This window comes from Natrix helvetica (assembly GCF_964273705.1).
Source record: "Natrix helvetica genome assembly, chromosome: 5".
Classification (NCBI taxonomy): Eukaryota; Metazoa; Chordata; class Lepidosauria; order Squamata; family Natricidae; genus Natrix; species Natrix helvetica.
In genome coordinates this window covers 95,199,370-95,339,297 of record NC_138551.1, presented here as the reverse complement: position 1 = coordinate 95,339,297, position 139,928 = coordinate 95,199,370, and the positions used below count along the sequence as shown (strand labels likewise).

General features: G+C 42.8%; 2 protein-coding genes across 2 annotated transcripts; one reads left to right on the top strand and one right to left on the bottom strand.

The window, feature by feature from the left end:
• Nucleotides 1-637: 637 nt before the first annotated feature.
• Nucleotides 638-10,706, bottom strand: FBXL15 (F-box and leucine rich repeat protein 15). Its single transcript, XM_081956194.1, has 4 exons — nt 10,618-10,706; nt 8,601-8,760; nt 6,824-7,326; nt 638-2,424 (listed from the first exon to the last, which is right to left on the bottom strand). The coding sequence occupies exons 1-4, from the start codon at nt 10,641-10,643 to the stop codon at nt 2,235-2,237; spliced, it is 879 nt and encodes a 292-aa protein (XP_081812320.1). The 5' UTR covers nt 10,644-10,706; the 3' UTR covers nt 638-2,234.
• A 52,275-nt stretch (nt 10,707-62,981) lies between these two features.
• LOC309393730 (PH and SEC7 domain-containing protein 1-like) lies at nt 62,982-136,750 on the top strand (the record flags this gene model as incomplete). The annotated part of the gene is made up of 16 exons (XM_081956225.1): nt 62,982-63,908; nt 64,383-64,485; nt 67,317-67,779; nt 68,862-69,305; nt 74,408-74,602; nt 75,927-76,007; nt 78,891-79,003; nt 81,781-81,839; nt 84,220-84,309; nt 109,023-109,066; nt 118,854-119,032; nt 122,480-122,550; nt 124,060-124,217; nt 129,046-129,190; nt 129,521-129,664; nt 131,390-136,750. 16 exons carry the CDS (start codon nt 62,982-62,984, stop codon nt 131,585-131,587), a joined length of 3,414 nt encoding a protein of 1,137 aa, XP_081812351.1. The 3' UTR covers nt 131,588-136,750.
• Nucleotides 136,751-139,928: the final 3,178 nt, after the last annotated feature.

Here is a 139,928-nt window from a genome sequence, read left to right as displayed (position 1 = left end):
GGAACCAGTGGTGCAATTCAGCCGATTCTATCCACCACCCACCCGCCTGGATTTCATCACGTCCCATTTTTGATGCTCTGCACATGTGCGCACGCTCACATTTGCGAACTGGTAGCGAAGGTAAGTTGATTTCACCCCTGCATGGAATATAACTGTTTTGAGCTTGAAACACTTCCAAATTACTCAGATTAGGTGTTTCTCATTCAAGACAAGGTGCTTCATAGTTGGAACCAGGGTGGATAAAAATCGATTTAAAAAAAAAAAAGTCAAACCAATTGAATTTTTTTTGATTTAAATCAGATTTTTAAATTTTTTAAATCAAATTTATTTTAATAAAATGCTTTTGGAGTAAAAATCTATCTAAAGATAGTTTTCTATTTAAGATACATTAATAATTTGGTTTATTCAGCATGAAACGGCACTTACCGTATTTTTCAGAGTATAAGACACACCTTTTTCACACCTTTTTCCCTCAAAAAAAAGGCTGAAGATCTGGGTGTGTCTTATATACTGAATACAGCATTTTTTGCCACCTGAAATCCAAACTCTACCCCCCCCCCCCGGAATACTCTACAAGCCTCCTAAGGGCTATTCATGCCCTTTTTTTTTGAAAAAAAAAATTGGGGGGGGGGAGATTTGGGGAGATTTTTGGGGGGAGATTTGAGGAGATTTTTTGGGGAGTTTTGGGGAGATTTGCATTATGCAAAAACTTTTTTTTATTTGCTTCTTCAAAACCTTGCTGCGTCGTTACGTAGCATGAGGCTGTATATTCTGCAATATGGGGACTGTCGGTGAGTCAACTGCAGGTCAGAGGAGGAGCCACTGCGGGACAGAGATGACAGCTGCTCTTTAAAAATTATGATTTAAATCAAGTATTTTTTAAATTATGATTTAAATCAAGTAGTGATTTAAATCATGATTTAAATCAAATCCACCCTGCTTCAAGCATGTTTCGAATGAGGAACAATTTCTACATGAAATGTTTTGCATAGTTCTACTACCAAAACTGAGTCTGATTAATACTTGAACCACCATTAGGACTATAGATATGACTGAAAGGTCAAAATGTCCCAAAAGACAATGGCAATCCACGACAATACTTATATACTAAAAATGCGTGGCTGTGTCCACACAATCACCAAGACTTCAAGCTTGATTTAAAAGTGTCTTTCCTTTAACCCCTAAAAAGAACTGCAAAACTAAAAAAATTATAGGAACTCTAAATAGATGCAGTATTTCTCAAGCATTCAGTTCAAAACAACAGAAAATTACAGTGTTGTTGTTTATCTCTTGGCCTCCAGAGAGCTTTTTAATGTTCCCACAGCATTTCCATGCTGATTTGTCAAATTCCATATGAAAGTCACTGGAGAATAGATTCAACAAAGCCATAGATTGGAGCTACTTTACAGTTCAAATCAATCTCTAGAATATCTTTAATAACAGACAGGTAGAGCAATGAATGAGAAGCAGCAATAAATGGAAGCTGGAAATTATACTTTTCATGCAAATGCATAGTGTTGTGGCCTCCCAGCGGCCAGCAAAGCTGGCAACAGATTCGGACAGTAAGGAAGTTGGGGAGAAACATGGGCCAGTCCTGGAGTCTGGGGAAGGCTCTGATGTGGGCTCTGTGTCGGAGGCAGAGAGGTAGCCAGAGCCGTCTGAGAGTTATCAGCTGCCTTTAGAATCAGACATCAGTGAGGCAGACGAACAGCTGGAGCCTGTTCCCAGTGTGCGCATGCGCAGAGTTGCCAGATGAAGGGAACAGCTAAAGAACAGGGGTTGACTTGGGAGTAAGGCCACAGGTGAACAATGAAGACCCCCTCCCAGAGGAAATAAAAGAGGAGCGAAAGGGGTGTGGAGTTTGCAGGAGACAATTGGTTCTTTTCATTGGTTCGTGACTCTCCGAGACTCCTTGTCAAGTTTTGCAGATATTGGCCTGGCAGCTCTCCAAGCCAGATAAGGACTGTGACTGTAAATCCTCCCTTGAAAGACTTTGCTGGATGTGAAGGAGCAGAATTCACTGTCAATTAATAAAAGGTGTTTTTATCAGGACAAGGAGTTTGCTTCAGGCTCTTGGGAAGCATCGGTCAGAACACATAGTTTGTTTTTTTCAACACAAACTTTCACCTGAGGAATTAATGGCTCAAAACAGGCCCAGTTCATAATGAAAAAGGTGAAAGCTTAGACTTCTAAACTTTGTGGGAATTACCCGGAGACAGTTTCCAGTACTTTCATTAGATCTGAAGATTAATGAATGGGGCAAAGCCCACGACATCCTGTAAGAGAACTAGGGCACGCTGAAATGGAGGTTCAACATCCAACTCCACTCCACGGCTACGCAATACACTCAGGCTGGATTCCGCCACGTCGTGACAGTGCTTCACCTTCAAGGCACGAAGCTTAGGGCAGTACTCAGCCAAGGTCCTATCAAGAGAGAAGGCACAAAACATCAAGATTATGGTCATCTACCAGGAATGAGTCTATTTGCAAATGAATAGTCTTACAGTTGGAGATGAATGAAGTTGAATCATTTATCTATAACAGTGATTCCCAACCTTTTTTTAAAAAATAATTCTAGATATTTTTTTTTAATACAAATTATACATATTATAGGAACAAAGTGTTGTCTGGGTGTTTTTTTTTAACCTCCTCTCATTTACATAGTCCTATTTACATCATAGTTTTGTTTCAAGTCAAATTATTCTCTTCTATTATTTTCATCTTACTATTTATTTTTCTTAATACATAAACAATGACCCTTCAAAATTACACCAAATTTTCATTTCTTATTTTCTCCATTTATATATTTTACTATAAACAACATACTACTTCGAATTCAATTTAAACATAGAGAGCATTTCTTAGAATTAACAATATACTATAATTTCTTTATTTTCTTAATTACTTACATAACGCTAACAATCTTACTACTATTCACTTTGTTCTGCTAATGTAACTCTTTCCCCCTTTCTTTCTCTTTTAACCATTTTCTCTTTGGCTCTCAAAAATTCCACTTTTAATTCTTTTTCTTCTTCTCCCCCTTTCTCCAACCTCTTTTTGGCCATGCCCCACGTAAGCATAGGAACACGGTGGCTCAGTGGCTAAGATGCTCAGCTTGTCGATCAGAAAGGTCGGCAGTTTGGCAGTTCGAATCCCTAGAGCCGCATAATGGAGTCAGCTCCCGTTACTTGTCCCAGCTTCTGCCCATCTAGCAGTTCGAAAGCATGTAAAAATGCTAGAAAAATAGCAACCACTTTGGTGGGAAGGTAACAGCGTTCAGTGCGCCTTCGGCATTTAGTCATGCTGACCACATGACCACAGAGACATCTTTGGACATCGCTGGCTCTTCAGCTTTGAGACAGAGATGAGCACCGCCCCTAGAATCGGGAACGACTAGCACATATTTGCAAGGGGAACCTTTACTTTTACATCTAAGCATCTCTAAAATCCTGATCCCCCCCCCCCCAATGACATATACTTAAGTTCGGTTAAAACGAGTGCAAACTTCTAATGTATAAAAATATTTTTAGGATAAACTGTGCTATATTCCACTCAGCAAATCACAAAAGGCTGTTTTTCACCATGACTACCTGTGCCTAAACTTTTCAAGCTCCAACTGGGTTTTATTTTAATATATACTTTTTATATAATCAGTTTAAAATAAAGTAGGAAACCAGTGTAAACGGAGAGGAACTGACACATCATCATTCAGCAGAAATTTCTGCTACTGGACCGAAACATGTCAGAGTTTGTTGCGGCAATCAAATCCAGAAAGCACACACAGATAACTGATTCAGCAGGATTCATTAACTTCTCTTTATATATAACCATGATGGAGAACCTATGGCATGTGTGCCACAAGTGGCACGCAGATCCATATTTGCTGGCACATCAACAGTCAGCTCCAGTGCTCCAGCCAGCTGATTTTCGGACTTCTGGAAAGCTGGGGGTGACCATTTCCCCCACCCTACCCCCCAGGCTTCTGGAAAGCCTTCGGAGGCTGGGGAGGGTGAAAAACAGACACAACGGGCCAACTCGAAGCTTGTTCATGAACTTCCGGTTGAATCATTGGGAATGTTTTCACCCTCCCCAGGCTTCAGGAAAGCCTCCGGAGCCTGGGGAGGGGTCGTGCGTGCATGCACGGGTGTATGTGTCACGCATATATGTGCTGGTGGGCGGGGAGGATTCAATTGGTGTGGGCATATGTGAGCAATTTTGGCACCCCATAAGAAAAAGGTTCACCATCACTGATATATAACACACGAGACATATATACAATACCAAGAATGGTTCTTCCAATGTGGTAGAGAGGCTGGGTGAGTCTAACTAGGTCGTCACATGACCTAACTAGGTGGTCAAGAGTGCAGAAAGAGTGGGCGTGCTCACGTCGAGGGGCACCTTCCTGGTATTTACTTGCCCTTCCCCTCCCAGCTATTTCTCCCTCCCCGCCTGGGCTCCTTAGGGCCCCAACAGGAATCAGTTGTTGGAGCTAAGCAGCCACCGTGAGAAAGAGTTGACAAAACTGCTGCCTCAGTTCAAATTGGATCTGACCAAGAAGGAGGCTCAGCAGAAGCACTCACTGAGGACTACAAGCATAGGCTTTCCAAGCAGAGGGAAGACATGTGGGAGTGTAAGGCCAAGTACTGGTGCCTGGAGGCTGAGCGGATTGAGATGGTCAGCCAGTTCCAGGCCATGATGCAGTCCCACTGGAGTAAGACCCTCTGGCTCTTCGCCCAAAGCCCCGCACCAGGAGGCTGAAGCAGACCCCAAGTTGGAATTTCTGCCCCCCCCTCGACTCGCACAAAAAAACCCCAAAGGGGGAGACTCTCTGCATCAACATAAACGTTCGTTGCATGTATCCAGCCCAGGCAACTTCCCTTTTTAGCGAAGGTTGTTGAGAGTGTGGTGGCGCAACAGTTCCCTCGGCACCTGGAGGAAACTGTTTATCTAGACCCGCGCCAGTCCGGTTTCCGGCCCGGGCACAGCACTGAGATGGCTTTGGTCGCGTTGGTGGATGATCTCTGGAGGGCGAAAGATGGGGGTTGCTCCTCCATCCTAGTCCTATTAGATCTCTCAGCGGCTTTCGATACCATCGACCATGGTATCTTATTGCGCCGGCTGGAGGGGATGGGGGTGGGGGGCACCGTGTTGCGGTGGTTCTCCTCCTTCCTCTCCGGTCAGACGCAATGTGTGTTGACGGGGGAGCAGGGGTCGACCCTGAGGCCGCTCACGTGTGGGGTGCCGCAGGGGTCGGTCCTCTCACCTCTCCTGTTCAACACATACATGAAACCGCTGGGTGAGATCATTCAAGGATTCGGGGTTGAGTGCCATCTGTATGCAGATGACACTCAGTTATACATCTCTACCCCGAACCACCCCAACGAAGCCGTCGAGGTGATGTCCCGGTGTCTGGAAGCCGTGCGGGTCTGGATGGGGGACAACAGACTCAAGCTCAACCCTTCCAAGACGGAGTGGCTGTGGCTACCGGCGCCCCGCTTTAGCCAGTTTGCTCTATCTCTGGCCATCGGGGGGGAACAAGTACCCCCGGTGGATAGGGCACACAATTTGGGCGTCCTCCTAGACTCCCAGCTGTCGCTGGATGATCATGTGACGGCCGTGGCTGGGAGGGCGTTCCACCAGGTGCGCCTGGTGCGCCAATTGCGCCCCCTACTTGAGCAGGACGCCCTTCGCACAGTCACTCAGGCCCTGGTGACTTCCCGTCTTGATTACTGCAATGCTCTCTACATGGGGCTCCCCTTGAGATGCACCCGAAGGCTCCAGTTGGTTCAGAATGCAGCCGCGCGGACAATCTTGGGGAGTACCAGGTACTCCCATGTAACACCACTTCTGCGCGAGCTGCACTGGCTGCCTGTGGCTTTTCGAGTGCGTTTCAAGGTGTTGATTGTCATCTTCAAAGCGCTTCATGGCTCGGGACCTAGTTATTTGTGAGATCGCATTCTACCCCATACATCCCTACGACCAATCCGCTCACACAGGGAGGGTCTCCTCCGGGTACCCTCTGCTAGACAATGCGGGCGGGCGGTGCCCAGGAGTAGGGCCTTCTCTGTGATGGGCCCAACCCTCTGGAACGAACTCCCCCCTGACATTAGAACTACTGTTGATCTCCGCTCCTTCCGTAAGAAACTCAAGACCCACCTGTTCTGGCTAGCCGGCCTAGCCTAATCGTAATCATAAGTACAATCTATTACTGACCTTCCTGGATGGCTTTTTAATATTTTAAATTTTGGGGTTTTAATTTGGTTTTAGACTGTTTTTAACTTGAAATGAGTTTGGGTATTTTACAGACCGTATGTTTATGTTGGTTGTCTAATGTTTTGTTGTTCTTGCTTTGTTGTTTTATATGTACTGTCTGTACACCGCCCCGAGTCCCTGTGGGGAGAGGGGGGCGGTATATAAATTTAATAAAACTCAAACTCAAACTCAGGGGCCGTAGTTTGAGGACCCCTGATTTAGTGCAATATAAAAAAATGCAAATAATTTTTCTGCAGACCCCAAAAATTTTCTCACGGACCAACTGTGGTCCACAGATCACCAGTTGGTGACTGCTGGACTAAAACTAAAAAGATCAAGTCTCTTCCTTCATTCAGCCAGGATGCCGTAACAATCTACCAGCCTAGTCTACTTCATTAGACTGTTGAGAGGACAACAGTCCTTTTTTGGGAGAGGGGGCGGTCTAGAAATGCGAAGAATAAATAAATAAATCTTGCCTGCCATCCTGAGGCCTTTGAAGAAAAGATGAAACATAAACATACTGCAAAAAAACCCACACACGATATTTTTACTCTACCTATGCACAAATTACCTGATGGAGTTGTTCTTAACTCGCAGGCAGCCTGTGAGGTCCAAATGCTCCAGATCAGAACAGGCTTTGGCAACTTCTTCCACGGCCGTATCGCCAACATTTGCATTAACAGCCAGCGAAAGGGATTTTAATTTGTGGCATCTTTGAGCGAGGTAGGAAATGGCCTCGTTTTTCAGCTGCCGGCAGGCTGTGAGATCCAGAGATTCAAGCTCTTTGCAGTGGTCAGCGAGACTCCGCAAGGAAAGTCCATCCACCCATTCGCAATGGGCCAAAGAAAGTTGCCGTAAATTGGGGCAGCCCAAAGAGATGGCCACCAAAGCGTGGCGGCTCAGCTGTAGGCAGCCGTTCAATTCAATCTGTTGCAACTGGTGGTTTTGACCAATCACAGGAAGCAGTTCCTTGTCGGATAACCAATCAGAGCAGTTTTGCAAGGCGAGTTGCTGCAGCACTTTATTGTCTCTTAATAGGACACAGAATGCAGGTTTTGGGATATGAGGCCCAACCTATTTGTAGGCAAGAAAACAAATGGTTATATCCTGTACTACAGGGGTGTCCAAACTTGGGAACTTTAAGACTTGTGGACTTCAACTCCCAGAATTCCCCAGCCAGCAGTTTGGACACCCCTGCTGTACTACATGCCTTTTGAAGTCCTACAGGAGTGGCCAAAATTGTGCAAACCTTTTGGGAAAAGTGTATTTTCTAAAACTAGCTAATAATATCACTTTTTTTGGAGTAGTGCCGTAAAACATCAATGGAAGGATAATTTAATCAAGAATGTAATGCGGTAACTTTTATGAAGGATTTGCTATTAGAATAGCAGTTATAAAGAAGAAAAGTGAAATGAGATATACAAAAATTATCATCATAGAAAAAACGAGATATACAAAAATTATCACCATGGCAGTTAATTCTTAGTTGGGTAACCTTTAGCATGAATTACAGCCTTATAACATCTTCCCATGGAGTGAACCAAGTCTTTTAGCTCTGCAGCTGTTATAACGTGAAACCAAGATTGAATGGTTGCTTCTATTAACTGGGTATTATTGCTGGGTTGCTTCTGACTAACAAGTTTCTTTAGTCGGTTCCATAGATTTTCAATTTGGTAGTTAAGGTTTGGGCTATTCCCAGGCCATTCTAGCAGTGGAATCTGATTATTTTGAAACTCCCAAAAAAAAGTGGTGCTATTAGCCATCAAACTTCAAAAATACACATTTCCCAAAAGGTTTCCACAATTTTGGCCACTGTAGTTTAGCAATGTAAGAAAAAAAAAGAGGAATAAATCAAAATCATCTCAGCATTACCAAACTATATCGAAGATATTGTTAAATAAAGAAAAGACTGTGAACTTTAGAAAAATAGAGCAAAAACAAAAAATGAAACAAATGTTATCCAGACTTCATCAATGATAAACTGAGTCGTGTAAATTCTAACTAGAGATGCCTAACCGCTATTCGGGTTAAGACATAGCTTATTTTCAATCTATGTTTCAACTAAAAAATTCAACAGAAACAAAGACCATCTGATTTATTTTTCTTAACGAAATCACTTACTTTGCATCTGTGTTTTTATTTTTCTAATAAAATCACCACTAGATTTTAAAAGGCTTAACAACCAGAGATGTTAATTCAGCCAGTAAATTATATCTCATTCTGTTTTGTCATTTCTGACATTAATCTGAAAATCCCCTCTTTGGAATTTGAGCAATCGCTATAATTCGACCGCTAACCTTATGTACAGAGAATCTGTAATGAGAGGACTTTTAAAAAATTTCGAATACCTGACTAGAATCAAAGCAGCGGAGGTTGGTAAGGTAAAGCTGGATTAGATTCCGGAAACACTTGCTGACTCTTTGCAGGCTCAAGAGCTGTCGCAGAGGGAGATGTGAAAGAATGTGAGGGAGTAAGATATCTTCCCAAGGCAAATCCAAGAAATGTTTCCTGGAATAAAAAAAAAAAGAGGGGGGGGGGGAAGCAAGAAAGAAAGAAAGCTGTTTACACCAAGCAACCTAGAATTAAGGAGAAATTTCCTGACAGTTAGAACAATTAATCAATGGAGCAACTTGCCTCCAGAAGTTGTGAATGCTCCAACACTGGACGCTTTTGAGAAGAGATTGGATAACCATTTTTTCTGAAGTGATGTAGGATTTCCTGTGTAAGCAGGGATTTGGACCAGAAGACCTCCAAGGTCCCTTCCAATTATCCTATTCCTATCCCATTCCATTCCATTCTCCTCTCCTCTTCTATTCATTTCCTATTCCTATTCCTATCCCTATTTTATATTCGTTCTGTTCTATTCTATTCTAATTTTCTATCCGTATCCCTCTCTTCTCTTCTCTATTTTATTCTATATATTCTATCTCTATACCCACCCTATATTCTATATTCTATTCTATTCCTATCCCTATTTTATATTCTATTCTATATTCTATTCTATTCCATTTTTCCATTCCTATCCCCCTTCTCTATTCTATTATATATATTCTGTCCCTATCCCCATCCCCATCCCATATTCTATATTCTATTCTTATTCCTATCCCTATGTTCTATTCTATTCTATTGTATTCTATTCTATTCTCTATCCCTATCCTTCTCTTCTCTTCTCTCCTCTCTCCTCGCTATTCTATCCATTTCCCATCACATCCATTCTATGTTCAATGTTCTATATTCTATATTCTACTCCTATTCTTATTCCTATCCCTATGTTCTATTCTATTCTATTCTATTCTATTCTCTATCTCTATCCCTATCCTTCTCTCCTCTCCTCTCTCCTCTCTATTCTATCCCTTTCCCATCACATCCCATTCTATGTTCAAAGTTCTATATTCTATATTCTACTCCTATTCTTATTCCTATCCCTATGTTCTGTTCTATTCTATTTATTCTATTCTCTATCTCTATCCCTATCCCTATCCTTCTCTTCTCTTCTCTCCTCTCTATTCTATCCCTTTCCCGTCACATCCCATTCTATGTTCAAAGTTCTATATTCTACTCCTATTCTTATTCCTATCCCTATATTCTATTCTATTCTCTATCTCTATCCCTATCCTTCTCTTCTCTTCTCTCCTCTCTCCTCTCTATTCTATCCATTTCCCATCACATCCATTCTATGTTCAATGTTCTATATTCTATATTCTACTCCTATTCTTATTCCTATCCCTATGTTCTATTCTATTCTATATCTATATCTCTATCCCTATCCCTATCCTTCTCTCCTCTCCTCTCCTCTCCTCTCCTCTCTATTCTATCCCTTTCCCATCACATCCCATTCTATGTTCAATGTTCTATATTCTACTCCTACTCCTATTCCTATTCTATTTGACAGAGCGGAGGTCATACCCTGCTTTCAAAACGTCACAAAGTCCCTACCATCTTTTAGCCCCGAAAACCAAGCCATGTTTGCAGCGTGCAAGTCCGCCACCCGGTTACGCTCATCCTCCCCCCCCCTTTTTTTTTTTTTGCAACAAGCATTTAAATCCTGCAGGGCAGAAGACAAAAATGCCCATCGAGCCCAACCTCAAAATTACTCTTTCTCCGGGGGCGCAGGAGAGGCGAGAGAAGCACGCGGCACCCCTTCCCAAACCCTCACTCTGCGCCTCCTCCATCCAGGGTGGCCGGCATTCAACCGAGCCGGTAACTCGGACGGGAGGGAACCAGGGCGGTGCAAGGCCGCAGAAAGAACCTGGAAACCGCCGTGGGCGCAGAATCCACTCCGACAAAACGACACCATCATCGTCGCCGCCCTGCGCCAACCTCCCGCTGTCCAGCCCAGCCCTCCCCGACTCTGCTTTCGCCAACCTCGCCGATGCTGAAAGGGCAGCCATCCTCCAACACCCGCCGCCGCCACACCTTCCGCGGAAATTACGTCGGGCAGAGGGACGGAAACGGCAACGAGCAGAAGGAGTTCGTAGAGATAAGGCGTGGGAAAGTCGACAAAACAGCCCCGGCGAAGTTGTGTGAAACCGGTTTTGGGGGTGAAGGAAAACAACCTGCAGCATTGGGCCCAGAAGTCAGATCGAGCTTCGAAATACGGCTGGGAAGGAAGCAAAAGGGTTTGGCTTGTAAAAGGACAAGCTTTGAGTCGCCCCAAAAACTGTATCAAAGACCGTGAAATGAAGCCAAAAAAAATCCTAATAAAACGGAGCCTTGCTGATTTATTACTTGGACTCAGCTTGAAAACGCCAACAAATATTAAATTTGTGGGCCAGCCCAGTTATAACATATATATTATAACATATATATAACATATTATAATATATATTATAACATATATATAATATGTTATAATATATATTATATATTATATAATATATATGGTGACATATATATATATGTCACCGTGAAAGACCGAAATTGGTGAATGTCGACATTCACCGGTGAATGTTGGTGAATGTCGACATTCACCGGTGAATGTTGGTGAATGTCGACATTCACCGGTGAATGTAGACACATACCAATTTCGGTCTTTCACGGTGACATATATAACGAGTCAGCGTAACGCTTTACTTTTGCTTTTCAACTCGCGGCGTTCTAACCACGCAGGATCGCAGGTTTTTTTAAAAAAAAACTCCGCGAACAGAAGACGCTTAAAAGGAAGCGAGGAGCCGAGGTATTAGGTTAAGGGCATTAGGGTAAGGGTGTCGAGAGGATAAGGACATACACCAAGTGACTATGTGAATGTCGCATTCACCGGTGAATGTCGACATTCACCAGATTTCGGACTTTCACAGTAACATATATATATGAAAAACGGTTATAGGAACTGGGTATGGCTAGTTTAATGGAAAGAAATACTAGGGGAGACATGATAGCAGTGTTCCAATATCTCAGGGGTTGCCACAAAGAAGAGGGAGTCAAGCTATTCTCCAAAGCACCTGAGGGTAGAACAAGAAGCAATGGGTGGAAACTAATCAAGGAGAGAGGCAACTTAGAAGTGAGGAGAAATTTCCTGACAGTTAGAACAATTAATCAGTGGAACAACTTGCCTCCAGAAGTTATGGATGCACCAACAATGGAAGTTTCTAAGAATATGTTGGATAACCATTCGTCTGAAGTGGTATAGGGTTTCCTAGGTAAGCTGGGGGCTGGACTAGAACACTTCCAAGGTCCCTTCCAACTCTATTGTTCTATTCTAAGCACAAAATTATACTGGCTAATGCTTTTTCATTTTGCCTTTGCCCCTTCTTATTGAGATCTGCAGAAGGATTGCTAATTGTGAGAGAGATCTAGATGTCCTAGTGGACCATTACTTATATATGAACCAGAAGTGTGTGCAACTGCCGAAAAAATCAATGTAATCCTAGGATGTATCAACAGAGAGTTAGCATCAAAGTCATATCACATGATAGCACTGCTTTTGTCAGGGAATTGCGCAGCTGGTGTCCAAATGGAGTCAGAGACGCTGACACGAACTTATAAAAAGATAAAGGTAAAGGTTCCCCTCGCCCATACGTGCTAGTCGTTCCTGACTCTAGGGGGCGGTGCTCATCTCCATTTCAAAGCCGAAGAGCCAACACTGTTCAAAGATGTCTGTGGTCATGTGGCCGGCATGACTAAACGCCGAAGGCGCATGGAATGCTGTTACCTTCCCACCAAAGGTGGTTCCTATTTTTCTACTTGCATTTTTTACATGCTTTCGAACTGCTAGGTTGGCAGAAGCTGGGACAAGTAACAGGAGCTCACTCTGTTACATGGCACTAGGGATTTGAACCGGCGAACTGCCGACCTTTCTGATCAACAAGCTCAGTGTCTTAGCCACTGAGCCACCACATCCCTCCTACACAAACTTATATAGTTTTATATAAATAAATCTATTTTATAACTATATATACACCAAACAAGATAAGCAAACAGGAGCATCATGAGATAAATCGTAGGGCACACAGAAGAAAAAGGCAGAGGGAGGGGGGGAAGGGAAACTCCCCCTCCACACCTATAGCAATCAATCACAATACAGCACTCTGGTACCCATCAACTCCAACTGTGTGTTCTGGCTTACTGCACAACACCACTGCTCCAGCCACTAAATTTAAATATATTTTTTTTTATTAAAAGAGTTTTGTACAAACAATTTTCCCCCCTTTTCACCCCCCCCGCCATACAATATAAATCTCATACAAATGCTATACCCCCCCAACCCCCCCACAAAAATTCACTTTCAAATATTATACCAAATACTTTGCCCCCTCCTCTCCCCCCATCTTAAAATAGATTACTCGTAACCCCTCTCCTCCCAACAAACATATAAATTTCTCTTAGATTAATAATAACTCATTGATCCCATTTTCTAAGCTCATTTAACATCTATAACTCTTAATATAAATTTCTCCTAGCATAACAATGTTTCATTAATCCCATCTTCTAATTTATTCATACATATATATTACCCCACCCTCCACCCTAACCCTCCCCCACCTCCCACAAAAACCCACCCCCCCTGACTTCCGCTGTATACCACTCTAACAATTCCAAACATCCCATATACTATTTACTCTGATCATCTATCGGTCTAAACATTCTTACCTAAAGGCTACGTAATAACTCCTAGTCTGGTATTTATTCTGTATATAATCAATCCATTTTACCCATTCCTGTGTGTAATCCTCCTGTTTCTGAGCTTTTAAGAAAGCTGAAATTTTTGCCATTTCAGCGAACCCCGCCACCTTCTGAATCCATTGATCAATTGTCGGTAAAAAATCTTTTTTCCAATGTTGCGCAATCAACAACCTAGCTGCTGTAACCATATACAAGGCCAATTTTGTTTCCCCTTTGGTAAAATCCTTAGCTATACCCAATAAAAACATTTGCGGAGTGAATTGTATTCTTTTCTTAAATACATTCTGCATAACCCACCATATTTTTATCCAAAAAGCTTTAACCTTGTTACAAGTCCACCATACATGAAAAAAGGTAGCATCTAGACACCCGCATCTCCAACATTTTGGTTGAACATTTGGGTACATGCATGATAATTTTTTAGGATCTAAATACCATCTGTAAAATATTTTATAAAAATTCTCCCTTAAATTCTGTGACTGTGTAAATTTAACATTCTGAACCCATATTTTTTCCCACGTTTCCAACATAACCACTTCACCAAAATTCTGAGCCCATTTAATCATACAATCCTTAACCAATTCACTTTCTGAATCTCTTTCTAACAGTACATTATATATTCTTTTAACTTGTTTTGGACCAGTCTCTTTTATCTGCTTAATCAGTTCCACTTCTTTATCCATAAAACCGACCCTACGATCTTCTTCCCATCTCTTCTGTAGCTGTATGTAATGTAACCAATTTAAAGTAATTCCTTCTTCCAACAGCTGTTCCAAAGTTTTTAACTTCCATTCGCCCCCATCAGCAATAAGCACATCTTTATATAAACAACCCCCGAGTGACTTAATATCATAATCCCCATGGTGTCTGCAAGATCCAACCAAAGCGGTATTTTATAATCCCAATTGGGCCGGTGCTTCCTCCATATTCTCATCAAGGCACTTTGGAGAGCATGGTTGTTAAACACTTTATCCACCCTTTCTTCATAAAAAAGATATGCATGCCATCCCAGAACAAGATCATGGCCTTCTATATTCAGCAATTCCATTTTTGTTTTCCCAAACCAATCTGCTACATGCGTTAATACCGCAGCTTCATAATATAATCGAAGGTTTGGGAGTCTGAGGCCGCCTCTTTCACGTGTATCTTGCATAATCTTCATCTTTACTCTCGGGTTTTTCTCCTTCCAAACAAATTTATTTAATGTTGTTTGCCAATTTAACAAGGTTTTATCTGACTTAAGCACCGGAATCATCTGGAATAGAAAGATAAATCTAGGTAGAATGTTCATTTTAATTGCTGAAATCCTTCCAAGCAAAGACAATTGTAACTTTTTCCACGCTTCAAGATCTTTCTGTATCTTTTGCCACAACACTTCATAGTTATTTGAGAAAAGTTTTGTATTTGATTCTGAAATTTGTATTCCTAAATATTTAACTTTAGAAACTATTTCGAAACCTGCTAAACTTACAAGTCTCTTTCTTTGAGTCTCTGTCATGTTTTTAACCATCATTTTCATTTTGTTTTGATTTAGTCTAAACCCAGACACCATGCCAAATTCTAATATGATATTTTTCATCTGGATTATTGATTTCAAAGGATGTGAAAGGGTAACAACCAGATCATCGGCGAATGCTCTAGTTCTGTATTCCTTTTGCCTGATAGCTATGCCATCTAAGGATTTTGAGTCCCGAATTGCGTTCAACAAGACTTCCAAAGTTAAAATAAATAACAATGGGGATAATGGGCAACCTTGTCTTGTGCCTTTTTGTATCTTGAAAGTTGTTGACAAATTTCCATTAATAATAAGTTGTGCATTTTGGTGCTGATAAATTGCTCCAATCGCCTGCCGCAATCGTGGTCCCATATCCATCTTTTCCAAAGTCTTGGTTAGAAAGTTCCAATTCACTCGATCGAAGGCCTTCTCTGCATCCAAGAAAACCAGCACTGCAGAGATCTGCTTATTCTTATCAAGATAGTCAATTAAATCTATAAGTTGCCGTACATTCTCCTTCATATGTCTGCCTTCAATAAATCCTGCTTGATCATGATGAATAATCTCTTGTATAACCGGCATCAATCTGTTGGCTAGTACCTTAGCAAATATTTTATAATCTGTGTTCAGAAGAGATATCGGCCTGTAATCCTCTGGTTTCTTAGGGCCCTCTTTATCTTTAGGTATCAATGAGATAAAAGCCGCTTTCCATGAGGGAGGTATTTTACCTCCTTGTTGTATATTACAAAATAGTTGTGTAAGATATTCAATCATTTCCAGTTGTAAAGTTTTATAATACATTGCAGTCAAACCATCAGTCCCTGGAGCCTTAGCTAATTTAAGTTGATTTATAACTAAAGTGATCTCATCAGCGGTTATAAGACGTTCCAAATTTGCCTTTTGAAGCACAGAAATTTTGGCAACCCTTTTTCCTTCCAAAAAATCATCTATTAACTTGTTCTGTATATTATCCTGTACATATAGCTTAGTATAATAGTCCACAAATGATTTTTTAATCAACTCTTGTTGATATACCATCTTCCCTCGAAACTCAATTTTATCAATTATTCTGTCATTCATATTCCTTCTCAAAGTATATGCTAACCATCTACCAGGTTTATTAGCATTGGCAAAGGTGTTATGTTTAGCAAATTGTAAATTAGTTGCTGTTTGTTCTGCTATAAGCATCTGAAATTGATCTTTCAACAGCTTTAGTGCCATCTGGAGCGCCTGGTCATTCGGGTTTGTTATAAGCAGCTGTTCCTTACGTTTTATTTCATCTTCCAATTCCATTCTCCTTTTCTGTCTAATTTGTTTATGTTTAAAGTTCATATGTAAATATTTTCACACCCCTCCAATTTATAGGTGGACAGCATTTAAACCAAATTGTTTCACAATATCCTTGTATTTCTGTAGACTCAATGGCTTTGTCATGAGGTCAGCCAAATTATCTTCCAGTGGGCAATAAATTAGGTCTGTTACATTTTCTTTCACTTCTTCTCTGACATTACAATATTTTACGTCAACATGTTTGCTTCTGGCCTTCACTCTCTCACCTGTTGCCATTTGTATACATGTTGTGTTATCTTCCAATACTGGTCTATCTCCTTTCACTTCGATCTCCAAAGCCTTTTACAATTTGTATATCATGTTATCTCTGAACACAACTCTGATAATACTATGAATTCTGCTTCAGGTGTGGAAATGGCAACTAAAGTCTGTTTTCTAGATTTCCGACCAACTAGTGTGTTTGCAAACATTACAACAAATCCTAACATTGACTATCTATTAGCATCGTTAGGCTAATCACTGTCTACAAAACATTTCAATTCCAATTCACTGGATGTTCCATTTAAAAAACTGGACCAAAGACTATGGAATAAAGCCAAAATCCAAATAAAATGAAGCCCTGGAAACAAACATGTTCGGCTGATTTATTACAAATATTATAAATATTAAATTTGTAGGCCCGCACAGAATATACACTATATAATCGTGGATCAACTATGTAGGCAGACTGTGGGTTCAAAACTCAGATCCTTCTGATTTTGCGGGTTTTTACATGACAGCATATCAAACATCCACATTGCATGTTGCAAACCATCAAACCGCATTGCAAATCATCAAACCACATTGCACATATAGAAACACATTTGTGTTTGCACATAATAGAAACACAAAATGTGTTTCTTTATGTGCAATGTGCCATGCAACTGTCACAGTAACAGACTCAATTATTTTGATCTCGCTTGAGTTTGCTTAAATTAAAGGTAAAGGTAAAGGTTCCCCTCCCACATATGTGAAAGTCGTTCCCGAATCTAGGGGGTAGTGCTCCATTTCAAAGCCGAAGAGCCAACGCTGTCCAAAGACGTCTCCATTGTCATGTGGCTGGCATGACTAAACACCGAAGGCCCACGGAACACTGTTACCTTCCCACCAAAGGTGGTCCCTATTTTTCTACTTGCATTTTTTAACTTGCTTTCGAACTGCTAGGTTGGCAGAAGCTGGGACAAGTAACAGGAGCTCCCTCCATTACGCGGCGCTAGGGATTTGAACCACTAAACTGCCAACCTTCTGATCGACAAGTTCAGCATCTTAGCCACTGAGCCACCACATCCCCTTTTGTTTAAATTAGCTTTCTTTTAATGCTCTCCTAAACTTCAGTTACCTCACTCCCAGGGTCATAGCAGTCAGCCATTTTGTCCCAGTGGTGCTTTTTCAAAAGGCAAGTGGCCTTTCTTTGGGTTTTTTTTTTTTTTTGAAGACAGTTTGCTTCTTATCCAAAAAGCATCCTCAGTTCTGACTAAATGCTGGGGAATGGAAGGATTTATATTCCTTGCAGTCGTCTGGTTGTTAGCACTTTGAGGATGGATCATTAGTTCTCTGAGAGCCATTGAAGCCCCTTGGAGGTTTATGTGTGCCCTCAGGGTCACCTGAATCAGCATGCCAATGGGTGTATAATCTTCTTGGAACTGCTGAAAGTGTTAAGTAGGCTCCCCGTTAAGAGAGCGAGTTCAGCACACAAAGTCGCTAACAATAGCAAAACTCACAGTAACTCACGATAGCAGTATCCACCATCAGCATCTAACAGAGAGCTAACAGTCATTCTGGCTCCATCTTATGGCTGCTTGAGGTAACAGCAACCAATCCCATTACAGCAGTACTTAAAGAAACAGTACTACTCTCATGGCTTATATATTGCTGACCCAACTGTTAGCTTACATTCCTAACCTAAAGTACAGGAGATAGTTGGTGAAAGAGGGCTGTTCAATTTTAACAGATGTCCTCTTTTATCTGTCTTTCAAACCAGTGGTCTTCTCTATCCAGAATGTGGACTTTGCTGTCTTCCGACTAGGTGGGCATGGGTGGGTGGGTGTAGCCGCTCACTGCACACAGTTGACTTGGGACTGTGGAAACAAGACAGAATAAGTCTCATCAGCTGTAACTCGTCATGGGGACAATTTGGCGCCCCACAAGCTCCTTGCCTACCCAAACTTCTGGTAGCCAAGCACATGCGTTCAGGAGCACAGACACCCTGCATTCCAAGTTTGGGGACTTTTATCCACAGACAAGAGGGCCTTCTCCCCAAGTCCTGACATGTCTGCAACAGCTCAGCTGTAGATAAAAATCTCCAAGCTTGGAATGATGTGTGTATTTCTAGTTGACATACATGGAGATTATACCTCCTCTCTACAAATATTATCCACTGCTTAAATTGTTGAAACACTTCTGTTTTTACTAAGTAACAAAGCCCATATCTTGAGAAATCATCAACAATTACCAAAGCAAACTTAGCCCCTCCCATTGATGGAGATAAAGGGCCAATTAAATCAGCATGCACTAACTGAAAAATTCTTTCAGATTTTCTCTCCCTTCTTTTGCTGGCGGAGTATACTTTCGATTTGGCCTCTTTGCAAATAGCGCAATCCAAATAGTTGTCAAAATCTTTTACGTTAAAACCTAAAACAGGTCAGGTATTTAAACCTTGCATGACCCAGCCTTCTTTGCAACAAATGTGTACACTCATTATGCTTTGGTTAATTAGAAATGATTGTCTGCACACTACTTTGTGGTTCAAAACATATAAGCTGTTCAGTTTCAAACCTTGCGCACGCAACCTGTTTATTGTCTAAGCGAGACACACTCAGCAAATAGTGATCTAAATCTGGTACACATAAACCTTACAAAATGACCTTCATATACATGGTACATATACTGTTCCTTGCCCCCGTACAAACCTTTAAACTTTAATTGCTTTAAACTCAACGTAAATCATTCTAAACCTGACTGTAAAAAGTATGATTTCTATGATAGAGTTGTCAAAATCTGGAATGCTCTACCTGATCCAGTTGTCTCAGTTACAAATTTTCACAGTTTCTGTCGCAAATGGACTTCTGTGGACCTTACTTCAGACTTAAGTGGTCAGTAGAGGGGGCGTGCATAAATGCACTAATGTGCCTGTCGTCCCTGTCATTGTATTTTTTTTCTTTTATTCTTGTTCTCATTTTTGTTTGACAAATTCTCTGACAAATACACACACACACAAACAACAAAACAACGATTACCATTTGTCTGGCTTACATATTCCTGGACAGCTGGTCCCAGACTGGAAAAAAGTTTTGGCTTATTTACAATATGCTCACTTGCCCAGCTGTCCAACAACCAAATGTTTTAGTATCTTTGCTAGTTGCTATCACTACAGAAATCTGTGTGTCTTCTTTCTTCCATTGTTGAGCTGCCTCTCTCCTACTTTTATCTTTTAATTTTCTTACTCAGCAGTTTCTCTGGATATGCTGAATGGATCCACATGCAAAGCAGCATTTCAATACACACACTTTCTCTCCCACCTTATTCTGCATAAGGCCACCCAGCATTCTCTAGCAGATGTAAGCCCAGGCACATGTATTACCTGACTATATTCTATAGACTTTATGACTATAGATGTGGAGACTCTAGAAAGAGTGCAGAGAAGAGCAACAAAGAGGATTAGGGGATTGGAGGCTAAAACATATGAAGAACCGTTGCAGGAATTGGGTTTGTCTAGTTTAATGAAAAGAAGGACTTGGGGAGACACAATAGCAGTATTCCAATATTTCAGGAGATGCCACAAAGAAGAGGGAGTCAAACTATTATCCAAGGCACCTGAGGGTAGAACAAGAAGCAATGGGTGGAAACTAATCAAGGAGAGAAGCAACTTAGAACTGAGGAGAAATTTCCTGACAGTTAGAACAATTAATCAGTGGAACAGCTTGCCTCCAGAAGTTGTGAATGCTCCAACACTGGAAGTCTTTAAGAAGTGATTGGACAACCACTTGACTGAAGTGGTGTAGGGTTTCCTGCCTAAGCAGAGGGTTGGACTAGAAACCTCCAAAGTCCCTTCCAGCTCTGTTATTCTATTCTAAGCACAAAATTATACTGGCTAGTGTTTTTTTCATTTTGTCTTTGCTCCCTCTTATTGAGACACGAGGCTGGCTACTGGGCCTGGTGAACGCCTCTTTGAGCGAGGGGTCCTTTCCTGCCGCCTTGAAAGAGGCGGTGGTGAGGCCCTTACTCAAGAGGCCTTCCCTTGACCCGATGGAGCTAGCTAATTATCGTCCAGTCTCCAACCTTCCCTTTTTAGCGAAGGTTGTAGAGAATGTGGTGGCACAGCAGTTTCCACGACACCTTGAGGAATCCGAATATCTAGACCCACGCCAGTCTGGCTTCCGGCCCGGACACAGCACGGAGACGGCCTTGGTCGCGTTGGTCAATGATCTCTGGAGGGCCAGAGATAGGGGTTGTTCCTCTATCCTGGTCCTATTAGATCTCTCGGCGGCTTTTGATACCATCGACCATGGTATCCTATTGCGCCGGCTGGGGGGGATGGGAGTTGGAGGCACCGTTTTGCGGTGGTTCGGCTCCTACCTCTCCGACCGGATGCAATGTGTGTTGGCAGGGGGGCAGAGGTCGACTCTGAGGCCACTCACTTGTGGGGTACCTCAGGGGTCGGTCCTCTTGCCCCTTCTGTTCAACGCATATGTGAAGCCGCTGGGGGAGATCATCCGTGGTTTTGGGGTGGAGTATCATCTGTACGCTGACGATACGCAGCTGTACATTTCCACCCCAGACCACCCCAACGAGGCTGTCGAGGTGATGACCCGGTGTTTGGAAGCCGTCGGGGTCTGGATGGGGGACAACAGACTCAAGCTCAACCCCTCCAAGACTGAGTGGCTGTGGCTACCGGCACCCCGGTTCAGTCAGTTGATTCCATCGCTGACCATAGGGGGCGAGCAATTGCCCCCTGTGGAACGGGCACACAATTTGGGCGTCCTCCTAGATGCCCGGCTGTCAATGGATGACCATGTGGCAGCCATGGCAAGGGGGGCGTTCCACCAGGTTCACCTGGTGCGCCAATTGCGCACCCTACTGGACCGGGATGCCCTACGCACGGTCACTCATGCACTGGTGACATCTCGGCTGGACTACTGCAATGCCCTCTACATGGGGCTTCCCTTGGGACGCGCTCGAAGACTGCAGCTAGTCCAGAACGCAGCCGCGCGGGCTATTTTTGGGAGTACTGGGTACTCCCACGTAACACCGCTCCTGCGCGAGCTGCACTGGCTGCCTGTGGTCTTTCGGGTGCGTTTCAAGGTGTTAATCACCATCTTTAAAGCGCTCCATGGCTCAGGACCTAGGTACTTGCGGGATCGCATCCTACCACACACTTCCCTGCGACCGATTCGCTCTCACAGAGAGGGGCTCCTCCGGGTGCCGTCCACTAGGCATTGCCAACGGGCGACACCTAGGAGTAGAGCCTTCTCTGTGATGGGCCCAACCCTCTGGAATGACCTCCCCCCAGATATCAGAACCACCACCGACTTTCTCTCCTTTCTGTTATATCCGAGCAGATGACGTCAGGGAATTCCCCCTGACAGCCGGCATCTGCGTTAGCAACAGCCAGGTCGCGTCTGATTGGATAAGACGCAACCTGGCTGAAAGCGGGGAAAATCCGGTGTGCGGATTGGCTGGTTCATCTGACAGCTTCACATAAATAGCTGTCAGACTAGCCCAGCGCGCTTCTCTCCTGTAAATACGTTGACTGTGCCTGTATTTAATAAAAGCCTGTTGAATCGCCTCACGTCTCCGTTCACCTTTTGTGCCTATCTACCACTGGCGACGAAGGTGGGATCCGGCTGCCTCTGACCCACCGCACGTTACCACCTCGGCACAACCTACCCGGCAATCCTTCTCTTCGTTCCTGCCTAACTGTTCGGAATTCTGAGGAGACCATGTCGGCGATGCCAACGTTCGTCCCCTTCGGCTGCGACGGCGAAACCTGGGAAGCGTTCCTGGAGCGCTTCGAGTGCTACCTGATCGCCAACGGCAGACGCGATGTGCCGGACGACGAAAAATGCAGTTTTTTCCTGAGCTGTTGTGGCACGCCGATGTTCAGTGCCGCTCGCTCCCTGGCAGCTCCTCAACCGGTCCACTCACTGGACTGGGCCACTCTAACGGAGCGCCTACAGCGCCACTATGCCCCGACCCCATCCTGGGTAGCGAGGCATTATGCCTTCAGGCGCTGTGTGCAGAAGCCGGAGGAATCTGTGAGCCAGTTCCTCCAGTCGCTTCGCACAGCGGCGATGAGGTGCGAGTTCGCAGATCTAGACCACAACCTCAATAAACAGTTTGTTAGCGGCGTCAAGGACCTACGCCTTTGCCGGCAGCTTCTCTCCCAAGCAGACATCACGCTCACCGGGGCCATTGAACAGGCAAGGGCGGCTGAACTCTCTGACGAGTCAATGGCGGAGATGTTCAACCTGCCGCCTCCGCCCGGCCGCACTTGTCTGGTGGACGAGCTGGTCCCTCTACCGATCGACTATCCGGAAGAAGGAGCAGTGGCCCGCATCGGCCAGTCGACCCGAAGACGCGCCCCTCAGCGAGCCCGAGAAGCCACGACCGCCTGCCTGGGCTGCGGAGGCAACCACGAACGCTCTGGTTGCCCCTTTAAGGCCGCTGTGTGTCGCCGCTGCCTCAAAAAGGGGCATCTGGCCCAGGTCTGCAGAGCGCATTTTCCTTTGCCTCAGCGCCCTGACGACTCCTCGACTGCAGCAGCCGCTAAGCCGAGACCTGCGACCCGCTCTGGACGACAGCAGCAGCAGCAGCAGCCATCACGCGGAGGCTGCTACGCCGTGGACGCTGACCAGCACGCCGGCCCTGCGGAGTCGGCCTTCCACACTGGTGCAGGTGCGGAGCGCATCAAGGCATCGCTCCTAATTGAAGGCTCCCCCTGCACCATGGAAGTGGACTCGGGGTCATCCCGATCACTCCTTTCGTGGGCAGAGTTCTCTCGCCTCTGCCCAGGCATTTCCAAGTCCCAACTCTCCTCCCCAGACGCAACCCTCCAGGACTACCAGGGGACTCTGATTCCTACCCTGGGTTGTCACCTGGTGCGGGTGGAGTATGGGGACTTTGCGGGGTGCCTTCTCCTTTTGGTTGTAGAAAAACCTTTGCCAGCCCTCCTGGGCCTAGACTGGTTCCCGGCACTAGGCTTGTCAGTGCACGGGGTACGGCATGTAGTGGCCACGCCTCCCGACGTGGCCGACGTGCTGACGAGGTTCTCTGACGTTTTTGATGGGCAGCTGGGGGCATATAAGGGTACTCCCATTTCCCTCAATCTAGATCCCCAGGTTGCCCCCATTAGGCTGAAGGCCCGTAGGGTGCCTTTCGCCTTGAAGGCCAAGGTTGATGCGGAGCTGGACAAGCTCATCGCGCAGGGAGTCTTGGAGCCTGTGGATTACTCCAAGTGGGAGACCCCTTTGGTCATCCCGGTCAAGGCGGATGGTTCTATTCGCCTTTGCGCGGACTTTAAATCCATTAACCTTGCCCTCCAGGCGAACCCCTATCCAGTTCCGGTAGTGCAGCACTTGCTCCACTCTTTAGGATAAGGCTGCATCTTTGCGAAACTGGATATGGCGCAGGCCTACCAGCAGCTCCCGGTGGATGACGAGGCGGTGGCTGCACAGACCATCGTCACCCACCGTGGAGCTTTCCGCTGCCGCCGCTTGCAATTCAGCATTTCCGTTGCCCCGGGGATCTTCCAGAGCCTCATGGAGTGTCTGCTCCATGGGCTCCCTGGCGTAGTTCCGTATTTCGATGACGTCCTGATCGCCGCTGGCGGTCCTCGAACGTTTCAGGGGCGCGGGCTTAAAATTGAAGCGCAGCAAATGTTCGTTTGCTGTGCCGCGGGTGGATTTCCTGGGCTTCACCATTGATGCCCAGGGAATTCACCCCACCCCCTCTAAAGTAGCAGCCATCAGGAACGCCCCCACGCCTGCCTCCAAGACGGAGCTGCAGGCTTTCCTTGGCTTACTAAACTTTTACGCGCCATTTTTACCGCATAAGGCGTCACTAGCCGAGCCGCTGCATCGGTTACTCGACCGATCGGCAGCCTGGCGCTGGGGCAGCTGCAAAGTGCATGCGTTCGCGGCTGTCAAAGACATGCTGACGTCAGAGGCAGTCCTCGTCCAATATTCGGACAAGCTGCCTTTGACTCTTGCCTGTGATGCCTCCCCCGTGGGTTTGGGGGCGGTCCTGAGCCATGTGCTGCCCAATGGCTCGGAGGCCCCCATTGCCTTTTATTCCCGGACACTGACTTCTGCGGAACGCAATTACAGCCAGATTGACAAGGAGGCTCTGGCTGCAGTGTCAGGGATTAAGAGGTTTCACGATTACCTCTATGGGCGGCATTTTACTTTGTTCACCGACCATAAGCCGCTCCTTGGGCTTTTGGCTGGTAACAAGCCGACCCCTCCCATCCTGTCACCTCGCATGACCAGGTGGACAGAGTTCCTAGCTGCTTACAGCTACACTCTGCTCTACCGTCCGGGCAAGCACATAGGGCACACCGATGCCCTAAGCCGCTGCCCCCTTCCCATTTCTGACCCTCCGACAATGCCCTGCCTGTCGGTTTTGGCCACAGCAGATTTGGCTCTGCCACTCTCTTCCAGAGATGTGGCCGCAAAATCTAGGGCTGACCCTGACCTGTCCCAGGTCATGCTTTGGGTCCAGAGGGGCTGGCCTGAAGGACCGGTGCCTGAGCACCTTCGCCCTTTCAAGGCCAGGCAGCTGGAGCTGTCACTCCACAGTGGGTGCCTCCTGTGGGGTGACAGGGTGGTCATTCCACCCAGCCTGCGCCACCAGGTGCTATCTCGCCTTCATGAGGGCCACCCAGGCATAGTGCGCATGAAAGGCCTGGCGCGCAGCTATGTGTGGTGGCCCCGCATGGACGACGAGATAGCCGCTTGGGTGGCCGGCTGCTCCCCCTGCCAACTTTCCCGACCGGTGCCACCGGCGGCCCCACCGCGGGAATGGGAACTGCCCCGTGGGCCTTGGTCCTGCCTACACGTTGATTTCACGGGCCCCTTCAGAGGCCAGGTCTTCATGATAGTGGTGGACGCTTATTCGCGCTGGGTGGAGCTCATTCTCATGAGATCCACCACAGCCGAGGCCACGATCAGAGAAATGACTAGGCTTTTTGCCACCCATGGCTTGCCGGACGTCATTGTCTCTGACAACGGGCCTCAATTCGCGTCCACCGCCTTCCAGTTGTTCCTGGCCTCTCAGGGCATCCGCCATGCCCCGGTCGCCCCATACCATCCAGCTAGTAATGGCCGGGCGGAACGGGCGGTCCGCTCGGCCAAGGAGGCGTTAGGCAGGATGGATGGGGCGGACTGGTAATCAAGGGTGGCTGCTTACCTTTTGGTACAGCATGCCACTCCTTGCCCCCTGTCTGGGAAGTCTCCAGCCGAGCTGCTGATGGGCCGGCGCCTGCGGACCACTTTGGATAGGTTGCACCCGCTCTATTCAAAGGAACAGCCTGGCAACCTGGGCCCCCCTTCCCGTGTCTTTGCAGTGGGAGATTTAGTGTGGGCTCAGGCCTTCTCAGGGGCTGTTAGGTGGGTCCCTGCCACCGTCACCTCCATAACCGGCCCCTGTTCTTACAGGGTCCAGCTACCTGATGGGACCGAATGGCGGCGCCACCTGGATCAATTGAGGCGCCGCCTACCGTTCAACATCGACAACAACCCTGCAGGGTCGGTCATCGTCGTCGCTCCAACTGAGCCCACCGACGCATCGCTTCCTGGTGCCCTTCCACCAGTCCCAGTTGACCCAGTCCAGCTGCCCTGGGCCGTTCCGGTTTTGGACGCCGCCTCCCGGCCGTCCATGGTTGAGGGTGTTCCGCCAATTTGGTGAACTCCTCCCGGTTTCCCTTTGGCCTTCCCCGAGTCAGGCCAGGCCTACCCTGTTGTTCCCTGCTCAAGCCCGTCTTCGGCCGCGCCCCCTCGGCCCTGCCTACCTGATACTTGTAGTTCACCTCCCAAGGTAGGCCCACAAGATGGCGCCCGGAGCTCCACTCCCTCGCGGGAGGAGCTACCACGGGCACCTCCTTCTCCTCCGGCGTCCCCTGCAGAACTGAGACGTTCTGGGCGGGTCTGGCTCCGCCCAGCCTATTTGCGTGAGTACGTATGTGCGTCATCCGCACATGCGCACTCACTGGGGGGGAAGGAGTGTTATATCCGAGCAGATGACGTCAGGGAATTCCCCCTGACAGCTGGCATCTGCGTTAGCAACAGCCAGGTCGCGTCTGATTGGATAAGACACGACCTGGCTGAAAGCGGGGAAAATCCGGTGTGCGGATTGGCTGGTTCGTCTGACAGCTTCACATAAATAGCTGTCAGACTAGCCCAGCGCGCTTCTCTCCTGTAAATACGTTGACTGTGCCTGTATTTAATAAAAGCCTGTTGAATCGCCTCACGTCTCCGTTCGCCTTTTGTTCCTATCTAACACTTTCGACGAAAACTGAAGACTCACCTGTTCCGTTTAGCCGGCCTGGACCATTCATAACCTCATTATACCTCTTGGCAGATATATTTTAACTGGGTAATTTTAATTGGGTATTTTTTAGGATTGTTTATATACTGTTTTTATCTGCTTTACCTGTACAGTGTTGTATTGCCTCCTCTTCTATGTTTTTATGTTTGCATGTTTGTAGTCCATTTTATCTATTTCATTTGACTGTACACCGCCCCGAGTCCCTTTGGGGAGAGGGGGCGGTATAAAAATTGAAATAAAGGTAAGGTAAGGTAAGGATCTGCAGAAGGATTGCTAACAACTGTTCACAAATCCTCCCTCTGCAGGAACATCTCCATCTTTAGGCTCCATGAGAGATAATTTGTCTCATTAAGATGAACTACAGGAAATCTTCCTCCCATTTCTGTAACAGATAGCATTGTGCTGTTTTTACAGGCCAATCACCCTCAACTTCCCTCAGGCTCACGAAGAAACTTTTACCTCAGAGAAATTTACTACTGGTGCTTCAGGGCCCTTCTGGACCTATAACCTGTCTGGGAATTGTGCAGCAGCTGTCCAAATGGAGTCAGAGATACTGACACAAATTTATAGTTTTATATAAATATATATAAATATAAGGGACATGGTGTCTCAGTGGCTAAGATGCTGAGCTTGTTGATCAGAAGGTTGGCAATTCAGCGGTTAGAATCCCTGTGAGAGGACCTTGGAGTTGTAGTGGATGAGCACTTAAATTTGAGCCAGCAGTATGTGGCAGCAGCCCAAAAGCTAATACAAGTTACATAAACAGGCATAGAAGCAAAATCATGTGAAGCATTAGTAGTGCTTTATAAAGCCTTAGTAAGATCACACCTTGAATACTGCATCCAGTTTTGGTCATGACATTACAAAAAAGATGTTGAGACTTTGGAAAAAGTGCAGAGATGAGCAGGGAAGATGATTAAAGTCCTGGAAACTAAAATATATGCAGGATTTGGGTTTGGCTAGTGTATTCCAGGTTGGCAGTTCTGCTGTTTGAATCCCTAGCACCACATAACAGAGTGAGCTCCCGTGACTTGTCCCAGCTTCTGCCAACCTAGCAGCTCGAAAGCATGTAAAAATGCAAGTAGAAAAAACAGGAACCACCTTTGGTGGGAAGGTAACAGTCTTCTGTGCGCCTTTGGTGTTTAATCATGCTGGCCTCATGACCACGGAGACATTTTCGGACAGCTCTGGCTCTTCGACTTTGAAATAGAGATGAGCACTTCCCCTAGAGCCAGAAATGATAGCATGCTTGTGCGTGGGGACCTTTACTTTTACCTTTATAAATAAATATATTTTACAACTATATATACAGCAAACTAGGTAGTCAGGTAAACAGGAGCATCGCTAAGTAAATCGCAGAGCACACATGGCCCACAGGGTACACAGAAGAAAAAAATGAGGGGAGGGGAAACTCCCCCTACACACCCATTGCAACTGATCACAAGGCAGATTGCCTCATGCAGGAGCCAGGACTGTGGTACCAACTGTGCGTTCTCCCTCACTGCACAACCCACAATAGCTCCAGCTATTATATTTAAACATCTTAACTGCTTTATTCTGCACTGGATATGTTGCAAGTGATTCAAGAAAAAGTGTTAGAGGTGGGAAGAAAACGTCTTTTGCTTACAGATTTCTTTCATATAAAATGTTCTTCTAACTTTAGTTGAGGAGCAAAATTTGGTGATAAAACAATGCTTGGATTGTTGCCACGTTTCTTTCTTTTACCAAAGATATTATTCAAATCCACTCAGCATTTTTTACATGTGCCTTTTGACCCCACATTCATCTCATTCAAAGAAGTCACGGTTAAATTTAAACAGGTCTTATAAATCTAATCAAAATCTAACAAATCTACTGTTTTTGTAGTGTATTTATTTTAACTATACCCCAATAGATAAGCAAATGTGTACAGGTGGCAATGGGAGAAGTTGAAGATACTGTAGCCTAGTGCACAGGTGTGTTCCTACCAGTTTGGACCAGTTCAGCCGAGTAGGTAGTAACCAGTTCTAACCGTGGTGGCACCATTTTGATTTTCGTTTCTGAGCATGCACAGAACAATCTTCATTGCAAAAATTTAATTTTTTTCCCTTTTCTAACATGCACATGCACAGACCTTTTTAATGCACACATGCGCGGAGCGGGCAATTTTTTTGCATGCCAAACCAGCAGTAACGCCTGCAGGAACCCACCCCTGGCCTAGTGTATTTATTTTAACTATACCTCAATAGCTAAGCAAATGTGTACAGGTGGCAATGGTAGAAGTTGAAGATGTCTCACATGTCCTATTGTGGGACACGTAAAACAGGGACAGCAGGTCAATGTACATTCTCCTTCTATTATAGAGATTTCTACTGAGATCAGATAATTTCTATATGAACCATCTTCTTCAGGATTCAAATCCAGCCACCACTCATACAGTAGTAAAATTTTGTGCTGCTGCAATGATAATAAGGAAAAACGGTTAAGGAATGAACAATCCTTATTTGTATTAATACTTTGCTGAGTTATTTACTAATAATTTTATGGAGCTTATATTTTAATGTATACTTTTATTCTATTAGTTTTATCAGCGTTGGATGGGGAGACAGGGTATTGTTAGGGTGGAGTATTTGGACTGTACCATATTTGATTTATTTTGTAGTTTCTGGTATGTAGCTTACACCTGCTTCTCTTTCTTGATCCTGGTTGTGTTTTCTGTTTTTTAATCTTTCATTTTGTTGTTTGATGTTACTGGTCATTGACTAAATAAATAAATTTTATATTATAACTATAAATTAACTAAAAGAAACAAAAGTAACTAGAACAGTGATGCCAAACTTGTATCGACCGATCGCCCAAACTGAGCACACATACATGCCCAAACAGAAAGATGTCGGCCAGGGGTGGGTTGCTCCCGGCATGACTGCCGGTTTGGTGCTTGCAAAAGTTTTGCTCTGCGCGTGTGTGCATTTGCACAAAAAATAGGTCTGTGCCTGCGCAAAATGTTAAAAAAAGAAAACAAATTAAATTTGTGCAATTACAATTGTTCTATGCATATGCAGAACTGAAAATCAAGATGGCGGCCCCATAGGAGAACCGGTTCGGGGGTGTGGCAAGCCTGGATTGCTGCCGGTTCCAGAGATCCTGGCTGCCAAACCACTACTGGTTTGGCTGAACTGGTCTGAACCAGTAGGAACCCACTTCTGGTGTGCGTGTGCATTTATGGACATGTCCGTGTGCATACGCAGCAGAGACCCAAAGACCAGCTGGCTGGTGGGAGGCAGGGCATCCCAACACCAGCAGCGTGGCAAAAAGTAAGATATTTTTCTTTCGTAAGCTTTCGTTTCATTGTTTGCAGGGAAACAAAAGTTCATGAAAGAAACACCATGGAGATCTGACCTGGGGTGATGGCGCGCATGCCAGCAGAGAGGGGTCTGCGTGCCTCTGGCACGCATGCCATAGGTTCACCATTGTGGAGCTATAACATTTACATTTAAAATTGATGTAAAATTGAAAGGGCAAGAACTAACAGAACATGTGCTGATGTCTTTCCTCTACCCCCAAACCGCATTACGAAAATTCAGTAGCAAGGCATCAAGACTACAGTATCTTTGGCAACCCATAGAAGTACGAACTAACCAGATGCATAACACATGTTATTGAATGTAGCATTTTTTTATTAATTTATGGTAGTGTGATGTATGATTCCAGGAAATTGGTATGAATAAAGCATAGGTAAGCATGTTGTATTTCCAAAGCTTAGCATCCCTCAACATTTGATATACAGGCGGTCCACAGCTTTCAACCACAACTGAGCCCAAAATTTATGTTACTAAGTAAAAAAAAAGGTTACGTGAGCTTTGCCCCATTTTATGCCTTTTTGCCACAGTTGTTAAGTGAATCACTGCAATTGTTAAATTAGTAACTCGGTTGTTAAGTGAATCTTGCTTCCCCATTGACTTTGCTTGTCAGAAGGTTACAAAAGGTCATCATAGGATTCAGCACACTGCAATTGTCATAAATATGAGTCAGTTGACAACGATCTAAATGTAAATTACATGGTCATGGGGATGCTGCGACAGTCATAAGTTTGCAAAATTGTCATGTCACTTTTTTCAGTGCTGTTGTAACTTTAAATTGTCAGTAAGTAAATTGTTGTAAATCAAGGACTACCTGTACAAGATAATAGAATTTTCCCTGAAGTTTATAGTATAACAAATATTTACAAGAACAGTTTTTTCCTAAATGCCATCACTCTGCTAAACAAATAATTCCCTCAATGTTGTCAAGCTATTTACTAAGGCTGCATTACTATTACTATTAATCTTCTCATTGTTCCTATCACCCATCTCCTCCCACTTATGACTGTATGACTGTAACTTTGTGGCCTGTATCCTTATGATTTATATTGATTGTTTCCTAGTATGATTTAATTGCTTATTTGTACCCTATGACTATCATTAAGTGCTGCACCTTATGATTTGTTCTTTTATTTTATGTACAGTGAGAGCATATGCACCAAAGACAAATTCCTTGTTTGTCCAATTACACTTGGCCAATAAAGAATTCTATTCTGTTCTACTCTACTCTACTCTACTCTACTCTACTCTACTCTACAATACTCTACTCTACTCTATTCTATTCTATTCTATTCTAAATGTTTTTAAAATGTCCAATATGGAGATGTGAAAGTGATTCTTCAGCCATCTACTATGTTAGTAAAGGCGTAATTTTTTTGTGTTCTTGCAATAATATACAATCACATTCCAAAACAATATGAAAAAAGCAGAGAGAAATCATGTTTTAATACTGGGGAAATATTGTCAGAAGGAGGAAGGGAGGGAGGCAGAAGGAGAAAGGCAGAAGGAGGAAGGACAGGGAAGATAGGGCTGTTTAAGACTGCCTCTGAACACACGTTTATTAGGAAGTAGTGGAGCTGTTCCTTCAGCACCACGTTACAATCCCAAGGCTGGTTCTTTACTTTGCCTTATATATTTACGGTAAGTATATACCGTAGGTTGTTCACTTCTTTAATGAAGCTGCCATTGATGCAACTGAATCTACTTTACCCTCTCACTAATAGGCTGCTAAAAACTTGTCTGTTTATTTGAATGGTAAACATGCTAATTTTGCATAATATCCATATAAACCAGAAAGCAACTACCTTAATCTCTGGCAGTAATTCACATATTTGTGTATTCTTACATCAGAAATAAAAAAAAACCCATCCATCAGATACTGACAATGCACATAGATAGAAGTAAATAGAATAGAATAGAATTCTTTATTGGCCAAATGTGATTAGACACACAAGGAATTTGTCTTGGGTGCTTATGCTCTCAGTGTACATAAAGAAAAATAAAATAGAATACATTCATCAAGAATCATAAGGTACAACACTTAGCGATAGTCATAGGTTACTAATAAGCAATCAAATCGTACTAGGAAACTAATAAACCAATATAAATTATAAAGATACAAGCAACACGATTATAGTTATAAGTGGGAAGGAATATCGAGGAAAGGCAGGTGAGTTTGCTGGGGCTTCACCTCTAATGCGAAACATGTTACGAGCAAACGCTGCAGGGTTTTTATAGTATCAATGATAAAACATGAACATCCCAATAAGGTGTATATACACGGACGCGGCGATCCGTACCCCACGCGGGGCCCGAGTGCCAATGCTGCGGCTAGGACTGCCGGTGGCTTCATCCATCACCTCGCGCGCCGAGAATGAAGCGCTGGACTCCCCGCGGGAGCCTCTACGGACCTGGTCGGGGTGACGCCCGCCGCGTCACCCGGCTGCGAGGGTCCCAAGCCGGTACATCCTCCCCCGCGCCCCGTCCTGTCCCGCCGCCGCTCCCCTTGGGCCTTGCCGAAAGGATCGCGACGCAACGGGGTGCCCCTGGCCTCCCTTCGTCCGCCACGGGGAACCTCCAGCCGCTGGGGTCAAACCCGGCATGAGAGTGCGGGGATGCCTGCCGCAATCTGAGCGCGGCGTGAGCGACTGCTCGGCAGCTGCTCGGTTGGGGCGGGGTGGGGGCGGAGCAGCTGCTCGGGGCTAGGCTGGAGAAGGAAGGAGGAGGTGGCCGGGTTGCGGCGTCGCCGGGTGAGTAAAGCCAGCTCGAGCTTGGCAAAGGCAGTGCCAAAAGCGGGGTGGGGGGCTTCTCCATTGAGATGGGGGTCCAGAGCCAGTGCACGGGAGGAGGGCGGTTCCCAGCTGAGAGAGGTTAGTGTAAGCTATCTGTCGGGCCAGACTTTCCCTGCTTGGGGGGAGGGGGGGAGAGAGAAAGAGAGTGAGTGAGAGATATGGGAGACATAAAGATAGAGAGATATAGACAGATAGACACACAGAGAGAGAGATGAGATAGATAGATATGAGAGACAAAAAGAGAGAGAGAGACACAGAGAGAGAGAGAGACAGACAGAGAGATGGGTCGCCAGGTAGCTGGTTTGGAAGGTTTCCCTGAATGTAAAGCAAGGGGTGAGAATGAGGCCTTCTGCCTTTCTTTTGTTAGAATGTGCTGAAAAAGATGAAAAGGGGGGGGGGAACCATGCTTTTTACAGCAAGGCATGAAAATACATTGAATTCAATGCATTCTCCTGCAGTGCTTTTAGCAATCAAGGTAGCCTATTTGACAAATGCAGCACAGGATAAGGTGAACAGCAAGTGAACATCTAATGTGCTGATCAGTAAAGATTAGTATGTATTCTGAGGGGAGAGAGAGAGAGAGAGAGAGAGAGAGAGAGATAAGCCCTCTAAGTTGGAATATAAGAACACGGACAAACACAGTGGCTGATTCCCCCTTATTAACGTCAGGTGCACCTTCTTGGGTGAGTCCGGAAGGAAGAGAGGCATTTCCACTGTTCACCCTTTACTCTGTGTAGTGGATTGGACTGTGTGGTTATTCATGAATTTCCATGTTTAGAAATGCTGAAGGCAGAATTGAAAAAGACAGTTGTGAAGACCAGTCTTGCTGACGATTTAATAGCTATACAAGCTCCTAATGAGCTCAGATGTCACCTTCAAGAATTAATGACGTCATTCTTTCCCAACCTAAAATTGACCAAAAAAATCAGTTCATCAGAAGCAGCATAAACTTCCTGCTTTTACTCGAACTTGTTTACTGTATTTGATCTTCCAGGAAACTGTTTCCTTGCTGATCCAGATGGATGTCATATCTATTAAGAGCTGATCCATTGTGAGGATTATCTGATTTTACTCTAATAGGCAAGAGGGCGGGAGGGTAAGAACTGAAAATATAGTTATGACTGTACTAAGAGTGAAACTAGAAAACTAGGCAACAAGACAGGAAAAAAGGCTACAGGAACTATATTCTGTCTTTTTCTTGGTTTGCCCTAGTCAATGAAATCATGAAATTTTGTTTTATCGTGACAGTATCAGTACATACCAGCCAACTGGTGAGATATGGCATGTGGGTTTGCAACATAATCTCTAGGTTAGACAAGTTAGCTTGCACGTAATGTGAGCATGGCTGGCTATTGGTTGCATTTGTGGCACACTGCCTAAATAGGATTGGTGTTATGCCCTTAACATTAAAGAGAAATGCTGCAACTGAAGATAGTCACCTTGTGTACGCTAACTTACTAAAAAGTATTATGTGAAAGCCTCATTTGACAATGCCATGATTGACAGACTGGCTTTGATTGAAGTAGACAACTGTTTTGGGAATCAATAAAATATGCTAACCAAAGAGCGTCCAAGCAAGATGAATGAAACAAGAGTTAATATAGGAATGAAACTAAAATGGGGAATTTTGGAGGAAGAATTTCAGGGATTTGAATGTGAATAATGACATCTTAACCAATAGAAAACAGAATAGAAAATAGAACAAAGAATAGAATAGAATAGAATAGAATAGAATAGAATAGAATAGGAACGGGAATGGGAACGGGATGGAATGGGATTATTTATTGGCCAAGTGTGATTGGACACACAAGGAATTTGTCTTTGGTGCATAAGCTCTCAGCATACATAAAAAATACATTCATCAAGAATCATAAGATACAACACTTAGTGATAATCATAGGATACTAAATAAGCAATCAAATCATACTAGGAAACTAAATAAAACTATATAAATTGTAAAGATACAAGCAACAAGGTTATAGTTATAAGTGGGAGGAGATAGGTAATAGGAAGGATGAGAAGAATAATAGTAACACAGTCTTAGTAAATAATTTGACAGTGTTGTGGAAATTACCAGTAGTTGTTTAGCAGAGTGATGGCATTTGGGGGGGGGGGATGTCCTTGTATCTAATTGTTCTGATGTGCCGTGCCATATAGCATCATTTTGAGGGTAGAAGTTGAAACAATTTATGTCCAGGATGTGAGGGGTCTGTAGATATTTTCAGAAGAATCGAAATTGATGATATGAATCTAAATGCCAGTTTTTTAGACTAATAAAATGGAAATAATATATTCTGAGAATGTAAAAAAAAATCATAACGCTGCCGGTAAATAGAGATTTTTAAAAGAATAAAGATTATGGTTGCTTATGGAGTGGCACTGAAATTTCTTTACCATATATGCACATTACATTTGCCCTGACAATTAGAACAATGCAGTAACATTTCCCATGTGCAAAGAGAGAAACAATAGTCCAATATGATTATTAAGTGTACCTGTGAAAATAATTTGGCAGAATTCTAGTATAAGCAAAACTGCTGTGCTGTCTTTAATGTTCTTGTGGGACCTTGTGTATGTCAACATTTCAGAGACATTTCTTTACCACATTCCTCAATGCCTTCAAGAGTGACAGAATAAAACACGAGGACAATTCTGAGCCAAGGTGGTACATTGTTAGAGTGCAGTACTGCAGGCTACTTCTGCTGACTGCTGGCTGCCCATAATTTGGCAGTTCGAACCTCACCAGGCTCAAGGTTGACTCAGCCTTCCATCCTTCTGAGGTGGGTAAAATGAGAACCCAGATTGCTGGGGGCATTAGGCTGACTCTGTAAACTGCTTAGAGAGGGCTGTAAAAGCACTATGAAGTGGTACATAAGTCTAAGTGCTATTGCTATTGCTAAATATTGAGGGATGTATCTACCTTGAAAATAGCTCATGTTGAATTGTATAATATAGTCAAACACCACCACAGGAAATGTTTTAAGACATTTTATATTATGTCATAGGCTATGGTAATGTTTATGTCATCAAATGTTCTATAAAATTTGTCAAATTTCAATTCCTTGGGAATCATAGGACCCAGATTTTGAATACATTCTGTAAATGTTTGAACACTCGAGGTTCAAATATTCTGCCTTGTAATGCACTGTTTCACCAAGTTAAACTTTACAGGAATCAGAATTCTTACAGTATATAGAGATACTGAGCAATGGATATGGAGGGCAGATTTTTGCCATTGAGAAAGTTATGAATATGAGAAAAGTTTGTTGCACGTGTGTTGCTGCATTGTTGCAAGCATATGCTAAAATTAATAATTTTATGGGTAGAATTGTGGAATATTGTATGGGAAAATGGAAATGAAGATTGATTTCTGAATGCAATGAAGTTGATACACAATGGAAGCAAAACAATTCTGAAATTAAATGGAATGTTTAACAAAAGGTTGTAAAAAAACAACATTTTAACAGTGACATGGGCAACATATAAATTTAATAAATAAAGATTTATGATTGACTAAAGAGTAGATTTCATCCTCAGCTTCCACACTTTCCCAACAAATTTATGGAAGTTATGGAATTTCAGCTGACTAAAAAAATCAATAATCCTAGAAATCCCTTAAAGAAAAAGGTGGTGATGGAACTATTGTACTATTATAACAAGCAACGTAAAGAGAAGTACTTGAAAAATATTACAGATTATGCTAAGCATTGGTTCAGTTGAAGAGTGATTCTTCCTCTGGAAATTAGCAAATAAACTACTGAGGTTAGCCTACCACCAAACAAAAACATTCGAGCCCAAATTTACTTTAATGAAAAGAAAGACTAGGGGAGACATGATAGCAGTGTTCCAATATCTCAGGGACTGCCACAAAGAAGAGGGAGTCAAGCTATTCTCCAGAGCACATGAGGATAGAACAAGAAGCAATGGGTAGAAAACTAATCAAGGAGAGAAGCAACTTAGAACTAAGGAGAAATTTCCTGACAGTTAGAACAATTAATCAGTGGAACAACTTGTCTCCAGAAGTTGTGAATGCTCCAACACTGGAAGTTTTTAAGAAGATGTTGGATAACCACTTGTCTGAAGTGGTGTAGGGTTTCCTACCTAAGCAGGGGGTTGGACTAGAAGACCTCCAAGGTCTCTTCCAACTCTGTTATTCTATTCTTTTCTAAATAGATGAAACCATTTAAGACAACACAAGGAGGAAAATTGTACTCTTGAAATGTAGCAGGAAGTTGCCTTCAGAATGAGCAGAGGATCAGTAGTGGGTGGCTTATTCTGTTTCTGCCCACAAAAAACGTTTTCCAGTCCGTTCTAACAACAAGGAAAATCTGGATTTGTGTTTGGGTGACACCGTGTTTTTTGGCAAAAAACCCAAATGATTGCTAGATAAAGTATATGATGATGCAATATGCACTCAAAATTATCACATCAAAGACTAACATAAGTATTGATAAGGTAAATGAAGGGAAGTAAGAAATGGGGTACAGAAGGTTCTCTTTTAGGACCAGTACGCTTAAAAACGGGGATGTGGTGGCTCAATGGCTAAGATTCTGAGCTTGTTGGACAGTTCGAATCCCTAGTGGCGGGTAACGGAGTGAGTGCCCGTTACTTGTCCCAGCTTCTGCCAACCCAGCAGTTCGAAAGCATGTAAAAATGCAAGTAGAAAAATAGGAACCACCTTTGGTGGGAAGGTAACAACACTCTGTGCACCTTCAGCATTTAGTCATGCCAGCCAAATGACCATGGAGATGTCTTCGGACAGTGCTGGCTCTTCGGCTTTGAAACGGAGATGAGCACCGCCCCCTAGAATCAGGAACGACTAGCATATATGTGCAAGGGGAACTTTTACCTTTACTCTTCTAAAATTTAGATTAGGGAATAGAAGGGGAACTCATCAAGTTTGCACATGACACTAAATTAGCAGTAATAGCCAATGCTCCAGAAGATAGTCTTAAGATCCAGATGGATCTTGACAGACTTGAACACTTGGCCCTATCTAACAAAATGATAGTGTAGACAAAAGTAAGGTTTTACACTTAGGCAAGAAAAATTAAATGTACAGGTACATATTCAGTGAAACCTATCTCAGTAGCATTAACTGTGAGAGGGATCTTTGCATCCTAGTGGATAATCACTTAAATATGAGCCAGCAGTGTGCAGCAGCAGCTAAAAAAGCCAATGCAATCCTAGGATGCATTAACAGAGAGATAGAATCAAGATCACATAAAATATTAGTACCACTTTACAAAGCCTTAGTAAGAGCACACTTAGAATACTGCATCCAGTTTGGGTCACCATATTATAAAAAAGTTGTAGAGACTCTGGAAAGAGTGCAGAGAAGAGCAACAAAGATGATTAGGAGGCTGGGGGCTAAAACATATGAAGAACGGTTGCACAATTTGGTTTGTCTAGTCTAAGGAAAAGAAGAACTAGGGGAGATATAGCAGTGTTCCAATATTTGAGGGTCTGTCATAAAAAATAGGGAGTCGACCTATTTTCAAAGCATCAAAAGGCAAGAAAAATAAATAATGGATGGAAACTAATCAAGGAGAGAAGCAACCTAGAATTAAGAAGAAATGTCCTAACACTAAGAACAGTTGACCGGTGGAACAGCTTGCCTTCAGAAGTTGTAGGTGCTTCATCACTGGAGGTTTTTAAGAAGAGACTGAATAGTCACTTGTCTGAAATGGTATAGGGTCTCTTGCTTGAAGATCTAGAAGATCTTCAATGCCCCAACTCTTGTTATTTTGTTTTGTTCTGTGATCTTAGATCTTTCTCACATGTATGCATTTGGTTTTTCTTGCCTGAATGTAAGAACTTACTTTTCTCACCGCTAAATTACATTTGTTGGATAAGGCTCAATGTTCAAATTTGTCAAGCTATTTCTAGCTCTTGAGAAATGGGACAGTGCTGCAGGAATTCAGTGTTCAGCAGAGTGATGGCATGAGGAGAAAATATCTTTACATCTGGTTGTTTTGGTATGCAATGTTCTATAGCAGCACCTGAGGGGAGAAATTGAAATAGATTATGTCCAGGAAGTAAGGGGTCTGTTGTTATTTTTTCAGATCTCTTTCTCTTTCATGTAAGTAAACAGATCCTCAATGGGAGGCAGACTGGTTGCAATTGTTTTTTCTGCAGTCCTAATTATCTGTTGAAGTCTGTACCTGTCTTGTTGGGTTGCTGTGCCAAACCAGACAGTTATCAAGGTAGAAATGACAGACTCAATAATTCCTCTGTAGAACTGTATCAACAGATCCTTGGGAAGTTTGAGCTTTCTGAGTTGATGCAAGAGGAACATTCTTTGCTGTGCTTTTTAAATGATAGTTCTGATATTAGATGTCCATTTCAAGTCATGGAATTTGAAATGAACCAGATTTTTTTTCCATTTCCACAATATTGATGTCAGACGAGTTGTGGGCCAGATGTCTGTCTCTTTGGATCCAAAGGTTCCAAAGGATCTTGACTTGTTCATTTTCAAGAAACTTTGTCAACTTGATGTTCCAGTGGTTTTTTACTGTATTTGAACTCAAACTTCGGGCAAAGTTTCCAGTGTATGATTTTGGCAACTCAATCATGACTATTGTAGATAGTCTGTGAAATTTTGCTTCAGTCACTGATAAGGTGATCTACTGTTTCATCTTTCTCATTGCATAAGTGATATTTGATGTTGTTACTGACATGTTGAATTTTTGCTTTCATGGAATTAGTCTGCAAAGCTTGTTCTTCAGCAGTCAAAATGAAGCCTTCAGTTTCTTTCTTTAGCATTCCTGATCTAAACCAGCTGTGTTAATTTTGTATCTGCCTTTCCTTCAATGTCCTTCAGGTATTGACTATGCATAGGTTAGAGGGACATGGTGGCTCAGAGGCTAAGACGCTGAGCTTCTCGATCAGAAGGTTGGCAGTTCAGCAGTTTAAATCCCAGTGCTGCGTAACGGAGTGAGCTCCCATTATTTGTCCCAGCTTCTGCCAACCTAGCAGTTCAAAAGCTTATAAAAATGCAAGTAGAAAAATAGGAACCACCTTTGGTGGGAAGATAACAGTATTCCGTGCTCCTTTGGTGTTTAGTCATGGTGGCCACATGACTACAGAGACGTCTTCAGACAGCGCTGGCTCTTCGGCTTTGTAACGGAGATGAGCACCACCCACTAGAGTCAGGAATGACTAGCACAGATGTGCGGGGGGAACCTTTACCTATGCAAAGGTTTCTTTTTCCAGTTAGAAACTCAATGCTCAATTGTTTCCATTTGATATTTTGCTTTCAACCTTGTTGTTTACAAGAGGTTTCCCTTGTTCACATCCTTCAGAAAAGGCTCTTTTCCTTTTTTGTGTGTTATCATTTAAACCTTGTTTTTCCTCTTCCACATCTTTATTTCACCTGTAAGAGTCCTCTGCCAACCTGAGATCTTGGCAAGTACAATCGATCAATATCACTTTTTGGGTGCAGAGCATGGTGCATTGTCATTCGTTTTCTTCTCTTTTGATCCAAGTTCTTGAAAAAGTCTTTGGTAATTTCTGGATGCAGCTGCTAGTTTCAAAAATGTATAAGCATTGCTCAATCCAGCTTTGTGGAACAGAATCAAATGTTTTCTTATAATTAATCGAGGCCATGAATAGATTTGCTTGTCTTTAAATTCTTCAAAATCAGTTTATCTTTTCAGTTGGTCTTTTGTTCCTCTTGAATTTTTTCAGCACCTTTTCTGTTCTACAAGTAACAAATCCTTGTTTCATTCATAAATTATGTTTGCAATAATGCCTCTAAGTAATCTGTATTCTGTTGGCAGGAAAGTCAATGGCCTGTAATTTTCAGATCTATTTCCCTTTTCTGCACCATTCTGAATCAAAAAAGTTCTTCCAGTTGTTAGCCATTTTTCATTTTCCGGTGTTTCCAGAACCTGATTCATCTAGTTTGCTAATTTTGCATGCAAACCAGGGGTGAAATGCTATCAGTTCGGACCAGTTCACCCAAAGCAGTAATAAAAATGCTAACTGTTCGCCTGAACCGGTAGTAAAAAAAAATGCGAAGGTGGGGGGATCTGGTGTGGCACGCAATTTATATTAGGTAGAAAGCAGGATTTCCTGTTTTCTAGCTTATCTAAATTGCATGGCACAGCGGATTCTCCCCCTTGATGTTCGCTTACCTTTGCAGGCGCTCTCACATTGCTATCGAACCGGTAGCAAAGGTAAGTGGATTTCACCCCTGATGCAAACATGTTAATGATTTTAACCAGAATCCATGCAGCTCATCTAAACCAGGGGCACTCCAGTTCTTGACCTTCCTTGCTTCTTTTTGCACCATTTTTTTTGTTATGTGAACATCTTCTATTCTAGTCACTTTTACAGAACTTTCAACCTGCTTGATCCACTTTGCATTCCCATTGTGCTTCTTGTTGTTTTCCCACATGTGCTTCCACAATTTCAGGGTATTTTCTTGGGTTTTTCACTTGTGGCAGCACCATACCCACTTTCAAGGGCCTTAGAGAAATAATGCTGGTTCACTTGAAATTGTGAATTTTTAAATTTTATTTAGTTTGTCAAACATGTACAAGATGACAGTTATGAGTATAAACATGGACATTAACACAGGAAATGGGTACAAATAAATGGGGACAGTAGGACAGGGACGGTAGGCACGCTGGTGCGCTTATGCACGCCCCCTTTACGGATCTCTTAGGAATGGGTTGAGGTCCACGGTAGACAGTTTAAGGTTGAAGCTATGGGGGTTTGAGGATGTAACAACGGAGTCAGGTGGAGCATTCCAGGCATTGACCACTCTGTTGCTGAAGTCGTATTTTCTGCAATCTAGTTTGGAGTGGTTTACCTTGGGTTTGTATCTATTGTTTGCCCGAGTATTATTCTGGTTGAAGCTGAAGTAGTCATTGACAGGTAGGATGTTGTAGCAGACAATTTTGTGTACTACACTTAGGTCAGACCTTATTCAGTGTAGTTCCAGGTTGTTCAAGACCAAAACTTCGAGCCTCATGGTATAAGTTATTTTATTGCGAGCAGAGGAGTGGAGGACTCTTCTCGTGAAATACCTCTGGACTCGCTCAATTGTACTAATGTCCGATATACAGTGTGGATTCCAGACAGATGAGCTGTATTCAAGAATTGGTCTGGCACAGGTTTTGTATGCTCTAGTTAGCAGTACAATGTTACCGGAGAAGAAGCTTCACAAAATTAGGTTAACAACTCTTAATGCCTTTTTGGCAATGTTACAGTGAGCTCTGGTGCTTAGATCGTTTGAGATGAGTACTCCTAGGTCCTTGACAGAATGAGGGTCGTCTACGAGGTCATATCCGCCCAGCTTGTATTTGGTGTTTGGATTTTTGTTGCCAATGTGTAGCATTTGTTAGTTGAGATAAACCACATTATTCAGTTATCATATTGCTTTATTTACTCTGCAATAGGCACAACTCTGTTTCGGCTCTCCAACCACAACTGCAATTTCCTTGTTTTCCAGGTCATACCTTCTTGTCAGACTAATTCTGATTTGTTTATTCTTCAGGTTTCCTTGCCTCAAATTCTTCAAATTACATAAATCCAATCAAACGCTCCTTATTTTTAACTCCAGGTGGATTTTCCCCTTTGTTTTTCCCTTCTTCATTGCTTTATTCTTTCCAATTTTCAAGCCCAATTCTTCAGTAGTAACATAAGCTTTTGTTTACATTAAGCTGGTTTGTTTTTGCTAATGTTTCTGTTGGAATAGTCTGCATAGATTCATTCATATTGTTCAAGAGCTTGCACTTCAAAATTACACGCCTCTGGTTCATAAGTCTTTCTTCATTGATTTCCATATCTGAGTGATTCGCCTTCCAAATCTTGAACATGTGCTTTGGAAATCCACATTTTATTCGCTCAGATCAATAATAAGGTAAAGGTAAAGGTTTCCCTCACATATATGTGCTAGCCGTTCTTGATTCTGGGGGTGGTGGTGCTCATCTCTGTTTCAAAGCCAAAGAGCCAGCCCTGTCAAAAGACGTCTCCGTGGTCATGTGGCCAGCATGACTCAACGCCAAAGGCGCATAGAACGCTGTTACCTTCTCACCAAAGATGGTTCCTGTTTTTCTACTTGCATTTTTATGTGCTTTCAAACTGCTAGGTTGGCAGAAGCTGGGCAAGTAACAGGAGCTCACTCCACTATGCAGCACTAGGGATTCGAACCGCTGAACTGTCGAACTTTCTGATTGACAAGCTCAGCATCTTAGCCACTAAGTCACCGCGTCCCCAGATCAATAATAAGCTTCCGTAATTGAGTAATTGTCTTCCTTTGTCCAGAGTTTTAACTTTTTTGTTCATCTTCCAGTTGCTTGTCAACTCCATGCCCTGGTTGCCTAGCAAAGGGAGCTGAGCCCTGTGGCATATTTTTCGCTGAAAACCCAGAAGCCATAGTATTCAAAGTGAGTTTTGTTGATCCAGGCAATATTCAATCCAGCATAGAATTCCCTTGACTTGTTTTCACCATAGATTAAATGGGTTTGGAGCAAGATTATTTTGACTCTTCAACAGAACACAGACCCCCCCCCCCACCCAAAAAAAACCAAGGTAAAGTTCCTTTGGGGTTGCATTAGTATTATTATTATTATATATTTTATTCATTAAACATGAAACTCAGTCAACTGAGCATTCAAAAATGCATCACAAATACCATTGACTGGTACTAATGGTTGATACAGGTTTCCGAGCAGCACAGTTTTTTGCAATTCCACTGGTGTGATTGCAGGAAGCTGCAATTTGTTGATGTATTTTATAAAATTATTATTATTATACTTTATTCATTAAACATGAAACTCAGTCAACTGAACATTCAAAAATGTATCACAAATACCATTGACTGGTGTTAATGGTCGATATGGTTTGATGCCAGCATTCTAGGTATCACCCAAGTACCTTCTTAAAATATACGATATTCCGAGTAGTGCAGTTTTTTCCAGTTTCGCAAAAATTGCAGGAAGCTGCAATTTGTTATTGCAAATTGCAGGATGCTACAATTGCAGGAAGCTGCAATTTGTTGATATATCTTAGGCATGGTCCAAGTGCCCCGATGACAATGGGTATCACTGTTACATGTTTCATCCATAATCAGGTAGTTTTGATGGCCAGGTCATGGTATTTCATGATTTTTTCCAGTTCTTTTTCTTTTTCTTCGACTCTGGCGACTCTGCAATGTTAATAAATGGTACATTTCGGCCCTCTACAACTATGATATCTGACGTGTTGTGTTCCAAATGATGATCTGTCTGTATTCGAAAGTCCCACAAGATCTTCACTTTCTCACTATTATCATCATTATCATCATCATCAATCATCATCACAGTCAGCCATAATTCAGTTTGGGTTTGACATTTTTGTCTACCTAGTGAGTCCTTAGCAAGGAGCTGGGATAGGCAGATCTGGATGTTTGATGGTGTTACAGATCTCATCGCAGGATGGAAACTGTCCAAGTAAAGCCACCTTCTGCAATTGACTGGCAAATGTGTCAATGTCTATGGTGTTCAAGTGGTGCTCCAATTGTTTTGGGGTTATTATCATTATCTTTTATTCATTAAACATGAAACTCAATCAACTAACATTTAAAAATGTATCACAATACCATTGATTGGTGCTGATGGTTGATACGGGTTGCTGCCAGCATCCTGGGTATCAACCAAGTATCTTCTTAAAATATACGATGTTTTGAGTAGCACGTTTTTTTGCAATTCCACTGGTGTTATTGCAGGAAGCTGCAATTTCTTGATGTATTTTGTAAAATTCTTGGACATGGTGCCAAGTACCCCGATGACAATGGGTATCACTGAGGGTGCACCTGACTATGCTTACCACCTGCTCAAGGCTGCTGCTGCTATACTCACTCTCCTTGGCCAGAAAGAGCAAAGTGCATGGGTGAGAGGGAGGCCTCTGCAGGACCTGAATCCATAGGGTTTTAGGAATGTACAGCTTGTCTCCTTTCCAAGCTAGTGTCAACTTTGAACCAAACCTGGCAGAAGCCATTTTATTGTTCCTTAGTTGCCACACAGAAAGGGAAGGTGGGGAAGGAGGTTGGAATACCTTGCTTGACACAACAGAGAGGGTTCTCCTGAGAACCAAGGTCATCTCCATGGGGAATGGATAAGGTTGGGGAAGGAGTGCCTGGAGGGGCCCACCAATTGACCTAATTGGCCAATGTGACTGGTGACACTTGGGGATGGGTTTATTTCCTCTTTTAATTATACTGAAACCACGGGAATTATTTAGAGTTGGTTTTCCTATGAAGCAGTGTTGATATGATGGCTACCAATTCCAGGACAACCCTGGCCAGGGCTGCGCCATCAGGGGGTCAGATTGGAGAAGCAATCCTCCCACTGGCAACTAGACTGAAGATTCATTTGGAGAGGATCAAAAGGCCAGCAATGCATGAAGATGCCCTAGCCACAGAGCACCTCTACTGAGAGGAGAGGGAGGCCTGATGCAGGTGGGTGCTGAAGGTGGCCGAAACACAGTTCCCCTTGAGAGCGCCTCGAGATGGGCACAGGGAATGGAAGTACCTAACCACCCTTCACAGACCATCGGTCAAGCAGCTGAGGGAGAGGTTCAACCATATGGAGGTCTGAGGAGTGGAGCCAATGCACCGACCAGGCTCACCTGTGGTGACAGCAGCTTGGGCAACTCAACCACTCTTAGCCTACTGAAGCCCGAGCCCAACCTTGCTAGCCCAAGTGGCCAGTCCCACTCCCGGACTACAAGCAGCAGGGAGTCCAGCCCAAAGGTGAAACCGCCCATGATACCAGTGAGCAACGAGTCCAGCGGGCCAACTTCAACTCCCCTCCAGATGGCACAGACACCTTCTGTGGCCCCACTACCCTGGCCCTGGCTTGTTCCCTGGAGAGTGGGCACTCCCCCTACTCTGCCACCAACAGACCTACTGCCAATGAAACCCATATTTGATGGAGATCCAGAGAAGTTGGCGTTCTTCCTCAACCAGGTATGGGCCCACCTGAACTGCTATGCCCCTGCCTACCTATTGGACATGGTGATGGTGAATGCCATAGCTGCAAACCTGGAGGGAGACTCCATGGTGTAAGTGACAAGACTACATGATGAAGATGCACCAGAGTTGGGGAACATCGATGCATTCCTAGAGGACCTGAGAACCAGATTCGAAGATGACTCACAAGCCTTAAAAGTTGAAGCAGAAATCAGAAACCTGAAGCAAGGGGCCAGCCCACAAAAGAATATATTTGGGAGTTCCACAGAGTAAATGGCCAAATGAGGCAGTGGCCAGGCTGACTGTTGGTCTACCACTTTAAAGAAGGTTTGGACCAAGAGCTTCTGCGGGCCTGCCTTTGCTGGGGAGTCCCCAAACGAACCCATGAAAGGTACCAGATGGCACTATACCTCAAGCTGAAGCAGTGCAAGAAGCACAGCACACCTGAACCAAAACCCAAGAGAAATCAAGAAAGCCACCGGTTTGGTCGATGAATTACTCCACCCTCTACCCTGCTCATTAAATGCTTCAGGGGCAGCCAGCAAGGCCATAGAGCCACTGAATGCCTGGCACTCGCCCCAGTCAAAAGCAACCCCTGCCACATTGACCAGACCAAAAAAGCTGCTGCAGAAAGCCCGGGAAAAGTCAAGCTTGGCATGCCAGGCCGTTGTGGTCTCCTCTCCCTCAAGTGAGGGAGAGGGAACTCCCACTGAAAGGGATCAGCATCCTGCTCTTACGACAGTGAAGATGAGTGCAAAAGAGACCTGAGGGTAAGTGAAGCCATCCACCCCTTTGCCATCCCCGCTAAAATTGTGGTGCCAAAGACAGGAATTCGCGGAGGAGTGAATGCCCTAATAGACTCAGGCTGCATCTGATGCCTAAATTAGCCTATCAATGGTTCTGAAGCTAGGGATCCAAGCAAATAAACTGCCCAAAGCCATGAGATTCGAGCAGGTTGATGGAGCAATGATAGGAGGGTCCCCTGCAACTTACCAGTGTGGCTAGAGTTGGGCCAATATTGGGAGACTATCCAATTTGTGGATAGTTCTGAAAATGACTGAAGTAGTAATCCTGGGGCTGTCTTGGCTAGACAAATGGGGCCCGATGATCTGGTGGAAAGGGGGGAAACAGGAAGAACCACTTTTACTACCTAGGCCCGTGATGGCGAACCTATGGCACACGTGCCAGGGGTGGCATGCAGAGCCCTCACTGTGGGAGCACTGTCGCCAGCTGCTCTTTTGGTTTCCGCCACGCACATGCATGCCGGCCAGCTGGTCTTTGCTGGAGCACCAGAAAATGACTGAAAATGGCTCAATAAACAGCCTGAAAACAGCCTGAAATGGTCAAAACCAGGCCATTTTCCAGACCATTTTTTCAGGCTGTTTTGAGGCCATATTTTGGAAATGGAGCACCTGAAAACAGCCCCAAAATAGCTTGAAAATGGCTACAAATCAAGCATGTGTGCGCCAGCCAGCTGGTCTTTGCCAGAGTGCTGGAAAATGGCCTGAAAATGCCTCCCAAACAGCCTGAAAATGGCCTGAAATAGCCATAAAACAGGCCATTTGGGGGGAATTTGGGGGACTCTTTTTTAGCCATTTTTTAAAAATAGAGTGCCTGGAAACAGCCCCCAAAACAGCTTGAAAACGGCCAAAAAACAGGCATGTGCGCCCTGGCCAGCTGGTCTTCGGATTTTCGGCACTCACACATGCATGTGCATGTACACACGTTCCAGTTTGGGCACTCGATGCCGAAAAGGTTCCCCATCACTGACCTAGACTATCGAGTATCAAGTGAGAGGGAGGATTTGGACCCTGGAAAAGTAAAAGCCACCCTGGAATGGCAACCCTCTCGAACCTGTAAGTTCTGGTATCTCCTTGGTAACCTCTTCCAGTCTCTGGCCAGCACCTGTTGGGATGACCTTGGTTCCCATGAGATAGTAAGTTGTGGATGTCTGACCTGACATTCCAGAGCTCCCCACCCCACCCCAAAGTGTGCCAGAAATTGAGAAAAATGGCTGTGACAGGCTTAATCCATTTCAAAGTTGACATATAGATTCCATGGAGTCCCAGAAGGCATCATATCAGATCACAGAGTTCAATTTACTTCACAGTTTGCTGGGGGGTGAGGAGTGAAGGCGCAAATGGGATCCTTGAGCAGTATGTTTTGACCTAGGCTTTCTGAGACAGTAAAAATCACACACTTAGTTCCCCAAAACCCTTTTTTTATTTAAACAGCTGTGAATTATGTTAATTCACAGTCCGTAAAGATTCATAAACAGTTTGTGAAGAGTCTGACAGAAGTCTGCCACAGTCTTTCAGGGTAAGGCTGATAAGGATCCACCTTTATCTCCCTTGAAATGCTGCCAAAGACCTAATTTCCAATTCATTTTGCAAGGCCAAATGGAGCACAAAGTCAAACAGAGCTTCAGAGTTTAAACTGACCAGAATGAACAAAATTGCTTCCTGAAAAGGCTCACATCAGTTTGGTTCTCCTTTATGTCCCATGTTCATCTCTAAGCCTTACTCCTGAGTTGCCCCTTTTGTCTTAACTGTTCTTGCCTTCTGGCAGCTCTGTGCATGCATACACTGGGAACAGGCTCCTTCTGCTCCTCTGCCTTGTTGATGTCAGACTCCAGAGGCTCTGGAGGGAGCACATAACTACCAGATGGCCCTGGCCCCCTCTCTGCCTCCGATGCAGAGCCATCGTCTGAGCCTTCCCCAGACTCCAGAACTGGTCCATGTTCCTCCCCAACCTCCTCACTGTCTGACTCTGCTGCCAGCTCTGCAGGCCACCAGCAGACCACAACACAGTAGCTAAGATGCTACATTAGCTACCAACAAGACAATTGAGCTGACCTCTCCCCTATCTCAAATGCAACCTACAATAATTTAGTGCATAGCACCACTAGTTTCACCCATTTTAAAGTTTCATCTGGGCAGGACTTCGTAGCTGTGCCCAAAATGTCTCAAATCAAACCATAAATGTCATCACTAGCTGAATGGGTCATCCAACTATAGAGCACCTGGCCAGTGGTTTGCAAAGTGCTAGAAGAGGTGCAGGAAATATATATAAAAAACAGGTGGATAAAAAATGCTCCAGACCAAAAGACTTTAATGTTGGTGACAAAGTCTACCTTTCCACTATACAGTTTCAGTCCAGGCAGAAATGGAAAAAAATGGGTCCCAACTACACTGGTCCTTTCCCTATCACCAAGATTATTAACCCAGTCACCATCCAATTAGACCTACTGAAATCTCTTAGATGCGTCCACTCAACCACAGTTTTCCACTGTAGCCTTTTGAAACCAGCAATCACTTCTCCCCCAAGTCTGGCAACAAAACCACCACCCTCTCCCCATTTTAATCATGGGCGAACCACGCTTTGAAATTAAAGAAATCTTGGGCTCTCACAAACATTGGAATGGAATTGTATGGAAACACTTTCTCCCATTAGAGATAGAGTGGGTGAACCAGAGGTGGTATTCTCCTAGTTTGCATCAGTTCAGGCCAACCGGTAGTGGTGGTGGTGCGAGGCTCCGCCCCACTCACCCAGATGTCATCACAGACCTTCTGCGCATGTGCAGAAGGTTCTGTGCATGCCCAGATGTATTGCACGCAAGCTTAGCGAGCGCTCCCACTACCAAACCGGTAGTGAAGAAACCATTAGTGGGGTGAACACACAGCATGTCCAAGCCCCAAACTTCGTCACAGATTGCGCAGCAAATATCCAAACAAGTCCCATTGAAACCAAACTAATTATTCCCTTCATGCTTTGTCTCTGTTTCTTTTCCTGCAGGACTAACGCCCCTGTCAAGGGGGAGGAGGAATGTCAGATCTACCATCTTCAGCTGTTTTGCTTTGCTTCATTGGCATCCTGCCATAAAAGGAAGAAGGGAAGGGAAAGGATTTGGGAAAACCTTGGCTGGAGAGAAGGAGACAGATGAAGGGAGCAACAAGCTGACAGGAACCAGAGGTGTGAAACTGGAATAATCCAGCCTCCAAGGATACCTGGCCTAGGAACAGAATGTGAAACCATTTTGAGAAGTGCCCAACTTGAAAGTGGTTCCCAAAACATCAAACCAGGATGCTATTGGACACTGTTGAACTGGTCAAGGGGGGGCATGGAAAGGGGGAGAAATGTAACCTCTTGCGTGGAAATATTCAGATCTAGCTTTTCTTTCATTCCAACCACTGATCTTTAGTAAAATAACTTGTCACTTGAACCAAATTGAGTTGAGGGTCTTTCTTTCCTAGGGATCTAACTGGGGCAGGTCTGACAAGGGTCATAGCGGCATCTTGTTTGCAATTTATGAGTCCGCCATCCCATCTCCCATTCCTTTTGTCATCTTCCATTGGGCGAAACAATATCTCAAAGGACACCAATTTTTGAATCAAGGTACTTCAAATGGACTAATTTAAAGAAGGCATCCGAAATCTAGAATCCATTAATTCCATAGGATTGAAATCTCAAGGTTCCTCACAGCAATTGTACTGGCAAAGTTGTGGTTGTTGCAGTGCCGTCCCGTAGTACTGTCGCAATCAGCCTGTGTTCCTCTTAAGATACACCCTGTTGTGCTGTTAAATGGCTTCTACTGTCGAGCACAGTGGAGTTGCCATGGTAACAGCTTTACAGAACTCCACAAGGGGGCTCCTTCTGGTAAGGGGGAAAATCCAACATTAGAAATTACATTTGGTTCAGACATTTTCCCCCTATAAATAAATACTTGGGCAGTCAGTAATAAAAACACTTCTAATTCTTCTCAGACTTTCATATGAGTCAAGTACAAAGTCTCAACCAAAAGAAAAAATTGTTAGATGCAATTAAACTGTCACATGGAGATGCTCTCACCTCTCCTATTCACTAGCTCAGGTGAACTCACTTGCTGAAATCTGGCTGCCATATATTTCTGAGCCTGTCCATCATTTATTTTCAAGGTTGCATTTCTAGAGACAAATTACAATATTCCAGTTTAACATTTTTATTGAGTTTTACAAAATGTTGTAAAATACAAAAGTAAATAGAAAAGCAGTAAGGGGGAGGGGGAACAGAAGTGAGGAGAGATAAGAAGAAAAGAAAAAGAAGCATTGACTTTCTCTGTTACAGTAAAATAAGGCATTAGCATCAAATCACAACTTTCTGTTTTTCATAATAGTATGAAGTATCAAGCCTTTTCTATAAAGATCTATCAATCTACTTGGTAAAACCCAAAATCAGAAGTTCATTCTTTTCCACATCAGGCAAGAAGTTCAGAAGTGGTCTCCATATGGAAACAAAAGTACTTATGTTCTTTTCTTTAATCAAAGCGGTCAATTTTGCCATTTCAGACAACTCCATCAAATTCTTCCATAGTAGGAATCAAATGTCCTTCCATTTTTGTGTATACAATACAGTGGTGAAATTTAATTTTTTTTACTACTGGTTCTGTGGGTGTGGCTTGGTGAGCGTAGTGGCTTGGTGGCCGTGGCAGGGAAAGGATACTGTAAAATCTCCATTCCCACCCCACTCTGGGGACAGCCAAAGGTGGCATTTGCCGGTTCTCTGAACTACTCAAAATTTCCACTGCCGGTTCTCCAGAACTTGTCAGAACCTGCTGGATTTCACCTCTGATACAATAGTCTTGCTTCTGTCAACATATATAATTTCAAAATTCCACATTTTTTCTCCTGTTCTTTTTCCATTAGGCCCAAAAGGGAAAGTTCTGGTTTCATTTTTATCTCCATTTTCAAAATTTTCTGTATTAAAATATGAATCATACTCCAATTTTTTTTGGCTTTATCACATGTTCATCATAGATGATAAAGTCCCTTCTTTACTTTTACACTTCCAACATTCATACCTTGACATACCTTTATACATCTTAGATAACTTATCTGGTGTTAAATACTAATGGTATATCATCTTATAGAAATTTTCTTTTAGATTATAATTTAGTGAAAATTTTAAACCCTTCGTCCACATATTTTCCCATTGTTCAAGCATCACATTATATCCAAAATTCCTTGCCCACTGAATAATGCAATGTTTTACATGTTCATTTTCCAAATTCAATTTCAATAACATTTTGTAGATCTTAGCAATAATAGGTTCATCATTGCCACATAATGAAATTCCCAATTCACTTTTAACAAAGTCAAATCCATAACACTTTTTATCCAGTTTAAACCTTTCTTTCAGTTAAGTAAACCAGATAAGCAAACCAATGACAAACATAACCTTCTGATTCAAGATCTTCCCTCAGCTTTAATATTGGGTCACCAGAGTTGAGAGATAAAATTTTACCATACGCCAACCAGGCTGGCTTTGCCACCATTTCTTTTCTTAAAAGAAACTTCCTATGGTGATGTTCTGAGTGAGGTGGGTGGGGCCAGCCAGGAGTGGGATTTGGAGGTTCTCCAAACTGCACAGAATCTTAGCTAGAGGTTCTCCTGAACCCTTGCAAACCCCCAGCAGCCCACCCCTGCTTGTTACTAATATCAGTGAGGAAAATTTAACTGAGGAAATGAAAGAAACAGGAGCAGTGGGAGAAAGTAACCAGATTTATTTCTTTTATTTTATTTATTTTATTTATTTTATTTTATTTATTTATTTTATTTATTTTATTTATTTTATTTATTTTATTTATTTTATTTATTTTATTTATTTTATTTATTTTATTTATTTTATTTATTTTATTTATTTTATTTATTTTATTTATTTTATTTATTTTATTTTATTTATTCTATTTATTTGTCAACATGTACAAGGTAACAGGTATTAGTATAGACATGGACATTATCGCGTGAGATTGGTACAAATAGATGGATATAAATAAGTACAACATGGCCATGAACACATAAAATGAGTAACATCAATGGGGACAGTAGGACAGTGATGGTAGGCACGTTGGTGCGCTTATGAATGCCCCCTTAGGGACCTCTTAGGAAACATGTGAGTTTAACATTTCAAGGTTAAAGATATGGGGGTTTGAGGAACTAACAACAGAATCAGGTAGAGTGTTCCAGGCATTAACCACTCTATTGCTGAAGTCGTATTTTCTGCAATCGAGTTTGGAGCGGTTTACTTTGAGTTTGTATATATTGTTTACCCATGTATTATTGTAGTTGAAGTTGAAATAGTCGTTGACAGGTAGGACGTTATAGCAGATAATTTTGTGTACTGTGCTTAGGTTGGAATGTAGGCGGCATAGTTCTAAATTATCAAGGCCTAAAATTTCAAGCCTGGTAATCCTAATTTGCCCAAATATGGGAGGGAGCTCGCTACTCCCTCTTTCTGTCATTCGGCTCATCACAGAAAACCATCCAGACAGAAACCCATATTTTTATTTTTAATGTTGCCTTTTTATATTTGTGTTGTATTTGTGCTGATAAATAAATAAAGGGAGACTAGTATAGATCCATTTCAAACTATTTAGCTCTCATCAGCTAGCCATACCCTTACTGGGATTCGAACCAGGGCTGTATTGCATACCAGGCCGATGTAATTGCCACTAAGCCACAGGCTCTCTTCCTTATCAGCAAGGCCAGGGAAATAGGTACGTATTTGTGTTACAACCCCTGGTATGCCCAAATATGGGAGGGGCAGAAAGAGATCCCATGGCAGAAAATTAAGAGCTAAAGTTCAGAGGCTAAATTGAAATTTCTAAACAAGGAGATAATAGTATATTTGCAAACAATTCTAGTAAGAAAAAAAATGCAGGACCATAGAATTCAATATATTCATAATAAAAGGAAAAGAATCTCAATGCGACATCTTCAGTGAAGATGACAAAATAGTAAGAGGTAACCAAGAAAAGTCATAGTTGTTTATGTTCTATTTAGATTCATTTTCTCACAACATAAATGTGTTCTACAAATATTGAAGTTTGAGTTTGAGAGAAACCTTTACCATTCAATTAACCTTAGAATACTAGAAAATTAGCTGGCTTGTCCAAGTTCTTATCACTGAGCAGTCCTGGAGAACTGGTGAAGCACCTGATGACTAGTGAAGAATAAATATCTCTATTTCCAAAATGGAGAATGGAATTTCCAGCAAACTGCACACCAATCTATAGAGCCAAGATGGCACAGTGCTTAGAGTGCAGCACACTGCAGGCTACTTCAGCTGACTGCTAGCTGCAGTTTGGCAGTTCAAATCTCACCGGCTCAACATTGACTCAGCCTTCCATCCTTCCGAGGTGGGTAAAATGAGGACCCAGATTGTTGGGGGCAAGAGGCTGATTGTGTAAACTGCATAGAGAGGGCTGGAAAAGCACTATGAAGCGGTATATAAATGTAAGTGCTATTGCTATCTACCTGGAACTATCTAGAACAGAATATAAAGATTGTTCTGTACGAATCTTGAAAACGTGCAATATACCATCAAGCATGGATTTGCCAAGAACAAACTTTACAAAACAAACCTGGTTTCATTTTTGATCAGGTTATCTCTCTTTATAGATGATGGAAGTGCTCTGAATATTGACTTCAGTAAAGCATTTGACAAAGTACTCCATAAGATGTGCAGACATCCTGGGAATATGGTGGGTTGAGTTCTTTGGATTCATGAGCCTTCACCCAAAATATTGCATCCTTGCACTAGCCTCACTGAGTCGCCATGGCGCAATAGTTAGAGTGCAGTACTGCAGGCTACTTCTGCTGATTGCCGGCTGCCTGCAATTTGGCAATTCAAATCTCACCAGGCTGAAGGTTGACTCAGCCTTCCAGGCTTCTGAGGTCAGTAAAATGAGGAGCCAGGTTGTTGGGGAAAATAGGCTGACTCTGTAAACTGCTTAGAGAGGGCCGTGAAGCACGGTGAAATGGTATATAGGTCTAAGTGCTATTGCTATTGACTCAGCCTTACATCCTTTTTTTAATACATTTTTTTTAATTTTCAAAACAAACACAACACAAAAAAATCTTCCTTCTTTACATACTGTAGAAAGTATATTAGTTGGTTACAAAAGACTTTCGTGCATCTCTTCCACAGTCTTCAAGCATAATTCACATTAACTCAAGTATTTTAACTCAGATATTTATACATGTTACCATCATCATACCTCCATTTTCATTTGACTATAATTGTTTAAATGTTCTCCCTCATCATAAAATATACCAAGATTTAATACATAACCACATACTGGCATTTCATTTACTATTTCTAAAATCCTCCAATAACACTGAATCCTTATGTCCTATTCTAGCTAAACATCCATAATATTTAGCAACAAAATTTTCTAATCCTCCTTTCCAAATCACTGTTTACAATTTACATCCAGTTTCCTTATGTTGTACCTATATATATATATATATATATATATATATATATATATATATATATATATATATATATATATATATATATATATATATATATATATATATATATATATATATATATATATATATATATGTTGTTATCATTATCCCTCCTTTATTTGACGATATCCTGTATCATAACATTTTCCCCCTAATAATCAAAACTTAACTGAATCTAACTTAGTTCTTTTTTATTAACCTTTATATATAATCCAAAAGGATTTCTAAACTTCCTTTCATGGGTACCATTCAATATTCATATCCAATTATTACTTATCATAACACTACACATTGTATACATTATTATCATTATCAAAGACCGGCCCAAACCGGCCCAAACCGGTTCAAACCGGTTCAGACCGGATCAAACCGGTTCAGACCGGTTCAGACCGGATCAAACCGATTCAGACCGGCCGAGACCGGTTCAAACAGCTTCAAACCGGCCCAGACTGGTTCAAACCTCCGGTTATCCGGTTTGAACCGGTCTGATCTGGTTTGAGCCGGTCTGATCCGGTCTGAACCGGTCTGAACCGGTTTGAACCAGTCTGATCTGGTTTGAACCAGTTTGAACCAGTCTGATCCGGTCTGAACCGGTTTGAACCGGTCTGAACTGGTTTGAACCAGTTTGAGCCGGTTTGAACCAGTCTGATCTGGTCTGAACCGGTTTGAACCAGTCTGATCCAGTCTGAACTGGTTTGAACTGGTTTGAACCAGTCTGATCCGGTTTGAAATGGTTTGAACCAGTCTGATCCGGTCTGAACCGGTTTGAACTGGTTTGAATCGGTTTGAACCAGTCTGATCCGGTCTGAACCGGTTTGAACCGGTCTGATCCGGTTTGAACCGGTCTGATCCGGTTTGAACCGGTCTGAACTGGTCTGAAACGGTCTGATCCGGTCTGAACCGGTTTGAACCAGTTTGAACCGGTCTGAACCGGTTTGAACCGGTCTGATCCGGTTTGAACCGGTTTGAACCTGTCTGATCCGGACGGAACCGGTCTGATCCGGTCTGAACCGGTTTGAACCAGTTTGAACCGGTCTGATCCGGTTTGAACCGGTTTGAACCAGTCTGATCCGGTTTGAACCGGTCTGATCCGGTTTGAACCGGTTTGAACCAGTCTGATCCGGTTTGAACCGGTTTGAACCGGTCTGAACCGGTTTGAACCAGTCTAATCCAGTCTGAACCGGTTTGAACCAGTTTGAACCAGTCTGAACCGGTTTGAACCGGTTTGAACCAGTCTGATCCAGTCTGAACCGTTTTGAACTGGTTTGAACCGGTTTGAACCAGTCTGATCCGGTCTGAACCGGTTTGAACCGGTCTGATCCGGTTTGAACCGGTTTGAACCTGTCTGATCCGGACGGAACCGGTCTGATCCGGTCTGAACCGGTTTGAACCAGTTTGAACCGGTCTGATCTGGTTTGAACCGGTTTGAACCAGTCTGATCCGGTTTGAACCGGTCTGAACTGGTCTGAAACGGTCTGATCCGGTCTGAACCGGTCTGAACCAGTTTGAATCAGTCTGAACCGGTTTGAACCGGTTTGAACCAGTCTGATCCGGTCTGAACCGGTTTGAACCGGTCTGAACTGGTTTGAACCGGTCTGATCCGGTTTGAACCGGTTTGAACCAGTCTAATCCGGTCTGAACCGGTTTGAACCAGTCTGATCCGGTTTGAAATGGTTTGAACCAGTCTGATCCGGTCTGAACCGGTTTTAAGTGGTCTGAACCGGTTTGTACCGGTCTGAACCGGTTTGAACCGGTCTGAACCGGTCTGAACCGGTTTGAACCGGTTTGAGCCTGTTTGAACTGGTCTGAACCGGTTTGAACCGGTTTGAACTGGTTTGAACCGGTTTGAGCCGGTTTGAGCCGGTTTGAACTGGTCTGAACCGGTCTGATCCTGTTTGAACCGGTTTGAACCAGTCTGATCCAGTCTGAACCGGTTTGAACCAGTCTAATCCGGTCTGAACCGGTCTGAACCGGTTTGAACCAGTCTGAACCGGTTTGAACCGGTCTGAACTGGTTTGAACCAGTTTGAACCGGTTTGAACCAGTCTGATCCGGTCTGAACTGGTTTGAACTGGTTTGAACCGGTCTGATCCGGTTTGAACTGGTTTGAACCGGTTTGAACCAGTCTGATCCGGTCTGAACCGTTTTGAACTGGTTTGAACCGGTTTGAACCAGTCTGATCCGGTCTGAACCGGTTTGAACCGGTCTGAACCGGTTTGAACCAGTTTGAACTGGTCTGAACCGGTTTGAACCGGTCTGATCCGGTTTGAACCGGTTTGAACCTGTCTGATCCGGACGGAACCGGTCTGATCCGGTCTGAACCGGTTTGAACCGGTCTGAACCGGTTTGAACCGGTCTGAACCGGTTTGAGCCTGTTTGAACTGGTCTGAACCGGTTTGAACCGGTTTGAACTGGTTTGAACCGGTTTGAGCTGGTTTGAGCCGGTTTGAACTGGTCTGAACCGGTCTGATCCTGTTTGAACCGGTTTGAACCAGTCTGATCCAGTCTGAACCGGTTTGAACCAGTCTAATCCGGTCTGAACCGGACTGAACCGGTTTGAACCAGTCTGAACCGGTTTGAACCGGTCTGAACTGGTTTGAACCAGTTTGAACCGGTTTGAACCAGTCTGATCCGGTCTGAACTGGTTTGAACTGGTTTGAACCGGTCTGATCTGGTTTGAACCGGTTTGAACCAGTCTGATCCGGTCTGAACCGTTTTGAACTGGTTTGAACCGGTTTGAACCAGTCTGATCCGGTCTGAACCGGTTTGAACCGGTCTGATCCGGTTTGAACCGGTTTGAACCTGTCTGATCCGGACGGAACAGGTCTGATCCGGTCTGAACCGGTTTGAACCAGTTTGAACCGGTCTGATCCAGATTGAACTGGTTTGAACCAGTCTGATCCGGTCTGAACCGGTTTGAACCGGTCTGATCCGGTTTGAACCGGTTTGAACCTGTCTGATCCGGTCTGAACCGGTTTTAAGCGGTCTGAACCGGTTTGAACCAGTCTGTTCCGGTCTGAACCAGTTTGAACCAGTCTGATCCAGTCTGAACCGGTTTTAAGCGGTCTGAACCGGTTTGAACCAGTCTGAACTGGTCTGAACCGGTTTGAACCGGTCTGATCCGGTTTGAACCGGTTTGAACCTGTCTGATCCGGTCTGAACCGGTTTGAACCGGTCTGAACCGGTTTGAACCAGTCTAATCCGGTCTGAACCGGTTTGAACCGGTCTGATCCGGTCTGAACCGGTTTGAACCGGTCTGATCCTGTTTGAACCGGTTTGAACCAGTCTGATCCGGTCTGAACCGGTCTGAACCAGTTTGAACCGGTTTGAACCGGTCTGAACTGGTTTGAACCGGTCTGAACCGGTCTGAACCGGTCTGAACCGGTCTGAACCGGTCTGAACCGGTTTGAACCGGTCTGAACCGGTTTGAACCAGTCTGATCCGGTCTGATCCGGTTTTAAGTGGTCTGAACCGGTTTGAACTGGTCTGAACCGGTTTGAACCAGTCTGAACCGGTTTGAACCAGTCTGATCCAGTCTGATCCGGTTTGAACCGGTCTGATCTGGTTTGAACCGGTCTGCACTGGTTTGAACCGGTCTCATCCGGTTTGAACCAGTCTGATCCGGTTTGAACCGGTTTGAACCAGTCTGATCCGGACGGAACCGGGTTGATCCGGTCTGAACTGGTTTGAACCAGTTTGAACCGGTCTGATCCGGTTTGAACCGGTTTGAACCAGTCTAATCCGGTCTGAACCGCTTTGAACCGGTTTGAACCGGTCTGATCCGTTTTGAAATGGTTTGAACCAGTCTGAACCGGTTTTAAGTGGTCTGAACCGGTTTGAACTGGTCTGAACCGGTTTGAACCGGTCTGAACCGGTCTGAACCGGTCTGAGCCTGTTTGAACTGGTCTGAATCGGTTTGATCCTGTTTGAACCGGTTTGAACCGGTTTGAACCAGTCTGAACCGGTTTGAACCAGTCTGATCCGGTCTGAACCGGTTTGAACCAGTCTGATCCAGTCTGATCCAGTCTGAACCGGTTTTAAGCGGTCTGAACCGGTTTGAACCAGTCTGAACCGGTTTGAACCAGTTTGAACCGGTCTGAACCAGTTTGAACCGGTCTGAACCGGTTTGAACCAGTCTGATCCGGTCTGAACCGGTTTGAACCAGTCTGATCCAGTCTGAACCGGTTTTAAGTGGTGTGAACCGGTTTGAACCAGTCTGAACCGGTTTGAACCAGTTTGAACCGGTCTGAACCAGTTTGAACCGGTCTAAACCGGTCTGAACCGGTCTGATCCGGTCTGATCCTTTTTGAACTGGTCTGAACCGGTTTGAACCGATCTGAACCAGTTCAAACCAGCTCAGACTGGTTCAAACCGGCTCAGACCGGCCCAAACCAGCCCAAACCTGTTCAAACCCGTTCAGACCCGTTCAGACCGGAATAGACCGGATCAGACCGGTTCAAACCAGACTGGTCTGAACTGCTTTGAACCGGTTTGAACCGGTCTGGGCCGGTTTGATCCGGTCTGAACCAGTTTGAACCGGTCTGATCCGGTTTGAACCGGTTTGATACGGTCTGAACCGGTTTGAAACAGTCTGAACCGGTTTGAAATGGTCTGAACTGGTTTGAACCGGTCTGAAACGGTCTGAAACGGTTTGAACTGGTTTGAACTGGTCTGAACCGGTTTGAACCAATCTGATCCGGTCTGACCGGTTTGAACCGGTCTGATCCGGTCTAAACCGGTTTGAACCGGTCTGGGCTGGTCTGAACCGGTTTGAACCGGTCTGAACCGGTTGGAACCGGTCTGGGCCGGTTTGATCTGGTCTGAACCGGTCTGAACCGGTCTGGGCCGGTCTGAACCGGTTTGAACCGGTCTGATCCGGTTTGAACCGGTCTGATCCGGTTTGAACCGTTCTGAACCGGTCTGAACCGGTCTGATCCGGGCACTACCCAATTAAAGATTTTCTCTCTATGTTTCATGTTTTTTGGCAAATTTGTAACTCATTTATTATGTTTCTGAACCCTTGGAGTTAACTAGTTTTAAATTATACTCTTCCATCTATCAACCTGTATCTTTCTAGTAGCAAAACAGTCTCATGTCTTCTGCCATTTGTGGTGTCAGTCCTCTAATCATCTCCTTAATCAAATTTGTATGGACTCCTCTTAGCAACTCCTTGCTTATAAAATCTCTCTTGTAATTTCGATGCCCTTCTTCTGTTTCCATAATCAACTTACCTTTAATTGTCAGTAGTGTTATCAATGATGTTGCTAATAAAATTTCTCTCTTTAAATCCATAAATTCTTTTGTTGTTTCTTCTTCTGTGTCTTGCCATCTGGGGTAGAGTTCCCCTCCAGTTAATTCCTCTTTCAGTATTCTACTCTTTCCATTTCTAGAAACAAACCAATCACCATAAATATCAGTAGATTTAATTTCTTTATGGTCATTTTCCTCTTTGGTTTTTAGGATTCTAATCTCCACTTTTTCCACTTGATAAATATCTCTTTCTTCATCCTATTTTACTGTCAGATGCTCTAAGTCTTCCAACTTCTTCTCCGTCCTCTCAAATGTGTTTGATAATTTCTGAATTTCTAAGAATATCTTTTGCAGGCTTAAAGTTTCTTTCTGCTGTTGAAGTTGTTCTCCAGCTAACAAACACTGCTGCTCTAGCTTGGAAGGTTTTTACAAGATTAAGCATAGATTCACAATAAAGTTTTATTTTCACTTTTCTCTGGTTAAAGATATACTTCAAAGGGACATCTGTATGCTTTTCTTCTTATCACTCTCTATAAACAAGCAGTGAGACCTTGGAGTGCCAAGCCAGGATAATCACTAAGAAAAGTAAAAGTGTTTCATTTCCAATACACAAACCTCCAGCCTCCGAGTGGCAGTGTTATTGTTGCAATTTTCTTTGTTTCTTTTTGTATCTTTTTTGTATTTCAAGTTTAAAAAAGGTCCAATTCTTGAATGAGTTATAAAAACACCCACAGTAATGAAAGAGGAGAATTTTAGTCCATAGGTTTCAAAGAATAATGAAAGAAAAAAAATAGAAGATCTATTTTTTTTGTCTATTCATTTTAAAAGGCTTGCATAAATTCCATCCATGAACATAGCATTTAAAAAGTAAGATAACCCACTGTCCAAAACCATTCCAAACTTAATTCCACCGCTTATTTCTTCTGTTCTCCAATTTAGATTTATTTGAAGTTTTTTATAGGCAGTCTCTTTTAAAACGGTAAAAATTCCTCACCAGCTGGAAACACTTTCTCTTTCTGTATCCTTCCATTTTGGAACTGCCCCGACTTCATCAGCCTTGGCTGGATTTTTTGTCGCTGGCTTGAAGAACTTCTCTTGCAGCGATAAGGGACTTTGCGATGTCCCTGAGATCAGCAAGACGTATTCTTCCTGTTCACCATCTCTGCGGGACAGTTTAGGTTCGATTGGACCACCCAGCAGCAAAAGTATTGGCTAGTGTCTTAAACATCTAAACAAGAAAACTAAAACTAAAAAAATAAAACACATTAGGGAACAAACAGCTTCTTTAAAAAATGAACCCATATATGAACATAAAAAGAAAAACCAATACACCCAAATTGAACACAATAGAGAACAAGCAGCTTCTATTTAAAAAGCTAGGCTACGTAGGTACCTAAAGAGCAAGATCCATGGAAACATGTCACTTTTAGAAGAAAACAACAACCAAGAGCAAAGCCTCTACTATCTACCCTCTCTGGGGTAGTCCCTCTGGAACTGAGCAATTGCTTTCATAACCTCCCCCTGGAAGAAAATATGCAGACACCCATAAAAGACCAATGACACAACAATGAATTTGAAAATAACAAGAGATTACAAACAGCTAGGGCAGAAAGTTAAAGAATTAGGAACACAATTCTTTAACTTCATCTATACTTCCAACAAAAGGCCAACATCCAATGAGGGAGCAAAGGATTTTAGAACTGAACCAATGGCTTAAAAACTGGTGTTGTCAACAGAACTCCAGAGAGCGAACAAATGTATTCATTGGATATATTCAAATAGAAGCTACACAGATACCTGTCTAGGTTATTTTAATTTGGATTCCTACACTGGCTATGGGTTGAGCTTGATGGTGTAAACAATTTCTTCCAATTCAATATTTCTACAATTTTATGCTATTAGTAAGAAAAAAAATAAGGGGGGGGGGGAGTCTCACAATAAAATCTTGTGTTGAAGTGGATATCAAATGTCATCTTTTATGCTCTTCTTTCTACATGATATGGGCAGGGGTGAAATTCAGCCAGTTCTGACTGGTTCTGGAGAACAGGTAACAGAAATTTAGAGTAGTTTGGAGAACCGTTAAATGCCACTTCTGGCTGGCCCCAGAGTGGGGTGGGAATGGAGATTTTGCAGTATCCTTCCCCTGCCATGCCCACCAAGCCACGTCCACTGAACCTGTAGATAAAAAAATGAATTTCACCACTGAATATGGGGTACGACCTGCTTCCTTTGGTCTGGTTCAGGGGTGAGTTGCTGCCAGAATTACTGCCAGTTCAGCACGCAATTTTTTTTGCACAGAACCATAAATCAAGATGGCAGCTTCATAGGAGAACCTGTTTGGGGGGGGGGTGGCAGGCCTGGTTCGCTGCCGGTTCTAGCGACCCAGGTCGCCAGGTTACTATCAGTTTGGCTGAACTGATCCAAACTGATTGGAACCCACCTTTGGTTTGGTGTGTCTTGTACCAAAATATTTATGAGATCTTGCTCTCTCTCTTTGTCTGTTTCAGGGCCATGTGATGCTGCGACTTCTTCTTTACCAACTTGACATTTGAGAAATAGCTTCTGTTGCTGGTTCTTTTCCTTTTTTGCTCCAACTCGTTCTTGCAAAATGGCTCAGGATGGAGCAGTTATGGGCTTCCATCCTAACCATGCGATGCCATGCCAAAACTACGTCCAAGCAATGGAGAAGACACCACAGCTTCCTGCGTCCAAGAATGCGATGCCTGTTTCTTTTCATCCTTATCACGATCTCTCACCCAATGCTGGCAGGATCCACCTCTTCCGCAAGGGACTGACATCTGAACCCCTACGATCTCAGCTTGGCATATATAACAGCACGGGCTCCCTAACCCAGAAGATAATCAAGATGAGCAACTTTGGAAGCGGCAGCTGTCCCATCTCAGGAAGGGTAACCGCTCCATGTACTCCATTGAAAAGTTCCCCCTGTCCCTCAGGCAATCAAGTCCCCCTGGCCATCCCAGCCACCGGGGGTCAAAGTTCTGTGGTGACCTTCCGCTTTATTGAGAAGTCCAGTGTGAAAACTTTAAATGGCCTCCCGCTGATAGAATCTGGAAAGGAAAATGGTTTGAGTAGAAGTTTGGAATCCGAAGAGGATTTTCACTTTGAGACCAATAAGCAAAGGAGCCAAAAGACAAATGTTCAAACGCAGCCTTCCTTACAGCACAAAGTCACAGCATCCCTCAATCCTGTCATTCTGGATAATGGGATGAGCTGCAAAGTACAGACCGATAAATCCTCTTTGACCACTACAGGTGAACAGGACTCAGGGATTCTCAGTAGTAAGCAGGAGCATCTTGGGTTTAAGCCAAAACCAGAAATATCTGCTTCAGACCCACTTCTTGCTGGAAACAGGTTTCTTTTAAATACACAGCCCTCTTTCAGTTGGGGTAATGGAACCCCACTTCCTCTTGGTGCCAGGTCCCCTCCCAGTTCCCTCACTGGTGAGATGAGCAGTCTGTCAAACGATCTCTTGTGCCATCGAAGACATCCACAGAGCAAGGAACCACAGTACCAGGTGAGTGGTGGGATTCAATTTTTTTTTACTACCGGTTCTGTGGGTGTGGCTTGGTGGGTGTGGCATTGCTTGGTGGGCGTGGCTTGGTGGGTGTGGCAGGGGAAGGATACTGCAAAATCCCCATTCCCTCCCCACTCCAGGGGAAGGATGCTGAAAAATCCCCATTCCCTCCCCACTCCAGGGGAAGGATACTGCAAAATTCCCATTCCAGAGGAAGGATACTGCAAAATCCCCATTTCCTCCCAATCAGCTGGGACTCCGGAGCAAAGAATGGATGGGAGCGGGGCCAGCCAGAGGTGGTATTTACCGGTTCTCCAGACTACTCAAAATTTCTGCTACTGGTTCTCCAGAGCTGGTCAGACCGGCTGAATACTACCTCTGTACCAGGTACTTAGTAAGACCAAATATTTTCGGCCCAAAATGTTATCTCTAAAGCTGGATCCTCCTAAATAAAATTATCTGTCCTTTTTGCAGCGAAGCTTGTGGGCATATTCACATGAAAGCTCTGCCCATGCCCAGCGTGTTGCCAAGGCCAAATGGGAATTTTTCTACGGCTCCGTGGAATCTCCTAAAACAGGTAACTCACTTGCTTCCTATGGTTTGGTTTGTCTTGTAACTGAATTGTAACAAGCATTTCTTTTATGATCCACATTTTTTAAAATAATTTTAAAAAAAACACAAATAATACAAATAGTACATATATAACTGAAAAAAAAGGAAAGACAAAAGAAAAAGGGGGAAACCACATATTACAGTGCACCCCCATCCCCTGGAGACCTTCCCCCCTATATTTCTTAGATATACAATATATTCTAATTGCACCCTTATCCCCTCCAAAACAACATACATTCTTGAGTAGATTAATTCCCTTTATCTTCCACCAACACTGATTTTATAAAAAAAACCATATTTCATTATAATTCTTTACTTTGATCATCCCTTTTTAAAGTTTAATTTCTGTTGTTAATTTATCATTTGTTGCCATACTCCAAATTTCATTATACCACTCATTTCTTTGCATATCCCAATTTTGTCCCCAATATTTAGCCATCACTAATCTAGCTGCCATTATCAATTTTACAAACAATTCTTTTTTTGTTTCATTTGTATCCCGTTTTTCCACCAGCAACAATAATGCAATCCTCGGTGACATCTCTAGATTTACATTCAACAGTGCTCTAATTTCTCTAAACACTATGTCCCATATTTTTTGTGCACTATCACAATCTCACTACATATGTTTATATGTTCCAACCTCTTTCTTGCACCTCCATGATCCATCACCTTGAAATGATGTTCTGAGCTTATGTTTGAGGTGGCACAGTGGTTAAGATGCAGTACTGCAGGGTACTTCAGCTGACTGCTAGCTGCCATTCGGTAGTTCAATTCTCACCGGCTCAGGGTTGACTCAGCCTTCCATTCTTCTGAGGTGGGTGAAATGAGGATCCAGATTGTTGGGGGTAATACGCTGCCTCTGTAAAGTGGTTAGAGTGGGCTGTAAAAGCACTATGAAGCAGTATATATTGTCAGTCTAAGTGCTATTGCTATAGATAATGTAAGTATTGTGGAATGCCTATCTACTCATATGCTGAAAATGCAAGGTAGAAAGAACACTGTTTTACATAATACACTAACAATAAAGAACAGTGTCTTCCTTTTGCTGAATGTCAGCAAAAAATACTAACCTGAAATTCAGTAGCAAAAATCAGATGCATGAGTAAATAATAAGGTATTTAGCTATACTGACTTGTTTAAAAGGGTCTTCACTCAGTTCTTTATTGCAGCTGCTTTTGAGTAGTAGTAGTACTTATTTTTTTACTTGAGATCCAGAGATGAAGCTTCTATTGAATGTATTCAAGCTTCGTGTTGCGTAAAGAATACTAGAGATGTGGCATCATCCAGTCAAAGCTAATCTCTACTTAACTGATGTTATTTCATTTCAATATATTTGAATATTCGGTTAAAATCAGCAGCTTATTAAAATGCATCATTTCAGATGAATCTATCTCAAGGAAGTTCAACACGAGAGCCTAAGAAGTAGAAATATTGAACGTATTTTCACAGTATTATGTTGTAGAACTATTCCTCTTATGGAACTAACCCTAGCCCTAACACTTGTTATGTCTCAGAGGAGCAATTGATATAATCTCTACTCAGGGGTGGGATTCAAAAATTTTAGCAACCATTTCTCTACCCGGTCGCTGGGTAGGCGTGGCCATGGTGTGCGTGACCTACTCCACCTCCTGCACCATGGCAGGGGGGCATTTTTGCCCTCCAGAAGCTTCAGAGGTTTTCCTCGAGCCCCCGGGAGGGGGAAAACAGCCTCCCCCAGGCTCTGGAGGCCCTCTGGGGGCCAGAAACGAGCCTGTTTCTGGACACCCAGAACTTCCAAGAGGCCCATTTTTTGGCCTCTCCAGGCTTTGGAGACTTTCCTTGAGGCATTGGGAGGTGAAAATATCCTCTCCCAGACTCCGGAGGCCCTCCAAAGGATGAAAATGAGCCCATTTCCATAACTCCCAGAACCTTTGTGTGAGTCCTGAACTTACCTGGCATCCAAATTGGGCCACATGGAGACTCCTGGGAGGGGCAGGGTTGGGTGGGCCAGCCAGTCCTTGCAACTACTGGTTCAGCGAACCAGATGTAAAATTAGCACCCTGTTTGCCTGAACTGATCCGAACCGGCTGAATCCCATCCCTGCCACTACTTCCTTTTGAAAATGTATCTCTTCAGAGGAGAGTGTGGCAGCACTGCTGGTGGCCATGGCTTTCCCATGCAGGGTGGGAGATGGGGCAGGGGCCATCCTGGTGAAAGGGAAACGCTCATGGGCTGTGGGATCATAGCGGCAGGGAGGCGAGGCACTGGTGGTGGCTGCAGCGCTGTTGCTGGGGCTCTAGCAGCTGATCTAAAACAATTCATGGTGGCCACCCAGACTGGAATGCAGTCAACTTTAGTTCTGGCCTACAGGGCCGCCTTGGAGACAGCGAGGGGCTAGCCCAGCTCAGCTCAGCCTGGTGTCCCCTTGAGTGCATGCATAGGAGGTAGTGAGCGCAAGGGGGTTGGCATCCCCAGTGACCATCTTGACCCACAGGCTGACCACATTCTGAGTGCTTCCCTTTCATTGGGGATGTCAGCTCCCCCCACACTTGCCACCTCTGTACACATGCCCAGGTAAAAGGCCAGGCCAGGCAGTGCTGGGCCAGTAGTGAGGCAGTGGAAGCCTACCCCTTGCTTTTTCCAAGTTGCCCCATGAGCTAGATCGAACCACATCATGTGCTGGATCTCACTGGTGGGCCTTGAGTTTGACATGTTTGATATAGATGTACTGAGCAAATGTTATACACAAAGAGCCAGAATCACTTAGGAACCATAAGTATGTTTTGTTTGTAATATGGAATCTCTGTATTCTAGGAATGCCATCTCAGAATGCCCTTGATCCTTCACTTGAGAAATCCAAACTGTCAGTGCAACAAAAACCAGAGCTGATGAGGCCAGAACACAGCCTGTGTCACGTAGAGGTAGAAATTGAGATGACTCCACCAGGTAACATGTTTGAAAACTGTGAAACTGGAATAATCCGCAGAACAGTGAAGTATTCAGAGACTGACCTGGACTCTGTCCCCTTGAGATGCTACCATGAGACAAACATTGATGATATTTTGGCTGAGAAGGAAGAAGTGGATTCGGCCATTGAGAGCCAGAAGGACAGCGAGAGCAATTTTAGCTCCGCGGGAATTCCAAGGAAAGCAAACATTGTTCCAAATGACCTCTTTTTTCAGCATGCCATGGAAGAGGATAGCAAAGCTTTAGACCACAAGAACCAGTGGAATAAAGATGGTGAAATATCTGAAGCCATGGTACATCACCAGGACAGGTGAGGATTTCTGAATCTCTCCTTTAGTCTTCTTCCCTCATTTCCAATTTCCCTTTTTTTCTCTAACCATTGAAAGAATACTTCCCATATCTCATAATATTCAATTTGTTACTTCTCTTTGATTATTAATGTTAATCTATTCACTTCTGCACATTCCAATATTTTCCTGATCACCTTCTCATCAATAGGAATCTGTTTCACTCTTCCAATGTTGTGCAAATACAATTCTAGCTGCAGTTAATACATGGATAATTAAATAAGTATTCTCTTTAATTGCTGCATTGCTGTTTGGATTTAATGTGCTGCACAACTCTAGAATTGCCAGTGATAGGAATTTTTATGCACAGCTACCTGAATTACTGACTGACTTGCCACATTGCTGTAAAACCAGAGGTGGGATTGAAACATTTTTAGCAACCAGTTCTCTGCCCAGTTTCTATGTGGGTGTGGCCTAATCAGTTTCCTGCACCATGATGGAGGGGCATTTTTGCCCTCCCCAGGCTCTGGAGGCTTTCCTTGAGCCTCTGGGAGGGCGAAAACAGTCTCCCCCTAGGCTCCGAAGGCCCATTTCTGGACTTCCAGTACTTTCTGGAAGCTTGTTTTTCACCCTCCCAAGGCTTTGGAGGCTTTCCTCGAGCCCCTGGGAGGGCGAAAACGGCCTCTTCTAGGTTCCAGAGGCCCTCCAGAGGTTGTAAACAGGCTCGTTTCTGGACCTCCAGTACTTCCGGTAGGCCCATTTTTCACCCTCCCAGACCCTCCGCGTGAGCCCTGCACTTACCTGGCACCCAAAACAGGCTTTGTAGACTCCTGGGAGGGGAAGGGCCAGTTGATCATCGGAACTACCAGTTCAGCAAACCAGATTAAAATTAACATCCAGTTCACCCGAACCGGTCTAAACCAGCTGAAGCCCACCCCTGCGTAAAACATGGGTGATGCAGGTTAGAAGTGAACTATATTTTGAGGTTGTTTTTTTTTTTTAATGCAATTTTTATGCAGGAGTTCATTGAAACTTGAAAACAAGGTTGAGAAAGGCGAATATAACTTCTCTTTCTTTTCTCTTTACCACCGCATATCATCACCAGGGTCATCAATGGAAATTCTCAATTAATCAAGTCCCCTGTACCCTTCCTCTTTGGGCAGAACATTTCCAAGGATAGCATGGATTCATTCAGCAAGCATTTTGAGAGCATCATGGAGTCACATCGAGCCAAAGGAACTTCTTATACCAGCCTAGATTCCATAGATATCTTGTCTTCTCCCACTCAGATACAAAATGGAACTGTCTTCACCTTTGATCTTCCTACTCTTACACCAGAAATTCAGGAGGAAATTCAAGACAGCACTAAAACCATTGAGCAGAATTTTGCCCCTCTGGCTCTTCTGGATCCAGATTCTGGAACCAGTTCAGCCACAGATGTTCCTTGGACTGAACGGGAAGAGGAAGCAAGACAAAAATGGAAAAATAGCTTACAGAGTCCCTGCCATTCCAAGGACAGTTTAGGATTTCCCCTGGCCTCCATCGTAAGGTGAGTGAATTCCAGGTAGTGCATGTAGTGAAATATCTTGTAATTTTTTAGGAGGTTATCTTTTTTCTTTTGGATATGTGTTATTGGAAAGAAATTGCTTGAAAATGTAGGCTTACTGGCATTTTGTTTTCATTGTTAACAGGTCTAATAAGAAATATGATATAGCAATCGGGGTATTTCCTGCTATTTCAACCATCAGAATAAAAGCCTTTTGCCTCCCTGTCTTAGAAATGACCAAGTCAAACTCAGGTTCTTTCTGTGCCTAATTCTGTCAGACCAGGGGTGAAATTGAGCAGGTTCTGACAGGTTTTGGAGAACCAGTAACGAAAATTATGAGTAGTTTGGAGAACCAGCAAATACCACCTCTGGCTGGCCCCAGAGTGGGGAGAGAATGGAGATTTTGCACTATCCTTCCCCTGGAATGGGGTGGGAATGGAGATTTTGCAGTATCCTTCCCCTGCCATGCCATGCCCACCAAGCCATGCCCACCAAGCCGCACCATGCCCACCAAGCCACACCCACAGAACCGGTAGTAAAAATGTTTGAATTTCAGCACTGAATCAGACCCAAATTGACCCAAATTTGAGGTTGCAAGAAGTGATCACATGACCTTCATGAGTGACCCTCCCAGAAAAGGCATTTTTGGTCCGACACAGGAATGGAGAACAGAGAATAAGAGATGGAGAGGTGTAGTGGGGGTGGATAGCTTGTAGCAGGGGTGGGTTCCGGCTGCTGCTGCTACTGCCGGTTTGCTCAAGCATGCGCTGCACACATGCACATGCACCGCACACATGCACATGCACAGTCTAAAAAATGCTCCTGCGCATGTGCAAAAGCAAAAAACAAGATGGCGGTGCCTACAGCACCACAGAGAGAACCGGTTCATGGGCGTGGCAGGCCGAGTTACTACCTACTCAGCCGAACTTGTCTGAACCGGGAGGAGCCCACCTCTGCCTTGCAGGCAGGATTTGAAAAAAACATCAATACTGCAGTTGTTAAAGAAACATATAAACCACTCACAACAAAAATGGGGACACCACAGATGAAAAAAAGAGAGAGAAGCTGGATTCTGATAATAAGGTAAACTTTGTCTAGTGATGAAAGAGAACATGAAGAGATGAAGGGTCCCACGTCTGAAAATGAACAAATGCATAAATTTAGTAAAGCACATATTAAAGAGGACTTAAGGACTGGTAGCTTGAGATTGCTGAGCAGTTTGAGAATGCTGAAATTTTTACGGTGTAAAACCTGTGATGGGCACAGAGAATCTACCTTTAACATTTGCTTTTCAATAGACCACATTATTTTAGAATCTGAAAAAATGCTTATGTGTTCCAGGATTAGTTCCATGGCAGTTTTTCTGATTACTGATACTCTGTTTACCTGAAAATAAGACCTCCCCGAATAATAAGCCCAATCAGGCTTTTGAGCATATGGACTAAAAAAAAAATCATCCCCCCAAAATAAGCCCTCCATGAAAATATTACAACACAACAGCAGCTATGAGGTAACCATGCTCACTGCCTCCTGCACGTCAAGAATAATAAGACCTCCCCAAAATGAAGGCCAAGTGCTTATTTCGAGGGTCAAAAGAAAATAAGACCCTGTCTTATTTTGGGGAAAATATGGTAGGATAGACAGGTAAAACCCATTTACAACACATACAGAAAATGCACAAATCAAACAAGCAAACGAAGAAAACTTTTCTTCTAGACGAGCTTAAACTTTCACTCCTGACAAACCCAGGATATTTTTTAACATTACAGGGAGGAAAGTAAAATGGGACACAGTTTTCTGCATCCTGTTTTGCTGGCTAGGCAAACTAGGGCAAAGGTATTTTCTTTTCTTTTCATTCAACATTATTTTTTTACTATTTAAAATTCTTGTCTTTAGGGATCAGAGACATTTAACAGTTATAATTAGCTAACACACAAACACACACACACACACACACACACATAGACAAGGGAAAGAGAAAAGAAAAGGACAGCAGAAATCTCAGGTTCACACATCCTGGTCATTCTCATCATAAATCTTAGTAAGCTTGAATCAAGAAAGGCAAAACTCTTAACAAACATATTAAATGGTTGCCTAGAAGAGAGGGACAAAACAAATCAATGTATTAATCTATTTATTTATATACATACATACATACATACATACATACATACATACATACATACATAATGTGTGTGTGTGTGTTGCATTTGTGCTGATAAATGAATAAAGGGAGACTTCATTTATCAGTACAAATGCAACACAAAAATGGTTTCCTGCCTGGAAGGCTCCTAGGGTGGAGCTGAAAGGCAAAAAGGGAAGCAGTATGCTCCCTCCCACATTTGAACATACCAGGTGCTTTGACATAACACACACACACACACACACACCTGCCTGGATGATAGTGGTGGGTTCCTACCGGTTCAGACTGGTAGTGGTTTGGTGGCCTGGGTCTCTGGCCTGCCACACCCCTGAACTGGTTCTCCAGGCAACGCCATAGGCAACGCCATCTTGTTTTTGCTTCTGCGCATGCGCAGAACAATTTTTATTGCACTGCACATGCACATGTACCATGCATCAAGCACATGCACAGTGCACACACAGCGCGCACATGAGCGAACCGGCAGTAGTGCCTGTCGGAACCCACCCCTGCTGGATGGGTAACCTCTTTTAATCCCTGGCTTTTAGTAGTCTCTCTAAATGAGACATCGATAGAACCCAGGGGTGAAATCTACTTACCTTCGTTACCGGTTCGCAAATGTGAGTGCATGCACCACCTTCATCAGTGGTGAAATTTGAAATTCTTTACTACCGGTTCTGTGGGCGTGGCTTGGTGGGCTCAGTGTGGCTTGGTGGCCTTGGCTTGGTGGCTGTGGCAGAGGAAGGATATTGCAAAATCTCCATTCCCACCCCACTCTGGGGGCAGCCAGAGGTGGCAGTTGCCGGTTCTCTGAACTACACAAAATGTTCTCTACCGGTTCTCCAGAACCTGCTAGATGTCACCCCTGACCTTCATGTTTCTAACCACTCATTTTCTTCAGAAATAAATCTTGTATTTCTTCTACATACCTTATCAATCTCTTCCTTTGTATCCTCTTCATCCCAATCCAAAAGTTTTAATTTGGTAAAGTTTTAATAACCTTTTCCTAACATCGTCATCAAAATCTTCTGAGATTGCTCTAAATCTCAAGCGAATTTCCATCTCTCCGTTCCAAGTAACTGGTGCCAAATTATCTAATTCTCTTTTCAGTTTTTTTATCTATAACTTCATATTTTCCAGAACTTCCACTTAGCCATTAATTTGTTGCATAACTTCTTGTATTGCTCTAGACAATTACAGAGCTTCTTCATCACTTCTTTAATCTCCTCTGTCATCTTTACATCTTTTTGATACTTTATTTTTTTTCAAAAGATGACAATTTAGTAGCCAATTATTTTAGTCAATTTAGTGTCAACTGACTGGCTAACCTATTGCCCAATTCTCAATTTTCTGAAGTAAATCTAGTGTAATTCCCCTCTGGATATTGCTCTAATGATCTTTTCCTCCCTCAGTTAGTTTTGCTGCTTTTTCCAATGGTTTCCAATCATAAAATTGTAATCCAAAAAAGAAGGTGTCTCGATTACAAGGGAATGAATAAAAGGCAAGCTTTTCCTTTCCCTCCGTTTTGTTATTGTATGCCCTTAATACTTTCATCTCAAATGGCACTCCATACACTCTATAGTTCAGTGACGTGTGGTGAGATTTATGGCTGGTGAGGCTGGTGACGTCATCAGCGCGAGCCGCGGTACCCTTCATGTTGACTCAGGAAGACAGGGAATGGGACCGCGTGTGCAGGAGGCTGAAGCTGCCTCAGCCTCCTGCACACGTGGTCCCATTCCCCTCCTTCCTGACTCCTGAGTCAACATGAAGGGGACTACGGAGCGCGCTCCACGGGACCATGGCTCACGCTCCACGGTCCCCTTCATGTTGACTCAGGAAGGCGGGGAATGGGACCACATGTGCAGGAGGGAGGCTGAGGCTAGAGGAGCCTCCTGCACACATGATCCCATTCCCGGACCATGTGTGCAGAAGGCTCCTCAGCGCCTTTTCCCTTTTCCCTTTTTTTTTTATTTTCATGATGAGAGCGGTGAGGCTCTGCCTCCCCTGCCTCCCCTGCCCTCTTGTCCCTGCTATAGTTACACTCAGCATCACAGTCTGGCTGATCTTTTGTTCTGAAAAATCCACCAATTGCAACCTTAAACACTCAAAGAACCATTTGGAACCATTTCCCACAGAAAACACTGGGAGCCACAAAATCTTTCCCATTCCTGACTATTTCCTGAGAGGCCATAAAACTAGCATATGTAGTTGAATTAAATATTATGTTTTCTTCTGAAACTTCTTTTCCACCAACCAATACACGGTCTTCTCTCCAATACCAAGCTCACACAGTAACAGTCAGGAACAGTCAGGAACATCAGTAGCTATCCGGGGGGGGGGGACCGTAATAGTTCCTTCCTCCTTATATGGCTGCTTAAAGCAATTATTTCATTTCATTCATTTCATTTTATTAGATTTGTTAGCCGCTCCCTCTCCTCGAAGGGGAGCATCCAATTGTATCTCTCTAGCATTTAAAGTAACAGATATATTTGTTACAATCATGGCTTATATACATTGCCAAGCCAAGACTAGGGTTACATCCCTAACAACAACCACTCCCCTTTCCTTCTATTTATTCCCCAGCCAAGGAGGGGCCATTCAGTGTCCATGTGTGCCTTGCTTCCTGAGTGGACTCCTTATCCTCCATTGTTCACCTCTCGTAACAGCTCTGTGCATATGCGCATCCTGAACAGGCCCCAGTTGTTCTTCCTCCCCACTTATCTCAGCCTCCAAAGGCAGCTGCCTCTCCAGTGGCTGGGGAATGTTGGACGATCCTGGCTCTATCTCTGAGTCTGATGCAGAGTATCCATCAGAGCCTTCCCCAGACTCCAGAGCTGGCCCAAGTTTTTCCCCAACCTCCTCATTATCCGACTGGCGGGCCACAACAGCAACATTTTATGGAAAACTGGATAAAAAGTAACTAGGTAACATGGTTAATGTGACAACCTCGATGTTTTTGTCCTAGCAAGCATCATCTCAATCAGCTGGTCTCTGACTCGGATTCTGAAATGGACAGCACAGAGCAACTAGCCCTGGGTAGCACGGACACACTTTCTAGTGGACATAATGCTGATCTAGAGGCTGCCAAACGCCTTGCAAAAAGGCTGTACAACTTGGATGGTTTCAAAAAGGCAGATGTAGCTCGTCATCTGGGGAAGAAGTAAGTGTGTGTAGGTATTTTGAAAAAGTTTCCTGATCCAGATTTTATTTAGATTTTGTTTTATTCACTCGATAAAGAAATATGGCTGCCTGGTGTGCTCCTACATACCGTATTTTTCAGAGTATAAGACGCATCTCCCCCCCCAAAAGAGGGTAAAAATCTGGGTGCGCCTTATACACTGAATGCAGAATTTTTGGCCTCCCGAAACCACAACCCCCTTTGCAAAAATGGATGTGCAGAGGGTTTGGGAGGCCTGCAAAGGGCTCCTGCAGGCTGGGGAGGGCAAAAATGAGTGAAAAGTGGGCTGTTTCTCCTTGTTTTTGCCCTTCCCCAGCCCTGAGGAGCACTCTACAAGCCTCCCAAAACCTATGCATGCACTGTTTTTTGCAAAAAATGAGCCCATTTCTGCCCCCCCCCCCCAGCCTCCAGGAGCCCTTTGCAGGCCTCTCAAACTCTGCATGCCCTGTTTTTCACAAAAAAACAACGCGTGCAGAGGGTTTGGGAGGCCTGCAGAGTGCAAAAACTTTTTTATATTTACCTCTTCAAAATCTTGCTGTGTCTTATATTCCAATGCATCTTATAATCCAAAAAATATGGTAGCTCTCTTAAGAGAAAATGATTATGGCTCCAGTAGGTAAGCCACAGCTTTCATAATAGAAACAATGGAGGAAGCTCTTGTTTCATTTCACAAACATTCTTGGTAATGTCCGTTGCTATGGCATGTATAGCTTATGGACATAGAACGGCTTATCCTCTTTTCTTTTCTAGTTTGGTAGCAATAGGGATGCGGTGGCTCAGTGGCTAAGATGCTTAGCTTGTTGATCAGAAAGGTCGGCAGTTCAGCAGTTCAAATCCCTAGCGCCATGTAATGGAGTGAGCTCCCGTTACTTGTCCCAGCTTCTGCCAACCTAGCACTTTGAAAAGCATGTAAAAATGCAAGTAGAAAAATAGGAACCACCTTTGGTGGGGAAGGTAACAGTGCTCTGCTCCATATGCCTTCGGTGTTTAGTCATGCTGGCCACATGACCATGGAGATGTCTTCGGACAGCGCTGGCTCTTCAGCTAGCATGACAGCTACCTAGAACGACTAGCACATATGTGTGAGGAGAACCTTTACCTTTACCTTAGCAATATTCCCACAAGTGCAAATATACTATGGTCGCTATAGTCTAGTTGGATTAGAACACAGGATGGGGAAGTGTAATTGAAAAATAATAAATCTGGGTGCTTTTCCTCTCCTTTATTGTTTGCCATGATCTATTCTTCAGTTGTTAATCCATCTCATGTAGCAATTCTATAAACAAGATATTTCTTTCATTTCCAGTAACGATTTCAGTAAGACAGTAGCAGGGGAGTACCTCAAGTTCTTCGAATTCACTGGAATGACTCTGGACCAAGCTCTTAGGTAAGTGTCCAAGGAGGGACCTCTGAAGTTTTCAGAAAGATTGAGTTTAACAAAGTTTCAGAGATAATTTAAAGTAGCTGCAATAGTTTTCAAGTTTAACTTTTATTCACATTGATTTAGACGTTTCATATTTCATGTATTTCTTTTAGCCATAGCAGCTCACCAGAATTTGCTTAATCTATTTGTGCTGCCTACAGTATTGGCAGTCCTCAACTTACCACAGCAATTGAAGCTTGAATTGCCATCACTAAATGATGCAGTTTTGCAACTATATTGATTAGTGTGAGATGCGGTGGCTCAGTGGCTAAGACACTGATCTTGTCGATCAGAAGGTCAGCAGTTCGACGGTTCGAATCCCTAGCACCGTGTAACAGAGTGAGCTCCCGTTACTTGTTCCAGCTTCTGCCATTCTAGCAGTTTGAAAGCACATAAAGAATCCTCCCCACTGACTTTTGGGGGAAGCCAACAGAGAAGGTTGCAAATTGCAAAATTGTGATCACATGACTGTGGGAGATTTGATAACTGGCCGAATGCCTAGCTTATGATCAACTGATCATGAGAATTCTGGGATGGCTAGACCTTTAAGGACCAGTGGGAGTAGGATGTAAATGGCGCACTTGACCTTGCTCTTCTAGACCGCTCAGCAGCTTTTGATACTATAAATAATGGTATTTTTCTGGCCAGCTTCAGTAGTTGAGAGTAGGCACCTCCATTTACTGCTGGCCCTTCTCCTTCCTTCAAAGTCTTCTTCCAGCCAGGGTTCATAGGACCAGGAGAAGCCCAGCCACTTCATTCTATGTGGAATGCTGTAGGACTTGGTGCTCTCTCTCCTCTCCTGTTTAACATTTAAATGGAGAAAGGGCTTCCAAGTATGTTCCCCGTTTCAATACGAAAGATGTTCATTTATGTAAATCATTTTTCCACCTTTTGGTTTAAAAAGGATCTTACAGATCAATTTCAAAAACAAGGTGCAGAGTAGTTCTTTATTTTATTTACTTTTATTTTCATTCAATTTCTATACCTGTCTAAATCAGCTAAGTGGCTTTTTAGCTCTTTGGAGCCAATCAGTGGTGGGATTCAGCCAGTTTGGGCAAACCGGTTGTTAAATTACTGGCTGGCCCTGCCCCTTCTGGCAAGGCCCCTCCCAGGAGTCTCCCCACAGCCTGTTTTTTCTCACAGGAGACTGCAGGGAGGCCTACTAGGGCCCAAACAGGGCCAGGGGGTGCATTGTGGTACCCCCGTGGCCTGTTTTTTCTTGCATGAGGCTGCAGGGAGACCTACGAGGCCCAAAATGGGGCACAGGGGTGTGTGATGTGGGACCCCCCCATGGCCCATTTTTACTCCCAGGAGGCTGCAAGGGGGCCTACTGGGCCCTACTAGGCCCAAAAATGGGGCATAGGGGGGGTGCAATGTGGGACACCCCCCCATGGCCCATTTTTACTCCCAGGAGGCTGCAGGGAGGCCTACTAGGCCCAAAATGGGGTGGGGGGCCAGCAGTCCCCCTCTCCCAACCAGTTTTTGTTCCCAGGGGGGTGCAGGAGGCCAAGTGCTGCCTATCACACCTCCTGGCCATGCCCACCATGTCCATGCCCACCCAGCCAGGAATGTGATAGGCAGCATTTGGCCTCCTGCACCCCCCTGGGAACAAAAACAGGTTGGGAGGAGGGACAGCTGTCCCCCACGCCCCATTTTGGGCCTAGTAGGCCTCCCTGCAGCCTCCTGGGAGTAAAAATGGGCCATGGGGGGTGTCCCACATCGCACCCCCCCATGCCCCATTTTGGGCCTAGTAGGGCAGAGAACTGGTTGTTTAATTGTTTGAATCCCACTACTGGAGCCAATACCCTTTACAAAAAACAACAACAGGTAGGATAAACTCCTGGGACTCTTTCTCTTTAGTGCTGAATCCCATGATTCAGGAGGGAGCAAGGTACTTCAAGTAGAATAGCAGCAACTTGTTGGCTACTTTTCCCATAAATTGACAGAAGATTTATTTCCTGTTTATTTGGTGGTGATGTTTTTTTTAATCCATAGCTCCTGGCTGGATCTGGCCAATTTTCACACTAAATCTTTCCTTGCCAGCTTCTCCTTACCACACTAAATTTGATTCTGTTTTAAGAGTGTAATTCTCCTGATAGTCTACTTTTACATAATTTCTTTCCATTGGGTTGGGGGAAAAAATAAAAGGAACAAAACAAAAATAATTTCTCAATATCACAAGAGTCTTATTACAACCAGCAGGGTTGGGAAGCGTTCAGGAACAATTATTCTATTATTCCAAAATCAGATTTTACTATGAATATCCTGATTCTAGTCCTCTGTGTCTCTGCTTCAGCTATCCCCTGCTACATTTCTGGCATGGTGCGATGGCACAGCTTGTTGGTGACTTGTGCGAGAGTGTTTTGGAATTGTAACCTTTGGCAAGGAGCTGTTGCTATGATGTTGACGGGACTAAGATGGGAAAGCTTCACTGTTCCAGAGTAAAAGCAGGACATCCTAGAGCAGTGGCTATTACATTTGAGCATGGGTGTCAAACTCAAGGCCCGAGTTGGATCTGGCCCGCGGGGTACTTAAATCTGGCCTGTGGAGCTGCCCTGGAAACAGTGAAGGGTTGGCCTGCAATGCCTCTGCCCACGAAAATGGAACTCCGAAGGGTCGTTTCTGCTGGCAGAGGATTGCAGGAGGCTGTCACAGCAGAAAACGGAGCTTGGGAGGCCATTTTCTCTGGAAGATTTCTTGAACCACCACAGGCGCCCCAACACGAGTGACATCAAGCTGGCCATGACCATCCTGGCCATAGCCCCCCTGAGGTCAAACACAACACTGCTGCAGCCCTCAAGGAAATTGAGTTTGACACCTCTGCACTTGTCTTCCTTTTCTCTTCAGGTCTTTTCTGAAGGAGCTGGCCCTGATGGGAGAAACTCAAGAACGAGAGCGGATCCTAGCTCACTTTTCACAACGATATTACGAGTGCAATCCCAAAACCATCCCTTCTGAAGGTGACATAAAATGAATTAAAAACATAAAGAAGTAGATAAGGCCTTTCAACTTATTAGTTCTCGTTGTGTAAACGTCTTCTACTTAGGCAGACACTGTCCTGCGGCTTTCACTAGAGCAGGGGTCTCCAACCTTGGCGACTTTAAGACTTGTGGACTTCAACTCCCAGAGTTCCTCAGCTAGCAAAGCTGGCTGAGGAATTCTGGGAGTTGAAGTCCACAAGTCTTAAAGTCGCCAAGGTTGGAGACCCCTGCACTGGAGCACTGTCACTCAGTCCCAGCACCTTGGCTGAGGTGGAATAAAGCATTGCCAGGAATGCACAAGCATAGTAAGATGATTTGCCTGGTAGAACAGAGACCTGGATGACCCCAATGCTAGCAGCTTTTTATAACATGCTAAAATCTGTTTTTTTTTCTTTGATGACTGAGCCAGGAAGTTAAGTGAATCTATTTTAGCAGAGTTATTGGAATAAACGCACAAGCTGCCTCAACCATGTGTTGTAATTCCTACTGGTGGTTTTCCTGACAATTAATTGGAACAATTAATCAGTGGAACAACTTGCCTCTAGAAGTTGTAAATACTCCAACACTGGAAGTTTTTAAGAAGAGATTGGATAACCATTTGTCTGAAGTGGTGTAGTGTTTCCTGCATAAGCAGGGGGTTGGACTAGAAGACCTCCAAGGTCCCTTCCAGCTTCTATTCTATTTTATTCCATTCTATTCCATTCCATTCTGGTTGCTGTTTGTTTATAACCGGACGCTAGCCACTGAGAGTCAATTAGACAGTTATAGAAAATAAATAAATAAGTAGAAGACTGGAAGCTCATCAACAAAACACTGGCAGATAGAGGGTCTTGCTTTTGCCTACAGTTAGCACCATGTACCAAGGCTATAAGGGGATGTGGTGGCTCAGTGGCTAAGATGCTGAGTTTGTGGATCAGAAAAGTCAGCAGTTCAGTGGTTCAAATCCCTAGTGCTGTATAATGGAGTGAACTCCTGTTACTTGTCCCAGCTTCTGCCAACTTACCAGTTCGAAAGCATGTAAAAATGTAAGTAGAAAAATAAGAACCATCTTTGGTGGGAAGGTAACAGTGTTCCGTGCACCTTCAGTGTTTAGTCATGTCAGCCACATAACCACAGAGACATCTTCAGACAGTGCTGGCTCTTCAGCTTTAAAACAGATGAGCACCGTCCCCTAGAGTCAGCAATGACTAGCACATATGTGCGAGGGAAAGCTTTACCTCTACCTTTATCAAGGCGGTTCCTTCTGATTTCAGGGAGATACATGAGGAAGAGGCTGGATTCTAAAAATTATTTAACCTTTGTTTGCTCTGTGCATATGAAGCTAAAAACATCTTGCTTCATTATATCCGCTTCCTTCAGAAAAGAACACTGGACGTTTATAATGCCTTTAAATGTCTGCAAAAGTGGTAATTTACAAGCAGAATATAAGTGATGGCAACAAGCACCACAACAAGGAATCTTATATCTGGTGGTCCCATCATTCCAGAACCGGAGTGCTTTAAAACTGAAACTAGCCATGCACATTTTGGTGAGAAAATTTAGAAAGGCAATGTCTAGCTCAGTATTAATACTAATGAAAATTTCCCTTCAAAGAATCTAGAAATCATTTCTTAGGAATTGTTTTTATGAAATATATACAGTAGTGGCAAAACTGTGAAAACTTTTTGGGAAAAATGTGCAGTATTTTTGAGGTTTGATGGCTAATAACACCACTTTTGGGGGAGTAGTACCATAAATGTATATATCAGTGGATAGATAATTTAATCAAGAATGTAATGCAATAGCTTTTATGAAGGATTTGCTATTAGAATAGCAGTTATAAAGAAGAAAAATGAAACACATAGGAAAATGAGATATACAAAAATTATCACCATGTCAGTTAATACTTAGTTGAGTAACGTTTAGCATGAATTATGGCCTTGCAACATCTTCCCATGGAGTGAACCAAGTCTTTTAGTTCTGCAGCTGTTATAATGTGAAACCAAGATTGAATGATTGTTCTGTTAACTAGGTTTTATTGCTGGCTATATTTGGCTATCACTTTTTATAGAATACAGATAATTGAACAAACTTTGTTGCATTACATTCTTGATTAAATTATCTTTCCATTGATATATAATTTTATGGTCCTACTCGAAAAAAAATGGTGTTATTAGCCATCAAGCCTCAAAAATACACTTTTCCCAAAAGGTTTCCACAAGTTTGGCCACTACTGCATATATATCTTCTCTTCCAAATATTCATTGTAACAGTGAATTATTTTGCAATAGGTGCAACAAGGGTTTAGCAGTTTTACTTCCATTTTTCTATATATGCATGAAGATGTGTTTTCTTTAAAATTAATAATAAAAAAGTAAATAAGATTATTTTTTCTCCAGTGAGGATCACACGTTAGAAGTTAATTAACAATAAGTACAATAAGAAGTGCCCAAACTGATTATTTCTCTTTGGTGCTTGTGCCACTGATGGCACCCACTCTGTAGGGTTGTTGCAAAATAAGATGGAGGTGTGGGGTGACACGAAAGTGACCCCAACTGTGTTTTCTATATTTGTAAGAAGATAAATGTCAATAGTTAATAGATAAACATTAATAATATTTACAAGAATGTATATTTGTGAATGTATATGAAAGGGGGAAAAAAACCTTTATAAGAAAGATTTTTCCCCTCTAGTCAGGATCACACGTTAGAACTTAATTAATAAGTACAATAAGAAGTCCCCAAACTGATTATTTTTCTTTGGTGTTTGTGCCACAGATGGAGCCCATACTCTGGCGTGTGCCTTGATGCTTTTAAATACAGACCTACATGGATACGTAAGTGTCTTATGCCTTTTAAGTCATCAAACCTGGTGCATTTGAGATGAGGGTAGTGAAAAAGAAAAAAAGAAAAATGGCTGCTGGATGGATCTCTTCTCTCCAGGACAGGGGTTGGTTCCGGCCGCCATTACTACCGGTTCAGTAGTAAAAACTTTTGCTCACTTCGCTTACACACATGCCAGACGCACTCTCCGTGCTCATGCACATTTTCATTTAAAATGATCTGCGCATGCGCACGAACGAATAAAAATTACATTTTTAAAATGAAGATTGTTCTGCGCATGTGCAGAACAGAAAATCAAGATGGTGCCGCCGATCATAAAACCGGTATGGTCACGTGTCTGCCGGAATTACTACCTATTTGGCCGAACTGGACTAGGATAGAAACCCACCTCTGCTCCAGGAGCCAAAAGATAAATGACCATGGAGACACAGAATCGCAGGGCTGGATGGGTAAGGAGTCTCCTGAAGACCACTTTAAGCCCTTCAGGTTGCCAACTCCCTTTGGCTTCTCCTGCAGTCAGAATATTCACATGGAGGAGGACTTGCTTTACAGGTAATCCTCGAGTTACGATGCTTCACTTAGCGACCATTCGAAGTTGCAACATAACACCCCCCCCCCAAGTACTTACAACACAGTCCTGAGCAGGAGTGAAATTCAGCAAGTTCTGCCAGGTTCTGGAGAGCTGGTAGCGGAAATTTTGAGTAGTTGCAATATCCTTCCCCCATGAGTGGGGAGTGAATGAGGATTTTGCCGTATCCTTCCCCTGACATGCCCACCAAGCCACGCTCACAGAACCAGTAGTAAACAAAATTGAATTTCACCACTGGTCCTGAGGTTACAAATGTTGCAGCACCATGGCAGTCATTCACCCTTACAAATGACCGAAGAGGTACTGAAACAATTGCCCTGCCTAGACTCCCCACCCCAGCCAGCTATCCATGTGCAATGGGTCTGTGGAGAGACTCAGTTTCCTAGTTGAGATTTAGCATGGAGATTTAGCTCTCCTTCCACTCTGCTGCAGTTTCTTTGCCTGTTCCAGTGCTCCAAAAGTGGAGCAGTGGGAGGAGAGGGAGACAGGGATGAGCGCACCATGCTTGGCTTCTCTGACTCACCGTGTCATGCCCCCATCGGAGTCTGAATACAAGGGGGAAGATGAACAGTTGACAGAGAGTAGGAGAGTGGATCTATTGGCTGTGGAAGAAACTGGGGAAAGTGAGGCTTGGCGGAGTAGGGGACAGGTAGAACAAGGGAGAAGGAGTTCAGATGAAGACCAAGGTCCACCCTTTCCTCATCCTAGGGCGCGTAGGGAAGAATGCAGAAGAAAGCAACGTGGGTTGCAAGGGAGGAAAGGGCCCTGATTCCCTTCACAAGTCACACCTGGGGATGGAGTTTAAAGGAGAGGAAAATGGGAGAGGTGGTTGTGGGGAACAAACACTGAGTTTAACTGCTTATCTGAGTTCCTGGCATCCTCTCTACCGATTTGATTTACTGCCATGCTACTTCACTTCTGGAACTCCTTATCTTGCTTGCCCTGCCAGATTAATTACCTTATCTTGCCTTGTTGGATTTATAATTGGAAGTTTTCTGCTTACAACATTTGGACTGGAGTATTTTCAGCCAAAGGCTGTTACAGGTTTGTGGAAGAGCTTTTCTCCAGGCCAGTTGAATGTGACATTGTGGGCACAGTTGGTGTTAATAAAGGGACTCATACTGGTTCTCTGGCTGTGTTGCCTTCGTGCCACGCCCCGGGCCATCATACATCGAGGCTGCCTGCCACTTTTGGAGTGCCTTGGTAAGTCTCCCCCAAATGTTTCCAGTTTTGGTGCAGAAAAGCATTGCATGCCGACTGGAGGCTTTGAGGAAGCAAAATTGCATTGCTTCAAGCCTTCCATCAGCATACACACACTTTTCACGCAGAGACTGGAAGCTTCTGGATGTCGTGATTTCACAGGACTTCGGGCACCCGTTCTCTGCAAAAACAGATCGATGCCTGAAATCTCGTGAGATCAAGGCACCCAGAAGCTTCCAGCTCTGCGCAAAAAGTGTTCTCACAGCAAAAGGACACTTTGAGGCAGTGAAATCACACTGCCTCAAAGACTCCCATTAGCCTGTGAACACTTTTCGTGTAGAGACTGGAAGCTTCTGGGGGCTGTGATCTCGAGTGACTTGTTAGAGAAAGGAGCTACTAATCTATCATTAATTATCACTGATAATGTTCTGTCCTTATATTTGTTTTTCTAAAAAAAAAAAGCCACATCCACCATCCACTACCTGTATTTTGTGACCTAATTTTTCCAGAATACTTAATTGAAATAGTCTTGCAAAACTTATGATCTAGTCACTTTTCCCTCTTTCCTTGCTTCCTCCTTATAGAATATTGGGAAGCGAATGTCCTGCTCGGATTTCATTGGGAATCTGGAAGGTCTCAATCAAGGCAGTGATTTCCCCAGAGAACTACTCAAGGTAAATACAACTAAAGGTCTTCCTGGAAAAACAGGGCAATATAAAGGAAAATGTTGCTTGTCAATTTTACTAAGCTAGTTCCTAAAATCTGGCAAGTCCAGGAGAGTTGTGTGTTGTTGTTTTTATTCCAGTCCATCTTGGGCTACAACTTTTTCAAGAGCAACCATATCTGTCACTATACTGTTTATGGCAGCTCCCAGTTTCATTTTAGCAAAGAGCCTACCATGTGTGAGTATGGTGTGTGTGGTGTGTGCATGTGCATTGAGACATTTTATGTATTTACATATATGAGCCATGGTGGCATAGTGGTTAGAGTACAGTACTGCAGGCTACTTCTGCTGCTGCCGGCTGCCTGCAATTTGGCAATTCGCATTGGTGGGGACCCAAATTGTTGGGAGCAATAGGCTGACTTTGTAAACAGCTTAGAGAGGGCTGTAAAGCAGTATAGAAGTCTAAGTGCTATTGCTATATTCTGTACATATGTATTTTACTGGGGATAAGAAATTTGGGGTGCATCTGGGTGTGGGGCAGATACAATGTGATTCCATAGAATATTTGTACAGGTAGATTGTGTATATATTAAAATCTGATATATTTTGAAAGCTCAGAGGTGGTATTCTACTGGTTCGGATCAGCCAAACTGGTAGCGGAAATCGCAGGTGGCTAGCTGACAAGCCCCTGGCTCTATGGCGTCCCATTTAGGCCATTTTTCCGCCAAAAGTGCATTCGCGGATCTGCGCACACTCACATTTGTGAACCGGTAGAGAAGGTAAGTGTATACCATCCCTGGGAAAGCTGCTTTGGTACCTCATGTTTCGGAGGAAAAACTGCCTTCATCCAAAGAAGTAGGGCAAGGCAGATTCACCATTCTGTATCTTAATGGCACCACTTTATTCCCCTTGAAGCTTGTTGGAGATAAAATGTTCTAAATTTCAGGGCAGTTTTAAAAACTCAAAGGTATTTTTGTGTATTTATTGCTTTTTTGTTAAATGCTAAAGGTTTTTTTTTTAATAACAAAGCAAAAAGATCTGTTTCCTTGTTAAAGTTTTGTTTGAAAATATATCCATGTCTCTGGAAAGGCCAATGAAATTTAAACAGAGCAAGCTTTGTGCAGTAGTTTACCTGAACAAGTTGATGAGTTTTTCCCAAAAAGATTAGCATTATTTTATGGAGGGCTGTCAAGGGTGGGATTCAGCCAGTTCGCACCACTTTGGGAGAACTAGTTGTTAACTTTCTGAGCAGTTTGGTGAACTGGTTGTTGGAAGAAATCATTAGGGCAGAGATCCTGTTGTTAAATTATTTGAATCCCACTACTGCATTTAACCAAATACCTATCAGCACTTATATTTTTAAGAGACTATTCACATTTAAAATCCAGGTTAGAACATTGTCGTGATTTGGGATTAAATCAGTATCTTATATTGATTAATGAAGGATTGTAACTCCATTTTTAATTGGTCTTGCTGTTTTTTAATTTAAAAATTTATAAACTACCCATTTTCATTTTGAGTCTGAAGAATTTATAAATATCCATATGTAATAAAATCCAAGTGAGTTAGATTGTATGAAGTTGGATTCCAACCTTACTGACTGCTGGGGCAAGGATATGCCTTCTTGACCCGTTTTTAATATTGTAATAACCTGCAGTTTTTTCAAGTACAATGCAGTAATATCTGTGATTCTATGCATTTGTATTATCTACTTTGAATCTCCATTTATTTCCCTTATCTTACCAAAAAGGATTTTCACTTGCTTACATCATGCATCCTAAATATATAAGTTTCTGCTTGTTATTCATCAATGAGAAGCCAACTTTTGATTTGGTCTAATCATGATCATATCATGGTTTTGATTTGAAATCTGTAGTTTGAAAAGTATCGATGCAGTATGGAGAAACCATTATTTTAATATTCATCATTGACTTTAGTTGTCATAGAAATAGCCTTATCCTTTATAAACATCTCATTGATAAGATTTATAATTGCCTTCCTCCCTAATAATTAATATTTTTATTTCTGCCAAGTTCTGTCCATCTTTATTTTAGATCACCAAAAGTAATGATCTTCTATAACTTTACTAAGTAGGTAGACCTTGGTTTCCTTAATATTTTATATTAAAGCAAACATTTCATTTGCTGTGCTTATTTTCATAATAAACTCTTTTAAGTTTTCTTTCAAGTAATAAACTGGTGTTACCTGCATAATTTGTTACCATTTTGTGCTCCAGTTGTGATTCCAGTTATCATTTGTTTTGAACATTTGTTTTCTAAATTAAACAGATACGATGACCAACATGCATCACTGTAAATATTTCTCAGAATAATCCAATATTGTGGAAAATACCTTAATCTTAATACATTCCACATTCTGTTTTTGCTGTAGTCAGTGAAAAAAATGGTAATCTTCTTATAGTTCATGATTTATGTTACTTGTTTGATCTTGTATTCATCTGACTTTCTTATAACCTGCTTGTTCATTTGTTTCCTGATGCATGGCTCAATTTTTTTGTGAGATCATTAAGCAAAACTATGCTTGTGTGAAGAATTAGTCCAATAGCTTAGTAATTTTCACATTTCCTTTCTTGGCATGGCATATATACAGATCTTTTCTAATCACTGTTTTTGTGAACATGCAGCAGTTAATATTTTCTTCTGAAGCTTTAAATAATTGTGCATAATTAAACTTTCCTCTGTGACAGCTGCTCTATAGCCTCCCATTTCTCTCTCTCTCTTTCTGGTGGAGTTATTGAATAGTATCTTTTTTGGGGGAAGGTTTCTTACATTCTGTAATCCTTTTTTTAAACGATTTAGTAGAGCCTTTCCATCTTTCTTTCTCATTATTTATTATCTATGTTGTTAATTTTACTTGAGTAATTATAAAATCAAGTATATCATTTTTCCTTTCTTTGCTATGTTCTTCTATTAGTTCATTGAGATAGCTTTCCTTGTTTTTTTCTTGCTTTATCCTGAAAGTCTGCATTATCATGTGTTCTTTCTATTACCCAAGGAAATAATACATTATCCTTTCTGTGCCTAGCAAACAAGCTTTCCTAATAGCTGGCACTGAAAACTACTTAGATCTATTCATCTTTCAAATTGTGTTTTCCTATTTTTTTTATTTTTTGCAACGTCCTTTATATATTCTATTATTCCTCAGATTCACCTTAACACACTAAGTTTCAGGATCCCTTATTTCTCCGACTTTTGGATTCCAATCACGAGGCATTACATTCAAATTGAAAATGCCATTTAGTATAAATCCTTCCATTCCCCACTATTCAGTCAGAGTTGAAGAAGCTTCTTGCATGAGAAGTGAAATGTCTTCAAAAAACCCCAAAAAGTCTAGTTGCCTCTTGAAGAAAAAAAAATGCACCCATGGGAAATCCATAGAAATACAACAAGGATGCAGCATGGTTAAAGAAGGTAGAAAGGAATAAAAAAGAAGCTGAAATGAAAGAACTGGTAATAACAGCAAAAATGACAAAGATCAAGAATTGGTCAGCACCAAGTGAAGATAAACTGCATGTTTTTTTCCTTGAAACACCTGACTGGTCTACACCCCCTTGTTGCCAAACAGTTTAACATATACTGCAAAGAGGTGAAACTGAAGAGTGGCTAACAAAATATACCTGGTAATGAAAGATCCAGCAAAAGGGACAGCACAGGCCAATTACCTTGCTTACCAACAACTTTGAAATTGCTAACTAGTGTGATAGCTGATGCAACCCAACAGCATCTCATTGAAAACAAGGTGTTTCCACCTGAGCAGAAAGGAAGCTGCCCCAACAGCACAGGAAGAAAAGATCAACTACTAAGTGACAGGATGATTTTGGAAAACTAAGAGAAGGAAGACCAACCTGAATGTCACATGGATTGATTACAAAAAGGCATTTGACTCTCTGCCATGTGACTGGATAATCAAGTGCCTAGAAATATCAGAGGTCAGTGGGAACTTCAGAAGCTATGTGCAAAGATCGATGGCACAATGGAAGACATGGTTGGCAGGTCAATGGTGAGAGACTGGGAGAGGTTAATAACAAGAGAGCACTATTTCAAGGAGATTCACATTCACTACAACTATTTATCATTGCACTGATTTACTAAATAATTTGGGCCATACCTATCAATTTTTTTAAAAAAAAATGCCAGACTATCCCACCTCCTTTACATGGACAATTTGCAGCTATTTGGAAAAATACCTGAAATGGAATTGCTGCTCAACACTATTCATATATACAGCCAAAATATTAAAATGGAGTTTGGACTGGACAAATGCATCACACCATCAAACAGGAAAAAATAGTGAAAACTGAAGGAATGAAGATTTCCTATGGAAACAATATCAAGAGTCTGGATGAAGATGATAACTACAGAGACCTGGGTATCCTTCTGGCTGACAACATCAAGTACAATGAAGTCAAGAAAAAGGTTAGAGGTAAATACATCAAGAGAATGAAGATGATCTTAAAGTCCAAACTCAATGGAGGAAATACCATTAAGGCAACCAACACCTGGGCAATTCCAGTCATTAGGTACACAGCTGGAATGGTGGACTGAACTCAAGCAAAACTAAAAGCCACGGACAGGAAGACCAGAAAAATAATGACAATGAATCGTGCCCTTCATCCTTGCAGTGATATTGATGAACTCTACATAGCCAGGAAAATAGGTAGGTATGGAACATTGCAAGTACATCAGATGGTTGGAGATAGGGGTGGGTTTCAAAATTTAAAGTTAAGAAAAAAAAATTGTGCTCCCTGGCCCCCAGGAACACTCTGCAGGCATTAGAAGGGTTGGGGAAAGGCAGAAATACCTCTGTTTTTGAAAAAAATGGGCAGAAAACAGCCAGTTTTTTTGCAAAAACGAGCCCATTTTTGCCTTCCCCCAACCCTGCTGAAGCCTGCAGAGTGCTTCTGGAGGCTGGGGGAAGGCAAAAATGCCTGTTTTTGCAAAAAATGGCCCATCTCTGGGACCGGCATGCACACACTATTTAAAAAAAAGGGGGGGGGAATAACATTTTTCAATGAAGATTGTTCTGCACATGTGTCGAACAGAAAATAAAGATGGTGGTGCCCAGGATAGAACTGGTAGGGCCATGTGTCTGGCCGAATTACTACCTATTTGGCCAAACCGGTCTGAACCGGTAGGAACCCACCTCTGGTTGGAGAAGAAAAAACATGCAGTGGAAAAATATCTGAAGGACAGTGAAGAAGATGCCTGGAACCTAGTATTCCAGGAAAATTTACTGATTACTGGAGAGACCAAACTGGCCTACAAGACAGATGATACAAAAGGCAAAAAAGTCTGGCTAATAGATGTGTCAATACCTGGAGACAGAAGAATAGAAGAAACTGGAGAAGATAATAAAACACAAAGCCCTGCAAATAGAAATAGAATGACTGTGGCAAAAGCAAAGTAGTACTAAAATTAGTAGGTGCCTGGGGAGCAATCCCAAAACAATTGGAGCTCCATTTAAACACCATCATCATTGACAAATTCACCATCAGTCAGTTGCAAAAGGCAGCTTTACTCAGAACAGCTTGCATCCTGTGAGTGAGAATATCTATTAATACCATGAAACATCCACATCTGCCTATGGTCCTTGGAAAGGACTCGATAGGTAGACAAAAATGCCAAATCCAGTCTGAGCACCTGTCTGACTATGCCACGAGCCCATAATTATAATAATGTGGTCATTAAGCATATTTGGCTTCTGCTATTGATTTGCTTGTTGGTAAGCAGCTGGGAAAGTTACAAACAGTCACATGACCAAAGGAAGGATAAATACATGCCAGTTGTCAAGCATCTGAATTTTTATCACATGACTATTGGGATGATGCAACATTCGTAAGTGTGGAAACTGGTCATGTCCCTTTTTTTAAATGGTGTTGTAACTTTGAAAGGCTTCTGAACAAATGGTTCTGCATCAAGGACTTTAGTAGTGTTTTAGCAGTTAAGAGGTTACCAGTGTTTGGAAACCAATTGCATATATAATTCCTAAATTAGTCTGATCCATTCCACATTATCAGAATGACTTTACTCACATTGGCTTCATGCATTTGATTAATCCATGATTTGTTTTAACTGGTGTTGAGTGATTATCATAGTGTTCTCCTAACAAACAATACAAGTCACGGTAAATTGGATTCAAGTCTCAAATTAAAATCCAAAACCAAGCAAAATATCTCACTGTTCAATGATGTGAGGAGTAAAAAATCAACTCCAAGGTTATTGGAATACAAAACAATTTTATTGTGTTTGCAAAGGCTGGTGAATTTCCAAGCAAACAAGCAAGAGAAACCACACTGGTTACAGATCTCAGCATATTTCATATATTCCTATCACCGGCCACTTGTCCATCCTTCCCAGGCCCAATTGATAGGCCCAGATTAGTCACATGTTAACAGTCTGCCTATAATCTGTTCAAAAAGTTTTAAAATTAGTTAAGGCCTTGTTGCTAAGCACTCAGCCCCTTCATTTCTATGTAGGATATGTAATAGTGTGGCTATACTAGGTAATTTGAACAAAGAATAAACCTTATATAAATTGTATAATGTGTCATTCATAAACGATATGTTAGTCTACATTATGGAAATTTACAACTTATTATATTGTATCTCACAATAAGCGGACAGATATATTAAATTCACATGGGAAGATGTTAAGGAAAATAGTCTAGCCTTCCTGGACTGTGCAGTACACATTAAGGAAGATAGAAGCCTTAACACTGAAGTTTACAGAAAACCCACCTACACAAATCAATATTTAAATTTTGATTCCCACCTCCCACTGGAGCACCAAATGGGATTCATCAGAAGGCCTGCCTACCAGCAAAGATGGAAAGAAAAAGAACATGAAGACATCAAGGAAGCCCTCAGAATGTGTGGCTATCCCAAGTAAGCCTTCATCAAATCTCAAAAAAAAAAAAAAAAAAAAACCACCAACCAACCCTACAGGAGCTCCTCTGTGATAGACAGTGACGGGAACAATAAACGAAGCAACGCTGTCATTCCGTATGTTGCAGTCGTATCGGAAAAGCTCAGGAGGATCTTCAGCCAACATAACATACGTAACACCCAGACAGACACTGAGCAACGTGGTATATGCAGTACAATGCAGCAAGCCATGTGCAGATCTGTACTTCGGGGGAACAAAACAACCATTTCATAAACGGATGGCACAACATAGGAGAACAAACACATCAGGACTAAATTCAGCAGTCCATCTGCATTTAAAAGACACAAGGCACTCTTTTGGAGACAGCAAAGTCCATATTTTGGACAGAGAGGATTTGCTGGTTTGAAAGAGGGGTTAAAGAGGCCATTTATGTCAAAATTGAACATTCTTCTCTCAACAGTGATGGGGGGATATGACATCATCTCCAATCTACAACAGTCCTTCCAACAGTTCCAAGAAGGCTCCACACCCATTTGCACCACTCAGATGACCCTGATAATACAGAGAAACCTTCAGGTGACCTTAACCACCTTCTCTGGAAGGAGTACAAATCCCTCCATACCTCACCATCCAGTCAGAGCTGAAGAAGCTTCTTGGATGAGAAGAGAAATGTCTTCAAAGAAAAAACAAGAAAACCCAGTTGCTTCTTTTAAAAAAAGCACCCTTGGGACATCCAGTGACAAAATAAATGGCCTCCCAGAAGGGCAGGCTTACCTACATCCCCATTCAGAATTAAAGTAAACTTCCATTGTATTCCAAATCATCATCATCTAGCCCTTTATCCAAGTTCCAATAAACCTAATTTCAGCCATTTTGTGAAAGGCAAAAAAAAAAAAAAAGTGATTTCCCCACCCACGAGCATACCTCCCACTTTCCTGAAAGCAAAAAGAGGTTGCCATAGATACAAGTTAATTAACGACCGCTTCTTCCCCCCACCCTCCTCCATTCTACACTCCATATTTTTAAAACCGGAGGGGCGGGGGCGGTTAATACTACATTTATGGAAGGCACACCCCATTGCCCCATCCTGTCGTTTGTGAAGGTTGTATTTTCTCCCACCCTGCTTCATGCTTTGTTTTTTATACATAAACGCCGAGATACATTTTAACCATTTATTAAAAAAAAAAAAAACCGAGGAGCTATCAGGGCGTGGGAACCAAATACGAACCCGTCGCACTTAAGGTTGGGAACAATTATCTGGCAATTCAAGTATTCCGAAACTAACATTTGAAAGGTGCAAGTCGAAGTTGGGGACCTTCCCTCGCCAGGTAGTTAGTCCCCCCCCCACCAGTCCTTCGCCATTCGGGTCTCTCTCTCTATGTAGTACATGCATCTCACCCCCCCCCCCCCAATCCTTTACCGTCCAGGTCTGTGTACCACATGAATCTCAGCCCCCTGCCCCCAGATCCTTCGCCGTCCGGATCTCTGTGTGTAGCCCATGAATACCCCCCTCCCTCAAATCCCTACTCGCCCTGGTCTGCGTGTGTAGCACATCTCATTCCCCCGCCCCCCAAATCCTTCACGGTCCGAATCTCTCTCCGTGTGTAGCACATGCATCATCTCCCGCCACTCCCGCCGCCCTTCTTTTTCCCTCAGCCCCCAGCCCCCGCCACCGCTCCGGCGCTCCCCCCCCCGCCGCCCCGCCCTTTCTGCGTTCCACAGCGAAACGCCAGAGCGCGCTTCTCGCGTAGAAACGGCTTCCCAGCCGCTCCCCCCACCCTTTGAGAGCCGCTGTTGCGAGGAGGAGGAGGAGGAAAAGCGGAGAGAGAGAGAGAGAGAGAGAGAGGCTGGTGCGTTGTCAGCCCTCCAGAAGCTCGCGCGGGCATCTGCGCGCGTGTGTGTTTTTTTCCCTTTTTCCTTTCTTCCCATAACGCCAAACGGGAGAGCTGCGCCTGAGGGGGGACCCCACACGAGCTCGACGCCTATTCCGGACGGCGGTTGCGGGGAGGCGCGTTTTTCGCAACAGGCAGCCAGCCAGCCAGCCGGCCGGTTGGTTGGTTGGCCAGCGCCGCCTCGGCCAAAGCCATGATCGGTGTGAACAGCATCAACAGCAGCGGCAGCGCCGGGCGTCTCCGGCCGCGCTCCATGTGCTCGGTGCGCTATGGGCGCAACTGCCGCGGCGTGGAGACCTTCTGCTACGGCTGGCCGCAACGCTCGCGGACCCTCAAGCCCGTCCTCTACACGGACCTGGTGGTCAACCGCTTGCAGAGCCGCAGGAAGAAAAAACCGGTAAGGAAGACGTCAGGGCGAGGCTCTGACGCTATGCCTTCTCCTCCTGCGGAGAAAAAGGTGGGCTTGAAGGGGGACGAAAGTCGCGCGGTAGGTAGGCCGCTCCTGGCTGGGTTCCCACCCCCACCCCCACCCCCCAAATTATTCTGAGGCGAATGTTCTTCACCTCGCTTGGCAATTGGAAGGCTTTGCTCTCCAAGCAACGCCCTGACGAGATGGGCTCGGCTGCGCTTTGGGCGGGCGTGAGGGGTGTCCCCCCCCCCTCCACACAAAAAGGAGATGCTCCCCAATGGACAAGCCCGCAAGGTTCAAGAAGACGCGAAAGAAACCTGGTTGTGTATTTAAAAGCGGGCTTTTTGGTGCATGGGATGCACACGGCCCCAATCTGCGCATGAATGAATCGCGGGCCTATGTGTGTGTGCACAGAATGACGGGTGGTTGTGTCAAGGCTCATTCCTCTATCGTGGTCGGTGGTCTAAGAGAGGGTGGGCAACTCTTCATGTAGGATAGGATATGTGGAATGGAATAGGATAGAATAGGGTAGGGTAGGATAGAATGGAATGGAATATGTGGAATAGAATAGGATAGGATAGAATAGAATATGTGGAATAGAATAGAATATGTGGAATGGAATAGGGATAGAACAGAATATGTGGAATGGAATAGGATGAAATAGAATATAATAGAATACGTGGAATGGAATAGGGATAGAATAGAATATGTGGAATGGAATAGGATGAAATAGAATATAATTGAATATGTGGAATAGGATAGGATAGGATAGAATTCTTCATTGGCCAAGTGTATTTGGACACACAAGGAATTTGCCTTCGGTGCATATTGCTCCCAGTGTACATAAAAAGAAAAAAAATACATTCATTAAGAATCATAAGGTACAACCCTTAATGATAGTCATAGTGTTGTATGGGTCCAGCAGCCAGATAGAGCTCTGTACAGCTCACATCAAGCTTCATGCCAAGGAGTATTGTTATTTATTGTTATTTGTTTGTTTTGTCAAGTGTGTATAAGATAATAGATATAAGTACATACAAGATTATACATACATGAAATGGATACAAATAAAAGGGAACATTAGGACAGGAACAGTAGGCACGTTGGTGCGCTTGTGCACACCCCCTTACAGATCTTTTAGGAAAGGGGTGAGATCGACAATAGACAGTCTAAGGTTAAAATTATGAGGGTTTGGGGAAGAAACCACTGAGTCAGGTAACACATTCTTGAGTTCCGTTTATTCAGCACACATAAATAGATGGCCACATCTATAAGCTTATCAAATACCGTATTTTTCAGAGTATAAGACGCACCAAGGTTTTGAAGAGGCAAATTTAAAAAAAAATAGGTAGGTAGATAGATAGAGAGGGAGGGAGAGAGAAATACAGTAGGTAGGTAGGGAGAGAGAGAGAGAGTAGGTAGGAAGGTAGGTAGAGGGGGGGAGAGAAATACAGTAGGTAGGTAGGGAGAGAGAGAGAGAGTAGGTAGGTAGATAGAGGGAGGGAGAGAGAGAGAGAGAGAGAAATACAGTAGGTAGGTAGGGAGAGAGAGAGTAGGTAGGTAGATAGAGGGAGAGAGGGAGAGAGAGAGAGAGAGAAATACAGTAGGTAGGTAGGGAGAGAGAGTAGGTAGGTAGATAGAGGGATAGAGAGAGAGAGAGAGAAATACAGTAGGTAGGTAGGGAGAGAGAGTGAGTAGGTAGGTAGATGTTTCTAGGTGTATTTATCCATGTGCTGGAGAAGGAAATCGCTGACAACCTGCAACGCCTAAGACTTGTTTCTGCTGGCACAGCACTTGATCAATGTAATTCTCATCAATCACTCTAACTAAAGAGCTTTCCAAAAGGGGAAAAAAAGGTTTTGCACTCTGCAAACCTCCCCAAAATGGCCCGTTTTTCATGAAAACAGTCTTGTCTTTTTTCAAATAAAAGGCATGAATAGCCTTGGAGAGGCTTGCAGAGTGCTCCTGGTGGGGCCCAAAAACGAGCAAAAAACTGCCAGTTTTTCATGAAAACGGGCCCATTTTTTTAATCAAAAAAATTGCATGCATAGCCTTAGGGGGGCTTATAGAGTGCTGCTGGAGGTTGTGGGGGCAAAAAACAGCCCGTTTTTTGCTCATTTCTGCTGTATTCGATGTATAAGACGCACCCAGATTTTCATCCTCTCTTTTGAGGAAAAAAGGTGCGTCTTATACTCCAAAAAATAGGGTAAGTTAAGCAGGCCAGACTTCATTAATAGATAGATCCAGTGGTGGGATTCAGCCAGTTTACACCAATTTGGGAGAACCGGTTGTTAAGTTCTGAGCAGTTTGGTGAACTTGTTGTTGGAAGAAACCATTATGGCAGAGAACTGGTTGTTAAATTATTTGAATCCCACCACTGGATAGATCCCAAGGCTAGACTAGGAAGCTGGGGGTGGGGTGGGGTGGGGTGATTCTAGAAAGAAAGCAGTGGCTATCATTTGAGGTATTCTCTTTTTTAAAACATGTTTTATTTGCAGTTTTCTTTTCTCACCATACATATTTTGTGGACAATGTATTAACCGGGTCAAGTCTTTTTTGAAACAACGTTAACAATAATAATACAAATAGGTTTGTGTAATTCTAATCTTCCAACTTCAACAATACTATTGCCTTTTATACAATCCTTTATCATTTCCCCACTAATTCATTTAAATACAAATAACATTTATGTAAGCCTTGTATTTGTTATACCCCTGCTAAATAAATACTAAATTACTAAAAAATAAAATAAAAATTACTAAATACTAAGGGATGTGGTGACTCAGTTACTAAGATGCTCAGCTTGTCGATCGAAAGGTCAACAGTTCGGCGGTTCAAATCCCTATTGTTGCATAACAGGGTGAGCTCCGATTACTTGTCCCAGCTTCTGCCAACCTAGCAGTTTGAAAGCACATAAAAAATGCAAGTAGAAAAATAGGGACCACCTTTGGTGGGAAGGTAACAGCGTTCCATGTGCCTTCGGCATTTAGTCATGCCATCCACATGACCATGACAACATCTTTGGATAGCTCTGGCTCTTCGGCTTTGAAACAGAGATGAGCAGCACCCCTTAGATTCTGGAACAACTAGCACATATTTGGGTGGGGAACCTTTACCTTAACTAAATATTATTATTTACTATTTTACGAGTTGCTCATTGTTCCAACATAACTTCAATGTTCAAAATGTGTAGGTTTACTAATAATGCCAAGTATTAACAATATTTAATCAATTTTGGGAGTGTATCTCAAAATAAGTTAGACTACTAGATGGAAATTTAGGATTAGGTAATCTAATGGTATTATTAACATTAATAGTGTGTTAGAGTTTATTGTCAATTTAAAATATTAAGGAGTGGAATTTGTGCAGATTTTGAGGTATTCTCTCTTGCTGGGCTTTTTAAAATTTGTATATATTAGGGTTTTTTTTAATTAAGCACTATAAGCTATGCAAAATCACTTTTTGTGACAGTGAGAGGCCATACAAATTGGATTACACAGCTGATATTTTATTTTAAAAAAACATTTGTATGATCACTTCCCTGGGACATGCAGTTGCATTACTCTGTATAATCTATTGTTGTAAATTTCTCTGATATAGACTATGACAAATCAATCCCAAATCAAGTTTAAAAACATATTTAAAGAAATCTACACATTTCCTGAAAAGGAAACTCTAGCATTCTAAATTGGTTAACCAAGACCTTTTTTTTAAAAGAAAAAACCTGCAACGCGAAGGAGTTGATGGCTGACCTGAATAGATTTCAGTTGCACACCTCTGGGCAGATTCAAAGAGAGACAAGTGTCACAACTTAACATATAAAGCTATTCTGTGTATATTTTGTATTGTGAGAGGACACAATAACAAATGAAGGCATTTGCTAGGTTTTGTTTTGTTTCATGGTAACTAATTCCTGGGGACCATAATGCTTTCTTAAGAAAAAAGAATGTGAGCAGTGTATTCTGCACTTTCTCTGGCTGGGACTGTATAAACATTTGCATGTGGAAGTATTAAACATCTAATGCTGTTGTTCATCTCCATTCTTTTCCTGAGTTGATGTGGAATTGCTGGTTGAACCCAGTGGAACCAACTTCTGCATATTCCATTCACTGCATATTCCATTCAGGTCATCCAAAATGAGAGTATATAGTTGAATAGTTAGGCACCAGTGGCAGGTGCTCCTTCAAGAGAGTTATCGCCCAAAATGGGGGAGGGAAAGTATCTCTCAAGACAATGGAGTCTTCAGGGGAGAGAGCAGGTGATTTGTCAGGCAAGAATAATAAATGTTTGCCCAATTTCATTTGCCAGTTGGAGAAAAAAACTAAGGAATTAAATCACTAATTAATTAAAACTAAGAAATTTTAAAAAATCAGGTACACGTTAGGTGAAACTGGCTTACTGGGATCTATCTCCAGTCCCTCATTGGAGATCCAGAATCCCAGGTAGTCTAAGCGGATCTTGTGGAATTCACACTTAGACAGCTTTGTGTAGAGTTGGGCTTCCTGGAGTTTCCTGAGTAGGCCTCTGACCAGCTTTATGTGTTCTTCAGAGGTCTCAGTGTATATTAATATATCATCCAAGTACACCAAGACTCCCTTATACAGATGCTTGTGCAGGACCTCATTTATCAAAGGTCAACTGAGGTGGCGCAGTGGTTAGAGTGCAGTACTGTCAGCTGACTTCTAACTGCAGTTTGGCAGTTCAAATCTCAATGGCTTAAGGTTGACTCAGCTTTCCATCCTTCTGAGGTGGTAAATGACCTAGATTGTTGGGGGCAATATGCTGATTCTGTAAACTGCTTAGAGAGGGCTGTAAAGCAATTTGAAGCAGTATATAAAGCTAAGTGCTATTGCTATCAGTTGCATAAATATGGCAGAGGGTTCTTGCAACCTGAATGACATTACTTGGAATGGAGAGCAGCCTAGGGGGCAATTAAATGCTGTTTTCCACTCATCCTTAATCCTCACTCGGTAATATGCCTCCCTCAAGTTCAGCTTTATGAAGATTTTTCCCTTTGCCAAATAACCTAGCATGTCCTTCGTAACATGTTTTCCACACATAGGCAGTTCAGCTGCCTATAGTTGATGTATAGTCTAAGGCATGGGTCCTCAAACTATGGCCCACAGGCTGCATGTGGCTGAAGCCTTTAAACTGGCCCATGCAAGACCATGAGGCTGCCCCCCCCACATCGCCTCACCCACCCTTCGCCCAGGCGCAGGACTTACCTTCGTGAGCACTCCAGACTAGAACTAAAAGGTAAGGCCAACAATTTTGGCCTGCAGAATGCTTCGGTGTGTGTGTGAAAAACGGGGCACACAGACATCCCGGGAGGCCAAAAAACTGGTAAAAACAGCCCATTTTTCACTTCCTCCACCCCCAGAAGATAGAGAGAGATTGCTAAATGGGGATGTGGGAGAGAGAGAGACAGAAAGAGAACGAGATAGAAAGAGAGAGAGGGACAGAGACAGAGACAGATTTCTCAAGCTCCTTGGGGCTGAGAAGAATTGCTGGAAAACTGAGTTTCCTGAAATGGACCACTAGACTCCTAAATAACTGAAAAAATAATCTAGTAAAAAGAAAAGGCAATCAAAAGAGCAACATGCAAACAAAAGCAAATAAAACATCCCCAGGAACAAAACAAATTAAAGTTTACTTTGTGTGCATTGTTCAATGGACTGTTAAATCGGCCACGCTCCCTAATCACAAGACCTAGCCATGCCCACCCAGTCACATGACCATCTAATCATGCCCAACCAGCCAGTCTGGCCCCTCAACAGTCTGAGGGACCATAAATCACCCCCCTGTTTAAAATGTTCGAAGACCCCTGGTCTAAGGGAACTGTCCTTTTCTTTGAAAAGCACCAGGGCCGCCATTCTCAATTTCGCTGGCTGAATGAACCCTGTCACAAGGTTCTTGTCTATAAACACTCGGAGCTCATACATCTCTCTAGGGAGGTCATGGAGTATATTTTTGGCTTAGGCAGGTTAGCTCCTGACATATCTATCGTACAATTGGTGGGTCGGTGAGATGGGAATGCATTTTATTCCTTTTTGCTAAAAACCTCAAGCTAGGTCGCGATACTCTGCTGGAATTAGTGGCTGTAACCTACTGCCTCTGCTTAAAGCACTTTTCTAGCCAAAGGCGTGTAGGTGGTTCTTCTTCACATCTGCCACTTTTCTCTATCCCAGCTCACAGGGCAGTTGCACTTTTCCCACCACTATGGGCTCAGTCATCGTGGGGACTACAATAAACCTAACAGCTTCTACGTGACTTCCTGCTTTGAGCCGAACTCACTCGATCAGGCCTTGCACACCCACTGCTATTGACCTGTCTAATTGAGAAAATGCCATGGGTTGCCTTAGCCTCAGTCCCAGCCTTTTCACCACTTGGGTGCTGATCATGCATTAGGCGCAACTTGAGTCCAGCAATGCTGTGCTGTCCCCCTTGCCCCCGAGGAGGGCACCACAATCTCCACCCAGGCCATCATGGGGATGATTGTGCCACTTATCATTGGGTCATCTTCTGCCTCGCTGTCACTCTCGTAGAAGATTGGACCCTTTCTGGGGTTGGTCAGAGTTCTCTCCTTGCTGGACTGAGAAGAGAACTCAATTACATGCTGTCCCACACATATCTTCTTCAGCTTCACCAGGGGTCTCTTTTTCTTGGGTTGGCTGGTGAGGGGGGAGCGGTTGCTGGTCATGGTGTGAGGTTCACAAAGAAAAGCATTGCCCACTTTATTCTGATCTCTGTAGGTATAGGCACATCACAGCACCTGAATTTCTTTTTAAGGACATTCGTGACTGCTGTACCAAATTTTACTCTGCTTGTATTTCTTGACTCTTGTTCCTTTTGATGGTTGAACCTAAAGGTGTAAAATGATACTATTGGTGCCAAAAATCCTAACTACTCATACAGTCTTATGTAATTTGAGCTAACAGATGAGGAAAAGAACTTGGAGTAATGGAAACAATTCAATGAACAATTAAACAGTTTATAGTGTGTTTGCTGCAAAAAAAATATAGGGGAAAAAGGAGGAGGAGGAAGGAGTGTTTGATGCCTTAAGTTAGTTTTAAAATATAAGGAGAAATATAAATAAGTAAATAAGACCAAGAGCATATTAGGGATAATAAGAAACAGCATTGAAATTACAGCTAGCAATATCAGAATACTGTTATTATCAATGCTGTGATTGCATTTGAAATACCGTGTGTATTAGTTATTGCAGCTACACCTCAAAAAGGATATTGTGGAGCTGGAAAAGTTTCAGAGGAGGACAACTCAAATGATCAAGGGGCGAGAGCGGCTTCTGTATGAGGAAATGTTATGACATTTTGGGCTTTTTATTTTAAAAATAGGAAGATCAGAGGGAACATGATTGAGGTGTACAGAATTATACATGGAGTGGATAAAGTGAAACAAAAAAAAAAGGTATATTCTTTTCCCCAAAATACTAAAACTAATTTTCCCATTAAATTGAATCCTAGAAAAATCAGGACAGACCCTTTTGTCTTTTTTTTTTTTTACATAACGGATAAGTTTAGTTTAGTTTACTTCATTGTTGTTGCACCTCGTACAACAAAATTAAATGCCATCTTCAGTGTACATTATAACTATAAAAATAAAACACACACAAACATCCGTCACCCGCCCAGATGAGCGTGCATGCTCCCTTTTTGGCACTTGGTGTCGAAAAGGTTTGCCATCACTACACTATACCATCTCCAATAGATGCCTACCCAGCTTGTCTTTGAAAAAAACCTCTAGTAAAGAGAGAAAACCATTTTATGCAATGTTTCCTACCGATTGACAATTCTTACTTTTGGAGTAAAATCTATGTAAAGATAGTTTTCTATTTAAGATACATATTAATTAGTTTATTCAGCATGAAATGGAGTTTCATTTTGTAGCATGAGGCTGTATATTCTGCAATATTGGGACAGTCGGTGAGTCAACTTCAGGGCAGAGGAGGAGTCGCTGCAGGACAAAGATGACAGTTGCTCTTTAAAAATTATGATTTAAATCAAGTTGATTTAAATCAGGCCTTTTTACTAGTGATTTAAATCGTGATTTAAATCAACTTGATTTAAATCAAGTCCATCCTTCTGCCACTTAATGTTTTTCCACTCTCAAGTTGTCTGGGTAAAAAAATATATATTTAAAAGTGCTAAGAATATTGGCAGTCACCATAGCATCATAACATAGAATTAGTACTATCACTAAAGATTTGGTGGCATTTTCTGGATTAAAAAGGGAATACAGATAGAATTAGACATCTCGAGAATCTGCTGAAGAAAATGTGAAAACAAATATCTTTAATACATTTTCTGGGAGGGTTTTTTTGTGAATGGATTCAGAGGTGTACTTCCATATTCCCAACTATGAAAATTGTATTCTGTTCTCCCAATAGCAGCCAGAATAACCAGTTATAAGAGGTGGCTATTGCTACAAGTCCAAAACATCTGAAGCATCACTGATCATCATCCCTAACCTTATCAATTCTTATCATTAATTCATCACCCTGATCAGCTTCTAATCTGACTGTAGCAGCTAGAATACAGGTAATCCTCAATTTATTGAGTGACCATTTGAAATTATGATGATGCTGAACAAAGGGATTTATTACCAGTGCCTAAAGTTACAGGCATTGCAGGCCCTTGCTGTCACATGATCAAAATTTGAACGCTTGGCAGTCTGCCCACACAGAGGTACTGCAGCTCGTCCCATCTGCCTATTTCCCTCCCATCTAGGCCCCAAACAGGGGTGTCAAACTGGATTTCATTGAGGACCACACCAGGGTTGTGTTTGACCTCAGGGGGACTTGGGGGGCCTGGCCAGCTCGACATCAATCATGTCGGGGGCACCTGTGGTGGCCAAGTGCTAAGGCAGGACTTCCTTCAGAACTTTCCTCTTAATTTAACCTTTCCTCTTTCCTTCCTTCCTTCCTTCCTTCCTTCCTTCCTTCCTTCCTTCCTTCCTTCCTTCCTTCCTTCCTTCCTTCCTTCGTCCCCCCCGAGCTCCGTTTTCAGTGGCAGAGGCACTGTGGGCCCGCCCTTTCCATTTCCAGGGTGGCCCCATCGGCCAGATCTAAGCACCCTGTGGGCTAGATTCGGGCCTTGCATTTGACACCCTTGGCATAGAACAAGGGAGCCACACCTCCCTTCCCCACCAATCACCTAAAACCCTGGAAGTTCCAAACACCTGGGAAACTCTGTGAATTGGAGCAACCATTATTCCCACCCCCCAATGAAGGCACAAATGCTTGGGAAGCCAAAACCTCTTTAAATTATAAAGCTTTTTTTTGTCCCCAAACTGTTGTAAATATAAACAGATTCCAGGTACATACTACCACATGTGGTAGACCTGTAAAAAAGGAAGGCATTTTTTTCAAAAATTTAAAGGAATTCTCTTGACACCTTCAGTTTTCAGAGAGAGCCAAAACATCTGGCTTGCATCAGCAGGCAGAAGATTATAGTCACAGCAGAATAAAAGAGAGAAGATCACAATATTTAGATGAGTCTACTATGAGACTAGAGATCTTATCTTGAAGTCTTACAATTTTTTGCCCAAGTATGGAATCCCTCTATTTAGTATAGCTTTGATTCAGATTACAGATAGTGTTGAACTTTGGTTTGTTTAGCAGCGGGTTTTTTAAAAAAAAAAATCAGTTGGCTTTAATCCAAAACAGGCTTTATTTTCAATGGCAACCCATGAGCTTTTTCTCCAATAAGCAGGCTAATAATGAAATAATATCCATGAGATTATTCATATGAAGACAAAAATGTATTTCTTCTAGAAATAGCAATAGCAGCAAAAGGACTTATGTACCACTTTACAGCCCTCTCCAAGCGGTTTACAGAGTTAGCATATTGCCCCCAACAATTTGGGTTCTCATTTTACCCACCTCAGAAGGATGGAAGGCTGAGTCAACGTTAAGCCTGGTGACATTCGAACTGCCAAACATCAGTCAGCTGGCAGTCAGCCGAAGTAGCCTGCAGTACTGCATTCTAACCATTGCACCACCGTGGCTCATATAGAAATAGATTAGCAAACACTGCCACTATTTGTAAATATAGGTAGCTTTCAATTTAGGACCATAATTAAGCCCCAAAGTTTTGGTCATAAGTTATTTTGATCATTACAGCAATCACATGAACTTCACTGAATTTTACAACTGCATCATGGCTTTCCCAGGTATGGGCATTAAATGACTGTGTGGGTCATTAAGTAGAATGTGAGATGATCCAGGGGCTGGGAAAGGCGCTGGGAGGCCCAGTGCAGGTCACATGCAAGTTATGGCGATGCTGCAGTGTGCTATAAGTGCGGGGGGGGGGGCAGGGAAAGAAGCTGTAGCTGCCCAGCCTGGTCCAGCAGCACAGCAAAAAGACACCACGCCAGAGGTGGTATTCAGCTGGTTCTCTCCGGTTCTGTCACCTCTCCAGTCTCTCTACCATGATTTTGCCTTGAGCAAAGGCTTGCTGAGGCCTACAGGGATGAGACATTGCATCCCTATAGGCTCTGGTTGCTTTTGCAAAAAGCCTTTTCTGGTGAGAGCAGAGGCCAGGATGGCCGCACGTGTCCCTCCGAGCCTCTGTTTTTGCTTGCAAAGTCCTTGAGGAGGCCTTCGCTTGTGAAAATGGAGACCTGGAGGGATGCACACACCCCTCCTGGCCTCCTTTCTCGCCAGCAAAGTGTTTTTGCAAATACAGCAAAAGGCTTTGCAAATGGAGGGAAGGCTTTGGTGCTTCAGGCCTTCCCTCCGTTTGCAAAGCCTTTTGCTGAGGATCTCGTCCAAGCTTCCGTTTGCAGAGAACAGAGGCCTAAAGTACCATGAGATCAAGTGAGATCAGTAGTATGAAATCTCATGCTACTGATCTTGTGTGATCTTGCGGCACTTTAGGCCTCCATTCTCTGCAAATGCACTGAAGGCATGAAGCACCAAACAGACAAAGAAACATGGCTCCCTACTTTATTTTATTTTTATTTATTTTATTTTATTTGGTTTGTCAAGCATGTATGAGAAAACAAGTACAAGTATGAATACTACATATAAACATATAAGTATAAGCAGGAATAAGTATATACATAAGAAATGAGAACAAATAAATGGAAACAGTAGGACAGGGGTGGTAGGCATACTGGTGCACTTATGCACACCCCCTTACAAACCTCTTTGGAATGGGGTGAGCTCCACGGTAGACGGTTTAACATTAATGTTTTGGAGGTTTGAGGATGTAACAACATCTTTGCAAGGTGAGTAACCACAGGCCTAGTGCCTGTAGAGATCCAGTGGTGGTAGTGGGGTGTAATAGGCAGGGTGAATGTTGCAATGCTTCTGTGGTCGTTTGTGTGAATGACTGCCACGGTGCTGCAACATTTCTGTGTCGTAAGTACTTAGAAGGGGGATTAGATCATAACTTCAAACAGTCGGTAAGTGAACTGTTGTAACTCGGGAATTAACTATTATTTATGAGATGGATACCCTTTATTTGACTCCTCTGTTAAGATCTATCCAGTGTGGTTGAACCTCTGAAATAGCGCTCATCTTCTTCAGAGCTCTCATGCTCTATAGCCATGCTAAAGCACTGCCTCACTGTAGGCTATTCCTATTATAGCAATGGCACTTAGACTTATATACCGCTTATGGTGCTTTACAACACTCTCTAAGTGGATTATGGAGTCAGCATATTGCCCCCAACAATCTGGGACCTTATTTTACTGACCCCAGAAGGATGGAAGTCTGAGTCAACTTTAGGGTTTGTTGCACATCCAGGAGGATTCAACATTTTTATCCCTATTGAGTCCTTCCCAAGGACCTGGGATAGGCAGATGTTGTTTGATGGCATTAAAGGTATCGTAGGATATAAGCTGCTCTAAGTAACATTGCCTTTTTTGCAGTTCACTGGTGGTGATTTTGTTAGTGCTGATGGTGTTCAAGTGACCTTGCAGTTGTTTTCAGCTGCACCCAAATTGCCTATTACTATTGATACTATCTCTGCTTTCTTTGGTGACAGTCATTTTACTTCTATTTGCAAGTGTTTGTATTTTGTGGTTTTCTACAGTTCTTTTTCTTCTGTTTTGTTGTCTCCAGCCATTGCAGCATCTGCTATTCAGACTTTTTTTGTCTTTCTTATAAACAATGGTTAAATATGGGGTATTAAATTTAATCCAGGAATCAGATCTCAGTTATGAGGCAATACCCCACCACCACCACACACACATACACAGGGGTGGTATTCTGCAGGTTCTGACCAATTTTACATTATCCTTCCCCTGGAGTGGGGAGGGAATGGAGATTTTACAGCATCCTTCCCCTGCCATGCCCAGCAAGCCACTGAATTTGGTTGTTCAATCCAGTGGAAATATGCACGAATCACTAAAATGTTGATCAACTGCAGAAAGCACAACCCCTCATGCCTCATCAATTTAGGTGTGTAAGAATAGAAAAAAATAGAATAACAGAGTTTGAAGGGACCTTGAAGGTATTCAAGTCCAATCCCCTGCTTAGGCAGAAACTCTACTCCGCTTAAGACAAATGGATATCCAACATCTTAAAAACGTCCAGTGTTGGAGCATTCACAACTTCTGGAGGCAAGTTGTTCCACTGATTAATTGTTCTAACTGTCAGGAAATTTATCCTAAGTTGCTTCTCTCCTCGATTAGTTTCCACCCATTGCTTCTTGTCCTACCCTCAGGTGTTTTGGGTAAAATTTTCCCTTGTTTAAATTTTTATATCACTTGTATTCTTAGTTCAGAGAACAAATTCACAGAAATATGATTGAGAGACAAATCAATATCATAAGAGTTTTTTAAAAAAATAAACTTTATTTTTAAGAAATAAAGATAATATTTATTAAAATATAAGCAGTGTGTCAACTAACTGTTAGTATTAGTGTCCGACTAAAAGTTGTAATAAAAGCAGGCATTTTCAGGAACATTAAAATCCCAAAAGCAAATCTGTATTGAGTACATCTTTCCGGCACAGAAGAAAGCAAAACCAACTCTAAATTTTCCCATGCAACCTTGCATAGCTATAAATGAGTTTAATCCCCTCCTCCCATGGAACGGGTCACATTATCAAATTAGGAATCAGCCTATTGTTTTGATAACAGTCCACATCTTGGCAGACACCCGCAGAAGTGTCCTTTGCTCTCACAGTTGAAGATCATAGCCTCCACATTCCATCTCACACTTCCCTCCCCCCAGTTTGTTGGCAAGTTGAAAAGCAATAATAGTCACAGGAATCTTAAGCATTTTTCAGTCTTGACACAGTGCTTTCCATAGGCCAAACTTTAATATTTTTTATTAAAGAACTTTTTTTACAGTTAAAAGATAACCATGAAACAATATGAGGAAATTTAAGAAAGAAAAATGTTGAAAACAATAGAAGGTGAAAAGAAAGAAAAAGAAAAATATATAATATTAAATAGAGAACTAATCTTTTTTAAAGCAGTTATAGAAAAACTTGAAACATTTTCCTCCTTATATTGCCTAACATGATTCATTTCTCCTCATATTCAACTCTTACTAATTTGTAAATCCAGAAATCACCAGTTCATTTTTATCCATTTTCAGCAAAAAGTGTATAAAGGATTTCCAGACTTTTATAAAAGTTGTTTTCCCCTCCCTAATCAAACAAATCAATTTAGCCATTTCTGCAAAGTTCTGTCATCTAAGGAATGAAACACTCTGTCGTTTTGGCAATATACTCCTTCCTCCCCCCCCCACCTCATTGCATTTCTTTTGCAAATGTTCACGTTCCATTTCGTTTTCTCTATTGGAATGGGTCTTCTACTTTCTAATGGTGCTTTTCTTGTCCTAATACCTTTGATTTTGGTGCTAATCAACCATACAGGCATCTTCTTAGATTGGAGGGCCATTTTCCAAATTTTAAGAATACATTGTGCTTGAATAATTGTGATTTTAAATAACAAACGTTCTGCACGTGGTGTGCACAAATACATGCGGCATAGAAAAACGGGGCTACATAGAACATCATGGAGCCGGGACAGGTGGGTGGCAGGTCGCCACTACCGGTTTGCTCAAACTGGTCTGAACCGGCTAAATATCACCTCTGGTCTGGACCCTTCAAAAAACTGGAACTGAACCAGGGTAAAGCATTCATAAAACTTCTGCTAATTACCTTTTGCTATGTGACTAGTATTACAGTAACTAGAAAATCACTAGATAGCAATGTGGAAATTTAAAAAATCTAGATCAAATCTAGATCAGATCTAGAGCAGGGGTCCTCAAAATCTTTAGTTTATCAACTCCTTCATAAAGTTTCAGATTATTTATTGCAATCCAAACATTTATTATATGAATGAAACTATTTTTTTAAAAAAACTACTTTAACTTATAGTACTCAATAGGCAGACAAAAATGCCAAATCCAGTCTGAAACATTTGGCTGGCTGTGCAACCAACAACAACAATGGTAATGCTGAGTACTGGAGAGAACAAAGTGACCTACAAGAAAGACCAAAGGAAGAACAGAAAAGAGGCATGGGAAGATATGGCCAGTAGTACATTAAAAAAATAGCTGGAAAAGCAGATGATAGCAAGACCTGGCAAGAGGTAAGAGCAGGAAAGTTGAAAAAAGAAACAGAGAAGCTAATTCTAGCTTCACAAAATCGAGCCTTAAGAATGAATGCCTACAAAACCAGAATTAAGAAGACAACAAGTACCGCCTTACAAAGAAGCTAAGGAAACAGCAGACCATTGGTTAGCTGCTGCAAGGAGATTACACAAGTTGACTACAAACTACTGTGTGACAAAGTAGCAATAATGGTGCTTTGGGAGCTCTGCAAGAAATATCATTTGCTTGCATGCAAGAAGTGGCGGGGGCATAAAATAGAGCAAGTCATGTAAACTAGAGAAGAAGCTGAAGTGCTCTGGTACTTTAGAATTCAAATGGACAGGTATCTGCCATGTAACACACCACCACTTAACAATTATCAATAAGAAAGATAAAAATACCAAATCAAGTCTAAACATTCAGACTGTGTGACCAAGAGGTAAACTCAAGGCCACTTGACTGACTATCCAACCCTGAGTAATACTATCTCATCACTAACCACTTCACTTTCACAACTAGCATGGAGCTCTATAGAGGTTCCCAAAGATAAACTGACCCCAATCAATGACATTCCAACATTTATCACCCTCCTTTTGACTCCCAATCATTTATTAACTCCCTAGGTAGTCCCATTAACCTTTGGAGATGGTGGTTATTCCAGGAGGCCCATCCAACTGCCAATCAGCTGCTCATGCTAATTCAGGCTGACCGGGCTGTTTGCTGTTTGCTGCAAGGATGCAAATTATTGGGAGGCAGAGGCCAAAGGGTGGGGGCCAGTGGGTGGGTGGTGCTTCACTTTTGGGGAGGGGGGAGAAGAAGAAATTCTAACATAGGAACAAACATCATAGGAGAAAAAATAACATTTACTATCGCCATTATACTGCAAATGCTGTAGTTATATAACCCTAATAAATAAATAATATTATTTCCTTTACCTCCGCAGGCTGTATATAGCTCTATCAAGAATGAAAAGCTACAGTGGGCCATGTGAGTACCCCTGTTTAATGTCTATAGTAAAACTGATATTCCTTTTTTAAGAATAATTTTGTCCTTTATTTTTTTATTTCTACCTGTTTATTTTTCACACAAATCCAAGATATGTCTCAGAAGGAAAATAAAAAGTGCTGCTGTCCACTTTAACATCAAATGGCCATAAACAAATGTTGTAAATTGGGGGCTACCTATACCCTTGATGGCAAATCTATGGCATGCGTGCCGAAAGTGGCACGCAGAGCCATCTCTCCAGTCATGTGAGCCATTGGTCATTGCTCTTCCAGGTTCTGGCATGCTGTCTTCACATCTGCGAGAGCACCGGAAACCGGAAGTGCAGCCGCCCGGTGCACATGAACGTGCCAAGAAGGTGATCTTCCAGTTTCCGGCGTGCACATGCCCACTGCCCACCTAATCTTCTGGTTTCTGGTGCACATGCATGCGTGAAGACCATCTGGCCATTGTGCATGCACGTGCTGGAAACAGGAATCTTCCGGCTGCTCTTCTGGTTTCCGGCACACATGCATGCGCTCCATTACAGCACTCGGTGCCGAAAAAGTTCGGCAACACTGACCTATACTGTACGAATGAGCCCATTGAGGAATGAGTCGGAGGACATTTGCTGACTTTGTAAACTGTTTAGAGAGGACTGTAAAAGCACTATGAAGCGGTATATAAGTCTTAAGTGCTATTGCTATAAAAAAGTCTATAAAAAGCATACCTCAGCAGCACACAGAAACTATATTCAGCTAAGGCTCACGCTCGACTACTTTTTGGTGCTCTTCCCCCCCCTCCCCCGTGATGATAGTTATGAAACAGAATTGACCAGGACAATTTAATAAAAATTCCCAGCTTAGCTTTTCTACAGAGGTGTTGTTAATCATGAGTATGCACTTCGTGCATTTAAACTATTATTAAAGACCCATGAGGGATGCAGTGGCTCAGTGTCTAAGATGCTGAGCTTGTTGATCAGAAAGGTCGGCAATTTAGCGATTCGAATCCCTAGCACTGCATAACAGAGTGAGCTCCCGTTACTTGTCCCAGCTTCTGCCAACCTAGCAGTTCGAAAGCACGTAAAAAATGCAAGTAGAAAAATAGGAACCACCTTTGGTGGGAAGGTAACAGCGTTCCGTGTGCCTTTGGTCTTTAGTCATGCCATCCACATGACCACGGAGGCGTCTTTGGACAGCACTGGCTCTTCAGCTTTGAAACGGAGATGAGCACCACCCCCTAGAGTCAGGAATGACATATGTGCTATATATGTGAGGGGAACCTTTACCTTTAAATAGAAGTCCAACAGAACCAGACTGCTTTACTCAATAAAGTTTTTTTTCTGAGCAGTCAAGCCCCCATTTTTAATCACGGAGATGTTCACGTTAAATAACTGTCTCCAGATTCCAAAGAGTACTAGTTTAAATAGGCTTTAATCCTCTCCCCATATCAGTTTTGGAGGGCAGACTTAAAAAAGTTCTCTGTGAGTTAAGACTGTCCCGTCCCTGCAAGAGGCAATTGAAATGACAGCCAGGCCGCATTAGTTCTGTACCCTACATACAGTGATGGGATCCTGCTGGTTTAACAACCAGTTCAGTGATCGCGTGTTTTGCTGCGTGCACAGTTTTACCAAAACCTACCTTCCACATTATTTCTTGGGGAGCAACACAGCTGAAGCGTGGCAATCCGCTCTGCCACGCTAATCAGCTGAGAGAATTTAGGTAAGTAAAACGCAAGGGGGGAGGGAGGGTCCACCTGATTGTGGGATCAAAGTGGTTCGTTCTCAGCTGATCGTTGGAGCTACCGGTTCCCCCAAACCAGTCCGAAATGGCTGAATCCCACCCCTGCCTATATGTATGAGGTACAGTAATAATGGAACATGGCTGTCATTTCAATAACCTCTTGCAGGGACAGTTTTAACTCATATGAGGATCCTGGGAATTGTGGTCTGAACTCATAACTTCTTACCTAGTAGAATACCCAGGAAATTCTTATCATTTTATGTATAGTTCCTATTGCCAGATCAGTATGACTTGGTTTCCCTCAGGGTGGATAAAAAAATCTGATTTTTAAAATTTAAATTGGATTTTTTTGTTATTGTTATAAAATTTATTTTAATAAAATACTTCTGGAATAAAAATCTATCCAAAGATAGTTTACTATTTAAGATACATTAATAATTTGGTTTATTCAGGATGAAATGGAGGTTAGTTATGTAGCATGAGGCTGTATATCCTGCAGTGTTGGGAAATTGCAGAAATTGGGTTTGATCATACAATGACCTGTTTTATCATCATCATGATTTATAATTGTAAATATGAGGCTCCGTTATCATCCTACCAGTAATATCTCACATTCACTCTCATTCATTCAGATCTTACATATCCAAAACATTTCCTTTGCTAGCCAGGCCATAAATGGATGTGAGAAGTCACTTAAGTACTCTTTGAGATGAACCTTGATGGGGGTGAAAGAGGGGGCTTTGGAACTCTCTTCCCTCAAGCTTTTTTTTATAATCAGTATTGGATTACTCAGATGAATTGCTGGGTTACCTCAGTACATGAGTGGGCTGCTGGGGGTTCGCATAGGTTCGGGCGATTCTCTAGCGAAGATTCTGCATGGTTTGGCGAACCCCCAAATCCCACTCCTGGCTGGCCCCTCCCACCACACCACACCCAGGAGTCTCCATGCAGCCCATTCATCATACCAGGTAAGGGCAGGACCTGCAATTTTTTTATATTCATTTTTTTAAATAAAGTTTTTTATTAGATAAACATTAAAAACATTGGACATAGTACAACCTTTCTGGCATAAACATTCCCATATAGTGATTAGATCTTATAACAATTACATTTATATCCATTCCATAAGTGTATGTAGTCAGTCAGATTACCTGTCTGTTGATATAATTCTTTTATATCATACTTTCTTTTATATAATTCTTTTATATAATTAATTGTAATCATACAAATACATATCCAATTTCTACATATCACACATTCTTAATACTATATTTTCCAAGTCTTAACTTGTCTGTGTTTTTCTGTCCCTGCCTTTTCCCTTCATTTCTAACCATTGGTACCATTTGTCCCAGATTTCGTGATATTCCGTCTCACCCTTGTCTTTGAGCTCTAGAGTCAATCTGTCCATCTCTATCTTATTTATTATTTTTGGTTCCGAGGGAGTCTCCTTATTTTTCCATTTCTGTGCAAAAACCAGTCTTGCCACCATTAAAATATGCAGCATTAAATATAGTCCACCTTTGCCATGTTTTTCTTTTGTGATCCCTAGTAGAAATAATTCTGATCTCAACTCCATCCTTTGATTTAGCATCTCTTCCAAATACTTTCTTATCTGGTGCCAAAAAGCCCTAGCTTTTGGGCACTCCCACCACATATGGTAGAAGGTCCCTAGTGCCTGTTGCTGTAATTTTTGAAGCCCACCCCAGTATCACAGAACTTGTCATGATCATCAAAGCCTGGTGAATTTCTTTTCCTATGGCTATCCCATGATGCTAAGTAGTGCAAAAACTTCAGAATGATTTTTTAAAATAATGTTATTAAAGTAGGAATAAGGAATAAAAATTGTACAAACTACAAAAATATAAAAGAAAAAAGATTCCTCCTTCATCCCAACAAAAATGCACAATTTTAAATGTATTGCCATATCTTAAATTGTAATCTAAACTTTCTTCATCCTGTATCTAATTTCTCAACTACTAAATAATTAGCAATAATCATTAGTAAATAATCATTATTAACTAGTAAATATAAGCCAATTTTTGTCACTTCTCAGAAAGCCCCTAGAACCTATTTCTTTTATACATACAGTAAAAATAATAATAATCCAACTCTATTTTATAATTTAATAGTTCTATATCTTCTGCACCATCCTGTTTCATTTGGAAGTCAATACATCCTTTTCTGCATCCCTCTCCTTCCTTGTCACATATTAATTTATTTCATTTATCAATTTCATATTTATCCAGAATATCTTGTTCTTCTTCCAGTGCATCCTTAACTTTTTATCAATCATTTCTGAGAGTTTCAAAGAACCCTCTTTGAAACAAGAACTCTTGTCAAAAATCTTCATAAACTTTTTCTTGGCATTCCCTGGAAAAAAAAAATCATTGTTAAGAGTATTTTTTCCATTCTTTGTTATCTTTTACCTCCCTCTAGTGTCCAATTCTAGTATCCAACTTTTAAAACCCCAGGATCTTGTTCCAAAGATACTTTTCAAAAGGCAACTGGACTTTCTTGGTTTTTTTTTTCCCTGAAGACATTTTGAGTTTTCAAAATTATTCTGAATTCTGAGAACTAGAAAACTAGTTCTGAGAAGAACTGAAGAAGCTTCTTTAATGAGAAGTATCTTGAATATTTTCAAGAAAAAACTAGAAAGTCTAGTTGCCTTTTTGGAAACACCTTTGGAACAACCATGACCTGGATGATTGAGAATCTCCACAGACATTTACTTTACTTTTACTTTTATTTGCGCTTATAAACCACCCCCTCTCCCAAAAGGGACTCGGGGCGGTGTACAGTCCATACAAGAAATACATCATATAAATAATTAAATAGTTGAACAGTTAAAATTATTAAATAGATAGATAGATAGATATGGAGGAGGTTAAAAAGAAGGTTAAAAGAACTGTACAGCTGAGTAAAGTATATAAATATAGTTTTAAAAACCCCTAAAAATAGCCCATAAATTAAATTTAAAAGCAATTCCCCTAAAATACCAGTTAAAAATAAGTCTGCCAGGAGGTAACAGTTATGATTGTGCCAGGCCAGCTAATCGGAACAGGTGAGTCTTCAATTTTTGTCGGAAGGAGCAGAAGTCGGTGGTGGTTCTAATGTCGGGGGGAGGTCATTCCAGAGGGTTGGGCCCATCACAGAGAAGGCCCTACTCCTTGGCGCCGCACGTTGGCATTGCCTAGTGGACGGCACCAGGAGAAGTCCCTCCCTGTGAGAGCGAATTGGCCGCAGGGATGTGTGTGGGAGGATGCGATCCCGCAAGTAACTAGGTCCTGTGCCATGGAGCGCTTTAAAGATGGTAATCAAAACCTTGAAACGCACCCGAAAAACCACAGGCAGCCAGTGCAGCTCGCGCAGGAGAGGTGTTACGTGGGAGTACCTAGTACTCCCCATGACAGCCCGCGCGGCTGCATTCTGGACTAGCTGCAGTCTTCGGGCGCATCCCAAGGGAAGCCCCATGTAGAGAGCATTGCAGTAGTCCAGACATCCCATTATCTTGCTTTATCTAGCAAAGGGGTAAGTGCCAGTGCCACTTTCTCATGAGGAAAAAATATTTCAAAAAATTCAAGATATGATTCAAAGTCCATCTGTCATCCATCCCACTTAAGTTAGTTGGAGTCTTCAGTTCTCTCAAAATCACCCCAATCAAATAGGTTCCTAACCAACCTAGCTGACAACTTTGTTGTCCAAAAGGTAGAGAAGGGAACTAGAGGGACAGCAATACTGGACTTAATTCTTACAAATAGAGAAGAATTGATAGAGGGAGTTGAAACTGCAGGAGCCTTGGGTGAGAATGATCTTGTCATACTAGAATTCAACATAATGCAAACACAAGCAATAGAACACCAGAGTCCTAGACTTAAAAGAGCTGATTTTAACAAGCTCAGTGAGAAGTTGGGAAAGATTCCTTGGATGAAAATCCTAAATGGGAAAACAACTCAAGAAGCTTGGGAAACTCTGAAAAAATATGATCATAAAAGCCCAGTCCAGCACAATAGCGCTGAAAAAGAAAAACAAGAAACCCAAATCAGTATGGCTGCACGAAGATCTCTCTGACAAGTTGAAAGACAAAAAGGACAAGTACAAAAAATGGAAAGAAGGACACATAACTAAGGCAGAATATCAACAGATAGCCAGAATATGCAAAGACGAAGTTGGGAAAGCAAAGGCTCAGAATGAACAAAAACTTGCAACAAAAGTCAAAGCTAATAAAAAAGTTTCTTCTAATATATAAATAACAAGAAAAAAATCAAGGAAACAGTTGGTCCACTAAAGAGAGAAGACGGCAAAGAAGTAACAGGCAGCAGAGAGAAAGCAGAGCTGCTTAAATGATTCTTTATATCAGTCTTCACGCAAAAAGAAACAATAGTCCAATCTATCAAAAATATAACTGTAGAAGACAGACTAGAAACAAAAGTTAAAAGAAGCAAAAAAAACAACAACTAATAAGAGAACACCTGCCTTATCTTGATAAATACAAATCACCAGGACCTGATGGATTACATCCCAGAGTTCTAAAGGAGCTGGCAGATGTCATCTCAAAACCACTGTACCACATCTTCCAAAAGTCCTAGAGCACAGGGAACTAACAGAGGACTGGAAAAGAGCTGATATGGTTCTCATCTTCAAAAAAGAAAAAAAACTAGACCCAGGAAACTACAGACCAATCAGCGTAACATCAATACCCAGGAAGATACAGGAAAAGATAACAAAAAACCAGATCTGCCACCATCGAGAAAGGAGTAAAGTAATAACTAGAAGTCAATGTAGGTTTGTTAAAAAACAGATCATGCCAAATCAATCTTCTTTCATTCTTCAACATAATGAATAAATTAATAGACCAGCAAAATACTGTGGACATAATATACTTAGACTTTTAGTCCTTAAAAAGGGCTGCAAGCAAAGATGGTTCCTCCCTGAACTCCCAATTCCTCAGCCCATATGAAATGATTATTCCTGCAGTTTACTCACAAGGAGAAGGTGAAAGGAATCAAATGGACTATCTCAACGTTTTCTAATTATCCAGAGGGAATGGGCCCTACATCCCATGCCAATCTCTATCACAACACCATCCCACTGCAAAAGGGATATCCAACTCACTATTGCTGTCAACGAGAAGTGTTGAGATAATATTTTTCAAGAATTTGATATCCCATCTTAACCTGACTTGGCTTGACTTAAATAAGACGCTGAGCTTGTTGATCAGAAGGTCAGCAGTTCAGCAGTTTAAATCCCTAGTGCCGTGTAATGGAGTGAACTCCCGTTACTTGTCCCAACTTTTGCCAACCTAGCAGTTCGGAAGCACATAAAAAATGCAAGTAGAAAAATAGGAGCCACCTTTGGTGGGAAGGTAACAATGTTCTGTGTGCCTTTGGCATTTAGTCATGCCAGCCCACATGACCACAGAGACGTCTTCGGACAGCGCTGGCTCTTTGGCTTAGAAACGGAGATGGGCGCCACCCCCTAGAGTCAAGAATGACTAGCACGCATGTGCAGGGGAACCTTTACCTTTTAATATACTCTTCTACATGCATACTTTTCAGGTTTTTCTTTTCTAGGACAACTATTTAAGTCCTGCTGTTAAGTTGTTAGATAGCAATACTTAGTAGCAGTACATAAGGTCCTCAAATATCTGTTTTTTTGTAGTCAAATTGTTGCTTATGACAGTCTTATTCTGTTAATATGATGTTTTGGCATTCTCATCTAGTTCCTGCCCTGATTAATTTGCATTTACTGGGGGTTGTAATTGAGGAGTTATAATAAGGTGAGATAGGGAGGTTGGAACTCTTCCTGAAGATTATTATTCTTTAAAGACCCTGGCAATTAGTGTTTTGTCAAAAGGCAAAATCAAGTTAACCCTGGGAGCCCTTGGTTGATATTTTGCATATCTAAATTACTCAGGAGAGTAATTTAGTTTATTTCTGAAAGTTACTCCCAACTACTTGTTCATCACGATTCATGACTGGAGGTTTTTAAGAAGAGACTGGATAGCCATTTGTCTGAAATAGTATAGGGCAGGAGTGTCAAACTCAAGGCCAGTGGGCTGGATTGGCCCATGAGGGAAAGATGGTATTACAGTATATGCTTACATTATTGGCATTAAAATGGAATATTGAAATATTGAATAACTATTTTTAAAGACCATACATTAATACTAGGATTATATAAGTATGATTAATATATACTTTATTATGATTATTGATATTTGTATCAAAATGAACTGTACCCAGGGACCACACTGTTCCTGTATTGAGATTGATGTATATTTAAAAATGAAAAACTAATAAAACATTTTAAAAAATCAATATGCTGATGACATCCAGCCATATTTTTAATTTTTGGGTTTTTGCTTGTTTATTTCAATCTGACAGTGAGCTTAGTGGAGAGTCCAACTCTCATTTGCATTTTTTGTTTCCATAATTCTGGGATTGGTCATTCTAGTACTTCGTAAACCTGATCCTGAGACAGGTTAACAAATATTAAGTTACCAGACAACTCATAACCTTTTAGGTCATTGTTTCAGAGCTATTTCTTTACAGGTTTCCTCAATGCCCTAAAAAATTCCTAAAAATTCCGAGAGGTATTCAGAGACGTAACTGCCTTGAAAATAGCCCATGTTGAAGTGTAGCACAGACATCAGGAATTGGTTTATACTAAACGTTTTATGACACTTTGTATTATGTGCTAAAATGCTTTATGATAATTTCTATGTCTTAAAATGATTTATAAAATTTGCCAAATTCTAAGGGAGTCATGGGTTGCAGATTTTTCCTAGCTGGTGGGTTTTGTAATCTATCAAGAAAACCATAAGCACAGTATGTGTCCATGAAATAATAGAACTCAGCTTGAGGGAGAGTTTACTTTTTGTGAGAGTGATATGCAATACTTCACTTCATATTCATAAGAGCCCTATAAACTCAACTGTACATTTTAAATGTACTAATAGGATTTCAAGTGATATTGAGGTTGAGGAGCTTCATAGCTTCTCCCCCTTAGCATCAGAGTTGAGCAAGTAAAATAAATTTATTCTTTAAGATGAAACAAATTGCCCCTTTTACTCACTATATAATTAAAGTCTAACAGGTCAGTTTGTAATTTTTTTTTTCTATTTAACAGGAAAAGACCCATCATTTTAATCCTTTTAAAATAAAGCTGGCCTGGAATAGATAGTATGGATCCTTCCATCTTTTCTTACATTAAAGAAAGATCATACTATGATGCCTGAATGATTTCTGGTACTACAAAATAATAATCAAGGGAATAGTGAGAGCTGCGGTGGCGCAGTGGTTAGAATGCAGTATTGCAGGCTACTTCTGCTGATCACCGGCTGCCAGCAGTTTGGCAGATCGAATCTCACCAGGCTCAAGGTTGACTCAGCCTTCCATCCTTCTGAGGTGGGTAAAATGAGGACCCAGATTGTTGGGGGCAAGAGGCTGACTCTGTAAACCACTTAGAGAGGGCTGCAAAGAACTGTGAAGCGGTATATAAGTCTTAAGTGCTATTGCTATTGTTCCTCTTGCTGTTTAAAAATAATCATCTCTACAGAATGAAGTTCAGATAAGATTGCAGTATTCTCAGGTGCCTATTCTGTTGTCTGTGCTGAATAAATTAATCGCCTGTTTTGTTCATGGCATTTTCCTATATACAGTAATAGCAACAGAGGCAATATTCTGCTGGTTTGCACCCGTTGGCCCGAACTGGTAGCGGAAATCACGAGCGGGCCTGCCCACCCACTCCAGCTCTATGCTATCCCATTTAGGCAGTTTTTTTTAGCCAAAGCACTTTCGCGGAAGGCACTCACATTTGCGAACTGGTAGGAAAGGTAAGTGAATACTACCTCTGAATAGCAATCTCCCATATTACTGAGAAAATCGGAGATGATCTGGGCCTTAAAATACTGTCCCTTAAAAGACACTGCACTCAACAGGTTTTTAGATATGTGCTTTCTCAATCTAAAATACCCCAAAGCCTTGGCTGTATTTTGATGAATAGGATATATGTCAAAGAGGTGAATCTCTGATGCTTCTCTGTCCTTCTAGAGATGAAGAAGAGCTGCGAAAATCCCTTTCGGAATTGGCAGACCCCAACTCAAAGTCTATCAAATGCATCAGCAGCTGCAGCAACCCCTTCCTGGACTTCTCACAGGATCCCAGCATTGCTATGTACAAGTACGGTTTCCTGGTGCGCAAGAGCCATGCCGAACCAGATTGCAAAAAGAGTACGTGTGAGAGTGGTGGCATGTTTGTGAATGAGAGAGAGAAGCAGGAGGGCATTGGGAGGGTGCTCTTTTGAGGCTCCCAGAAGGATAATTCCTCTTTGCTGTGCCATCATGCAACTTGGAATGTAAGGAAGGAGAGGCTTATTTTGCAAGGGTCAACTTTTAAGCCTGTAGTTGCTTTAAGACAGGATTCCTTTTACTTCTGCCTTTTTCACCCCCATGGTGGTTGGGGGCCTGAGGTCTCCTGGCCTCCACTGACCTCCTTTTTCTTCAATTGCAAATTATGAGAAAGCAGCCCTTTCTCCATGAACAGGATTCTGTGTGAGATGAAGATGCAGGGCAGCATCCACAGAAAGGGGAAAGAGAGAGGGGGGGGGGGGGGAGAGAGACAAAGAATGCTATAAAGATAGAAGAGGAGAGGGAGAGACACAGGAAAAAATATGTTTAGCAGACACCCCCCCCCCCCCCATTCTGTGTTTTACATTGATTTTACATACATCTCTCCCTGGCACTTGTAAATATGGCTTTTTTGATATTTTGTGGCATTCGTTTTCCACAAATATGGTTGATACTGTATCTGCATTTCAAGTCTGGTATAGCATGGTTTGCTCTGTTCCAAAATATGCATCTATTTCATATTCCTGCCCATGGAGGACTCAAATTATATCTACACCAAGTACATACTGATTGGGTTGCTGAAGGAAAAAGTAGAGGGTCTTGAGGCATGACTAGCCACTTTGAAACACATCCATGAAAATGAGAAACTCCTGGTAAGGGCAGAAGTCTTTATCCAAACGGAACACACCAAGGAAAAAACAACCACCAGGAAAAAGGATGGCAGCATGTCGGGACAAAAAAACCGTGATGATTGTCCCTGATGCTAGAGCTGAACAATTGATTTCATATCCCTCTATAGAAGAAAACATGCAGACATTGTCAGGGTTCCAAATAGCATCCAAAATTAAATCAGAGTCCGAGGCAAAGCATTCCTCAAAGTTCCAATTTATTCAGAGAGCCATGTTGGCACATCATGGAAAACCTGAATCTGAAGGCTTCCCGGTTTTCTCACCCAGTTGAAAGTTCAAGATCTTGCCCGCAGACCCACAGGTCCATCACATGGTGCAGTCTTCCACTGCCATACTGGCTGTTCCACCCATCCAGTTCCAGTCAGGTGCAGAGGTGCAAAGAGAAAGGATCACCTTGGCTTTCTAGAAAGAATTTTGTTATGGCTACAAAGCATCTAACTCAGTACAATCCCCCCTCCCATTTTCCCACAATAGAAAATGCATAGTAGAATAATAGAAAGTGTGGCAGGCCAAAGATCCAAAAGAAAAGCTGGCTGCAGGCCTGACAGACATCTGGAGAAGAGTCTTCTTCAAGTGTTTCAGTAACAGGAAGAAAAATAGCTCAGACTGTCACAAAGAAGAGTAGTCCACTAAGATCCTAAAAGAAAAAAAAAGGGGTGTGGTGGTAATTGGTGTCTCATTTCTCAGAAGAGCAGAGTGATCAGTTTGTATACCAGACAATCTTTTAAGGGAGGTATATTGTCTCCCAGATCCAAAGATCAAAGACGTGACAGAGCGGCTTACCCAAATAATGAAGCCCATCGATTATTATCCCTTCTCTTTTTTTCATATTGGAAAGAATGGTAGGAGAAAGTCTGAAAAAAATATACCACGGGACTATGTGGGCTAGGCAGGAAGGCAAAAAAATTAGGAACACAAATAGTGTTTTCAACTGTACTTCTGATGGAAGATCAAGACCCAATGTGGGAACCAAGTATTTTAGAAGAAAACCACTGGCTGCAAAATGGCCAGCACCTGTACTGTCTCTTTAAGACCTCTCCCTAGTCAGCCTAGTAATTGCTATCTATCAAAGCTGAGCAGAGAAGCAACTGGGAGTGGAGGTGTTGGGTAGTTGGCGTGAGAGTGACAGGAAAGGTGGGTTGCGTTAGTTTGGAAAACTAAAGCAGCCTGCAGCAGCAGCCTAAGGCAAATTTATTTTAGTGTTACTGTTCTAAAGAAATTGGGCTCACAAGGAAAAGTAGTGGAGAAATAAGTTGTAGTGGAATAGAAGAAGAGTGCTATAGAAAACTGCGAATACCAATCTTTCAGTACTTTGAGTGTGTTTGTGTTGTCTAGCGATTAGGTGGGGTTGTGTTGGCTCTCTTGAAATTTTGGAGCCCACTAACTTGGGTATACATAAAAGAACCCATGACAAAGTAATGTTAACCATGGGATAGTTAAAAAGGTGGCTATCCAAAATGAGGGATTATTCATAAAACCAGGTGAAATACCCAACACAAAGGGGCAGCCACACATGTGGAGATAGCTTTAACTCAAGCCGTTCAGTGAACACACTATCAAAAGAAAAGGAGCCTTGGTTAAAAAGGAGGGTGTAAAAGGAAGAGAGTTTATCCTTCACAGACTGTGCAAAAACTAGCCATCATTCTAGCTGAGAAACTGCATACCAGAGCTTGCAAATTTCATTGAGTTTGATGGATACTTGATGCCCAGGATGGATGACCACCTGGATGGTCTAGACTAGAGAGAACCAAGTATGCATCTTTTTTGGATTTAACAAATGATATTGGCAAATCCCATTGGAACACCAATCCAGAGAGAATATGGCATTTGCCACTCCACAGGACCTCTTTCAGTTTTTTTTAAAAAAACCATTTGGTCTACATGGGCATCCACACCTTTTTATTCATTAGGAGGCTAATGAATAAAAACCTACTAGGTCAAGGTGTGGTGTTTATTTAGATGATATACCTATCTATAGTAAGATCCATGCTGTGCAGATTCATGTAATTAATACTACAAAGCTATTGCCAAATTATTCTGGACACGACAGACAAAAATGCATTTGATGAAAACAATAAAAAGAGTAGGAGAACATTACATTACAATGATGTAACATGATGTGGCTTCTTTTAAGATTGTATTAATCTCCCAGTGAGATTGTTAACGTATCAAAGATTTCAATTTTCAAGTTATAGAAATTCAGAAAAATATGTATTTATTTATGGGGCAGACATCTGTGGGGAATCTTAATACAGCTAAAAACTTAAGCCAGAGCAACAGTTTCAGGGTCAGCAGTAGAAGGAAAAATGGAAATTGGAAAGGGATATGTGCCATCTGCCAAGTGATAGCATTTTCCTGCTTATGGGCTGGAAATAGAGGAAGCAATAATTGCTTTCCTTCAAACATATCTGGGATATGGTTCATACACAGTTGTTGTTTTTTACAAATCTGCTTCTACCAACTAGTAAGCACAAATCTTAAGCAACTTTCTTTTGCAACTGTCATAGCTCTAGACTACAATAAGAGTGGACACTCTATAAACATATTTTTCCCTGGCACCAACAAAGACAGTTCAGGTATCAGCAGAATCTATCATGTTTGCCAAAGTGAAATTTTACCAACATTCTCTTTTGCTTGACAGCTCCAAGAGGAAAACGGGGATGGAAGACTTTCCATGGGATACTAAAGGGAATGATCTTGTATCTACAGAAGGTATTGCTTGCTTGCTCATTCTGTGTCTCTGCCTCTCACAAGTATACACACACTTCCACATCACAAGGAATGGAATCTCAGTTGCATGCCCAATTATATTATGTGGAAAAGATATACCCAACTTCCTTAAAATATTCACGCATTACAGTATTTATATAAATTCTGCTGTGGAAAAATATATAAAGATCTTTAAACACCATTCAAATCATAGTAAAAAAATCCATTGACATTCTCTGAAATAAGCCCCTATTAAAATGTTGGTATACATTCCCTCACGGTATTCTTTATTTTGTTCATTCCTCAATCATTTGATTACATATGGTTGAATGTCACAGTTCGAGCAGGGGTGAAATGCTACCGGTTGCCCGAACCAGTAGTTCTGACGATCAGCTGTGTGATAATCAGCTGTGCTGTGCAATTTATATTCGCTAGAAAGCCAGACCTTTTAGGAATGGGGTGAGGTCAACGGTAGACAGTCTAAGGTTAAAAGTTTTGGGGGTTTGGGAAAAAAAACAGAGAGTCAGTAGTGCATTCCAGGCATTGACCACTCTGTTGCTGAAATTGTATTTTCTGCAATCGAGTTTGGAGTGGTTTACCTTCTGTTTGTATCTATTGTGTGCTCATATATTGTTATGGTTGAAGCTGAAGTAGTCATTGACTGGCAGGACATTGTAGCAGGACATTGTAGCCTCCTTAGGGTGCCGTCGGCCAGACAGTGTCGGCTGGTGACCCCCAGGGGGAGAGCCTTCTCTGTGGGAGCGCCTTCCCTCTGGAATGAGCTGCCCCCGGAGCTTCGCATAATCCCTGACCTCCGGTCCTTCCGACGCGCCCTAAAAAGTTGGCTTTTCCAGCAAGCCGGCCTGGCCTGTTAATTTTAACTTATTTTAAATGTATTGTCTTTTAAATTCGGTTTGTTTTTTTGGATATGTATTTAATTTTTTTAAAACTTTTGGGATGTGGTTTTTTAATGTTGTACGCCGCCCTGAGCCTTTTGGAGAAGGGCGGCATATAAATCCAAACAAACAAACAAACAAACAAACAAACAAACTGATAATTTTATGTAGTATCCTTAGGTCAGACCGAAGGCAGCGTAGTTCTAAGTTATCAAAGCCCAAAATTCAATCCTAGTGGCTTAAGTTATTCTGTTGTGAGCAGACGAGTGGAGGACTCTTCTTGTGAAACACCTCTGGACTCGCTTGGTTGTATTAATATCTGATATGCAATGCGGGTTCCAGACAGATGAGCTGTATTCGAGAATTGGTCTAGCAAATGTTTTGTATGCTCTAGTTAGCAGTACACCCCGAGGGGTTTTAGGTTTGTCTTACCCCCACAGTATTTGTTTCGAGAGAGTAAGTCATCCGTGTACCAAGTTTGGTTGAAATTGCTCGAGGCATTCCAGGCACACACATAGAGCCATTTTTATAGATAGATAGATAGATAACAGAAAGCAACAACAGGACCAATCAGGAAAACAGTATAACGGACATGTATGCTCTACCTGTATTTCAGGAGGAATATAAACCTGGCCAAGCCCTGGCTGAGGAAGATCTGAAAAATGCCATCAGCATCCATCATTCACTGGCCACCCAAGCATCAGATTACAGCAAAAGACCCAACGTTTTCTACCTCAGGACAGCTGACTGGAGAGTCTTTCTCTTCCAAGCCCAGTAAGCAGGAGGGCACAGAATGTAAATTAGATGCCTCTAATGGGGGGGAGGGAGATTGATTTATCAGCAGATCAGTTTTATTCATTAGAAGGAAAGTTCTAAAAGTAAAATTAGAAATTTCACTTATTACATTATTAGAAGGATATTTGGTTGCTTAGACATATCACAACAGGTAATATATAAAAAAAGAAAAGAAATACAGCTATGTTTTGTCTATATATGAGCCTCAGTGGTGCAGTGGTTAGAATGCAGTACTGCAGGCTACTTCAGCTGACTTCTAACTGTAGTTCAGCAGTTCGAATCTCACTGGCTCAAGGTTGACTCAGCCTCCCAACCTTCCGAGGTGGGTAAAACGAGGAACCAAATTGTTGGGGCAATATGATGATTTTGTAAACTGCTTGAGGGCTGTAAAAGCACTGTAAAGCGGTATATATGTCTAAGTGCTATTGCTATTGTTCCTCTTGCTGTTTAAAAATAATAATCACTGAATGCAGCCTTCCTGATTACATCCTTTCCTTTCTCAACTGTCAAACAAAAGATTTTAACAAAGCAGCACTGCATCTCCTGCATATTCCTTAAAATTCCAGGTTTAAGAGCAAAAAACTATATAAAGCTTCACATTCAAACTAAGGGCCATTTGGAACGTTACCATTTTCCCTCGATCACTGCAATAGCCAAAAATCCCTTTATGGTAAGCAGCATATTAGCATATTAGTAAAGTGCTGCAAGAGGCCATTCAGGCCAAAAACAAGGCAGAGAGGACTGTGCATGCTCTCCCGCACCCCATTTGGCCGGCAGGGTACTGCAGAAGGCATCTGTCCAGTCACCACCCCACCCAAACCCCTGCCAGCATGTAGAGGACTACTACAAAGCTGATCCGGCCCTCGAAGAAATCCAGGTTTTTTAAAAGTTTTTTTTTAAGTTTTTATTTTTTCATTTTCTTAACATATTACCACATGTATACTATTACATAGTCAACATCGTATTGTATTATTAAATGTTTACATCAGTTCGTCTTACATCATTGTTCTTACCCCCCTCCGTCCGGTAATGAACACCGACACAGGCTTAGCTGTTTGCCACACTTTATTGACAATATTATAATCTTGTTGGCTGAAAGCCCAAACACGACTCACAGACAAGATGTTGGCAGCAACCCAGACTCCAACAGATACAGATAAGAGCTTCTCCAGCTTGTTACAAACAGAAACACAAGGCAGATCAGACAAAGAGTTCTCCAGATTACTATGAACGGTTGTGTCCTGCAAACAGCCTCATCCCAAAGTCCCTTCTTATATATGCTCTTGGGAGGGGCCATGCCCCAACCGCCTGAGCTTGATTATCTCTTAGGAGCTTGTCGCCGGAGCAACTGTTGCCTTCGTTTCTCTGCCCTTCTTAATCTTGCGACAGGGACAAACTCCCTCCGATCCTCCCTATTGCTCCATGCCTCAAGTGCCTCCTGGTGGCCAACCAGCCTCTCTGGTCCCTGCTCTGCATCTGAACCCTGTCCAGGGTCCTCCATAGCCGACTCATAGGGTTCGTCGCTATCTGAGTCACTCAGCAGCTGCAACGGATCCTGCTGGGTCACAACACATCAACTTCCAAAAACAACTATTGGCTCTTCTGCTCTCCATACACCATATTTGTGCCTTATCCATCCCTTTCTTCTCCCTCTCTCCTCCCCCTCCTACCTCCTTTCTTCCCTCTGTCGCCCTTCTCTACTTCCCCTTCCTCTCTCTTTCTCCTCTCTCCCCTTTCCACTCCTCCTCTCCCCCCACCCTCTCTCCTATCTCTCTCTTCTTCCCTTATCTCTCCCCTCTACTTCACACTCTTCAGCTCATTTATTTGGTGTATTTCAGCTTCTGAGCGAGCTCCATTTTATGTTGATGGTATTTATAATTCTTTTTCAATATACGTATTTAATTTTAACATATATCTTCCTCCTCCTTTTTTTAAAAAAGAGAAAAAAAAGTCATTGTGCTTTTAAACCCATTCACCTCCCCCCCCCCAGCCTCATTTTGGCTGAGATGTAGTTACAATTCCCAGCTATTTTCATCATTATATTTATATAATTATGCATCCTTACGTCCCCACTTTGTGATTCTGTCGTTAAAGCTCAATAGTTTCCCATTGTAAGTATATTTCATGTTCCCTCTCCATTTTTCCATATCTTAGTTTAGGTTACCCTTAATTGTCTATAAATGGCAATCCTTACTGTTCAATGTTCATCACTATAATCTACTATATAGAATAACAAGTGGTATATATCTCACTTTATTCATCATCTTAGAAGTTCTATATATGTCCATGTTTCGTATATTTTGACCCATGCTTAATTGTCCTTCTATTGTCATGTTCAATCAGTTAGCAACTCCATTTAATTATCGTGTATAAAAGTGAATCACAAACTTCTGCTTTACAATCTCCCCATATCAATTTCATATTTGTCCATATTCCATATATTTTAACGTTTATTTAATTATCTTTTCAATATAATAATCAATCAGTTAGCAACTTAATTTTATTGTCATATTTAGGAGTAAACCCCTTATCTCAGCTTTGTTTTTTCCCATATAACAATTTCTAGTTGTCTGATTTTTTCCTAGTAAGTATTTTGTCCCACTTCTCTATTCCTGCCTTTCCCTTTTCTTTGTTTTGACACGTCTACCCTCTTCAATTTTCCTCAAACCACCATCAAAGAAATCTTTTATATTTCCCTTTGTTGTGGCGTAACCTCCTTCTTCAGTTTTCCTTATGCTACTGTCAACCTCCGAAACATCTTTTATCTGCTTTTTAATTCGGGACAAATCCCTCTTTTTCAATTTTCCCTATGCCACTGCCAAGCCCAATGGAGTTTTTTTGTCTGCTTTTTATTTCCAACCGTTTCTTCACCTTCATTATTGTCAGGGGAAAAAACGCCTGATATCTGAGATCAATGGACCGTGGCTGATTCCCTTCCGCATATCTTTTGAGATATTGAGAAAAATAAAAGTCTTTAAAAGTATTCTAATTAATAAACAAACTTTAATAATAAAATAATAAAAGTAAATGAAACAGAAAATAACTAATGGTTACATTTTGATAATGAAAGCTACGTCTGCCAAAGTTGGCTGCCGAACAAAGAAGAAAGGAATTTTGGAATGTGTAACGCGTGCGCAATAAATCACTTTCAGATAACATTTTGTTTTATGACCTGCGCAATAAAGCTTTCTTAGTTTAACTCTTGAGTGTCAATTCATTCAGTTCAGGCCTAGCAAACCTTTTAACATCGTGACAATTATCTCCCCCCCCCCCTTTCTTCCTTCCCTTCTTCTTTAAATAACTGCTTCTCTGAATTCAGAATTCTATTTAGGCTTGATTTTAATGATTTATGCTTATTTTTTTATAATTTCAAGTAGTTCTTCAAATCCTCGGCTTTCCATGATGTCCAGTTCCAAAGTTACAGTTAGTTATACAGTTCTTATTTCAGAGTTCTGGTCCACCTTAAATTTATCTAATTCAGCTGCTATGGAGAAGAATGACGGGAACCATCTTGGTCTTTTGTTCTTCCTTATTGTCCAGTTCCAAAATTGCAGTTAGTTATACAGATCTTATTTCAAAGTTCTGGTCCACCTTAAATTTAGTTAATTCAACTAATATAAAAATGGAAGAGAAGCTGGAGCTATCTTGATCTTTTGCAGAAAAAAAAAGAAAAAACATTGACATTATTTTTTCCCTTGCCATTCTCCACCTCTCGTTGGCCACAATTGCTCAAAATATATCAATTGGAACACACTTGCATACAGTCAACCCAGGGTATGTTCCTTTCGCCTCCTGCTTTTCTAAGTTCTGATTTATGACACTTGGTTAATTAAAACTTCCCACACAGGCAAGATTAGGTTATCAGTTGTCAGTGAGAAAATAGTGCTTTTTTCTTGATCATTCTCCATTGTTGCATTCTACCTCTCATTAATTGGAGTTGCTTAAGATATATTAGTTGGAAGACATTCGGACGAAGTAATTCCTTCAGAATGTCTGGTTTCTATTTCAAATTCAAAACCAAATTTAGAGTTTGTATTTGAGTGGGTTTGTCACTTTTCTGCTTTCTCCCTATCTGTCCAAATTGTTTCAAATGGATGGCTTTTTGGGGGGGCTAGTGTTTCAACCCTCTATTTTCCCTTTCTTTCTTTTTGCCAAAATCCAGAACTGTCTATTAATATTATTTATACTCTCAAGATTCTTTGCCTTTTCCAAGTTTTGATTTATGACTGGGTTAAATGAATTTCTTACTGGTCCTTTCATCTTAACCTCACACTCCTGTTCAGTTGCTTTGGCTGGAAGCCAGCTTCTTGTGCAGCCATTTTGCCATGCTGCCGCCCGTACTCCGATTTAGAGGGCAAATCTCCAACCAACGAGGAACCTGTTGCCTCACCCTGGGTCTGATGAGATGCTGCCCCTTCTTCGTCCCTCCCTCCAGTGGGGTTCTGATTCAAAAAAGGATCCCCAGAGTTGGTTTGCCAGACAGGGTTTATGTGAGGCTCTTCAGAGCTCACATCCCCCATGTCTGTCTAGCTGGAGAACTTCCTGTCCTCCAAAGAAATCCAGTTTGACACCCGTCTTAGTATCATTTTAATCATTTCTAAGTTTTATTTTAAATATATAGCCTTCAAGAATCACACAATGCATGGTGAGAGGTTGGGATTGTTTTATGGGTTTTTACAGAGAAATGGGGATTTCTTTTGTGTACAGTTATAAGAACAAGTTATTTTTTGAAAGAAACAATTTTGGCAAGCTGTTTTGGCCCATGATATGATTTAGAGAATGATATCTCTTTTACATCTTACTCCAGGAACACAGAACAAATGCACTCCTGGATCACACGGATTAATGTGGTAGCAGCCATGTTCTCTGCACCACCATTTCCAGCAGCCATTGGATCCCAAAAAAAATTCACTCGACCGTTACTGCCCAGTTCTTCCACAAGACTATCACAGGTAAGTGGGGCATCTTTATTCTTCATTCTTTAGTGATTCTAGTATTATTCTGGAAGAACTGGAGAAAAATTGAATGGGGTTAAGATAATAAGTTGTAATGCAAAGAAAGGGCTCAGAAATAATGAAACTTCCAGAGTTGAATAAACTGCCTTGAAATCAGCAAGAGGCAGTTGTGTGTCTCTGTATCTGTGCAAAAATCTAGATTCAAAGAGCTGGTAAGATTGGTAACATTACCACAGAGGGCAAAGAGGAAAATGAAGACACATTGTGAATGCCTGTGGGGGCCTACAATAGAGACCAAGCAGCTTTTCCCCCCCTTTTCTTCCACAGGAAGAGCAACTGAAGAGTCATGAAATCAAATTTAAAGCCATGGCAGCAGAACTCTTGGAGCATCGTTCCTCCCTACCTGAGAAGAAGGTGAAAGGCAAGGAGTATGAGGAACTGAAGCAGAAAGAGGAGTATCTGATATTTGAAGTAAGTAGGAAGTCATAAAGAGTGAAATCCAAACACAATTCGCAAAGCAATGTTGGAGATGGTAGCAGAAGAGTGGTAGGGAAAATATTTTCATTTAGCAACCCTTCCATCAGGACTGATCTAAGGCCACCAATAGTAATTTGCTGAGGCCAAAGATATTTGGAGAAGCAGTTGGTGAATGCTCAAGCTCTGGAAGATACGGTAGTTTAAAGGGATAGTGTTGCCTGCAGTTCTCATTATTCGTTGCTTCTAAGCACACACTTCCTACAATCTTCCAGGGCTTGAACGCCACACTTTCAGTTGCTTTCAGCGGCACTCAGTTTCCCACCCCAGCCCCACCAGACTCACCTGGTCTGGTGGGGGGCGGGGATTAGCTTCTGCACCACACCACGAATGAACAGAGATTGACTATCCCCCAACCCCCGCCGCTGCCAAAGTAAATCCCAGGCACTGCACTGCAATGGACAGACAAAAAGCACAGCTTTTGTATGAAGGAGGAGGAGGAGTGGGGAGAAAAAAGAGGGAAAGAGGCCAAGTAACAAACGCCCCACCGTCCAGGCACTGAAGTGCCGCCACTGCCAACACAGAGCGAGAAAGAGAGCAATCTAATTCAACCTGTGTGTGTGTGTTTGTGTGTGTGTATGTGTGAGAGAGATCTCCCTCTCCCTCCCTCCCTCTCTCTCTGTGTCTCACACACACACATACACACACACCAGTGGTGGATTCTAGATCCCGTCACAACAGGCGCCATACACTGTGTGCGAGTGCGCAAATGGCCCGGGTAGGTTCTGGTAGTGCCTGCTGCTCCCAGCAGGCACGGGTATGCCCGTACCGGGGCGTACCGGCCGGAACCCACACACACACCCACACTCACTCACACAGAGAGAGGCTGGATCAGATTATTCTCTCACTCTCATCTCATGGCAGTGGCACCAACCATGCTCTCTATCATGGCCTGCAGCTGATCAGAGGTGCACAGGCCGATGCCTTTTGGGCACCTGCCTCCCTCTACCTCCTGCTGCAGTTAGCCTCCACGCGGTCGGCACCTCCTGTGGGCTCATGGGGAGGCAGGGCACCCGGATTGGCCAGGCCTTGTGATGAAAAAAAATAAGATCTCCCCAAAAATAAGCCCGAGTGCTTATTTTGGGGCCCAAAAGAAAATAAGACCAGGTCTTAATTTGGGGGAAACATGGTAACCAGTGGTGAAATTCATTTTTTTACTACCGGCTCTATGGGCATGGCTTGGTGGGCGTGACAGGGGAAGGATACTGCTAAATCTTCATTCCTACCCCACTTTGGGGCCAGCCAGACTGTTTGCCAGTTCTCCAAACTACTGAAAATTTCCACTACCGGTTCTCCAGAACCTGTCAGAACCTGCTGAATTTCACCCCTGACGGTAATCCTTTTGTTGATTTAATGGGAATAAAATAAGATTTTAGGATTTAAAGCAACACATTTATGATCAAATCTGTATCCTCCAGATATTCCGTTCTCATAATCTGAAATCAGCATGGTCAGTTGTGAGACATTGTGGTAGCTGTAGTCCAAAACATCCAGAAGTCACCATGTTACCTCCAATGCCCATGTTATCCCTAGAACCTAAAAATGTAATCTTATTCAGATTACTCATTATGGGTTACTCCTTGCCTTTTCTTTAGTCCATACCTGTTTATTAACACATCAGCCAAGTGGGGCACCAAACCTGTTGTTTCTTGCTTTCTGCAGAAATTACGCTATGGCATTTATGCTACACTAATGCGCACCAAGTTGAAGACTGGCTCTGAGGATCTGGCCGCTTTGGAAGCTACCCTGTTTGTTACAGTGGGTAGCTCAGAAGACAGCTTCAAGGAGTCCCAGTCCAGCCTTCCCCTGAACCAGGAGCCAGCTGGCACAAGTTCCAAGATAAAATGCAACAATCAGTAAGCTACTAGTAAAGAGCAAAGATGATAGATGATCGCTCTTGGCAAAGAAAATGGCATTCCTGTCCTAGAAATTTGCAAATTGTCATTGCTCATGGTCAGGAGGGAAGGGAAGACATTATAAATGGGCCTAATTCTGTATCAACTTCACCAGTGGGAAAATGTGACTACAGTCCTACATTATACGGCCTTCCCAGTATAATCAGACGATAGTTTACGGATGAAAGTACTAAACTCCACAGTTAAGTAACAGATCTGCATTCTTAAATCAGTGCTTCACTGTACCAACTTTTTTCTATCTCTTGCAAAACCAAGGATAGGAAAGTGGAAGAAAGGAGACTACTTCCCTTCCTTTTCTTACAATTTTTGTGATATATATTTTACAGTTTTTAGTACCGATAACGCTGAAGATAATTTTGGCACGCATAAGACATGACGCCGAGTAATACTTTTACATAAGAATGCTGGGAGCAGAGGTTCTTCATCATCTCCCTTGCAGATACAATGCAGCACCGTCAACCTGCAGGAGTTGGAAGTTCCTTCCTGGAAGCCCAATTCCTCCACCACCAGCAGCTCTCTTGGAGTGGCTCAGTTATTTTCTCATCAGCACAAGCTGGGTCACGACTTATCCTGCTAGTTGTTCACCTCTTACAAAACCGGGCAGAGATTGCCTATGCTTCAAAGAAACTATCATTAACAGGTAAAATCAGGGCTTGTTGCTGTCTCCCATTCTCCTGTTCCACAGCAGAACACCCCTGCTAGTCTTAGGCCTAATTAGATTCTGCAAGTAATTTATGAATTTGAGTGACCAGAACAAAATAGGCTGATTATGTAGTAGGAAAAACTGGCCAGTCTATTGCCTGAGCCTGATGGGGGCCTATTCAGAGGGATGGGGGGGATTCCAGATGTCCAGGAACATTCCCAACTCCCAAACAATTGGTTGCATAAGTAGTATGGTCCTAACAGCTGTATAGATAACATGGTCCCTTAATTTATAATCTCAAAAGGCTTTAAAATGCGACTCAAAGCTTGATGACAATGTTATGTATGCAGTGAAAGATAAAAGGACGAAGCTGATCATTGGGGCTGAACTATAACCACATGAAATTCTGGAGAAGGGGTATAACTATCTATATGATGGGATATTGCAGGGTAATACCCAAGAGATAAAGCACCAGTTCCAGAGATCCAGCACTGGATCTGAAAATATGTCAGATTTCTTCTGTTCTATGCGGACTGTAAAAAAAAAAAACCAACACCAATTGTACAGTTTCTTCTTCAGTTACTGAAGTAAACCAGCTCCAACATCTACAGTTCTCCGTCAAACTCTGTATTACAGAAATCGGATAAAGAATGTGTTACTGTGAATGCCATAAATCAGGACCCAAAGCTTCAGTTGCCTGATTCAAACACATAACTGACCACCTCAATATGAATGAGTGGAAAGCACCATATTTTTTTTCTGAAAAATCTTTCAGATGTTGGAGAGAAGCCTGTCTTAGATGCTGGATTATGCAGATGCACACAGCACTTGTTCTGAAATGGCCATTAAGAAAAAACACCTTAATAATCCCCCCCAAAGTGGGGTGGTTCCTAGAAAAAGAACTCCCATTCCTTGTCAAGGTACCAGCAATGTAACCCAGGAGTTACATGTTTTACACCGAATAAAAAGGTCTGATTGTTTACTTGTAACTGTGATCAGTTCTGCATTCACACACATAGCTTTTGTCATTTAAACAAAAGTGTCGTTTGGAGCCTTGTAATGCCAAGGATTTAATGGTGGCATTGAGGGAAGCCATTACTTCCTACATGTATTCCTGTAGTGTGGCCCAACAGTGGAGTTGGTGTCAGACTCAGTCAGTGAGGAGGTTGGGGAGGAACATAGGCCAGTCCTGGAGTCTGGGAAAGGTTCTGATATTCCTGATGTGCGCATGCTCAGAGCTGCCAGAAGGGAACAGTTAAGGAACAAGGGCCTGCTAGGGAGTGGTTGGTGGATGGCCCCTCCCATAGGGAATAAAGAGCGAAAGGGGAGTGAAGTTTGCAGGAGACAATTAGTTCACTTAATTGGTTTGTGACTCTCAAAGACTCCTTGCCAAGTACAGCATTGCATTTTGAAGATATCAGCCTGGCAGCTCTCCAAGTCAGATAAGGTCTGTGATTCACCTTTGAAAGACTTTGCTGGATGTGAATGAGAGGAATTCACTAACTTAATAAAAAGGGGTTTTGTCGGGACAAGGATTCTGCTTCGGGGTTTTGGGAAGCCTAGGCCAGAACATGTACATGATTTAAAAGTATATGGGGAAAGGAGGGCAATTTGTGTGAATGCTCAGGTAAGCAGCCCCCGATAGATGACAGCCGTGGTCTATGCATATCCTACAAAGCAGATAGAACTTGTGTAAAGCTGTTTCTCAATACTTACACATGCTGGCTTTATGTGGCAGTAATTATTAGAGATGACTGATTGGGATAAAACTGCAGCTATCTGAAGGAGAAATCTGCAAGAGACGACTCTTCTCATGGAATTTGAGTGGTGTGATTTCTACTTCCTTCTAGTTCCAATCTGAACCATTGTAAAATTGGAGGTAGTCATTCTCATTCATTTTTTCTTAAAATGCTATTATTGGACCTGTCTGGCTCATTCTACCCTGAATTACTGCTCAGTAGTCTGCACTTTATGCCATAGGGGTGTCAAACTTGATTTCATTGAGGACCACATCAGAATTGTGTTCAGGGGTGGGATTCAAATTTTTTTACTACCGGTTCTGTGGGCATGGCATGGCTTGGTGGGCGTGGTTTGGTGCGCATGGCAAGGGAAAGATACTGTAAAATCTCCATTCCCTCCAGATCACCTGGGACTCAGAAGGCAGAGAATAGATGGGGGTGGGGCCAGCCAGTGGTGATATTTACTGGTTCTCTGAACTACTCAAAATTTCCGCTACCAGTTCTCCAGAACTGGTCAGAACCTGATGAATATCACCTCTGGTTGTGTCTGACTTTGGGTGTGTGTGGCCAGCTCGACGTCACTGGTGTTGGGGGAGCCTGTGGAGGCCTGAGCACTCTGCCAGCAAAACGGGCTCCCAAGCTCCGTTTTTAGCTGCGACAGCCTTCTGCAACCCTCTGCCAGCAAAAACAGAGCTCTGGAGGGCCGCACGCAGCCCTCTTAAGCTTCATTTTCACTGGCAGAGATACTGTGGGCTGGTCCTTCACTGTTTCCAGTCCAGGGCAGCCCCATTGGCCAGATCTAAGCACCCTGCAGGCAGGCTCCAGCTCCCAAGCTTTAAGTTTGACACCCCTAATCTAACCCATCTTAAATATTTTTAGACATTTCAGAATACACAGAGGGAGAAAATACTGTACAAGTGTTAGGCAATTGTGCAAAAATGCTATAAACTAAGAATGTTTTCAGAAATAGAAGTAGTAGTTTAATCAATCAACAAATAGTAAATGAATAAAAGAGAATTCCAAATCAATATTTGGTGTGCCTTTGCCTTCAAACCACCATCAATTCACATCATAAGGTAAAGATTCCCCTCGCACATATGTACTGGTCGTTCCCGATCTAGGGTCCGGTGCTCATCTTTGTTTCTAAGCCGAAGAGCCAGTGCTGTCTGAAGATATCTCCATGATCATGTGGCCGGCATGACTAACCACTGAAGGTGCATGGAACACTTACCTTCCCACCAAAGGCGGTGCCTATTTTTCTACTTGCATCTTTACGTGTTTTTGAACTAGGTTGGCAGAAGCTGGGACAAGCAATGGGAGCACACTCCATTACGCGGCACTAGGGATTCGAACCGCCAAACTGCCAATCTTTTTGATCGACAAGCTCAGCATCTTAGCCGTTGAGCCACCGTGTCCCCAATTCACATCATACGCCATGGCAAAACAGCACAAGAACAAAACGATAGTTATACTGCATCAGCAAGGTCTCTCTCAGGCAGATTTCAAAGCAGACTCTGCTTTCAAAATGTGCCGTTTAAGCTCTTTTGAAGAAGCACAAAGAAACAGGTGACATTGAGGACCATAGACAGTGGTCAGCCAAGGAAACTTAATGCAGTATATGAAAGACACATCATGCTTACTTCCCTTCAACATTGGACGATTTCCAGCAGTGCCATCAGCAGAGAACCATCAGAAACCAGTAGGACCCAGGTACACCCATCTACTGTTCAAAGAAGTCTGGCCAGAAGTGGTTGTCATGGAAGAATTATGCCCCCAAAGCTATACCTATGTGAAAACAAGGCTAAGCAACTCGACGGTGCATGAAAAGATAGGATAGGAACTGGGGTGCGGAAAAATGGCAGCAGGTGCTGTGGACCAGGGTGGATTTCAGAAAGGTTTAATTTACAGTATTTTTGCACAACTGCCTAACACTTTTTGCACAGACACACACACACACACACACACTTTTCATTTTATTTTAATAAATTGTGATTTCTGCTTTATAACCAAATAAAGATTTGATTGATTGTAACCACAGAGAAAATGAAAAGGTAAGATGCTTCTTTTTAAAAGGTTTATAGCAGAGGTGAAATGCAACTGGTTCAGACACTTTTGCCCAAACTGGTAGTAAAAAGATGCTACCGTTTTCCAGTGTGTGATGCGGGAGGGGCTACTTGTGGGATATCAACACAGCCTGATGGGTCCAGAGACTGAGGGAAATTCTTCGCCATGCCTCCTCCTTCCCTTGGCGCCCCAGTTTCCTTCAGTCTTTGGTCCAAGCAGATTGTGTTTTGGCTCCTGCTTGAGGAAACTTCGTGAACTTTATTTGTGATTGGAATAATTGGCTAATCTAAATTATAAATTGTTGAGATGCTGGCTATTAAAGGGGCCATTCTTCTCTTGCCACCTGGAGGGGATGGAGAGCTGGATCGGTGTTCTCCACCCCACTTGCCACCCGGAGCGCTGCCCGGTCCCTGTTAATTTGGGGGTGGCAGGCTCTGATTTGCAGTGTTTCGGGAGCGGCTGCTCTGGTGAGAGGCTCAGTGGCTTGTTTGTGGCACAAGGAGGCATGCCGCGATCATGCCAGCACAATTTGGGCAGCGGTGGCCATTTTGAGTGTCCAAGGAGCACCACGAGTTGGCCATCTTGGGAGTGGCACCAATTGCTGGAGTGGCTCCCCAGCATCGCGACCATTAATTGAGGGGGGGCATTTTGAAGCCGGGAGCAGCAGCCCAGGTCTTCCGTAGCGCCTGAGGGCTTTCAGCCATTTGCAGCAGTGGCGCTGAACTGTGAGTACAATGGCAGTCGCCATGGCTGAGGCTGGGTCAGGATCATCGGAGAGAGACTCGGGGGTGGAAGAGAGGGGTCCCAGACCCCGGACCAGGGCAGTGACTTCCAAACTCCTAGCTGCCCAACATCCTTCAAGGGCAACAACTCGAGAGCCCTCTGGCAGGCAGAAAGAGACTCGTCCCAGCAGGCCCACCCCATTGCACAGACCATTTACACAGAGGCTTCAGCCCTTCTCCTCCTTCTCTAGGATCCCCTGCTAGGCCTTCCAGGCATTCTAGGCAGGAGATTTCATCATCCCCCCTCTATCTCCCAGGGCAGTCAGGGATGTTATGGGGGGTCCCACTGGAGGACACCTCTCGGGATTATCTCCCTCCCCCTACTTTGCCCCCTCTTGGTGCTGAGCCACAAGGGCCAACTGAAGAGGATCTGGTAGATCTGGATTGAAACAACAGGACTCACTCTTCAGGCCACAGGGAATCTCATGAGAAGTCCTAGGTTAGGCGCTCTAGTGATCTGACTTTTTCCCAGGAAGCTTCCAGACCACGCTCCGCCTCCGTGGTCAGCGAAGGTCTGTCATGGGGGAGGAGGCCCAACGTAAGGTGGATTTTTCTGAGGATGAAGCTCTTTCACTTGACCACCAAATTGGGGGGGGGCACCCTTGGGGCTTCCAAGCCTCGGGACCCAAACCAGGCCATGTTTTGTAATACATCCTCCGATAAGGAAGAGGTCCCGATGCCCCCTCTTTTCTGCAGGTTGTGAAGGAGCAGTGGGCATGGCCTTCAGTGTTCCCCAATCCAGGGAGTAACGACCATCATTTCTATAACATAGAACAGGCCTTTGCACAGGCTCTTCAGGTTCCCACCATGGATGCACCAGTGGCAGCATTGGCAACCTCGACCAGAGTGTTAGGCGACGCTGCTGATAAATTTAAGCCTGAGGATAGGCAGGCAGAGCTTACCTTACGTAAGAACTTCCAAGCCTCTGCGTGGGCCATTAAGTTGGCGGTGGCCTATTTTAACCACACCACGGTCTTATGGTTGTGCCAGTTACGGGACCATATCCAGGCATCTGACGAACACCTCCTACAGGATATTACTAAAATCATATCTGCAACTCAGTTTTCTGCGGACACTACGTTTGACTCTGTCAAGTATGCGTCTTGGGCACTGTCCACCTCTGTAATATCCAGGCACCTCCTTTGGCTGTGCAATTGGTAGGTAGACAATAAGACCAAATGGAATCTGGCAGCGGCATCTTACTCACACGCCTCCTTGTTTGGGGAGGCCCTGGATCCGATCCTAATAGAGAATAAGGACAAGAAGAAAGTCTTGCCTACCAACGCCAAATGGTCCGGCCCCGTATTACCACAGACCCTCTTACAGGGTGCCTGAGCCATATTACCAGGGCCAGAGGTACTTTTCACCCAGGTCAGACAGGCAGAACCCTTGCTCTTAATACCACCTTTCGCTGGGGGGGAGGCAGCCGTCCCGCAAAGGGAAATGACTCAAATTTGAGTTTTTACATAGGCGGCCGCCAGGCGCTCTGCGAATCAATGTGCTGAGATCATCTCAGATACATGGGTTCTGTCCACGGTGAGGGACGGTCTGAGGCTGGAGTTTCTCTGCTCTCCTCTGAACTTCTTCAGAACATTTTCCCCATTGAGGGATTCAGAATGGCGTCACCTGATGTATCTCACTATTATTGGAGATCCAGGCGATGGAGCTGGTTCTGTTGGCGGAACAGGGGTTGGGGTTCTACTCCAACCTCTTTGTTGTTCCGAAGAGCTCGGGTAGTGGTGGAGGGTGATCCTTGACCTCAAGCAGCTGAACGCCTACCTGGTTTACAGGTGCTTCAAGATGGCCTCCCTAAGATTGATCTTGCAAGGGATCAGGCGGGGAGATCACATAGTGTCAGTGGACATCACAGAGGCCTATTTACACATCCAAATTCTTCCACATCACCGCAGGTATCTCAGGTTCTCACAGTCAGGGTCCTACTATCAGTACAGTGCTCTTCTGTTCAAGTTGGCTTCAGCCCTCCGCACCTTCATGAAAGTCCTGGCGGCATTGGCGGCTCACCTACAGTCTATTCCAGTGAGGCTTCAATGCTATCTTGACGACATCGTGGTTCAGGCCCAGTCCCCCTCACAGGCGCTACACAATCTACAACTCAGGATCCAAACTCTGCAGACACTAGGGTTTTCCGTGAACTTTGCAAAAAGTAATCTGTCACCTTCAACAAGGATTTTCCATCTTGGGGCAATCATAGATTCTATGACAGGACTGGTGCTGCTTTCTCCAGAACATCAATCCAGCCTACGAACCTTGGCTCGGCAGGTATGCACAAAACGGTCTTGGACCTGTCACGGCTCCTGGGCAAGATGGTATCTTGCATCGGCATCGTGCTGTGGGTGTGCCTGCATGACAGGCCCTTTCAATGGGTGCTCATTCCATATCAGAGATGACTGCTCAGCAATTCTGCAGTTCTTATCAAGTTGCCGGCAGATGTGAGTCTTTCCTTAGTGGGTAGTGGCTCCTCCCAGTGCTGAATCGGGGTACAAGTTCAGGGAACCAGCCCGTATCATGGTCATGACAGATACGAGCCTCTTTGGCTGGGGGGCACTGATGGGTTTCCAGCTGGCACAGGGTCGGTAGATGGTGTCAGACCTGCGCCACAATATAAATTGGCTGGAATTGAAGGCGGCTTGTCTGGCGCTTTGCCAATTTCAGGACCTTCTGGCTGGCCAGCATGTACTTCTTCTGATGGACAACATCACCGCAAAAGCACACGTGAATTGCCAGAGGGGCATGCTCTCGAGGAGCCTATGGCTCGAAGCCCTGAAGCTCGGGTCATGGGCAGAGAGACATTTGTCATCGATAGTAGTAGAGCACTTATCGGGGACAGCAAACCGCCAGGCCGACTTGCTCAGCTGTGCAACCGTAGACCACGGAGTGGCAGCTCCACCCCGATCTGCTCCAAAGGATTTGCCAGAGATTCAGCACCCCCCTGGTGGACCTCTTTGCAACCCCAGCAAACACACAACTCCTGTGCTTCTTGAGGTTTCCAGGGAGCGGAGACAGAGAGGGCAGTCATTATTCTTCTGGCCCCGCACT

Excerpts from the sequence above, each read along its gene's own strand:
- FBXL15 (XM_081956194.1), bottom strand. The coding sequence starts at position 10,643 with ATGGCTGCCCTTTCAGCATCGGCGAG. Across the intron at positions 8,761-10,617 it reads GCCCTTTCAGCATCGGCGAG|GAAACATTTCTTGGATTTGC; the intron begins GTTGGCGAAAGC and ends TTTTTATTCCAG. Across the intron at positions 7,327-8,600 it reads GCTGCTTTGATTCTAGTCAG|GTTGGGCCTCATATCCCAAA; the intron begins GTATTCGAAATT and ends GCCTACAAATAG.